The 144,179-nt window shown below is 46.4% G+C and overlaps 3 protein-coding genes across 3 annotated transcripts; all 3 read right to left on the reverse strand.

The window, feature by feature from the left end:
* Window positions 1–45,374: 45,374 nt before the first annotated feature.
* On the reverse strand, window positions 45,375–56,387 carry LOC8024908 (transmembrane protease serine 9-like). The gene is made up of 6 exons (XM_042288250.1): window positions 56,321–56,387; window positions 53,834–54,095; window positions 52,904–52,925; window positions 51,215–51,398; window positions 48,484–48,644; window positions 45,375–45,542 (listed from the first exon to the last, which is right to left on the reverse strand). The coding sequence occupies exons 1-6, from the start codon at window positions 56,385–56,387 to the stop codon at window positions 45,375–45,377; spliced, it is 864 nt and encodes a 287-aa protein (XP_042144184.1).
* Window positions 56,388–58,349: 1,962 nt separating this feature from the next.
* Window positions 58,350–67,527, reverse strand: LOC120839314 (prostasin-like). The gene is made up of 3 exons (XM_040209584.2): window positions 67,356–67,527; window positions 60,554–60,714; window positions 58,350–58,520 (listed from the first exon to the last, which is right to left on the reverse strand). Exons 1-3 carry the CDS (start codon window positions 67,435–67,437, stop codon window positions 58,350–58,352), a joined length of 414 nt encoding a protein of 137 aa, XP_040065518.1. The 5' UTR covers window positions 67,438–67,527.
* Window positions 67,528–90,095: 22,568 nt separating this feature from the next.
* Window positions 90,096–106,658, reverse strand: LOC121834545 (trypsin-1-like). Its single transcript, XM_042288251.1, has 3 exons — window positions 106,577–106,658; window positions 101,438–101,598; window positions 90,096–90,266 (listed from the first exon to the last, which is right to left on the reverse strand). The coding sequence occupies exons 1-3, from the start codon at window positions 106,656–106,658 to the stop codon at window positions 90,096–90,098; spliced, it is 414 nt and encodes a 137-aa protein (XP_042144185.1).
* Between the last annotated feature and the right edge of the window lie 37,521 nt (window positions 106,659–144,179).

Genomic DNA, 144,179 nt, shown 5'->3' on the forward strand with positions numbered 1-144,179 from the left:
TGCAGCAGAAGGTTCGCACCCGGATGTACTAATAGCCTGCATCATGTGTGAATATAACAATAGATCGTTCCACGTGGCTTTCTACTCTTGCAGCGTAAGCGTATTGCACCACGAATCCGGTCGCTTCGTCGAAATTTCATTGGTCTCTGGACAACTGGAAGGACAATTCGTCCCGATTCGCAGAGTGAAGAATGGGGCGAAAGTCCCCGTTTGTCGAACTGTCGAAAAGAGTTGATTAGGGTTGGGTGTGTAGATTGCCGGTGACAGTGGGGGTCAACAGTGAGACCTTCTTTTCAAAAAAAAGAGGATGACAAATACAGCTCTCAGAATTGGCAATGGTCCGATAGTGAATCGTACCCAAATTATTCAAAATTATAAAAGTCGGGTTCTTCATGAATATGTTCACTCGCAACTCTAGCATTATGGAGTTTGGGAAGACCGAGCAAGGCGCTGACTTCCTGATCCCGTGGTCATATGTGCACTTGTAATGTGCGCATATGAATAAATAACGGTCGCACTCTCGCAGCGGCTCTGTGACAGAGTTAGAACCAGTTGAAATCTGATCGCAGCCTAGGTATGCTACCTGGGGGCGTATCGGTGCGATTGCTGCATGCCACGTGACCAGGAAAGGCAGAAACGACGGAAGCCAACCCTAAAAAAGTATTGTATTAATTATTAATATTACCTACTTCTTGCTTAATACATGGTTCACTGCGACAGCAATCGCTTTGGTGGCCGCAGCATGCGAAACTAATCGTCGCGATAAGCGTCAATGTGCCGAATCCTCCGCACAATCACCGGACAAAAGCTCACCAATTGAGGAGATTAGCTGCACAAAGGCTTAATGGAAGGAACGTTGTATTCTATCACTGATTTTGATATGAGGATCGAATTTTTGTTTCTGGGGACCAAGAAGTCCAGTTAGAAATGTCTAAAACTTTCACGTTCGTTCTGTAAATAGAAGAAAACAAAAACTACAATTTAGAGTAATTACAGATACTACACCGACTTCACCTAATAATAATTATAATACTAAAAATTCAATCAGGCGCTTTTCTCCCATGCGAGGGACATCATCTTCGCGGGACTAGGGACACGAATGAGAAAAATACAGCAACTCGTACAATACGGAAAAACGCGGTGGCTGAGGAACATTTGTTTCCGCTCCAGAGGTACGACCTTCTAAAATCAAACGCGTGACAGGTTGTCAATGGTCAACCAATGAGTTCGGTTTTTGATCTTGTAGTATGTGTGACCTTTTAAACGTCTTTTTTTTTAATTATAGAAATCATCTTTATATCTAGATATATAAAACGAACAATAAATGAATTGTTTTGGGGATTTTATAAAGTCTACAAAATAAACGAGCATAATTTTAATTTCATTTTGGGGACTTTACAGAGGCAACGTCAGTGGGACAAGCTCAGCGGCATACCAAAATAGCCGTGCATCAAAAATCCCGGTACTGAAAAGCCCGGTGCCGAAGCGACCACATACCGAAATGATCGCGTACCGATATCTCCGCACCGAAATGTCCGGTTCCCCATTTCATCGAACGCATTTTTCACCCCCGTAACTATCAGTAATCCTACAATTCAACAAAGAAATGTCTTCTAAATTCTTTGCTAGGTTCATTCTATATCCGTTGGATATTCAGACTCGTTGGACATTCAGGCTCGTTGGACATTCTGTCTCGGTTGGATCTTTCGTCTCGTTGGACATTCAGGCACGTTAAACATTCCGTCTCGGTTGGATCTCTCGTCTCGTTGGACATTGAGACTCGATGGACATTCCGTCTCGATTGGATCTTTCGTCTCGTTGTACATTCCGTCTCGCCTGTCACGTGACCGATTGGACATTCAGGCTCGTTGGACATTCAGTCTCGTTGGACATTCAGGCCATAAGCGCTATTCCCCCACCCCTACAAAAGATCGATGTTTCTATACATTGTTTCACTATAATTCTGGTGGCAGACAACGTTACAAGCCGACGAAGTCATCAGGCACTGCCGAAGTACACTCTTAGAAAAAAGGGTCAGTATAGTCCTCCCTAAAGGGAGGAACGCTCTTGACACATATGTTCCTTCAGAAAGGGAGAAACTTTCGTCCCTTAAGCAGGGGAGGAAAAGTTCCTCCGTCGACTGCATCTCATTATGGCGGCCACGAATCGAGCAAATCGAGCTCGGTAAGGCTTAACGAGAACACTAAGTCTATTGCACGAAGCGAGAGGAGCAGGAAATAAAAACGTAACACGAGCTTTCCGCGAACTGTATTTATTTCCGAAGTTTCTTTACCCCTGCAGGTAAAGAAACTTACGTTTCGAAAGCATGCAGTCACTCAGTCTTCTCATCGTCAGCACCGCGATGTTCAACGGAGACAACCGGCACTCAGTTCGCGCACTTTATCACTTTATATCCTACCTTTGCTATTCCTCGAGCCACAATTCCTTCGTCAACCGTAGCGTCAACCGCACATCACGGAGGAGTGAAAATCATTCGCCCGCAAAACCAAAAGCCGCTCTCAAAAAAAAAAAAAAAGCAAATCCGAAGCAACCTCTTGGCTTATCTCAGCACGGTAACACGAAATTATGGCGTAGCCGCGTAGCGTAAAAGAATGTTAAATCGCTTGCCACCAGAAGGGTCAAGCAGAGTAATCGCACGTAGCTAGGCTAGGTGGCGCTAGGTACCGCCCAATTCATGTTTTACAAAAAAAATATTTTTATTTTTTTACGCCACAATTGCGTTTCCTCTTCTACGGAATCTCTAACACATGTAGACACGTTGCGCACACTACAAACATCAGGTCAACATATATTGAACGCATACACAGGCATCGCACATACAAACATCAATACAACAGAACACTACCCCGATCACTACTACCGAACCCTGCGTTTCCGTCTTTTATAGTGGTCGTTTTGAACGTACGGAATTTTTCGGTGACTCCCTAAGCAAAAAAAAATATTCCGAACATGTTCATTGTTTTCCAGCAATGTCATACATCTGAGGCTATTTTTAATGGCTCAGGGGATGAATCTCTTATTAAAAAGAAGACGCTTGATCATGCCATAATTATTTGAAAGCCAATAAATCGAGCCGCTCCAATGTGGTTCCAAGCCATGAGTTTGTTTTCCCGCATGGCCCTTCGTAGCCAGTATTTATATTGTAGTGTTCATTTTTCTATTTGTGCTGTTCGCGCAAAGCTGCAATTGCCGTCTTGAATTAATCTCTGTAGAGCGGATATCCACTCAGCTGGAAGTGATGCTTCACGGGCACAGAAATCGCTTTTCGATCAACTTGAATGCAGTCAAAGCCGCGACTTCCGACAACTGTTAAGTGTACGGAGCTGCGCCGTTGCGAGCTCGAAAACTTCTAGCGCTCATCCCAGCGCGCCACTTAGAGGGCAGTTTCTACAGGAACCGTAATATATTTAAACAGTAAAATAAAGTATAGCGTTTTTTGTTTGTTTTTTTCGATTTTGCCTGTCTTTTTTTTTTTTTATGCTAAACTTCCATTACAAATATACGTACTTTCCGTCATACTTTCGTAGTGTTGTCTTTTCCCCAGAGCGCAATCGCTCTCGGGGACCGACAGTCACATTGGCCACTGTACGATAGGAGCTTACCTTTCAGACCAGCGTTCCAACATGACTATCTACACGTCGATCGACTGCACCTAATCCCTCAAGTGGTTTTAAACTCTTTAAGCGGAATGCCATCCCGCGACACCCCGGCCCCTCCGATAACGGCCCGACCAGCGGCATCAATGCCCAACAGTTTACGTCATCTCATCTTGTTGTTACACCAATGATACGCGAACACACGGTCACATCGGCGATAATTCCAGTCTTCTGTTCACAACCCACAACACTGCCATCACGATGTCGCTGACACGAAGAAATACAGAACCACGTTGACGATGTTGCTGACACGCAGAAGAATCACGTTGAACGCCGGTTGGCACTCGGCACGGGACAACGGAACCGAACTCAGCACGGAAGGCACCCAGGCAGCCGGCAGGAAAACCTGCCTTCCTTGGACGCAGTTCCCGCGATTTCCATAACGTCGAGAACGTCGACACAGTTCCTCGCGGTTTCGCTGCTGTAGTTACGCGTGTGTCCCCGCAAATTGGAGACGGCCGTCTTACCCAGTGTATGTAGCGCTGCTGGCACTGCTCCGGAACTTCGCTGTTTCTAGCGGCTTCGTTAGCTCGTTTGATAAAATTAGGGGTAAAAACGTCAATGCAACCGAAATGTTCTGCCACGCTTGGACTAGAAGACGGAATTACAGGCGGATTTCGCTGCCGCTGAAGCTCAATCAACTCAACATTAATTTATTATACAACGTGCGCGATGTGCTCGAAAAACGAAACCGAAAGAAGATGGGTCGGGAGGGCGAAAGCTTTCTCCGGTCTGCCTGGAGGAGGGAAACGTCTCGGAGAATAATAAGGACTTTAATTTTCCTTTCATCGGTCTGGGTTTGTTTATGTGTGTTTTGGTAAACAAAAATAAAAAAAAAATCTTTACAAAAAAAAAAAAAAAAAAAAAAAAAACATTTTCCTGGGGATCGAACCGTTGACCACTTGGTCAGTAGCGCGATGTTCTACCCCTGCGCCAACTGAACAAGGAGGAACTCGCCCTCCTCCTTTCATCTGAACTGCCGTTCCTCCCTTCTCTGGGCAACTTGTCCGCAACAAGGAGGAACAGTCGCTTTTGCTACCTTTCTCCTCCCTTTTTTCTTAGAGTGTAGCAATGTCATGGCGTTTGTCGTTCCTTCGTATACAAGCGCTATCACTGGTTCAACCAATCGGTACGACAGAGCAGCGATCTCGCTGACCCCCCCCCCCCCCCCCCCCTCCCCCCCCCCCCCCCCCTCCCCCCCCCCCCCCCCCCCCCCCCCCCGCTTATGGCCTGAATGCCCAACGAGACTGAATGTCCAACGAGCCTGAATGTCCAATCAGTCACGTGACAGGCGAGACGGAATGTACGAGACGAAAGATCCAATCGAGACGGAATGTCCATCGAGTCTGAATGTCCAACGAGACGAAAGGTCCAATCGAGACGGAATGTCCAACGAGCCTGAATATCCCACGAGACGAAAGATCCAACCGAGACGGAATGTCCAACGAGCCTGAATGTCCAACGAGTCTGAATATCCAACGGATATAGAATGAACCTTGCAAAGAATTTAGAAGACATTTCTTTGTTGAATTGTAGGATTACTGATAGTTACGGCGGTGAAAATTGCGTTCGCTGAAATGGGGAAGCGGACATTCCGGTGCGGAAAATATCGGTACGCGATCATTTCGGTATGTGGTCGCTTCGGCCACCGGCGCTTTTCAGTACCGGGATTTTTGATGCACGGCTGTTTTGGTATGCCGCTGAGCGGAAACAAATGTGGGACCCACGAGCGTCCTCAGCCACCGTTTTTTCCGTATTTTACGAGTTGCTGTATTTTTCTTATTCATGTCCCTAGTCCCGCAAAGATGATGTCCCTCGCATGGGAGAAAAGCGCCTGATTGATTTTTAGTATTATAATTATTATTAGGTAAAGTCGGTGTAGTGTGTGTAATTACTCTAAATTGTAGTTTTTGTTTTCTTCTTTTTTACAGAACGAACGTGAACGTTTTAGACATTTCGGATTCGACGTCTCGGTCGCCAGAAACGAAAATTCGATCCTCATATAAAAATCAGTGATAGAATACAACGTTCCTTCCATTAAGCCTTTGTGCAGCTAATCTCCTCAAGTGGTGAGCTTTTGTCCGGTGATTGTGCGGAGGATTCGGCACATTGACGCTTATCGCGACGATTAGTTTCGCATGCTTCGGCCACCAAAGCGATTGCTGTCGCAGTGAACCATGTATTAAGCAACAAGTAGGTAATATTAATAATTATTACAATACTTTTTTAGGGTTGGCTTCCGTCGTTTCTGCCTTTCCTGATCACGTGGCATGCAGCAATCGCACCGATACGCGCCCAGGTAGCATACCAAGGCTGCGATCGGATTTCAACTCGTTCTAACTCTGTCACAGAGCCGCTGCGACAGTGCGACCGTTATTTATTCATTTGCGTACATTACAAGTGCACATATGACCACGGCATCAGGAGGTCAGGCCCTCGCTCGGTCTTCCCAAATTTCATAATGCTAGAGTTGCGAGTGAACATACTCACGAAGAACCCGACTTTTATCATTTTGAATAACCCGGGTACGATTCACTATCGGACCCTTGCCAATTCTGAGAGCTGCATTTGTCATCCTCCCTTTCTTGAAAAGAAGGTCTCACTGTTGACCCCCACTGTCACCGGCAATCTACACGCTCAACCCTAATCAACTCTTTTCGACAGTTCGACAAAAGGGGACTTTCGCCCCATTCTTCATTCTGCGAATCGGGACGAATTGTCCTTCTTCCAGTTGTTCAGAGACCAATGGAATTTCGACGAAGTGAGCGGATTCGTGGTGAAATACGCTTACCCTACAAGAATAGAAAGCCACGTGGAACGATCTATTGTTATATTCACACATGATGCAGGCTATTAGTACATCCGGGTGTGAACCTTCTGCTGCACGCCGAGGTAGATGCGTTCGCGTCCTTTATCAGCAGTCAAGCTCCCACCTACCAAGACGTCATGAACTACCTCGACAGAATGGCGAGCTTTGGAGTGCTTCCAGAAGCCAGTTAAATTACATGGGCTTCTCAAAACCACTATTCATGTCACATGCAAAAAAAAAAAGAAAAAAAAAAAAAGTTGCGTACTGTGTGATACTAGTATTATCGATCTACTCACTGACATACAAACCTATTGGTAGGGAATGGATGCGTATGTAAACTACTGACGACTGAAGTGTACAGTGAGTAGTTGTCTGTTCCAAAGATAAACGAACAAAAATAAAAATGTCTCAAATTCAAACAATTGTTCCGCGTTTACTCAGGAATTGTCGGGTCACACCAGCCACCACCCCCATGCATTTACAGGCTCGTTAGATGTAGATTTTATTAAAAAAAAATATATCTATATTTTTTTATTAGTGGGAAATTACGGCGGGCGGTCATGTGTTTGCAATGCGCATCTTAATTTGTAGCTCACCTTTAGATCGAAACGGGCAGGGATGAGGACTGAACTAGAAATTCCTGGGTTCTAAAGCGCGGCTTTTATAGACGTCCCTCAATTGCGATCCACTAGAACACCCGTACATTGCATCCCTATCATATATTTCAAATTGGCTGACCTATGTCATCGGAAGATCCCAAACATTTGAACTGTTAATATCAAAGGAGCGTTTGGCGTCGTACAATCGACACCTTTAACTGATTGGTACATAGCTGCGCATCGGCGCTCAGCTAACTAACCATCAAGCCTTCCTATAGATGAAACAATAATATTTATGTCTGCTCTGTTTCTTTGTCGGTCCGTCAACGTCGGCTTTTGTGGCACGACATTTTAGTGTGATGTAACTACGGCAATGCCTGCAAAAACGTGGACTAAATACGCTTATGGCCTGAATGTCCAACGAGACTGAATGTCCAACGAGCCTGAATGTCCAATCGGTCACGTGACAGGCGAGACGGAATGTCCATCGAGACGAAAGATCCAACCGAGACGGAATGTCCATCGAGCCTGAATGTCCAACGAGACGAAAGGTCCAATCGAGACGGAATGTCCAACGTGCCTGAATGTCCAACGAGACGAAAGATCCAACCGAGACGGAATGTCCAACGAGCCTGAATGTCCAACGAGACGAAAGATCCAACCGAGGCGGAATGTCCAACGAGTCTGAATGTCCAACGAGTCTAAATATCCAACGGATGTGGAATGAACCTTTCATAGAATTGAGAAGATATTTCTTTTTTTTTTTTAATAGTATGATTACTGGTAATTACCGCGGTGAAAAATGCGTTCGATGAAATGGGGAACCACACGTTTCGGTGCGGAGATCTCGGTACGCGGTCATTTCGGTACCGGGCTTTTCAGTACCGGGCTTTTTGATGCACGGCTATTTTGGTATGCCGCTGAGCTTTTCCCGCTGACGTTGCCTCTGTGAAGTCCTCCAAATAAAAATAAAAATTATGCTCGTGTATTTTATAGACTTTATAAAACCCAAAAAACAATTCATTTATTGTTCGTTTATATATCTAAATATAAAGATAATTTTTATAATTAAAAAAATACGTTAAAAGGGTCACACATGCTGCAAGATCAAAGAAGATCGAACTCGTTGACCATTGACAATCAGTCACGCGTTTGCTTTCTTAGGAGGTCATAACTCTGGCGCGGAAACAAATGTGGGGTCCACGAGAGTTCTTAGAATCGTCAATTGGGCTTATTCCCAGCCACAGTCTTTTTTCTGTATTGTACCGGTTGCTGTATTTTCCTTATAGGTGTCCCTGGTTGCGCAAAGATGATATCTCCCACATCGGAGAAAAAAGCCTGATTAAATTGATAGTATTATTGTTAGGTCAAGTCGGCGTAGTACGTGTAATTACACTATAATCCGTTGCAACTCAAAAAGGTAGGGCGAGGGTAAGTCGGGCCGGGGAGAAAGAAGCAGACGGAACGCTGGAGAAGAGAGGGTGGAACCTCCTTCTCTCTTTAGCATTCTATCTGCTTCCTCCTCCCCGATCTTCCTTTCCTTCGCCCTACCTTCTTGAGATGATGTTTTTTTGTTTTTTTGTTTTTTGTTGTTGTTGTTGTTTTTTTTTTTGTTTTTTTTTTTACAAAACAAAGGTGAAAGCTCTATACATTTCTGATTTGACTTTTCAGTCCCCAGAAACAAAAATTTATCCTCAAATCAAAATCAGTTATAAAATGCGACATTTTTTCCATTAAGCCTTTGTGCAGGTGATAACCCAAAGTGGTGAGCTTTTGTCCGGTAATTTTCCAGTGGTTTCGGCACATTGACGCTTATCGCGATTATTAGTTTCGCATGATTCGGCCACAAAGCGATTGCTGTCGCATTGAACCACGTGTTAAGCAACAAGTAGGTAATCTTAATAATTAACACAATACTTTTTTAGGATTGGCTTCCGTCGTTGCCGCTCTTCCTTTTCTGGTCACGTGGCATCCAGCAGCACCGATACGCGCCCTGGTAGTATACCAAGGCTGCGATCGGATTTCAACTGCTTGTAACTCAGAGCCGCTGCGACAGTGCGACCGCGATTTATTAATATGCGCACATTACAAGTGCACATATGACCACAAGACCAGGTGGTCAGCCCCTCGCTCGGTCTTCCCAAATTCCATTATGCTAGAGTCGTGGGTGAACATATTCACGTAGAACCCGACTTTTTAATTTTGGACGACCCGGGTACGGTTCATTATTGAACCCTTGTAAATTCTGAAAGCTGCATTTATTCATCTATACTCGTCTTCCTCGCAAAAAAGGAAGTTTTGCGCATGGTTCATACGCCGCGCCTACATACACCTACATATATTTCAGTTCTCTACATAAAGGGGGAAATTAGTAACGCTCCGCGATGGGCCGGACTTTTTTTACTACGATTCTTGAGGTCAAAACGGGTATAGTCTTATATTCACGCAGGATGCAGGCTATTGGTACATCTCAGCGTGAATTTTAGAGTTCTTAGCGGCGGCTTTGGGCCATTTCGCAGATATGTCAAGATTACGATTTTCTTTCGAACACTGCCCTCTTCTAGGAACAAACAAAAGAAGCAGTAGTTATATTGTTCCCGACAAAGTTTCTGAATGCACTGCACTCTTCGGGTTTGTCTCCGTACAGCCTAAGTGTCCTTTGTCGGTTTGGACCAACAAGCTTTCACGGCCCCGTTATATCTTTAGCGCGTTAAGCCGGCTTTGGAGAAATACAATATATTTTACCCGAATTGCCAGCGTTTTCACCCAGCGTCCCCTTCAAGGACGCCGACTGCCCCCTAAGAGAACGTTGTTTTTGTTCCGGTACGGAAGATAGCAGTTTCTGAACATATGGTACGTTCCCGTACAGTCCAAGTTTGCTTTGTCAGCAGGTACCTGCGATGTTTGAACCAATCAACTTTCATTCCTGCTTTCTTGTCTTCGGGTGACGATGGAGTAAAAGAAAACTTAGACAAAGACGTGTTCTCGTGGCGTTCCGTTCACAAAGGCCAATACATTTTTCCCTCTGCCGGTGGACATCGTCCAGTTCCGGCTCGCAGACGCACAAGTATCTTCGTACATTTTCGTTGCTATAAAAAGGGAGAATCCGCAAGCCCTGCATTAAGTTCTAGTTTTTGAACCTCCGGAGCTGCAAGTTTCCCCTGGCCCCTAAATACGGTAAGTGCCAACCCGTCTACTGGTTTTGGACACTATGATTTACAACTGGATAGCGTTATTGCGATATCAAAGAGTTTACGAAAGTGGAGAGTATCTTTTAATATACGTGGATGGCTAATTGGACGCACTTTTACCGAAAGCCGCATCATAAAATGGAGCGTTTGTTTAATGATTGGAACACCAGCGCTTGTTGGTTTTCTAGTAACATATACAGCGCACACTCGGTAGAAAAGATTCGAAGCAAGGGGCAAAAGTCAGGTGCTGAAGAATATAATACAATTTAGTCTCTTTTTTAATACCATTTCGCCCTGTACCCACATAAACCAATAAGGCTTGTGCGTGGGACGCGACAGGTAATTAACGACCAAAAGTTTAGTTTCAACTCATTCGATGAGTTGAAATTATAAGAAAAGAAGCGGTTTATACATAGATATTAGATACACAATAACAGGTGGAACGGGCATCTATTAGGTACACGCTGCAAGTTACTAATACATCTCAAAACGTTGTTTTAATAATCAATTCAGCCCATACAGTAGTTACGGTCATATGTAGGTAAACCATTTCGTCAATTGTCACTTTGTTTTTTTTACTTCCTCGGTTCATTGATTCATATTCTTGCTATTTTTTTCCTTACGTGCGGATGTTCGCACTCGATCAGCTCTTCAGGTAGTTAATTAAAAAATTATGGCACATAATATGTGCCGATATTTTTAATATTATGGCACATAATATGTGCCATTATATGTGCCAATGTCCATACTTCGTCTTTATTAATTGTTCAAACTATTTCCTATTTGGTAGTAATCTTCTTTTTATAACAAATTCTATTTTGTCGTAATAGCTTAAAAGAAATGTTGTGATTATGTCGTATTTCAATTGATCACTAAAGTAAAATACGCCTAGTTCTTTATGGATCTCATCTATTAAATCGTTTCCTTTTTTTTTTTTATTTGACAACCAACGTTCATCTGAATATCTATTTTTGGAGAGTTTCAACTGTTATTTTGAGGTATGTGGCACAGTGCCCATAAACAGTTATTCCATATTGTATTACACATTTTCCTAATGAGTTATAAATCATTTCAAGCACAGAATGAGGACCACATCTTGAACGATAGGCCATCAATGACCTTAATTTTTTCCATACTTGCTCTATGTGAGAGTCCAATTTATGATGTTAATCTATACACATTGCAAGGTCTTTTACATTTTTGACATGTTCAATCTCTCTAAAGCACATTATTTGAGTTTTCGAAGTATTTACGATAATCTAATTTTCACAGTACCACTTAAAAATTTTGTGATTGTGTTCTTGTACTTCTCCAACGGCGACTTCATAGTTTTCGCGGGCGTATACAGCTACTGTATCGTCTGCGAATTGGAATAATTTGCGTGTTTGTTTTAGCTGAGCAATCTCATTGACATATAAATTAATCATTATAGGGCCCAAAATTGTACCATGTGGTAGTCCTTGTTTTACCCTAATTGGACTATTATATTTCGATCGTAGTTGTACTGTTTGATATCTGTCTAAAATATAATTTTGCAACAAGTCATATACCTTGCCCCAAATCCCTAGGCTGTACAATAGATCTAATAAAATAGAGTAATTTATAGTTTCAAACGCCCCTGCAAAATCTATAAAAACAGCTAACACATATTTTGTATAGTCAAGGTTTTCATATACATAATCAAAAAAATCCTCGAGAAGATCTGAAGTTCCCATTTTTTATTGTGTCATGCTTTTTCGAGTTCGACTTTGTAGGAACCGTGAAGCATTATTAATGTTTACTTTGGACTGGATTACTTTTCTCTTCGCGGAAAGACTGCTAAAAAGGTACATGAAAAAGTCTTCAAATGTCAGTGTCACCAGAGGCTGTCACGTGTTTTGTTGCCGGTTCAGGCCTCGAGTCTTCTAACGTCATAACAAGGCTCCTAGTCTAGCAATGCTGGGAGCAGGTCAGTGTTGAAGTTCAAATCGCAATCACCTGCATTCTAGAATCAAATTTCCTGTTTTTCAAATACTTGGAGGTGGAATTCGTATTCCCTCATCGTAGTTACATTTTTCCCTTTTGTGACTGCAGAATGAAAAGTGGAGCCCGCGCAGGATGAGCGCTGCCCTTGGTGCCCCGACGTTTGTGCCATCGCATAAGAGGTCGAGCAAGCCTGTGATTCAGTACAAGAGCCAGCGGTGGCCCAATGCTGTGCTCGAATTCTCCTACAAAGGTGCAAATCCTAGAGAACCAAGCGTCGAATACTATCGATGCATCAGTTGCTACAAACTCAGCAAGCAGGCGTCCAGTGAGAAGTGCCCCGTAGCCCACCTCACTTTACGTAACGGGGTCATGGCGACAGATCCTGACCACCCAGCGACTCCCCACAGTTGCAACCCGAACGAAGACGCCGATGCAGCATCTGTTCTCTCCAGGCGTTTTATGTACGAAGTCTCTACGGACGTGCGCCAGAGCCGGAAAAGACCCCGAGAGGCTTTTGATGAAGCAGTGTCATCAGTCCATGAGCGCTTTCATGAGTACGAGGGCGATGTTCAAAGAGGCATACAAGCCAGCCTAAACAGTGGGTATGGATTTGCATCGAAGAGGCGGGCCTTGTCAAGAAACCGACATCACTACAGCCTAAAAGGCAACACCATCGACGCCATACTGCCTGAACTTCGCATCACGAAGGACTCAAGGCCATTTCTGCAACTGGAGTGCAAGACAGAAGGCAGGCGGCTGCTGCTCTTCTATGCTGATAAGGACTTGGAAGCCCTCGTGAACGTGGATTATATTTTGGGCGACGGAAACTTCAAGTATAACCCAACCGAATTTCACAATCCTGGCCAACTGTACACCTTACACGCGGTCGTGAAGGGAGAAGCCCACCCAGTTGTTTATGCCTTGATGCAATCCTTCGACGTTCAGGCGTACGAGGTCCTTTTCGGTGCCTTAAAGGCTTCGATAATAAGCAAGTACGGACATGCAGGAACACTGGAGACATCAACCACGTGGCTATTTGACTACGAGTCAGCAGCGATCCAGGCAGTAACCAACACATTCCAGACCGCCATGGGGCCTCCAAAGGTAAGATTACTACTCAAGCTTCTCGGTATAGTCTTCAATTAAGTGTAACTAGCTTGCTTTCCCATTTTTGAAACTTTAAATACTGAAAATACAAACGGCATCCGGCACGCCCCAGCAAATAACTCATAAACCACTCCGTAATCTTCTTATGTGCCCACGGCATTTCAGTTGGGCGGCTTCACCGCAAAAAGCCACGTGAAGGCTGCGTTTGGCAAACTATACACCAAAATATGACGTATGTGCACATTAGGAGACCCTAGGCATCTACTCTGCCTCAAATCTGAGCCAGCGAAGCACTTTATAATTAAAACTCAAACGTCTAAGGTTCTTTGATTGTTAACCGACCTTTTCATATTCTGAAACTCAAAACATAATAAAGAGATAAGAGTCGAAGCTTTGTGGCATCTCACATAAAAAAAAGATGTATAAAAATATCCTTATTAATTCTTTTTTATATTTCCAGGTACGTGGCTGTGCGTTTCACTTCGCAAAGGCCCTGAACAAGAAGCGTGACGAATTAGGACTTAGGAGCTTGTGCCGCGACGACGTCGATGTGAACGAATTCTTCATCAGGCTGCGACATCTTCCCTTCGTGCCGGACGACTTCAGACTTCAGTTTGCTGGGGACTTGCTCGCCGCCAGGCCACACCAACCACCACTGCACGCAGCACGGCTGGAGCAACTGGTCCGCTACTTCACAAACTTTTGGGTATCGAACAACGTTGTCAAAGAAATCTGGGGCCAGTTCGGAAACCGAGGACCAAGAACGACAAACATGGTAGAGGGCTGGCACAACGGGCTGCACAGTCGTCTCGGCAGCCGCCATCCTGATCTTGCGGAGTTTATCCTGTTTCTGCAAGTATCGCAGCACGCAGCGCAAAACCGCTTGCAGGCTTTGTTGTTGGACCCCCTGGCTGTAGCCAAACCAACCACCAGCGCCGTTGTCAACAGGAACCTTCTGCTGCACGCCGAGATGGATGCGTTCGCGTCCTTCATTAGCAGTCAAGCTCCCACGTACCAAGACGTCATCAACTACCTGGACAGGATCGCGAGTTTCGGAGTGCTTCCAGAAGCAAGTTAAATTAGATAGGCTTTTGAGAACTACTATGCATGTCCCACGCAAAAACAATTGCGTACCGCGTGATACCAGTACTCTCGCTCTAGTATGTGCCATACGAACCTACTTGCAGGGAATGCATGCGTATGTAAATTACTGGAAACTGCAGTGTACATTGAGTAGTTATTTGTTCCAAAGATAAAAAATAAAAAAAAATATTTAAATTCACACAATTGTTCTGCATTTACTTAAGGGTTGTCGGGTCCCACCACAAACCACCCCCGTGCATTTATAGGCGCCTTAGATGTACATTTTGTTTAAAAAAAATATGTATATTTTTTTTTTATTCGTGGGAAATTACGCTTATGCAAACTGCTGATGCCTTGCACAACAGCTCCCAAGGCTTCTTTCAAAAATTTAAATACTGACTCTGCGCACAGTTAGTGGTGCTGGCGGGCGGTCATGTGCTTACAACGCGGGACTCCGTACCTAGCTCATCTGTAGATCGAAGCGGGCAGGAATGAGGACAGAACTAGAGAGAACTGGGATCTGAAGCGCGGCCTTTGTAGACGTCCCCCAATTCCGAAGCACTAGAACACCCGGACACTGCATCCCTATTATACTGTGTATTTCAAATTGGCTGACGTATGTCATCGAAACATTTGAACTGTCAATATCAAAGGAGCGTTTGGCGTCGTGCGTTTCCTATAGATGAAATTATAATATTTGTGTCTGCTCTGTGTTTCTTTGTCGGCTCGTCTACGTCGGCTTCAGTGGCACGACATTTTAGTATGACGAAAATACAGCAATGACTGCAGGAACGCGGATTAAATATCCACACAAATTAGTATATCTAACAAAACAAAGTTTTCTAGCACGTGACAGCCGAGACAGAATGTCCAACGTGCCTGAATGTCCAACGAGACGAAAGATCCAATCGAGACGGAATATACAACGAGCCTGAATGTCCATCGAGACGAAAGATCCAACCGAGACGGAATGTCCAACGAGCCTGAATGTCCATCGAGACGGAAGATCCAACCGAGACGGAATGTCCAACGAGCCTGAATGTCCATCGAGACGAAAGATCCAACCGAGACGGAATGTCCAACGAGCCTGAATGTCCAACGTGCCTGAATATCCATTATTGGATCTTCCGTCTCGTTGGACATTCAGTCTCGTTGGACATTTCGTCTCGTAATCGACTAAATATACACACGTCTGTACATTTAAGGGGGCAAATTATTCTAGCACGTGATAGGCGAGACGGAATGTCCAACGTGCCTGAATGTCCAACGAGACGAAAGATCCAACCAAGACGGAATGTACAACGAGCCTGAATGTCCATCGAGACGAAAGATCCAACCGAGACGGAATGTCCAACGAGCCTGAATGTCCAACGAGACGGAAGATCCCACCGAGACGGAATGTCCAACAAGCCTGAATGTCCAACGTGCCTGAATATCCATTATTGGATCTTTCGTCTCGTTGGACATTCAGGCTCGTTGGACATTCCGTCTCCCCCCCCCCCCCCCCCCCCCCCCCCCCCCGAAATACGCTTACCTTTTCTCTTCAGGCTATTGCTGTCCCCTGAAATAGATGTTCGTCCGTACGATTTCTCGCGATTAGTACTCAAGGCCACAGCCAACGCCATATTCAAAGCGAGCGCATAATATGACGAGGCGTAAAGTCCTCATCTAAACAAAGAACAGACGAATATAAACACTGTCTTCTTCGGAAAATGGTTTTTATCTGAAGTTTCCGCAGTACTGTCATGTTATACGCCCAAGGCTTCCTGGCCTACCCAGCATCTCTTTCCCGCAGAGGACACCTGCGTGATGGTGCGTTTACACCTGAAAAGAAATCCGCTGCCGCGGGAGCGGATCCGCTGCCGCGGGAGCGGATCCGCTCCCGGCGGCGGCGGCGACGAGCGGGTTGCGTTTACATCTATTTCCTTCGATCAGTGGCGGCAGCGCCGGCTGCGGCAGCGGTTCCCGTAACGTCTCGTCAAATATGACGAGAAGGCGCGAGAGTTCCCGCCTCGGCTCTCTCCCTCCCGGGCATGGAGAATAGAAGGGTAGGAGAGGGCATGACGTCGGCCGCGTAGCCTCCACAAGCCATGCTCCCTTGACGCCTCGCCTCTTTCTCATTTTCCTCCTTACTCTCCTCACTTACCATGCCAACGTGACCACATCACGTGACCGTAGCTAGCATTGGTCTTGCTATGGGGTACTAGAATACACCACAGTCTAGCCTTCGATCTGATAAAACCTACCGGACGGAGCGCGCGCAAGCCTGGAAGGGGTCCTTCTAAAATCAACCATCCATCTCACACGTGACATGTCACGCGCACCAATCACCAGACAGATCTGCGGTCACGCTGGGCACAAAATCGTTTAAACTTTTTATGACTAGGCTTCACCAATATTGCAACGTGCCCCCTCCTAGTAGTACTTCTAACCTCCTTGCTCCCGGGCGTTGCTGCTCCCGGAAGAACGCGTACTCGTGACGTAGGCAGCGTCGCGCCGCGCAAGAATGTCACTTCCGGTCAGCGAAACGCCTCGTTCGGCGGCAGGAATAGATCCCGGACCTAAACGGCTCGCCGCCGCGTTTTCCGCCCAGCGTTTCGCCCCAGCGGCAAAAGCTGGGCGGATCCGCTGGCGGATCCGCAAGTGTAAACGTACCATGAGAAGGGATTTGGTAAGTGGCGTCATAACAGATCCCGAGCCATGCAGGCTCGCCCGTCCACGCCTGGCTGTGCATGGCTTTACCGTGTCCGGCGAAAAGGGCATCCTGGTGGTTAAGCCGAGCCCGGGGTAAGTATGGACCCTTCGGGGCCCCCGGGTAAGGCAATACACTTCTTCGGCCCCCACTTCTCGTAGAGGGCCTTTTTCTCCTCTCCTATCTTTAGCTTCCTTCTTCTTCTCCTCTTTTTTTTTCTATTTCCCCTTCCTTGGCGGCAAGGGCTAACCTTGGATGGCAACAGGACTCTCTCTTGACCCACACTGGGTTATAGCATCCTGGTAGCACTGGTAGAGTAAAGGCCAGTTCAGACACTTGCGTTCGACTGCGGTGCGTTCGGTTACGGAAGCGCGACTGCGGAACGATGCGGAGTGCGCTTGCGGATGGCTTGTACACACAGTTGCGTCGAAGCGCCGTCCGCCGCAGTCAAGAATCAGTAGGAGCTTGCTATCGGCTCTTGCGGCGCACCAATCAAAACCACGACTTGCAGCGAATGAAGTCAAGCAACTATGATCACAACGAACATGGCGGCGTCCGACGGTAGCGTCGGTATGGCCGCGACTTCTCCGTGTTCGTCGGGGTTGTCGAGACTGGAAGAAACAGAAAACCTGAGGAATCTCTTCCTAGACTGCGTGCGGGGATACATTGCACAGGCGGGCAGTGAGGCGAACTGGCCCCTGGTTGTGCGGGCTACCACCGCGATGATTTTGCTCCACCGGCGACGCCACCCCGGCCGCGAGTGGGTGCGCTCACTCCTGCGCTCCCGTGAAACTTTCGGGGAGTACCACCATCTGGTGCGCGACATGCGCCTGGACAACGGCCAGGACTTCTTTCAATACTTCCGTATGACGAGGCAGAGGTGAGTAAGTAGAAGAAACTTCAGAAGCAGACGAAGAAGCAGACGTCCCCAACCGGAAAAACGGGACGAACCGGATGTAGTTGCCAGCGCCGCGCATGCGCTTCGGCGTTCTTTTTTTCGCGAATTGTGATTGGTCCACCGCAACCCACCGCACGCCCCTCCGCACTGGAAAGTTCAGCCTGGCCCAACTCTCCTGCGGTGCGTTGCGGAACGCCAAGCGTCGTCGGTTGCTAGGCGACCCGCTTCTGCAGTCGACCGCAAGCATGCCGTACCGCACTGGAACGCAGTAAAACGCAACTGTCTGAACTGGCCTTAACACGCTCAGACAAGCCAGAACTGTTATGAGATGTTACTTGTCCTCTCGTTGGACTCTGTGGTGGGTTGTGCGCTACAGATGCCGAAGTCCTTCCCATTTCTTACGGGTCCTAAACTAAACACAACACTTAATCGGGCTCTGAAAAGGGTCCGAACCGAAGTGCACATTAGAGAAACGTTTGTACCTGTGAAGAGTTTCCTCGATTTCTCGTGATGCACTCTGAAACCGAAAAACCGTTATCCAAGCTATCTCCCTTCCTAGTTTCTAAGACTCTTGAATCTGTAATCGGGCAAAGTTTTAAAGATAAAAAAAGCCATCGGGAGATCTCCCCGTTGAAGCCACGACCTCTCAGCAAAGCTCAGACCTGCTGGCACTCAGCTCGGTTTCCGAATGCAGGGTTACTGTATCGCCCCATTGCACTCTGAACACTACCAAATACGTAATATCTGAAGATGACCTTCTTGAATCCCCTGAAGATGAAATCGTAGACGACCTTTGTGACCAAGGAGTCATTGCTGCAAAACGAATTTCTTTTCGTCGTGACGGTCAAGAGATAAAGACAAAGCATGTCATTCTGACTTTTGAGCTGAGGACGCTCCCAGAACCAGTCCAGGCAGGGTATCTAAACTGTAGAGTACGGCCGTACGTGCCCAACCCTCAACGTTAATTGCTTTGCTAGAGGTATGGCCATAGCGCCCAGAGCTGTCGAGGAAAGACAACGTGTGCCGAGTGTAGCAAAAATGATCACCCGGCCGAAAATTGCTCAAAAGTACCTTGTTGCATCAACTGCAATGAACCTCACCCAGGTTATTTTCGGTCTTGCAGAAAATAGAAAGAAAAAAAAAATTATAACACTCAATGTGAAGGAGAAACATCTCCTTCCCCAAAGCCAGGAAGCGATTCTCCTAGCCGCAGAAGGGGTATTACTCTTAAGTGGTACATGCGGGGGGCGCGCCATCATAAGTCTTCGGTAAGAACCCATGTCTGACCTAAAGATCTGATAATTCCTCCACCTCCCCCTGCCTCACAAAGATTGACTCCACGACTCTGTTTGTCGTTGGAAACAAAGGAACCACTGGGTCCTCCAGACCGTGCAGAGGCAAGGGATGCCTCTGTGCTAATGGGAGGGAGACACGAGGAGAGGCGGCAACCCCAGCCTCAGGGAGAAGGCAACGGCACCTCCTCCATTCCGAAAGACGGGCCATCGAGCGATGTGCCTGCCTTGGTTACTCGGACCTCTCCCAGAAGGAAGGAGGGTGTGTCTCGTTTTAAGCCTTTAGGAGAAGCCTCAACATCTAAAGAGGAGCACGTACCAGCTGCTCCCTCAGCCGTTCAGCCTAAGGAGGAGCGGATAGAACTAAGTGAACCTCCCCCCCCCCCCCCTCGTTCGGTCCCTCCTGATGACGCCAGGCTTAAGAAGTCATCTAAAAAAAAAAAAAGCTCAATCCGCGAGTAACCCCACTCAAACCGCCCCTGGGCATCTGGGGCGTTTTTTTCTTTTAGAGCGCAGCTCTTAGGCGCCCGTTTCCGGCGTGAGCAGCGTCGCCATCGCCGTCGCCGTCGGCGTAAAGGCCCGTTCACACTCTTGCGACTGAGTACGACTGAGAGAGACGAGATCTCTTACAACTTCTTAAATGTTTCTAGAATGAGGGAACACACTGACATTGTGGCGCCATCTATGCGGTGACCCTAGAACTGCATTTCACAAAAGCGAAGGTTTTGCGGGATTTCCGAGGTCAAATGTGCGTAATACCCATAGAAAGGCTCGTTTATAACATTGACAAAAGTTTTTCGAGCCAAAAAAGAAAGGATATTGCGCGAGAAATAAAAAAAAATATGCCGGACCGCCGAGTTTACACTGCTTCCCAATAGATGGCGCCAGCGTGTTCTCTGGTTTAAGAAGTTTTAAGGAACCCAGGTTTAAGAGGTCGCAAGCAGTCGCAAGAGTGTGAACGGGCCTTAACTGTGAGGTCCCGTGACCCCCGCCCGGGTCACGCGACACCCCCAGGTCACGTGACCCCCCGCCCAGGTCACGCGACACCCCCAGGTCACGTTCCCCCCGTGAGGGGAGGAGGAGAAAGGAGGGGAGCAGGGAGGATGAGTAGCAGGCAGGATCACGAGGAAAAAGGAGGGAGGAGGAATATACCCTCCCCTCAGTACCCTTCCTTCCTCCTCCTCAAGAGCTGCGCTCCAATTCGGCGTTGCAAGGAGTTGTAGACGGCTTTCATTTTTTTGTTGTTACTTTAAACCATCTTTAACATGAATAAGTATAGTTTTATGCAGAGGAGCTGTAGAACTCTCCTGCAAAACATTGATGGCATCCATTTTTTCTGGATGATGTTCAACCCATTGCTGTGTGCTTGCAGGAGACGTATCTTAACGATACGTCTCCTGCAAGACAGGTCACTGTGATGGCCTGTCTTGGAAAGGATCCTGATTCAGACCATTGTACTGGTGGTGTTGCCGTTGTTGTACGGAGTGGCATAGCGTGTGTGGAAGTACCTCTGTGCACATCACTGGAAGCAGTTACGGTACGTGTTCTTGCTGATCGTCTTATTACGGTTGTGTACTTGTATTTACCACGTTATGGTCAACTGCATCTTCATGAACTTCAAGCATTGGTTCAGCAACTTCCAGAGTGTTTTTTAGTTTGTGGTGATTTTAATGCTCACAGTCCCATGTGGGCAGTGAGCGCTTTGGCTCTCGTGGTGGTGTTGTAGAAAGGCTTTGACGGTCATCAGATGTAAGTCTCTTAAATAAGAAAGAATCAACGCCTCATAGTTCCACTCATAATTGCTTCATATCCACTGGCCCTCCATTTCATCACCATCATTACTTCCTTGCTTTTCTCGAAAGGTTTTAAACAATCTTTACTGGAGCGATCATTTTCCGGTTGAAATTGAAAGCCTCATTCCTTTGCCACCTATATTTTAAGACAAACCCCTTGGTGGAAATTAGACAAAGCCGACTGGGCCTTTTTTGAACTTGATGCAGTGTTTGACCCGTCACTTCTAGCAAATTTGTCACCCGAAGATGCGACAATGTGTGCTACCGAGCTAATCATAAGGGCCGCCCAAGACGCCATTCCTCGCACCTCTGAAAATTTACCCAAGAGGTGTAGGCCTTGGTGGAAGGAAGACTGCCACCCCAAGGAAAAAGCGGCATAGAGCATGGGATACCTTTCTGATGTACTCTACTTGTTCAAATAGAATATAATTAGAAAAAAAGCAAAGGCCTGATGGATTAGGAGAAAAGCAAAGCGGGAGTCCTGTACCAAGTACATTTTCTCCCTGAATAATGTTGTCTCGAAAAGGAAGTTTGGGATAGGCACCAAACAATCAAAAAGGATTACCTTTGTTTTTGTTATTTCTCTTTTTAGTTCCCCTGCTAATTCGCTGAAAGATGTTGCTAATGTGCTTGGAGAGCACTTCGAAAATGTTTCCAGCTTCCGAAATTATCGGGCAGAATTTAAACGTTTTAAGGCAAGTGCAGAGTGTCGCCGTATTATCATGTCCGCTTGTAGCTCTGAAGCAGACAATGCTCCCTTAGCAATGCAAGAACTATACTCTGTTTCAGGATGACTTGGCGAACTCCCCCACGACCCAATAAGAGCGTCGGAGCGAGGCACGCGACACGACGTCAAGATAGCGTGTGTGTCAATGCGCCAAATGCAAGGCTGGAGGAACCGGCTGTCGTCTGCTCGCGAAGAGTCGTCTGCTGCAAAACCAATCAGCCTGGGATGAAGGTCCACCGCCGCAACATTGCCGTCGGCTAGAGTCGCGAGCTCTTTGGGAACAGTTCATGAGACAACCATACGCTTAACTTACCCGCGAATCCTAGTGCCAAGGTTATGCTTTGAGCGGTAGCGGTCGATTACACGGCTGCAATTGCCAATGGCCACGGCGCTACAAGAGAAACAAATCGGAAGCCGACATAGATTTGTCGTCAGTTTTATATTTATTTATTATTGTTTATATGTTTTCGATAGAGATAGAATCGCGCAAATTAAATTGCCGTTAAAACAACAAGAAAAAGAACAACAACAACCTAGAACTACTTTCTATCGAGGACGGCGTTGTTGCCGCGGCGGTAACGCAGCCTTCGGGTCCTCGACCATGAATTGTTGTCCGACGCTCTTATTGGGTCGCGGGGGCCGCAGCCTCCACAGTTTGCCAAGTTATCGTGAAACGGAGTATACACGAACTCAACTCGTTTACGTCACGGCGCGGTGGTGCCGCATCGAGCTAGCGCACTTCCGGTTTTGGAAGTGCGCTCGGTTTTGAACAAAGAGAATGGGAAAAGGCGGAACGAAGAGTCCCTAGTGGCACGCGGACAGGCACAGATGGTATCCCAATCAAGCTGGTGAAGAATTTGGGTCCTAAATCTGAGGCAAAACTAAGGGAGGTAGTGAGCACTATGATAACAAAAGGAAATAGTCCAGATGAATGAAGGCTTAGTAGGGTGAGTATGATATATAACGGAAAGGGAGATAAGTCTGATATTAGGAATTATCGTCCCATAACCGTCACACCAGTTATTTACAGGTTGGTAACGCAGATTATAAAGAACAGACTGGAGGAATGGGTAGTTTGCGAGGGCATACCGGGCGAGTTACAGAACGGGTTTCGGAAACAAAGAGGGTTGAAGGGCAATATATTTTCTCTAACACAGTCTGTAGAAATAGCGCAAAAAGAAAACAGACAGCTGTGGCTGGCATTTCTGGATATCAAGGGTGCTTATGACAATGTGAACCAAAGGAACCTGTGGGACAGAGTGGTGAGTTTAAACCTAGATGAAGGACTAACAGCAATGTTAAGGACCATTTACAAATATAATAAGGTGATTATAACATGGGAAGGAAAGGCGACGGTGAAAATAGAAATAAGACGAGGCCTTAGCCAGGGGTGCCCGTTATTGCCTTTGCTGTTTATGTTGTATCTGAGAGGATTTAAGGATAGACTAGAGAAGAGTGGGCTTGAATTCGACCTTTCGTACAGTAAGCTAGGCCAAAAAATTCAGCAATCCTTACCGGGATTGATGTATGCGGATGATATCGTACTAACGGCTAACAACAGGACAGAGGTGCAGGAATTAATGAGCATATGTGATAGGGAAGGAGAGGAATTAGGTTTAGAATTCAGTAGTAAAAAATCAGCAGTCATGATTTTAACGATGATGAAGTGGAGAGGCTGAAGATACAGAATATTACAGTTGAGAGACAGCTAGTAAATACAAGTATCTAGGAGTATGGATATGTGATGGTACAGAATATATCAGTGAGTGTGAAAACGTATATAATAGGTAAGGGCAACAGAAATGCAGCTGTAACGAAAAATAGAGCACTTTGGAATTACAACAGGTATGAGGTGGTGAGAGAGATTTGAAAAAGGTCATGGTGCCTGGCTTGACTTTTGGAAACGCAGTGCTATTCATGAAATCCGAAGTGCATGCAAGACTAGAAATAAAACAGGGCGGAGTAGGTAGGCTGTCTTTGGGGGCACATTGCAAAACGCCAAACCAGGGAGTACAAGGAGACATGGGATGGGCGTCATTTGAGAGCAGGGAAGCGGTGAGCAAGATAGAATTTGAGGATCGGTTGAGGCAAATGGATGGGGAGCAATGGGCACGAAAGGTTTTCAGACATGAGGAGTATAGACCGTTTTACTGAAAGAGGGCGAGAGAGAAAAGGGGAAAGGGCTACCGGCGCTTTCCCCCTTTCTGGTTGTGTAGAAAGGGGGAAAGTCCCGGATGAAGAGGCTTCGCCGGTGTTGGGTGTCTGCAGTGCCGGAACTTTGTTCGCGCTTTCTTCTCCGTTTTAAACTCGCAAACTTAATTTGAGCCACGGGCTTTGATGGCGACAGTCCCCTGGTCATCGGGACACCACTGCTCGGTCATAGGGTGCCCGAAGAACGACAGAAAGCGTCGAATACTGTCCGAGGACCTATGTAGCGTGCATGGAATCCGCCAAGGCGATTGCGGGTGCAATGTCTTTAAGCTCCATCGCTTTCCACTTGACCCCGGTCCCCGGCGGCAGTGGATTGCATCCGTAAACCGAAAAGACTTTTCCTCAACGCCATCCTCTCGACTGCGCTCGGAACATTTTGTGAGTGGAGCGCGCACCGATCGCTGTACCGCCAATGAACACGGGGTCACTCGAAAAGGTGCGTGCGAGTTTTCTCATGATAATTGCTGTTTCAGCTTGTAAAATTTTGTAACTGAATTTATGTTAATATTGAAATTTTGCAGTGGTGACATTGACTTGATTTTATTATCTACAACACTTATTTGAAGGCTCATTTCCGCCGCCTGGTGTGGCTGGAAATTGTTGAAAAGTCAGTTCTATCGGTGTTCCTGAATCGCGATCTCCTGCGCGATACCACAGTGACGGCAACAGCGCTACTTGGAGTGCCGCTGGTGGGTCGTTTTCGTTGATTGGTCGCTTTGAAGCGCTGGATATTCGCTGCAGGGTACGTCTCCTGTGTTCCGATCTCCGTTTTCGAACAACTGGTTTGGGCTGAGCTAATTGGTATATGTCTGTCAGAAACAGCTTGAACACTAAACACTTACACACATACAGGACAGGACATACACAGAGCAGACGATCAACTATTTAATGCTTCTTCCTCCAACTCCTCTTCTTTTCAGTCCCTTCAAGCATTCCATGATTGCCGTCCGTCCATCACGCTGCACACCAAAGAAAGACAATATCTACGGTGTGTAGCGGCTGTGGGCCAGTGACTCGCGAGGACCGTCATGGGAAGCAGTTCTCGAAACTTCCGCGGGAGACCGATGTCAGTGACTGGAAGTGGAAATGTATGAGGTTAGCTTGGGCATTTGCAGGTAGTTTTTTTCAATTTTCAAATATGTAGTATATTTTTTCTCTTTTCGTCTATGATTTATTTTTTATATGTGCTCCTTATTATGCTTTGTTCTTTAAAAAAAATTATAAAAAAGTGAATCTTCTTTCGCAATCGTGGAATACTCGAAGGGACAAAGAAAAAGAGGAGGTGGAGGAAGAAGTACTAAATAGTTGATAGTCAGCTCTGTGTGTAAGTGTTTAGTGTTCAATCCGTTTTCGAGCTCAGTGTGCACGTTTCTTTGTTCGAGTCATCGCATCCGCCAGTGTGGCGACGGGGGGAAGAGAGGAAGCGAACGCGCCAGCAATAGATATTGGAGGTGAGTACTCAAAATAGTGCATCAAACAGTAAACTAATTCGTGGCTGCTTTAAGGCTTTATGCGGTTCAATATAGGCACATCTATAACATCTTCATCGTTCATCCACAAGGAAATATAAGAACACGGACACGCAAGATAAAAGTAGCGCAGCAAAGCGATCGGTGGTAGCTCCGGGTGTTTACAAAAAAGTTAATTGAGGTTCCCGTGTCGTGTATCGCTTGTTGATTACTAAACACGGCTACGTTGAAATAGGCCCATCCCGAGCGAAAATTGATGAATGGTTCATCAGTTCCAGTCACGCGGAAAGCGTTGGAGCTTAAAAATATTGCGGCCGCAATCACCTTGGTGGAGTCTATGCAGGGTACATAGGTCCTCGGTCAGTATTCGACGCTTTCTGTCGTTATTCGTGCACCCTATGACCGAGCAATGGAGTCCCGATGACCCGAGGACTGTCGCTATCGAAGCCCGTGGCTCAAATTAAGTTTGCGAGTTTAAAACAGAGAAGAAAGCGCGAACGAAGTTCCGGCACTGCAGAGACCCAACACCGGCGAAGCCTTTTATCCGGGACTTTCACTCTTTCTACACAATCAGTAAGGGGGAAAGCGCCGGTAGCCCTTTCCCCTTTTCTCTCACGCTCTCAAAATGGCGCTACCCACGATCAAACGGTCTATAGACACAAAGTGGAGACAGCGCATTAGGAAATTAAGAGGAAAGTTTTTGGGGTATAGTGGGGTTACGGAAGAGCAGGTCTCAGTTAAGAAGAAAGTTAAGGCCTCAGAAAGAGATCGGTGGCTGGAGGGAATGCAGACAAAGACGGCTCTAGAAAGCTATAGATTAAACAAAACAGTTATTGCCAAAGAAAGAATTTATGACAATTCTAGGGGAAGCTCATTTTTGTTTGAGGCGAGGACGGGTGTTCTGCGAACCAGAACATACAGAGCGAAATACCAGGAAATGGATACTGTTACAAGACATGTCGCTAGATGGCGCCACCCTCCTGTGTATTTTGGCGCCATCCACCTCCGGGCCGAAGGCAGAGGCATATCAGACGCGGGGCGCGAAGTACGCACCACAATGTAACTCGTCATTAAGCATTCAATAAACAGTTCTTAAAGGTTAAACGTGTCCGCAACCAACGACATTGAAACATGGTGTCAGAAGTGGTAGAAGTCAACGCGCTCGTCCACTAGTGCAGCCACTGAAGGATCCCGCCGCCGCCGAAGTTCGAGAACGACAGCAACGCTGCCGAACAATGGCGCACCTTCAAGCAAGCCTTCACGCTCTACATGAAAGCTACGGATGTCAGCGGAACATCCTCCGAAAGGCAAGTTGCTCTCCTTTTGACAATCGGTGGACAAAGCCTACTGGACATCTATAATACGCTAAACTTTGGAAGCGCAACGCAAGAAAGACCTCACCCCGAGTATGATTTTGAGCACGTGGTGAGGCTTATGGATGCACACTTCTTACCGAAGCAAAACGAAGTATACTCCAGCTACATCTTTCGCACTCGAGTACAACTCCCCGACGAGAGGTTCGACACGTTTTTAACCGATCTCAAATTGAAGACTCGGGACTGCAACTTCGGACCTGAAAAGGAGAAGATGATTCGAGACCAGATTGTCTGCGGAGTGAATGACGAGAAAGCGCGAGCGGACATTCTAAAACTTGATGAACCGTCGCTTGAAAAGGTTGTCAAGGTATGTCTAGCGCATGAGTCAACGAAGCTGCAACTTAAAGTCTTCAAGGAAGGCAGACCAGCAACTGAGGAAGTTCATGCAGTGAAAGACAGACGCCGTCGTCTACCACCTGTTGACCGAGCAAAAGATAAAAAGACAAGTTCGAATCAAGCAGTACAGCATTGTAAGTACTGTGGAAGCGATCATGCACGTGCTAGAAATGCTTGTCCAGCATGGAACAAAACATGCAACAAATGCAAAAAACAGAACCATTTTGCAGTTGTGTGTAAAAACAGCAAGACTGTTGCCAGTTTGGAGCCAGAAGACGACACAGATGAAATACTGATGGTGCAAAGCGGCAAACCAAGTCCACTGTTTGCGACTTTAAATCTGAACCAAAAAGGAATAAGGTTCCAGGTTGACAGCGGGGCTGCTGTAAATGTCATCACCAAGAGAAATGTGTCGCCTGATCAGATAATGCCGACGTCTACAACGCTGAGAATGTGGAATGGTACCAAGGTAGTGCCATACGGCAAGGCGAGGTTGAATGTAACCACTGCTAATGGACACAAGCACATTGTTGACTTTGTCGTGGTGCGTGATGACCTCAGACCCCTTATCGGACGAAAGACAGCCGAGCAGATGGGACTGATCACAGTAAATTACAGTCTGGTTGCCAGCATCAGTGCTGCAGGTGCACAGGGTGCACTGGAACAGATCATGGAAAGACACTCCGACGTCTTCGGACAGTCTTTAGGCTCATTACCTGGACTTGTACACCTGGTGACTAAACCTGCTGCAAGCCCAAAGGCGGTGACAGGCTGTCGGGTGCCAGTGAGTGTTAAACCGCAGCTAGAAAAGACAATCAGAAACCTAGAACAAAGGGGAATCATCAAAAGTGTCACCGAACCAACCACGTGGGTGAGCCGAATGGTTGTTGCCACGAAGAAAAATGGTGATATGAGAATCTGCATTGATCCTCAAGCTCTTAATGAAGTTTTGGAGCGAGAGCGACACCCCTTGCCAATCTTGGACGGCATTCTGCCCGAAGTTGCTAAAGCCAAGGTCTTCTCGAAGCTGGACCTGCGTGACGGCTATTGGCAGTGCATTTTGGACGAAGAGTCAAGTGTACTCACCACCTTCCAGACACCAATGGGACGTTACCGCTGGCTACGCCTTCCATTTGGACTTGCTGTCAGTAGTGAAATTTTTCAAAAAGACTGCAGTCAGCGATGGATGGACTAGATAGTGTATTGTGTGTCGCAGACGGCATCCTTGTGTTTGGAGTTGGAGAAGCTGAAAGTGAAGCTCGCCAAGATCATGACAAAAAGCTTGAAAGCCTACTACAAAGGTGTGAGAAGATTGGCGTGCGACTCAACAGAGACAAAACTGAGCTTCATTGTTCAAGTATGACTTTTCTAGGACACCTATTGACGAGAGAAGGACTACGAGTCGACCCTGTAAAGGTCAGGGCCATTCAAGAGATGCCCCCACCTACGGACGTCAGTGCTGTGCAGCGCTTTTATGGGATGGTCAACTACCTTGCACGTTTTCTACCAAAGATCTCCCATGTTACAGAACCACTAAGAAAGTTGGTCATTAAGGATGCACCATGGGTATGGGAGAGGGAGCAAGTTGAAGCTTTTGAAGAAGCAAAAAACTTGGTAGTAAAGGCACCGGTGTTGGCATACTACAACCCACAGAAACCACTTGTGATACAGTGCGACGCCAGTGAGCGTGGTCTAGGAGCTGCACTTCTTCAGGAGGGACAGCCGATATCTTTTGCAAGCAGAGCTCTCACTCCAACTGAAGTACGTTACGCACAAATTGAAAAGGAAATGCTTGCAATAGTCTTCTCGTTGAACAAGTTTCACCAGTACACTTTTGGAAGACTCACTACTGTGATCACAGATCACAAGCCTCTGCAAGCCATCATGAAGAAGCAGCTGGATCAGGTCCCGAGAAGATTGCAGGGAATGATATTGCAGACCCAACGGTACAATATCGACATTCAATACCGACCAGGGAAAGAACTTCTTTTGGCCGACACAATGTCACGAGCATTTCTGCAGGACGGTGGCTGTGAGCAGCAACTGGAAGACATCAACATGATCAACCACTTACCTGTGCGAAAAGAAACTGCAGAACAGATCCGCAAGGCAACGTTGAAGGATGATAATTTGCAGAAACTGGTAATGGTGATCCTGGCAGGATGGCCGCAGGACAGGAACAACATTCCACCAGAAATCAGAATGTACTTCCCATTCCGAGATGAGCTCGTGGTGGAAGACGGTATAGTGTACAAAGGACAACGGCTGGTTGTACCAAAAGCACTACGTCGAGAGATGAAAGAAAAGCTGCACTCATCACACATGGGTGTTGAAAGCACTCTGCGACGTGCACGGGACAGCATCTTTTGGCCCAGCATGAATGCAGAGATAAAGGACCACATCTCAGCTTGTGAGATTTGCCAGAAGCATACACCAGCACAGCAGCGAGAGACACTAAAGCCTCACCCAGAACCCAACTTCCCCTGGGAGCGTGTTGGATGTGATATACTGGAGCGCAAAGGCAAACACCTGCTAGTCACAGTGGACTATTACAGCAACTTCTGGGAGGTCGACCAACTCAACTCGCTAACATCAGCTTATGTAATACGAAGACTGAAAGCACACTTCGCAAGGCATGGCATCCCAAGAGTCCTTGTCACGGACAACGGCCCACAATTTGCCTGTGAAGCATTCCACAAGTTTTCAGTAGAATGGAACTTTGAGCACACAACGTCAAGCCCTGCATACCCAAGATCAAACGGCATGGCAGAGTCGGCAGTGAAGACCGTCAAAATGCTTTTGAAGAAGGCTGACGACAGCAATAATGACCCACAAATGGCGTTCCTGGATTATCGCAACACGCCGTTGCAACACATGAAGGCAAGCCCAGCTCAACTCCTCATGGGCCGACGTACACGAACGTCGCTGCCAACGACAACGAAGCTGTTGCAGCCACGGGTTGTCAATGCCAGTAAGCGATTACAAGAGAAGAAACGAAGGATGATTTTTTACCACGACAGACAAGCCAAAGACCTTCATCCGTTAAAGAAAGGACAGAAAGTAACTGTTCGCCCAACCAAAGATGGGATGTGGACAAAAGCAACCGTGACTGAACAATGGGGTGATAGATCATACAAGGTGCAAGTTGGTGACAGCGTACTGCGGCGCAACAGAGTGCACATTAGAGGCATACCAGATTACCAACAACCTGATGCCGAGACCCCCTCGGAACCTCAAGATGGCTGTGATCAACATGCAACGCCTCAAGCAAAAAGCCTACCACAGCTCGAACCAGCAGTGGTGACGCCAACACAGAAGTCGCAGAAGCCCGGCCCTCAGCCAAGTTCAAGTTTTACACCAGTACGACCGAAAAGGTCAACTACTCTCCCCAAGAGACTTCAGGACTTTATTGTAGGATAATCATCTCAAACAAAAGAGGATGTTACAAGACATGTCGCTAGATGGCGCCACCCTCCTGTGTATTTTGGCGCCATCCACCTCCGGGCCGAAGGCAGAGGCATATCAGACGCGGGGCGCGAAGCACGCACCACAATGTAACTCGTCATTAAGCATTCAATAAACAGTTCTTAAAGGTTAAACGTGTCCGCAACCAACGACATTGAAACAGATACAGTGTGCATTGCTTGTGAAGAGGAGGACGAGACGGCTGAGCACTTGACACTCTACTGTAAAGGGCTTCACCCTATGACTACCGAAGACAACATAGATTTAATAAAGTCATTGGGTTTAGGGACAGCGAAGGAAGTGTGAATTTCAAGACAGTAGAGATTACCAAGCAAAGATTTAGTGAATGGTGGCAGCAAGCGAGAGAAAACTAGGTATTTTCTTATTAACTGATGGCAAGGGGGTTTTATAGTCTCACTTTCTTTGCAGTGCGGGGTGAATATAGCTTTCACATTAAATATTCTAAGCTTAAACGGTAAAACAAAATGGCTAGGTGGCGTAAGCTACCGCCCGATCCAAAGGGCTCAGCCGGATTCATCCATCCATTCATCCGGTGTGGGGCTGTGGGCAGAAGTCTTCATGCCAAACGTGTATTCTTGGGTTATTTTGAAAGGAGCCAGACAAAAACCTGCCTTCTCGTCAAAACGCCGGGACTGGTGCCGTACCAAAAGAGTCGAGTAAGGTTTAAAGGTCAGTTTTCACGTGCTCGGTTCGTCCGAGAATCTGGATATGTGCCGTGAAAAGGGAAAAGCAGACGCCGTCGGACCACGATTGCTTGGGCAGGAAGCAGTTTTGGTTGAATTCACGGATACTTGTGGTCATCAGATTTATTTGTTTTGTTCCAACATGAATGCCAGAAAACCATCATGTTCTGCGGACCACCTGCGGACTACGTTCAGTGCGTATTCAAGTTCAAACGGCCGCCTGATCGTTCGAGCTGTCGTCTGCTCTTTCAAGCGTTTCTGCTTGTCGTCTGCTCTCTAGACGACGCCGGCCCGTCGACCAAATTTTGGCCCTGTACTCGCTATGAGAAGTAAGTGCAGGCCTCAAAAGACTTAAGTTTGAAGGTTGGTAAGCAGGCTCGACGTAAACAGTAGATGCAAGGAGATGTTGATCATTGTTACCAGTGACCATCACTGACTTGCTATGCCTAATTGACTGGGTCCGCTTCTGTTTGCGATTTTCAGTATCGGCACGTCGACCATCTCAGCTACGGTTCACGCCGACAACATCGCATTTCAATGATTTGTTTATGGGCGACGGCGAACTTCTTGCCCACACCCCCATCGCGCATGTGCGGCGCCGGTAGCATCCGCTAGGGGCGCTCCTGTTTGTTTGTAAACATGATTTGGTGTATAGAGGCGATTCTTGGCTCCAAGAAGCAGTATGCTTCGGGTCCTGATGGAATCCACTTGAAAATACTCCGAAAATTGTCTCGGGAATGACTGAACACTCTATTAGGTTGTTATAACCATCTATGGGAAGCGGCTTATTTTCCTCAAATCTGGAAGCAGGCACATGTGATCCTTTTGCTGAAAGCTGGAAAGGATCCTTTAGATACACGTAGTTATCGTCCAATCGTATCGACAAGTTGCCTTGGCAAAACATTCGAACGCGTCATTAGTATGCGGTTGATATAAAATTTGGAGCATAACTACTTCTTCGCTAATAACCAGTGTGGCTTTCGAGAAGGGCGGTCTACCTTGGATCACATAGTCCGTCTGGGGATAACAGTACTGTACAGAAACATGACGAACACCATGATGGTGCACTTTTGACCTTGCCTGATTGGTTTCATCATCTCGTAGCGTCTGCTGCGTCTCGGCTTAGAAAAAAGGTACAGTCAACGACCGGTGAGAAAGAAAAATCTAAAATAATTTTTTATTTGAGAAAAAACTACAACAACAACAACAACAAGAAAAACTTAGATCGTCTTTATTTGGCCTTCGGGATCACGAATATTGATATTATATTCGAGACCGTTGACCAACAGCGCTTCCAAAAATAGCGTTAAAGCCTCTCCTTCCCGGCGCGTTTGGTGGAAGGAGGGACTCTTTACGCATCATACAGATACCACAAGGTATGCTATTGTTTCATGACACGTGGAGGGCATGAACACGTCTTCATGCCACAACTCAAGATGCATCTATCAAATGCCCAGAGCTTACCTACTACATTAAACTGCTCATATACACCTTCGTTGTGGAAACTCAATCGAAACACCGCACCGCCCTGGTCCTCGTCCTCTCAAGTATACCAGACATGCCATCACCGTGATGGCCTATCCAAACGATGGCCTATCATTAGTCAGCTCGATTCAAGCGGTTAAGTTCAGGCCAAGTTATTGTAGCCCACCGCGGTGGGCTACAATAACTTGGCTAGACATGGCTACGCGTGGCCATGTCTAGCCAAGTTCTCCCCATACCCACAACGTTGCCCACCCAGATATAGCTGCGCTGCCAGAAGCTGCCCGTATTTCAAGCTTTAAGGCTGCGGTCCCACGGCAGCCATCTTGAACAAGGCGTTAATTAGTTCAACCAATAGATGGCGACACGCACCCGTGGGGTGGCCGAAACATTGGTTCACGGTGGGATGGCTCGAGCACCATCACGTTCCCCTCGTGGCCTTGCTCGCGCCGCTGCCAGCTGTGCTCAGCTAGCTCAAGTAGCGTGGCCCAGCAAACGGATGTATGCGAGAATGTCAGGCTGGGTATAAATTGTTGTCTGACATAGGGACATGCGGTTCGGCGGTTGTAACGGGCTTTCGCAATAAATCTTACCAAGAAGGAATCAAATATTGATTGACGTGTCAATATTTTATCAATGAAACTTTCCTCTGCAGGAATGCACGCTCAGTAGACTCGATCTTCCAAGACATCAGTGGAAGCGGACGTCAAGTAAACTGCTTCGCGATTTACGGTACTTACCTCACCATTTTAATGACGACTAAAAAAAGGTCACGAAATATTATGTTTCACGGGGTCCGGAAGATGTTGTAAAGGTTGTTACATTATAGGGGGGGGGGGGGAGGTTCCCAGAAAACAAACGCCGTTGCAATATTTTCGGAAGTACACACACACGTAATGCTGTAAGTACAGCCTAGGAGGAATATGATGAAAACCTTCAGAAGAAATAGGAAGACGTTTATTTGCAATGAAGATGCTATGAATGAACGGCGTTTAGCGACGGCAAGTTATGAGCGTTCGGGAATTTATAAGTTGACGTGACTGCTAACTATGGCCAGGCGGACAATGAAGACCAGTTTTGTCGGGAGATGATGTTGCGGTGATGACCTGATATCGGACGAGTCATGGCAGACGAACAAGCAAGTTCCTTGTCAGCGAATGGTTAGTGTCCAGTGTCAAGCACAACACGTGGCTACCGACGTTGTCGACGTATCGAACACTTACCGCTTTCGACAAAAGTCCTGGCGCCTGGGCTGACTTTGTGGAAAGACTCGAAGTTTTCCTTGAGTCCAACGCCATCATGAACAGTAACTGAAAACGATCCACTATTCTATCAGTGGGTGGCGAAACGTATCCGCATCTGCGGAGTCATGGGTGATGCGTACTCTAAGTGGCTGGAAGTTTACACGATGCCTGCCACGACGTCCAAACACGTCATTGACGTTCTACGGTCTCTTTTATCTACTTTTACCCTACCGAAAATACTTTTCTCTAATAACGCGCCAAATCTTGCTTCAAATAAAATAAACAAGTTTTTGAAGAAAAAAAAATGGCATCAGGCATCACTCTAGTGCACCATACCATCCTGCAACTAACGCGCAAGCAGAACAGATGGTGTGCGAAACGAAAAAAAGCCCCTTTGAAGCTTACGGAAGAAGTAGTTCAGTGAAGAATCGACAGGTTCTTGTTCCGGCAGCACGCGTCGGTCTCATCTCATGGTACGTTTACACTTGCGGATCCGCCAGCGGATCCGCCCAGGTTTTGCCGCTGGGGCGAAACGCTGGGCGGAAAACGCGGCGGCGAGCCGTATACACCTTTTCCGCGTAGTCGTCGCCATCTTGCGTGTTGCAGCGACAGCCGCGCCGTCTGGCGTACGGTTGTTGTGCGCCCATTTTGGTATGCGGAGAGCAGCGTTGTTCTTAGCTCCCGCGTTGTCCCCATTGACCCCGTGCATCGTATTTTCATTGTTTTCCCTTTAGTGAGTTCTTAATTTGTTTGTTATTGAAAGTGTGAATTATTCGTGTGTTCTGGCGTGTTTATTCGCCTTCATGGCGCCCGTTGTTGCGCCAACAGCCCCGAGAGGATTGTCGCCAGCGTCGCCGGTAATTGAAATCGGAGGCATGTTCACTTTTCCTGAGGACGTTTACCAGTGTTTACTCTTCGCGTGTTGTTGTTTGTGAAGAATGACAGCCTTCTGCGAATGACTAACGGAGGGTTTCTATGCGCGAGCGAGGGCGACCCTGGGCATAGAAGTATCATCGTTTAATCGTAGAAATACTCACAATGGGAGTTGGCGACGCGGACCGGACGGTTTATTTTTACGGTGCACCGTCGAGGTACGATCGCTAGTTACCGGGACATTTCTACTTCGTATGACGCCCAGATGCGTCGGAACTATTCATGAGATGGGGGTGAAAGGGGGGAGGAGGACGACGACGATTTTGCGCTCTCTTTTCGTATTGTTTCCATTAACGTATTTTAACGGGCGTCGCTACCGAGCAACACACAAAATTATAGTGCACATCCTCGTAAAAATGAACGGAATGAAAAACAAAACTTGAGTAGCCAATAACAATCATTACACCCAGGGTCTTACATTTGCACCACAAGCTGCAAAATTCGTTCTACATTTGACTTGTCGAGGCCTATTACTGCACTTGTGGATGTCCGTTTCTATACTGCCTATTTGCTTTTTTTATGTGCTGATATTGCATCGCTTCCCGGCTTATATCAGCGGGGAAGCGATGCAGAGTGTATAGGTGGTATTGGCTGAGACTGCAGGTTCGATTTTGCCAGGGAGCGCCACCGTCGATCCGCCAACTTCGAGGTCACTATTTGACGTTTGATTGGCTTGTGTATGCGGTCGTCAGTTGGTAGTGTGTGCTAATTTCATATCGTTGAAGCAGCTTCGTTGAACAGAATAGAGAAAACAGTTTACCTCGGGGGCGGGCCGTTTTAATTCCCTTGTTGCCGCCGAGTACCGTGGGTAAAGGCTGAACCGCATGTAAGCAATTCAGCGATCGAGCCACGAGACAAGACGAGCGACGGCGACGAGACAAGCGACGACGACCCGCTTCGCTGTCGCTTGGTCACTCGCGCGACGAGGCAAACCGAATAAAAGCGACGGGAGCAAGCTACCAAGGCTATGAGCGACGATTTCCAGAAATCTAAAAACCGGACGACGCGACGAGCGACCGTGAGAAATCTCCGTCACTCGTCGCCGACTCCCGTCACTGTCGCCGTCGCTCACTAAATCGCTTACATGCGGTTCACCCTTCACTGTCGCTCCTCGCGTAGCTCGGTTTTTAGATTTTTAGAAAACTTATCACTCACCGCTTTGGTCGTTTGCTTACGTCGCTTTCATGCGGTTTGCCTTGTCGCGCGAGTGACCGAGCGACAGCGAAGCGGGTCGCCGTCGCTTGTATCGTCGCTCGCCAAATCGCTTGCATGCGGTTTTTAAATAGTTCAGGCTAATAAAAGAATGCGACGCATTTTTCATTAGCTGCGCACTCGGTGAGCCGCACGGTATGTTTCTGCACAGAACAAACACCGAAGGCACGACGAACGATGCGGAGGCGATGGAGCAACACGGTTACACGGCCGTAGTGCAGAAAATCCACTAGAGAAAAAAAAAAAAAAAAAGGGAACTAGCAAAACAAAACAAAGAGTAATCACACCGTGCTACAAAAGCACCAAAGTAGAAAATCACAGTTCTTGTAAAAGAGCTACCGCCGTGGGCACGGCGCGCGACACGGAGCGCGTCATTGAGCCGATGCAGCAACGCGGCCGCGGTGGAAAAGTCGGATAGCGACATAAACGAACTAAATCACACACTAAAAATATTCCCACGGCGCTTTAAAAGCACCAAAGTCTAAGAATAACCCATAGTTTCGGCCAAAAAGACCCTTTAAAGTTGTAAAATGTTGCTAACCCACGCTGAAAGGTCCGGCCACACGGCACTTGACGCCTACATGGGATAAAAGGAGACCTCGAAGATGGCGACCGTGGTGGCCGATGCCAGCGCATCTAGCGAGTGACGTCAAGTGAATGTCACCTATACGTTACAGCCGCATTCGCTTTGCGATCTTCTTGTGTTCGATGCACAATTTGTCGCGCGCTATTTTCCGTTTTCGGAAATTGCTGCTGCAGCCAACGACTGCGCATGTTGCAGCCCGATGACCAAATTTGCGCGGACATGATACATCGACGTATTAACCCACCTTATTACAACTCACTTCGCTGTCAAGGACTTCAAACCCCATTAACGCGCACCACTTCAGCATCTTGCCAGCCGGCTAGGCCTGCTCCCGCATACCGGAAGTGTTAGAACCGGAAGAACTATACCCGCTGTGCGCCGAGTCGCCGAGTCGATGTTACGCACGTTACGCGCTGGGTCGAGGTTAGACGGAAAAGGTGTATAGGTCCGGGATCTATTTCTGCCGCCGAACGAGGCGTTTCGCTGACCGGAAGTGACATTCTTGCGCAGCGCGACGCTGTCTACGTCACGAGTACGCCTTCTTCCGGGAGCAGCAACGCCCGGGAGAGAGAGAGCCGAGGCCGGAAGTCTCGCGCCTTCTCGTCATATTTGACGGGATGTTACGGGAACCGCTGCCGCAGCCGGCGCTGCCGCCACTGCTCGAAGAAAATTGATGTAAACACAACCAGCTCGTCGCCGCCGCCGCCGGGAGCGGATCCGCTCCCGCGGCAGCGGATTTCTTTTCAGGTGTAAGCGTACCATTACACGGAAAAAAACCCGCCGAAGCCATATTCGGCGGAAGAAGAGCCACACCCGTCGATCTCATCATACTATGGCCTACGAACAAAGATCGAGAGATTCCCAGATCGAGAGTAATGGCAGTTTATTCGGTCGGACAACTCGTCTACGTGAGGCATTTCAGCGGAAGTCGGGCCTTCCATGTAAAACTTGAGTAGAAAAGGCTCTATGTTGGTTGACCAGGAGGTGTCATCTCTCTGAATACGTTGGATATCAATGCCCTTAAGTGTAAATATAACTAAATCACAAAACTCTCTATGTGTATTGTGTTACTGCCCTTGTATTTGATAGTAGAAGCTATGGTGGTGATTTGGACCTTTCGCACCAGGCTCCTTTTTCTTATTTTTCGCCTCATACTCCTTTGCGGTTTAAGTATGCTTCAAGAATCCTTTGGAACGGGGACACTTTACGTCAACGAGGCCATTTGTTCCAAGTAGTCAATCAGGGAATGCTGCTAGAAATCCGTCCCTCATATTAACGAATAAGCCGCACTTCTGCACAGTGCAGTTTTCCTGTTCCACATACAGTTGTAAAGCAACATCCTCATTGATTCTACCATATACTGTTGCGGGTGAAGAAAGTCTTTGAAAGTGCAGTGCCAGACTTGAAACAAGTCTGGCACTGCACGTTGTGGTTCGACACCCACTAATGTCGTCGTCCTTATAGAGCCTCATCATTTAATCATTACGTCGTCACCTCATATTGCTCTTCATCAACAGTAAGTACAATAGGCTACCGCCATCATACAATGCAAGAATTGAAAAATTTAGTCTTTCAGTCCTTCAACAAGTTTATTATTTATATAATGTTATTACGTTACATTACCTCGAGGCGATCGACGTCCATCGTCGATCTTCAAATACTTATATCTGTATATAAATTAGGCGCACAAGAGGGGGGGGGGGGGGGGTTCGGTGGCCGAGTACAGGGTCTAGCGTACACCAGCTCGGAGCACTTGGAGCGAAAGCTCGCGCTGCAGAACCCACAACGCCCCTGCCCGTTTCGATCTGGAAGAGCATCGTACCGGTGTGCGGTCGTGTATCACTACTGCATGGTGCACGTTAAAGACCCCAGGTTTGCGGTTGTACCGCACTGGCTAAATTGCTCATCTACAGCTGAGACACCAGACGCCCACTAAGGCAGACTAACTTCCGGCTGTATAAACATACACACAACAATTTGCAATTAGACGCATAATAACAAAGAACACAGCGTGCCGCCTCTTTTCTTTGGATGCCTTTTTTTTAAACCAGTGCAAGCTCGTGCGTTTTTTCTTTTGAGACAGAACGGTCGCACATAAAACCCGCGTTTCTCCTACCCGCCCGCTTCCTCCTCCCATTATGTGTATTTGGTTATAACTAAATAAGCTATAATAATGGTGTATTATTCATATGTACTTTCAGTTTCAGTCAAGGAAAAGGCGTTTCGCGGGAACTAGAGCCAATAATTGAGCTGCGCTTAGAGTATTGGCACTCTCTTCCCCGACACTGTTGTGAACGCCGCCATTTTTGTGCTTGTGCAGAGCAGGCGCAACTGCCGATCGTCATGATTCAAAAGTGCGACATCCTCAGTATTAGATTCGGTCTTAGGAAGCTCATGTAATGTTGTTTTGCTTTGTCGCAAACTGTTTAAAGTGGAGGACGGAAAAGCGTTTCTTGTGATATCAGATAAAGCTTCAAATAACTGGCAACCATGATTTTAAGCCACAATAAGGCCAAGTGTCGCTACTCTGAAGCGTAGCTTATTTAATGACACTATTCATGCTCTTGTTCAAGAGGCTTGTAATACCTAGAGCCACTCGATATGGCAGCGTAGCTGCCAGAGTAGCGCCACGCTTTTCCCTGTGCCGCCTCTCACCGTGATTGGTCACACGCGGTGCCATAGCAACGAGCTGAGCTGGCTCGGTTTCCTTAGTAACCGAGTGACTACTCGTCACGTGACCTCGCAAGAGCCGTGATGTCACCGGTAAGATGGCAGCGCCCAGAGCTGGTGGATACGAGTTTGTTCGGTGCGCGGTAGTCGTAATGTGCCGCTGCTTGCCGACGATTTCGGACTTCTTCGTGCTCTCTGACGCAGGCATAACGTGAAGATCTGAAAGAATGTGACTTTATACCTTTTCTGTGCAAGATCACTCTAGATATTAGCACCTGTGCGACAGCATCAGTCATATCGCCGTTGCGGTGCTCCTATTCCTGGATGTGTTCGAGGATCGATAAGACATTTTGCATGCAATTTTCGCATACTCCTAGCTTTGTTTGAACGTTGGAATGTCTGAGAATCAATGCGAATTGTATTCGTCGCATGTAGGACCTTGGGGGAGTTGTTTCAGCCCCAGGTAATGGCGTAATCTCAAACTTTTAGCGAGGAAGCTCCTGCGATCTTTACGTTTTGTACTAATCAACGATCTTACGATATAGCTTTTAGGATAATATTTTCGCATTTTCTAGCTTCCTTTGAATGTTGAAATTTCTGAGTATCGAAGCGAAAGGTATACGTCGTGTGTAGGGCCTAGGGGAAGTTGTTTCAGTCCTGGGTCACCGAATAATCACAGCAACTTCAAGTGAGGAAGCGCCTGCGACCTTTCACCTTTTGTACTAATCGACGATTTTACGAATCGACTATTCTGAAGACTTTGATAAACGTCCTTTCGTTGCAATAGCTTGCATTTGATCGCAGTGTTTTTTGGTTTGTTTTTTTCAAGTGACAAGCTGGCGTTTGCTCTAATGACGTACATGAAATGACCTGCTCTATAAGAATGCATCAACACATACTATTAAATTTATATGCTCAGAGGTGTGTTCGTCTTTGTAATTAACAAGTTACAGACAATTATTTTTTACGAGTGTAATATTTATTTTCTGCAGCTGGGCCCGTTTTGCACTCATTAATGTCCTTGTGCTATGATGCTATCATCATGTGTGTATGGATCTAAATATCCTCTTTGCAATGCCTACAAAAGCCAAAATGACGTCAACCGACCCCAGCTCACGCATTTGACGCGAAAACTGCGGGACGTATTCGCTCGTCAACAGTCAATTCGTCGATGAATATTTGAATTCGCGTTTGCGGCCAATGAGTGCGCATGAGTGCACTTGCGAATGAAAAGTTCTATGGTGTGCATAAAAAGCACGGTGGAAGCTTGGGGTCATCGCACCGGTGCCCTAGCATGTCACGACCGCGTGATTCCACTGTTCTTTTTTGAGTTGAGGATTAAAGCTAAGGAAGAAGTTAAAGAATCATTTCATGGCCCCTTTAGCACGGATGTGCGTGCTACACCAGATAAAAATATTGACATTTTGCATGCCGGTAAACTTCCGGACGACCACTTGGCCTGTCGGCAAGAACACCTCATATCCCGCATCCGTCTCTTTTGATGACGTTAACAATCCTCTGTAGACCACCGTGCTGTCCTTCCTGGTTTAACCCCGTCGACTGTTCATCGCCCAAAATGAGGGTGATACCGTCGTTGACGTCGCTCCTCGCCAGTCGGTGAGATAATCTCATCTTGAATGAATGATTGGGTCTTGAAGTATGGTGCTAAACATACATTCTCTTACTATGGGGCAGTCGAGCAGCAGTCATGTCCCAAGGCAATCGTCCTGTCATGGCCGGCATAATCGGATTTTGTTCCATAGGAGCGAAGTCCGAAAGTGCAAGGACGGTACGTTCGTCCCACGAAGCGGCCGCCATCCCGGCGGCGCGGAAAACCACTCGCCTTGTCAGTGCACGCTGCAAATCGTCTTATTTCACAGAAGAATCAGGCACCGCTCCTCTAGAGGCCCGTGCCGTACCGCCATGCAAAGCGTCTTTTAGGTCTTTTACCACTTTTCAATGAACGAAGAGAGATATCAACTAGATAAAGGTTGCCGCCCGGTGTCGCTAGCAGTACGGTTACCATAGAAACCTCCCAGGCCCAAAATGGAGTTCACTATAGGCGCTTCTGACGTCGTGCATCTAGATAATTTTGCGTCGTGTCGCTACTCTGGCAGCTACGCTGCCATATAGAGTGGCTCTAGTAATACCTGGAGGGGCCATGACGTAAGCCCCGTGCATCCCACAAGCCACTACCTTTTGACACCTGCCTCTTCTTCATTGTTCCCGCTCGTGCCAGTAAATTTGCTACGTTTCAGAGTAATGACACTTGGCCATATTGTGGCTTAAAATCATGGTTGCCAGTTATATGAAGCTTTATCTAAAATCACAGGAAACGCTTTTCCATCCCTCACAAATGTTCAAACAACCCGCGACAGAGCATTGCAATATTGCATCAGCTTCCTAGCACCACATCTAATGCTGAGGAAGTCGTACCTTTGGATCATGATGATCGGCAGTTGCGTTTGCTCTGAGCAAGACCCAAAATGGCGGCGCCCAAAACAATTTTGGGGAACGGAGTGCCGATAATTTAAGCCTCATTTAGTGACTCTAGGCATAAAGTGAACTCGGGTGTATTCTTTTCCTTTTCGTCTTCATTGTTTACTGATTTCAATCATATCGAATAATGAACCCATTATATCACGCTACGCTTGTGTAATTATTTGTCTTAGATTTATTAGCCTGACCCAGTACTTAAACCATTCAGTTATCGACAGTAAATCTTCCAATATAGTTTTTAAATGTGAGGGTAAAAAGACACGAAGATTGATGATGATACAGACGTCAACGCCGCCCTCGGAAATTTTTTGAACATTAGGAATCAGCAGTTTGTCTGCCATCCGCCAGGTAGCGCAACAAAACACCCAAACAGTTTTTAATTGTTTTTAAAATTAGCTAAGCTCTACACGTATTAAGAAACCAAAGCAAGATCATTGTGAAAATTTAATACATCGCAATGTATATCTATTCCAAGCAATAAATATTATTAGATGCCAATAAATCTGTTTGATGTCCAAAAAAGATATGCGTCAAAACAGGTAAGTTTGAAACGCTCCTGGAGCGTTATGACTTTGAAAATGAAAAAAAGCCATCGTCCACCTCTTGGGCAACCATTTTAGCTCTAAATGTTATAAAAGATTTGATTATAGTTTAATTATTTCCTCAGCGGCATTTGAAGTACCATGACTCGAAGCACAAAAAAGTTCTACGTTTGATATAAAATATCTAAACAAAAAAAGTTTACACAACATTAAATTTTTTTCTGCATATTACCAATTATAAGCAATACATCTGTGACTAATTTCATTGCCCTAGCGTGTGTCATTAAAAACATATTTGTGATGAAAAATGTCAATTTTAGGGCAATATTTGGAGGGATGAAAAAAACAAAGTAGTGCAAATACCAAAAAAGTGTATCGTTACATTCTGCTCCGACATCATCTTAACAAAACTGCTATATTGGAACCGTGTTATCTTTAATGGATTTTTCATAAATCATGAACTAGCGGAGCAAGTGAGGGTCCGCGCCATCATATTGGCAACGCTACGAATGCGCATGAATAGTAAAAACCAACACAAACATAATATCAAATGAAAGAGGATTGCATTGCCTTTCAAATGACATCAATCCCACAAAACAGTATTTAAGAGGAGATGAGTAATGACCTGCCAAAAAGTACCTAAACTGCCACGTTCAGTGGGACCGTGGCCTTAAAAGGACATCGACACTCCCCCCAAATTTTTTTGTTCCTATTTTGCCAGGCGCTTTATTACGGTGTCGGAAGACTACCCAATTAATATTTTGTAACAGGGTCACGTATATTTTTAATAAAACCAAAAAACGCAACTGCTCCAAACCGAAACCAAAACCTTCGCACGGAGGTCGGAGAGGTGGAGAGGAGAGTTTGAGTGGCGGAAGTCACGTGGCTACACCCGACCGTGAGCTTTTTTGTTTTATTTTTTCTTCTGCGTGCAGCAGGCGACATGTGCTGCGGGAAACCGTTTGCCGTGCGATTCCTTTGCAGTTATGTTTGTTCCGCTCGCTGTGCTGCCCTTCAAGATGAGTTGTTTTGTGCATTCAAGAGTTGGAGATCAGTAGTGAGTGCATGTGGTGAATTTCCGTGACCGGCTTCGGAAAGGATACTTCCAAGATGTTGCATGAAAAGCTGCCTCACATGTCCTGCCTCCGAAAAGAGTGGCATTGTGCCGCAGAGTCTGCCCATGTTTCCGAAAGGTCAACGGGATCTGAACCAATGCCTGGCTGCAATTCCTGTGGAACATTGACGAGCACCTCGGAAAGCGCACGCTACCCGATTTATATGCTCCTTGCATGGTGTGGAAAGTGATTACATTGATTTAGCAAGCGTCAAAATGAAAATCCCATACCATTTAGTTCAGCGACGTTTCGTCCCCAATGTTTGTTTTTCGAGTGCATCGCAAAATGTTTGACAAAAGGAAAATAAACGCTAGCGATCGAACCCGTGCCCGCTGCGTGTGAAGCGGAGATCTTTCCACTGAGCTACTGGGTGAACGCTTCGTAATAATGCAGCCGGTCGCCAGTAGGTCGGAAAGTTTACTGCCGATTTTCCTCCAATAAAAGCACTGTCGGGTCAAAGTCGGGCAGCACCACGCATTGGCCACATTCGCACCTAGTAAAGAAATCGTACGCGTACATATTCATATCGAAGTACGCACTTCGTGCTTGACGTTTGCACAAGCTATGTCTTCAGCCACGAGAAGGGGCAACGGCTCGGCGAAATCTTCATGCGAATCAGCTTGGTGGTCGGGCGTTTCGTACGGGATGAGTACCAATTCCTTTGATCGGTCCGAACTTTCTTTCTCGAAGGAAGACAGATTCGCCGGTACCACGAATGACAGTTCTGAAGTAGCGGTCCCACGTCCGCCGTCCGCTGCCATCGCTGTCCCCGCGAGTCCCACGATACGCGAAACGACGCACGCACAGAATGCTTCCGGTTGTCTGTGGAACTTTTTTTTAACCAACGTATTTGCAGTTTTTTAGAAGCCACAAAAAGTGGTTTCATATATATATTTTTTTTCTAATATCGAGTGTTTGCCTTCAATGACCACCGACTTTGATTAAATTTGGTGGTTGTGTCTAAACCTTAGGAAACGGCCCGTGACCACGGAAAAGAGAGTGAGCGCGACTCAAACAGGCCAGTTCTTGATCGGCCGTTTTCGGGCGGAAAGGAACCGGATTTCGAGCCACAAATTCTGTTCTGGGTAGTTGGGCTGTCATGTACAACTAAAAGCCTCGGCGAGCATAAATACCCTGTAAGTGTCCCTTCTAAGGCGCTAGACGACGCCCTTAAAAAATATCTATAGGTCACGTAAAATAAAAACCTCGGCGAGTATAAATACTCTGTCAATGTCCATTAAAAAAAAAAAAAAAAACAGTGCGCGGTTTATTCTGCTCCTTGCTTCCTTCTTCGGCATTCGTACCGGCAAATGACGCTTTCTTATTGGGTACCGAGAGATTATAAAAGGCTCATAAGTCGTCAGGCCCTAACGCTTCGTAAGCTGTGAGCGACTATAATGGATTTCAACAGAGTACGTGTATTGTACTTGAAATGCTGGGAAGACGTGGAAACAAATTCTGGAGTTGGTGTAGTAAACTCTGAGTTTAAACTTTAAGTTTACGGCGTCTCTGTGATTGCTTCGGATGAATACAGGAGATTTTCCGTCTTTTTACAGAGGCAGCACAGTGACCTATAGATGGGTTTCAGCGATAAGGATAAAGGGACCCACAGGAGACATCATTGAAATGCGAGAGTTTGTCATACAGTTTTTATTTCGACCGGAACAGCCTGGTCCGTAAACAAGTTGGTCCGCGAATTACGTGGTAATTCCCGCGACGTATTTGATCCAGTCCACCTGGGTAGAGATTCTCGCGAACACCCCGGGCTGGTTTTCCCCGGCGCACTTGACTCCCCAGGACGTAGCCCCGGCCAGGACGTAGCGACCGTCCGACCTCCTGCACTGCAAGGGTCCTCCAGAGTCTCCCTGCAAAATGTTACGCAAAAAAGAAAAAGAAATCAGAACGGTGGTCATTGACAATTTTCATGGAATATGCGCTCCCTTTTTTCTTAGAATGTATAGCCTATACTATAGACTATACATTTTAAGAAAAAGGGGAGAGGTGTTTAGTCCCTACTGGAACCAAATGCGCTGCCACCATCACTAGTCCCCTGAGGGACTAAAAGGGAAAGGAGCAACTTTTGCGCCCCTCCCTCAAAGTTGTAAAACCAACCTCTAGGATCAGGACATCCGACGGCGTGACGCACAGGCTCCGTGCAGGCATGTACAAATTACTCAGAAAAGGTAGTTAAGTTAAGTTACTGAGTTTCGACGCCAAAAGTAATTGGAGTAGAGTAGAAATTACGCATTTGTAATAGTAACTGAGTAAACTACTAACTACCGTAAAAAGTAGCGAGTTACTTTGAAGTTACTTCCGAAGTTACCTTTTTATATTTTTGTGGAAGCAAAATGAACAGCAGTTTTCATCAATGAAAAACCCTGCGAGCCTAAAATAAATGCAGTCTATTTATAGCTTGCGTTTTCGCCAAAATAGTTTATTCGCTCGCAGAAGCAATTGACTTTCAAAGTTCTTGATAGGAGAAGTTTCCCCTTTTCCTTCTAAAGACGTCCCCAGCCAAGCTAAATAGGCGTTCCACCGTGGCACTGAATGGAACGGCAGCGTTGAATTTGAGAAACAGGCTGTGCAGGGACAAGTAAGCGAGTGTCGGTATCTTAGGTGTCCATAGCGAAACATGTGAGGTTTGTCTCGGCCTAGAGGGTCTTTTATAAGAAAATCTCCTACTTTTTTCTTCGTCAAGTTGAGATTGTTATGACTGGCCCCTCTTTATTCCGACGTCGTTCTGGGAGTATACGCTGAGAGAGTGCCCCAGACCGTCAAGGGTTCAAGTCTCGCGCCACGACGATGAGATCATCCGGACGACTGCGCGTTCCGTTGTAGTGCTAGTGATACGCTACTGAAAAAAAAATGTTTTGGTTTAACAGAAGATGAACCGAAGCATACTTCGCCGCTGACGCCGGTCCAACAAAAGGATCTCCCAAGTTTAACTCGCAATCCTCGCCGGCGACATACAATATTCTGACGCGCCTGACTAGTAAATCGTTTTTAACGAAGAGGAGGTCTCCCAGGCATGGATAGTCGGAAGGACGCGAAGGATTACGTGAACAAGCATCGTCGCTCGTATACAGTTGCAGCTGGAAGCGGTAACGTGTTCCCATTAACGGATTATCCGTGCCAAGGTTTGTGCGCGGGGGAGTCCGGCTTTGCAAAGGAGTATGCGCTGACGACAAGGCGACCATGGGAACAGGCGCCCAACTGCGAGGTCATTTCAGTGGCGCCTCCCATGGAACCTACCACTTGAGTCAGTACTCACTAAAGGCAGGCAAACAACTCTCAGAGTGTCCCCGTCTTTCACGGTTGCAGCTGGAAACGCGGCGCCTGCGCGCATTACCGGATTATGTCAATACCCGACCAAGGCTTGTTAAGCAACTCTTCCTACGTTCGTGCGTGCCGGTGTTATGTTTTGGCTGCTCGTCGTCACCTTGACCCAAGGAAGCCTTCCCAAACAGGGGGGCCCCTTGTTAGGGAATGCCACTTCATCTGCCGGCGTCTTATTCATTTCTGCGCTGAAACTTTCGTGATGGGCAAAATTAGCACTATATAATTTCAAAAGTAGTTAGTAATTTGAATAGAAGTTACCTGAAAAAGTAGTTCAATTAAATTACTAATTACCCAGATCAAGTTGTAATTGAAAGTTACCAAGTTACTCGAAAAAGTAGTTAAACTACAGTAGTTTGAGTAGAGTAGTTGAACTACGTCCAAGTCTGGCTCCGTGGACGCAGTTTGGTCCCACTTCGGGACTATACTTTCGGCGCGTGTGCGGGAAATGGCGGTAAACACGCTGGTGGATTACGCGTTCCACATCGAGTCTGCCCACACCAAGGGTTGGCACTGCGCGTCCGCAGGTACCCGTTTCACGTTAAGTGAAGCGTCTTCCCATGCGCCGTCCCGACAGTAGAGCTACTATACTTCGGCGTGACGTCAAAGCCACGCAGTGGCGTGTAGATTGCTGGCACTGACGTCATATTGATTGGCCTGTGCAGTGGCCATATAGCCGAGCAGGCATACTTTTGATAGCATACATTTCGTACCACGAATTTTGTTTCTCTCGGCAACAAAAGTTAGGAACGACCGCCAGCACAGTGTGATCACGTCACGCGCGCGATGCAGGCCGCGTATAGATGCTTTGCAGCAAGTGTACATGGAAGCCGCCATAACCGACCTTCGGTTTTTGCTTCCTATTATTTGGATCACTTCGCTTTCTCACTACCATAGCAGAACAGGTTATTGCCATTTTAGGTTCGACTGTGTCCTCCTTCAGCATTGGCCTTTGTGGAGGCTCGTCAAAGCCCGCTTCAGTGGCTCGCTGTCTTGGTAAGACAAGAGAAGGTCAGCAATGGCGGCTGTAATCTGGCGCGTGTGGAAAGCGTCTAGAAGAGATCTATATATTGCCAACAACGTTTCAGTGTTACAGTCGAAACTTTCTTATTTGCGACCGAAGACTCATAAGTCTATCTGTCTGTCTGATACATCTGTTTTAAGGGTTAAAATCGTCCTAAACAAAAAAATAAATAAATAAGAAAACGTGATTTTTGGGGCACACCTACTGTGTTTCCAGTTGGCACTTAGGAGGTTATTAGGAGCGTAAAGAACGTCGTTTTTTTAGGCTACATGTTGTGGTATGTCCGGTATCATCATCATATTCAGGAGACACTCGACAGACCTCGCGATCCGCCATGCATTGCATTTAGTTGGTCTGTTTTGTGCTGTGCTTCTTTTTCGATACTATTCCGAGATCTGAGCTCGCGCGAACTGACACTCCGCAGGCGCGAACTGAGTATAAGTCACCTGGCAGACTCCCTTGCCACCGTGCATGGGGCCTGCGCAGACCATGGTGTTGTCGTGCACTTCCATGATGTGGCTGTAGTAGAGCCTGCAGACATTGTGGTCCACAACAGGAAGATCCGTCTTCTGGAGTTTTGGCGGCAGCGAGTTGCCTCCTTCGGATCCTGCACCAAGGCCTCATGGAACTCAGCGTGTGGAGTCATGTCTCGTTAATGTGAACTCCGTTAATACGCCACTTTTTTCGGGACAAACTGGGTAAATATATGTATTTTACTCTTGTTATTATAAACGACTCACATTACGGACGAATATATGAAAAAACGGAGGTGTCCATATTAATGGGAAATAATTGTACATATATATATATATAGTGTCTCAAGTTGCCAGGCTTGATCTAATATGGACCGTAAAAATCGACGCATGTCCGTAGCAATCTAAACTTTTTACCAAAGGTGTATTTCACAGGTCGGTTTTTTCATGTAAAATTACAAAGCGTAGCTCCCTTTCTGTAAATAATAGGACCAATAAACTTGCCTGGGTCAACGGCGGGCGGCGACGCAGACGACTAAGTCGAGTCGCGGGCCGCGTTTGGCGCTGTATTTACAGATGGCTCTACCTCCTTGTCGAGACTGCTCGCGACCACCGTGGTTTATTAAGATGAACATAACCTTTTTGTAATGTACTTTTGGTTAAAAAATAAATGCGGACAATAAAAACAAAACATGAAGTTAAAAAAGAAAAGAAAAACGCGGTTGCATAATGACAGCGTTCTTGCTGCCGACGGATTTCGTCCGCGTGTCGTCTGCTTTCTTTCGCTGGTCGGCTGCACTACAGTGACTTAAAGGGGGTAGTGTAGTTACCGCGTAGCCTCCACCATGCATTGGGAACGGCCGCTCCTTGGAAGATGGTGTAGGTGGCGGTTCGATCCGCAGCTCCGTTAGGGTGCCTCCATCGGCCGGCCTAACACGCCCCTTTATATCTCATATAAATACATTATAACGATTATTTGTTTCCAGTGAACTTCCAAGGACATGGTTTGTGTTCGTAGGTGAATAAAAATGTGAAACTAGCAGACAACAGTGTAGTCGACAGTTGCGAATCGGCAGCACCTGGCCGGAGCCAAGCTGGCCAAGCGGCCAAGCCGGAATCATAGCCGGAACGACGGTGCTGCAGGTGCCAGCGCCACCCGCGGCCGTCTTCCAACGCTGTCTCGCTTCTCCGGTTTCGTTCGTTACACTACCCCTTTAGGCCACTGTAGCTACACCTTCCGACGCTGCTTTCGACGCCATCTATCAATCCGTGCGCCAAACGCACCCTGCAAATCAACTTGGTCGTCTTCGCCGCCGCCCGCCATTGATCATGGCAAAATTCTTGGTCCTATTTTTTACAAAAAAAAAAAAAAAAAAGAGCTACGCTTTGTAATTTCACATAAAAAAGCGACCTTTGAAATACCCCTTTGATGCAAAGTTTAGATTGCTACTTGCAGGTGGCGATTTTTATGGTCCAGTTTAGATCGAACCTGGGGACTTGGGACACCCTATATATTAAAAACTCTAACTGCAACGCATCCTACCTTCTATAGCATTTGGGCGTCTCGAGAGCCTTCGAGCGTGAACACGCAGTCAAAGCACGACGGATATGCAACGAGCGCGTGCTGTAGGCCGAGCATTCGGAATAGAGGTTCCGAGTTTCTTGTCTTGACAGTGACCAGAGTCTCAAGCACTAGAGGGAGGATAGCTTCACGAATACTTGGCAGGCAGACTGCGTGTCTCTGCCCATGAAAATTTATTGTGCTGTATAAAATACTCCTGTGCACTGCCAATGTAGGCGGTGCTATCTGTTCCAGAACCAAAAGGACAGCCCCTTTTGCTATAATATAGCTATAAAACGCTCGACAAAGACCGTAAAATAAACAAACCGCTTTCCTATGAAAAAAAAACAAAAACGAGTCAGGCTTAGGATGACATTATTCCTTATAGTCCTTGTCGCAGCATATAATTGAGGAACAGAAGATGGAAGTAGGACGATCTGCAAGGAATGCCGTAAATGTTGTCTAAGGCAGTTCTTCTCAGTTCGTGGTTGAAACAGAGTCGCGCAAAGAACCTTGCTATACACTTTTGACGAGTTTTGAGTGGCTCTACGGTGTATTCTTTGAGAACTAAAATATCAAGGGTGGCACGACTATTGCGCATATAATTCCCTTAAAGATCTGCCCAGAGAAACGACAAAAAAGTTACAATTTTACGTCTTACGTTTCTTGATCCTAAAGTGCTAAAACAATGTTTACAAATACTATTAGACGTGATAATTGTCTCGTGTGTTCTTTTATAGAGCGAAAAGTTTGCCTGAACGGGTGTCTGAGGTCTCTGCTTTGGATGAGAAATTTAACCAGTGCAGTACTGCTCTAGCTTGGGCACTCCAGTGCGCATCACGCAGCAGTCGCACACAACCGCACGGCGGTACAACGCTCGACTAGATTTAAACAAGTAGGGGTGGCGATTGAACCCAGAGTCCCTGGGCACTGCAGTACCAGCTGCCGCTCTTCGTGCTCCACGCTGCGTTGCGTTACCAACGCAGCAGCCCTCCTTTAAAAAAAACAAAAACAAAGAAACAGTTATAAACGTTTTTAAGCAGTAATACCGCTAAAAGGTGTTTGAAAGCCCAGGGGAAAGAAACAACAACGGATAAAGTGGTTGTCGTGGAACCTCAAGAGGAAAGTTTGAGTTTCACTGACGGTCCCTTGTGAGGCCCCATCCGCTGGCGGTACACGTTTGTCCCTCGAAGTCCTCGTTCCTCCTCGGAAGGCAGATGGGCATGAGGTGCCTGTGTCTGCCGCGGAAGTCCAGCGGTGTCGCCAGTCTCAAGATCGCGTAGTCATAGTTCATTGTGTTGCTGTCCCAGTAAGGGTGCCTGGTGATCTGCACAAAAAGAAAAACAGAAAAACACCACGGAACGGTACAGAAACGCCTGAATCTCAAGTTTTTTTCAAAGCGTGGAATAATTTTGAATGGTATCCTCTATTGTCCCAGAAATTTGCCCGTCCATTCATCCGTCCGTCTGTTTTTCGCTAAATTTAGGCGGAAATTAACATCACCTGACCTAGACATCCATTTAGTTTCTCTGCGTAGACCACGTGACCTATATACCGATTCAGTTTCCTTGCTAAATTTAGAGGAGTAAATTGACGCCACGTTACTCGCACTAAGTTTGTTTCCCCCTAAATTTAGCAAAGAAATTGGTGTCACGTGATCTGACGTCATGTCACGTACACCATTTCACTCTCCCCGGTATGTTTCGCAAATAAATTGACGTCACGTTCAGTGACCACGTGATCTCTACTCCAATTCAGTGTCCCCGCTAAGCTTACGCGGGAAAATCGCCGTCACGTCACGTATACACACCGTCAGTTTTTTTCGCTACATTGAGCGAGTAATCTGAATCGGCGTGAAAGTCACGTGATGTCGATTTACCTGCTAAATATTTTGGAGAAATGAATGAGCAGTAGGTTCGTCTTCAGTTGCCGCAACGACTGTTGAATTGCAAGAAGCGAAATCATGCAGGCGAGCTAGTTAGGCAGCATAAAAATCTCAACCCTGAGACACCGAGAAAGAAAATACCGGACAGGACGACACCAAATCTCAAGCGCAACTGGGTTTATTCGTAAGAAAATAGGAAGGTATAGCCGCCCACACGGACAGGAGTGAGGGAAGAGAAAAACCTTAAATAGTGCATGTCATGCATTGGAGGAGTTTAAAAAAAAAAGGCTGCTGCCATTTGTTCTTTTCTTTACAAGACAGTTACGGTTTCTCCTAAAGTAAGCATCCGGGTGCGCGTACACAGTACGTGTTTTGAATAACAACGATGGTGATTTATTTTCTTTGGGAGGGAAGCTAAAGAACGGCCGACTCACGCTTTCAACATCGAAGCCGTCCTCTGTGGCGTCTCTCTGGAAGATGCTCTGGTCCCCGACCACGACCACATAGTTGGACGGATACGCGTAGGGACTGCAATGATATACATAAAAAAAATATTCAGAAACGCAAAACTTTTTTTCTATCTCATTTAAACTACTAGCCTGCCCATTTTGTAAAACGTGACGGTAAAAGCTGAGGACTCGTTCACACACTTGCGACAGCTTCTGACTGGGTGCTTTACGACCTCTTGTGATCCATTAACACGAGAAGACACACTGGCGCCACCTATGGGAACAGTAGTGATTTCCGTATATTTCCTAGTTTTCCGCTCCTCATTATTTTTTTATTGGCTAAGAAAAAAGCCTTTGACAACTTTATATCAACGACCACTGCTCATAGATAGTACGTAGTTTTGATCTAGCAAATACTGCAGAACCTTCTTTTGAGGAAAATACAGTTTCGGGATCACTTCATAGATGGCGCCAGCGTGCCAGGATATATTCTCTCGTCGTAAGAGATGACAAAGAAAAACTCGGTTGTAAGCAACCGCAAGTGTGTGGACCAGCCCTAAGAATCGAAGAACTTCTGAAAAAAAAAAAAGAACCACATGGGAAGCAATCCTCCGACGGGCAGACAACACTAAGAGTGAGAGAAATCTTTTATTAAAATGACGCTTGGTCCACATCATTGTTTTTGCTAAGAGATAGCGCTAAGGGCTCATTCACACTGGAAGCGGATCCGCGTTCGCAAAGCGGTTGCGAACGCGGTTGTATAAGGATTCAGTACAATTGCACGCGCACACGATGACAACAAATGCGCGTGCAATTGCACTGGATCTTTATACAACCGCTTTCGCAACCGCTTCGCGAACGCGGATCCGCTTCCAGTGTGAATGGGGGGTAAAGGAGCTGAGGCTTTCTGCGGAACCGTTGGCCGCCAGTGGAAATGAACCTTCTCCAAGGTTGCTTCTGCGCATGCGTAGTAGTAGCAGACGCGGCTGTCCGCAGTTCCTGCTGGCGGTTGGGGGATGACATCAGCAGTCAGTTGCAGTGACGAGCCGGCCGGGCAGCACAGCATTTAATTGCGACCCGTCGTAATAGCTAACTCATGGCGCGGTTACACTCTCAACGCATCATAAAAAAAAAAAAAAAACAGTAAGCAAACGCTCTCTGAGGCATGTTTCTTCCTTGTACAACGGTCTTCTCACAATGCTTACAAAAAAAGAAAAAAAAATTCTGCAGACATGTTCGAATGTGTGAAGAAAAACATACTTTGAACACGTTTCAGGCGTGTGCGCAAATAATTCTGTCAAGTCTGCAGCGAACACAGTCTCGTTTCTAGGATGTACACGAGCAGTGTGAGCTCGGCTTACATGAAACGGTTGTCACGAAACGCGGCTCTGCAGTGTGCGACATGGTTAGCCTCTGCGTCTGACTCACCCTTCGACGCAATGAGCCGCCGTCATGATGTACCGTTCGCTGATGATGGAGCCGCCGCAGGAGTGGCCCTGGTCTTCGTTGGTGAACGGCGCCCGATTCCGCAGAGATATCTGCCAGGGGAACTCTAGCGGCTGGGCTTCAACGCCACCCACGATGCGGAGAATGCCTTGAGACTTGGCGGAGACGCCGGCACGGGTCGCGGCCTCGGTACCACTGTCGTTCTGAACCGCTGCCCTCCAGCTCGGGCCACGAATGCCACACTCTGGGAGGAACGTGACAGGTTGAGCGCGCGAAGTAAACGAAGAAGCTTTTGTCTAGTTATGTAGTTCCAACTGAGATACACTTAGTGTACTGATAGTCCTTCAACCGTTTTTCCTGTGGGTTCCGCCATTTTGGTACGCAGAGCCTGTGGAACTGGCGTTCGTCACGATCCGAAAAGGATACTAAAGAGTCTGGGGTACCATTTTTGGACGTCCGATGCGGTACGATGGCCCTCCGGTACGCACTGCGCACATGGGAGACTTCTGTGGTAGCGCATGCGCAGTTCGTACCGGAGGGCTCATGATGCCGTAACGGATGTGCAAGAACGGTTCCCCAAAACTATCGACTTCTCGCGCTTTGGAGACAGTGTCAGTATACTCGGGCGATGTTGTTTTTTGCTTTGTCGCGGACTGCTAACATTAGGGACTTTTAGCAAACCGTTACCGCGTTCCGCGTACCGCACTACCGGAGCCTTTGAAGCATGCTTTTCAGCGTTCCCAGCGGTCACGGTCTCACCGGGGCGCGCAATTAAAAGCACGCTTCAAAGGTTCCGGTACGCGGAACACGGAAATGGTCTGCTAAAAGTCCCCAATGATTGTAAGCTCCGAGACGGCCCAAGTGTCGTCACGCAGAGGCGTAGATTTATTTAGTGGTCCTTTGGTATATAGCTCTTAGGAGCGAAGTGTGCTCATCTGTTCGCAAGTCGATGGTGTTCTTTTAAATTTTTATGTCGGTTGTTTTAATAAAGCGAAAGGCTTACTTGTCTTATTACGCGAAAATGCGGCGGCGTTGTGCCCGAAAGATGGTCACACCAATACGTCATCGAGCACGCGGCTCAGAAAAAAACAAAAGAAAAAACACAAAGAAAAGCACTGCAACGGAGATGCTTCGTCACAGAAGCCGGCGGGGTGCTCAAGGTAAAAGTGGACGCGCCTCAGAAATAAAACATAAAGAAAAGCACAGCCCCACAGATGCTTCGTCACGGAAGCCGTGGAGCCGGCGGGGGCGCCGCGCCTGCGCAGTGGGGGAGCGTGATTTCACCGCCGGGGCGCCGTGTGAAAAAAGAAGACGTGGCGCGTTGCTTGCAAGAATGCGCTGCGCGTAGGAGTACTTTTGCATTCCTACACGTAAGCAGTCTTAAGCGTCCTCGGTGTGTTTTTTCATGCTTTTGCCACCTGCAGTCACTGACAGCTAAACTCACGAAACAAGACGCGAGAACATTAGTGTTTCCGCCGTCATTCTTAAAATAGGCGGCTTGTTCCCCCTTTCTTCATTTCACGCGTTTCTTGCTCGACGGCTCCGAATGCTGCGTTTTGGCCTGTCCTTTTTGTGATTTTTTTTTCCGTAACCTAGGTAATTTAACTAACGCGTTAGTTTTGTCAGCTAAAATACCGCTTACGTTAAATCTTTTTTTTTTTTTTTAAGTGCGGTTCATTACGTGGGCTATAAGGCGGCATGATAAGTAGAAACTTGGAAATTTCATCACTTCATGAAATCCTACTCACCCCTAAGTGAAACAGTATGTCTTGGCAATAGACCCTTTCCAAAAGTCGATGAAACAAAATTGGCAGTCGCCATTGCTTGGACGCGTATAGCGCGTGATCGGATCCGAGTCCTCGACGAACGCTGACGTCAGCGCTCGTGTCCAGTACGTGATCAGAGTAGGTGGTCAAGCAATGGCGGACAGGCGTTGGCGCGCAGTCTTTTGAAAATGGTTTATTAATGCTCATATATGATTGGCGTCACTTTCTATTTTAAAGAGCAACGCGAGTCAAGTGGACATATAGAGGAAACGCCCAACACCAATTGAAGCCATTACGACGTTGTTTATTACGTGCAGGCTCCTCGCGTCGTGATTTGTACTATGTCGTCTTTATCGACACAGGCTCCTTCCTTCGTGATTTGAATTTCGTCGTCTTTATCGACACATAACGCAATCCCATTGGCTGTGGATCGATAAATAATTTGATGGGGACTCGGCACGCCGTGCATTATTCTTTTTAAGCTAAAAAAACTTGTAAGTGAAAAGAGAGGCGAACGCGAAGAAGTACTCGTCCACGTCCCCTTCTTCGCGTTCGTCTCTGTTTGCGGCTACACGTTTCCTGAGTATTATGTGCCAACTTGCCCAGCATCGAGTCTCGTTAAAAATACGTTTTTTTAAAGCCGTTAGTGAGCGTAATTAATGGAATGCGATCGAACATTCGCACGGACACATGAGTTACTTACGCTGCTGAGCAAACGTCGTGCTGGTTGCAAGAACCACCAGAAAGAACCAAGTTGTTGGCACAGGCATGATTTCGATTTGAACTGTAGTGATGGTGGTGAAACGTGGGAACCTGGAGCGGGGATGATCCGCTCCTGCTGGCTTCCGTCGACTAAAGTAACGCTGCCATTGCACTACGCTTCTCGTTTATATGGGCGGCTGCTGGCCTGTCTCCGAACGCAATTTTTCTTTCGGAGGAGTATCTCTTTCTGTACTACTCATGCGGGCCGTTACAGGTTAAACGATGAGGGTCGCAACAAAGAAGAATGATCCTTTAGAGTGGGAAATATACTGTGGTTTCCTAGAAACCACTAATGGCTTCGCAGAAATAACATAACTCATGGAACTTACCCGAAGTATAATGAAGAAGAAAAGGCAACGTCACCGGGTTTAATTTCACCTCTGCCGACGTTGATGCGAATGAATGGCGGAGAGCATGCCCATTCACGTAATACTACTCCGGGCGAGGCAAATTGACAGTCGTACCAAGCTGGCCGCATTTTCCTTCTTCGATGGAGGCACGAGTCGCCGTACTTACACTTCTAACCGTATCAACATCGGCACAGCGGTACTTGGCAAGTCGATCACGGACATCTGGTCAGGTTTTTACCGCTTTCGCCGACCCGCAAGTTCGCTGCTTTCAGGTAGCACCCGCTCTTCCAACAGTAAGCGACAGCTTAAGAAACAAAAGGCGTGGCTTATGATCTTCATACTTCTTAGTGCACGGCGATTCATTTTTGAATGTTTATTCGGTAACGCCGCAATTCGATCATCGCAGGAGCGACAAGAGGGTTATCGGGACTCGCTATGCCACGCGGTTCTTAAGGCGTCGATGACTAATAAATTGCACGTGAAAAAAACCAGCACAGGCCCTTCCCACAAAGCCCCCCGCTTGCCATGATTAGTGGTCGACTCTGTCCACTCGCCTTCTTTTTGGCTTTTGTTGTGCTAAAATTGGAAATGGTGAAGGGCATTGTGGAAAGAGCCTGCCCCGGTTTTTTTTTTTTTTTTTTACCTGCAGGTGGTCGCACGACAAGATTAAAAGGGTCATGAAATGATGTCGCGTTGGAATGCTCATGACTCTACAAGGGTGTACTGGCCCTAGTCTTTCCCAAGTATATACCCGCACGGACCGCCACCGATTCAGAAGCTTTTTGGTCGCGGTGAAATTGCGTGGATAAAAGGGGACAGTTTCTTACGGTCTTGCCTTCGCAAAGCTCGATGACGTAATTGTGGGATCAAAACCACTCGCCTGATGGCAGAAGAGGGCGGCTCATGGATTGGACACGAGAACTGCGTAAGCACTCGACTTAGGCTCGTAACAATCAATGCCTCGGCGGATTCTCAGGTAGTGGCTGCTGTCTAACCATAAAAGTTGGCACAGCGACCTTTATTCTTTTAAAGTCACATAATGCACGAAATGCGTTATTAAAGGAGCAATCGTTTAAATTTGTTTAGAAGACTTTGAACAGTCGGTTCGGGATGTAAAGAAAAACCTATCTCTTTTTTCAATTCAGCGGGGAAACTGGATTGGTGTTAGGTCACGCGGCGTCAGGTCAGGAAATATAAATTTGCCCGGTGAACTTAAAAAAAAAAAAGGAACGAATTTGCGTATAGAACACGTGGTGTAAGGTTACGTGATATAAATTTTCCCGCTAAGCTTAACGGGGAAACTAAATTGTTGCACAGGGCTCGTGACAGGTCACGTGATATCAATTTTACCTCTAAATTCAGCGGGAAATGCGCGAACGAACAAAAACAAGTTTGGGTTTTTTTTGTTTTTTTGGGGGGAGGGGGGGTGGGGAGGAGGGAAGGGGGAGTCTTCCGTTGAAAAGCATGTTATGCACCCCCCCCCCCCCCCCCCCCCCCCCTAAATAGTTCTTGTTTCTTTCTAACGACAAGCAGGTCTGAGGTGTGCAACACCTTGCGGAGCTTCGGACTGCACCGCGTTTATTGCGCGCATCGTGCCGGCGTGCCTAGAGGCGTTCCTCTCTACTCTTCCCCGGCCCCGGTGACCATTCGGATCCAGTCCAGTTGGGTGGCGATCTTCGAGAAGACTCCCGGCTGCTTGGGCGCCGCGCACGTCGTGCCCCAGGACGTCGCTCCGGCGAGGACGTAGTGGCCGTCTTCTCTAGCGCACTGCAGCGGTCCTCCCGAGTCTCCCTGGGAGCGGGAAACATCGCGAGCAGATAAAGGCAAATTCACACCTTTGCATTTGAGTGCGATCGAGAAAGAAAGAAAGAGACGAATAAAGAAAGAGGAAGAGAGTGAGTGAAGAGGTTGCGACAGAGAAAATACTAATGCGGCGGTCGTAGCCAGAGACCGAGTGCGTCGTGAGCGTTTCTGTGCACCCGCTGGCGGCAAAAAGACAGACTGCCATCGCGGTAAACGTACAGTCGCTGGCAGTTCACGAAAGGCGTGACTAGTCGTCTTCAGCATCTATATTACCAGCCCGCGAACAATCAGATTGCGACATTAGCCGATAAGAACACCGAAGAACCAATCACAAAGCGAGAACCTCGGAAAAAATAATAAGGCACGCCCTGCTCAGACTAAAGGGCTTTCCTGGACTGAAGCTTTTTCCCGATTTGCGCAATAAAGTCTAAGCACTGTCTATGGGAAATGTTCGCTTATAACACTGTCTAGATTATTTCAACCACGCGATGAAAGACTGATGCGTAAGTATGTCCGCGGATCGCGAGTGTTCCAGTACTATCCGATAGATGGAGCAAGCGTGTTCTTTTGACGCATGCGGTCGTAAGTTGTCACAACGCATTCGATCACGCTCAAACGGAAACGCAGATCAACGGAACGCCATCTAAGGGAGAAAGTGTAGACGGGCAGTTGCGATGCGTCGAGAGAGGACGGCGATGATTCGACAGGTATACGAAGAAAATGTTTTACCTTTATTGCTTTATCTGTATTACATTTAAGGATGATATAATTAAAGATTCTATCTTATTATATTAGAGAGTTTTAAGGCCTGTTCACACATGCAGCGGAGCGCTACAAGCATAGCGCTGCTGACCTCGCGCTAAGCACGTGCCGACAGGAGCGTTCACCAGCTTTGTATCGCACCGTCAAAACTGTTGCTCATGTCAGACGATAAGTAGCTGACGGCACGTGAGCAGCGCTACATCAGCGCTTCGCTGCATGTGAGAACCGGCCTTTAAAGAACCGTTTTTGCCCATCCGATACGGGACGATGGGCCCTCCGGGACGGACTGCGCGTATGGGAGTCTTCTGTGCTAGCGCATGCGCAGTTCGTACCGGAGGCCCCACCGTACCCTATCGGATGTGAAAAAAAAAACGGTTCCCTAAAACTCCCTATTACGTAAGTCTGACCGCAGTGGAAGACGATCAGAGGCAGAGGCTTTTGCAAAACTCGCCTCTTTAACGCTGCCATCTTTGTCTGCTGTGCTGTGGAACGACGTCGGAGCAAGCGCTGTTGCTCCGCTGTGCGGTATATCCGACGCTGCGCATGCGTCCACAGCTCAGTGACTCTGCATTTTTCGCCGGCGTGATGAGCCATGGTAAGGTCAATAGCCAATCAAGCATCGCCAAAATTGCTTCGTCACGGCGCTCGCTGTCTTTTCTGGGTCCGCTATTACCGGTTCAACTCATCACGCATAAAATATGCAGATTCACGGCGCAGTCACTATGCGTGATTGGTTGGGTAGGTCATAGCAAATGCGCAAAGGGCGATATGAGAGATGTGACGATGCACTTCTAGGGCTGCTTCATTATACTTCGTTTCAGCTTCGCTTCGAGCGCGGCCGATGTTATGAGCCGAAGGGCCAATCAAACAGCGCAAAAAACGCAGCGTCATGCCGTGCTCCCTGCGCTTGATAGGACTAGCCGGTGGAGGAGCGCGCACAGAAAGACGACGAATACCGGTTGGCCCTATCAACTGCAGAGAGCACGCCATGACGTAGGGCCTCTTTCGCTGTTTGATTGGCCCTTCGGCTCATAACGTCGGCCGCGCTCGGACAGAAGCTGAAACGAAGTACAGCTTGGTCGCAGTGTGGCGACGGCTGTTGTCGAACTTGGAGTGAAACGGATATTAGTGCGTATTCATTGCTACCGGTTATCATAAAGCACAATATACTTGTCTTCACAAAACTAAAACTTGTCTGCAACTTAGAAAAAGAAAAAGAAAAACCGAAACACAGAGAAATTGACACGAACAATTCTTACATAACACACAGATTTACCGCCCTCTTCGAGGCCGGCGCAGATCATGGTGTCCTCGTGGACCTCGTTAACGTCCTTGTAGTACTCCTTGCAGACGTTGTAAGGCACAATGGGCAGGTCCACTTTTTGAAGCTGGGCGGGCATTTGGGCGCCTCCCTCGCTTGCTGCGGGAAGGGGTTAAAAATGCCGGATTGCTTTTTTGCCAAATCACGCAAAGGGTTAGACTACTCGAGTTTCGAAAATTTATAATGATCACTTTCTGCAGCACCCACACTATGATGAGAGCAGTCGTCTGCGTCTAGCACAGGATTTGCGGTGACGTCATAACGACGCCGAGTTCTGATTGGGTTTGATTGGCAGGCGGGTAGTCCTTACTGTTAGACGCATTGAGGTCTGCACACTATTTCTTTTAATAAGCCAATAATAGATCGGTGCTCTGACCGGGGTTAAATCCAGGAAACCCTCCAAAAAGAAACCTCATGATTAAAAAATAAAAAAAAGGGGGGAGGGGAGGAGGGCAGAGAGGGAACACTTGCTGCACACCTCATTGCGTGTTGAATCTTTGTTTAAACGCTCGTATACTAAATAGTAGAGCGAGGCCTTTCCTCCTCAGCGACATAAAGTTTCGCAATTCAAGACATTATTGCGATATCTTCTGCTTCGAAGTGGGGGATAACGAAATCTTGAATTAACTCTGTGCCCACTTCGCACGGCCTAAAATTATGGTTTAGTGTTTTCGGTAAATACCGATAAACCACAAAAGTTAACCAACCCCCAAGGCGGTTATATCAAAGTCGGTCCTTGAAAAAGAAAAACCCAACCTTTGAGGAATGAAAATATTAACAGTTTTATTTTGGCACAAAACATGTACCACCTCCAATGAACTGTCCGCGAGTCTGGTTTTTGCTCTGGATCCCCACATCTCGTTTCTTTTCCTTGTCGGTATACGGGGATGTCTTTCGATTATTTGGGGCACGCGAATGTAATGCGGAGGTTGGTAAATAACATGTCCCATTTTCTTCAACATAAGCTCCGAGAAACCCCGTTTTTTCGGTCACGCAGAAAAAGTTGTCACCAAAGAACAACGGATCTGCGGGAAAAGGTAAACCTCGAAAAATCACCCACGAAGTTTTAAAAAAATAAACCCCGAAAACATGAAACCCTAACAAACCTTTTAACTAGGCAGCACCAACGCGCGGGGACGCGCTCGAAGTAGTGAAAGCCCTAGCTATAGCAAGACGGCGCTTTGGAGAATGAGCAGGTTGACTTGGGAAAAAAATCGGAGTTCATCAGGACATATGTTTAAAAAAAAAGGGAATAGGATTCCCTTACCTCCAATGGAACATGCGCGTGAATCCCGTACCGATAACAGAAAGAAAGGCGATAAGGAGTCCGAAAAAAGAAGCAGCCTCGCGGACAGTTCAGTGTGGGTGGTGTTACCGTTCACATCAAAATAAAGCTGTAATAGTACAGGTTTTTTTCCCGTGAATCTTTGGTTTCAGACGTTTAAGGGAATTCTCTCCAATTTGTTTTTGTTCTCGTTTTTTTTTATTTTGATAAACCCAGTTTAGAAATATATTTTCGGATTTTTCAGTATTTACCAAAAAGACGGAACCCTACTCATGTGCAACTGAATCATAACCGGCGTCGAGTTCAATTAAGAGAATAATGACCAGCAAATCAGGACTCAAACGAACTGCGTCTATGTTTGTTGTTTTTGCTTCCTGCAGTCTCAGTGTCGTGTTATGTCTTGTGGAAGAAGCTGCTGTGCTAGCTCGTGCACTATGCCCCATTTCACCTTACGTCCGGCCGCAGCGAGCATGCCATCCCAGCCAATCCAGTTGTGTGAACGTAGCTCGAAACTAGGACTTTCGCGCGTCACGGCGCTACCTAACGAAGGTCACGGGAAACTCACACGACCCTGGATGGGCTCCGATAGCTCGTAGCCTACGATGCGGCCGAACGTAAGGTGTCTTTGTGTGATGCTTTTTGGTGCACGTGGGTGCCTAATCTTCACCTGTCATGTCGCTGGAAACCAGACAATCTACATATGGTTCGCAGGAAGGCAAAGATAATCAAAAGCATGTAACCACACTACTAACTTTGTCACTCAAATATTTTTCTGCTTAGCGTGGAGGCCTTTATGAAGTATTTTGGTGGCACGTGTTTTCCAAACATCATTGTGCAGGTCATGATGGCTATTTACAAATCTTTGAAAATAAGTATTGATAATATTACGATGCTTCAACTTGTACGTAGTAATGTCAATTTGTATGCTGCCATCGGTACCTGTCTGCGTTGTCAAATTTGAAGGAATACCGCAATAAATTTTGAAACTTAACTATGCTTGAAACATATGTGGCAGGGGCGTCCGAGAGACAATAGGGAGTTTTAGTGAGCCGTTTCGAGGCGAACGGTTCACCCACACACGACTCGCCGACGCCACTGCGCATGCGCATGCGAGTCGTTCTGAAGCTGGCAAATGTTTTGGTCGAATCGTTACGACTCGTGGCGCTGGAACCGTTCGCGCGAATGGGAACTATTCAGCACGACTCAGAGCTTTCCAAAATGGCGGACCGGTGAAGGCGAGCTGGACGCGGCACCCCCCCCCCCCCCCCAAAAAAAAAAAAAAAAAAAAAAAGCTCCGATCCACCGGGGAAGCAGACATTTGGCTGCTGCGGGAAGTGGTTCACGTGAATCTTTATCAGGACAGCCCGAGGTGGACGGTGATAACTGATGCCAAGATGCTAAACCAGCATAAACTAGACCCCACATGGAGGACGCAGCCAACGGGGGCTAACGAGGCGCAAGAATACGGTTAACAGTGAGATGCGCCGATGAATCAGCGAAAGTGGGTGCCCGCACAACTCTTCAGTGGACCCGGTGAATCCGGATCCTTGCCGCTTGACTAGAATGAACTCGAAATGGTTATTGCAAGCAGGGTTGCCAGGTGTTTGAACTCCAACCCGCCAAACGTCTACAAGATATAGCCCGAAATAGCCAAATGTCGATCCAGAAAAATAGCCCAAAAATAGCCCCCCAAAAAAACTTATATTTTGAAACGTTTATTTTAAGCAGAAAAGACACATAATACATTTTTATCCATCAAATGCCCCAGAAATGGCGTCCCTTGTACGTTCGGCGAACTTCCTGAAACGCTCGTACAAGCGCATGACAACATACCTTCCACTGTATTGGGACGCTTAGTATCGGGGCATGGTGACCAGAATGACGTCACGGGAGAACTATGCAGAATTGAGCACAAAGTATAGGTGCATGCTTGCATCCAGACGAAATTCGGAGTTAAACAGCTGCACAAGGCGCGCAAAAAGAGGACGAATTTGTTTGCTGTCGCAAACTTATCAGGGTTAAGGGACTGAAGCGCCAAATGTTCACGTAACTTACTCTAAAAAAATACATTCTAACCTACAAACCCAAGTGCTTTCTGGCATTTTGGTTCCAGCACAGGTCAGAAATTGCCCCATGCACAGGTCAGAAATAGCCCAATACCAGCCAAATAGCCAACTACCATTTTTTCCCGCCAACTGCAAATAAAACTAGCCCAATTTGGCTATTTATAGCCCAATCTGGCAACCCTAATTACAAGTGCCCCTTCGGCCGTTCAATTGTACTTTTAAAAGTGGTGGGGAGCTGCATCGGGTTTGGTGAACGACGCAGTTTCTCCGCATAGGGGTTTTAACATTCCTGACAGAATGTGCCTTTTTGTGTGGTGCAGATATAAAATAAAAGCCGTACGGAATGTCTTCGCACTATGCGGTACGTACACTTTAGGAACCTTTTATACTTAACAGTTGTAGAAATGTCAATGCGGGGCGAGGTGCCGGCAATTTGCGATGTGTATTCGCGCCTTCAATAAAGTGCTCTCACACCCTCACTCGACAGCTTCAAGCTTTATCGCAGCGCGACCAGCGATTTTGATGCAAGAGGATGAATTAGCACGAGACCCTAACTTGACAGCTTTAAATTTAGAATGCTTTGTGCCGTTTGCCTTTCTGGCGGCGCGGATAGCTTTCAGCGTTTTGCGTGACTCTTTTTAAAATGTTTCTACCTAATTCCTGACTGCCGAGACCAGGAACGCTAACGCTACGATCCTTTCTCTGGCGTGCCGATAAGGATATGGGCCGTCTCTTTTTGCATCGATGCCGTTTTATTTCCACCGTTACACCGTAATCAGCGTAAAAAAAGGCGGTCTTCCTGGCCAGGGTTAAGTTGAGTATTGGAGGCAGTTGTCCTTTAGGCGGTATCGGCATTTTATTGCGCAAGTAGGGTAAACAATCCAGCGCTACGAGACGAGCATGTCTCGATCAGCGCTGTCATCGTTTGTTTTTGTTGTTGAAACGACGGCGACACCTAATGGCGAGGCGGAGTCGGGCCACTGATTCTGTAAAAAGCTTGAAAATTACATTAAAAAACAGTATTCCTTTACATTAGGAGATGGTTCTGTGGGACAAACAAGCAGTTATCATCATCATTGATTTTGACGTGTCGTTTCGTATCGTGCGTCTTCGTTCTACGGCTCACTAAAAACCTTCGTCTGGTGTTTACCACTCGTCGAAACCGTTGAACCGAACCGTTCGTGATTTCGAACCGTTCGTGATTTCGCAACCGTTCATGCCAGAAACGACTCGCTAAAACTCCCGAATACTAACCAAGTTGCACCGTTGTACCCTCGTACCCTGGTTGCAGTGAAAACAACAACAACAACGACAAAGTTGTTAATGTCGCCGCCCAAAATAAAGCGAAGAATGTTGCCCATCGTTTTTTTCCGGACACAGTTGTCTGCTGAGGGAACTTTGACATTACATCTTGGTTTTAAAACGGTAGCTTTATAGGGACAACGAACTTCAGGCACGAAATGTGTAGGTTGGTCAATCCGTAACCGGCTAAACAATCTTAAAAAAAAACAAAAAAATGAAAGCCGTTTACAATTCCCTGTAACGCCGGTTAGAGCGCAGCTCTTGAGGAGGAAGATGGAAGCGTACTGAGGGATAGGTGACTCCTTGAGGTCACGTGACCTCAAGGGGGTCACGTGACTTCAGGGGGTCACGTGACCTCATGGGGTCACGTGACCTCAAGGCGGTCACGTGACTTCTGGGGGTCACGTGACCTCAAGGGGTCAGGTGACCTCAGGGGGTCACGTGACCTAAGGGGGTCACGTGACTTCTGGGGGTCACGTGACCCACCCAGGTCATGTGACACCCCTAGGTCACGTGACCCCCTTAGGTCACCTGACCCCTTGAGGTCACGTGACCCCCAGAAGTCACGCGACCGCCTTGAGGTCACATGACCCCTAAGGTCACGTGACCTCATGGGGTCATGTGACCTCAGGGGCTCACGTGACCTCGGGGGTCACGTGACCTGAAGGGTCACATGACATTAGGGGGTCACGTGATCCCCAGAAGTCACGTGACTTCAAGGGGTCACGTGACCTTAGGGGGTCACGTGACCTCAAGGCGGTCACGTGACTTCTGGGGGTCACGTGACCTCAAGGGGTCAGGTGACCTCAGGGGGTCACGTGACCTAAGGGGGTCACGTGACCTCAAGGGGGTCACGTGACTTCAGGGGGTCACGTGACTTCTGGGGGTCACGTGACCTAAGGGGTCAGGTGACCTCAAGGGGTCACGTGACCTAAGGGGGTCACGTGACATCAAGGGGGTCACGTGACTTCAGGGGGTCACGTGACTTCTGGGTGTCACGTGACCTAGGGGTGTCACGTGACCTAGGGGTGTCACGTGACCTGGGTGGGTCACGTGACCTCGGGGGGTCACGTGACCTCGCGGTTACGCCGACGGCGACGCCGACGGCGACGGCGACGCCAACGGCGACGGCGACGCCAACGGCGACGCCGACGGCGACGCCGACGCCGCTCAAGCCGGAAACGGGCCCCTAAGAGCTGCGCTCTAAAAAAACAACAACGATAGTTTGATTTTGGTCACTGGCGTGGAAGTCGAGTGCGCTGCTAACTGAGCTACGGGCCCAGCACACAGGAACCGGAGGAGCGGAAACAGGTGGTGTCAGAAAGCGAGCGGAGCGGAGAGGGGTGGAAAAGACAAGGAAGAGAGGAGCAGGACTAGGTGGTGCAGAAAGAGTTCGCGGAAGGAGGAGTAGAAAGGGCAGGAAAGCGCGTTTCGCTTTTCTTGGTAACCCAGAAAATTCAGCGCAATTTTTTTTTTATCTGGGTGATACCGGGGGAAGCGCAAGCTGCGTCACAAGAGATAATGCTGTGACTTAATCTGTTTCCATATAAAACCCTGCCACAGGCACAACCAGGGGTTTCCCCATGATTTGAAATCAGGGGGGGGGGGGGGTTTCTAAAGTTTTAGGGGGGGGGGGTGGGTTAGGCCGTTAGGGGAGGCACTGAGAATACAGGAGTCATTGCGAATTAAGGGGTTTCCTTCAGAAAAACAGGGGAGGGAGTGTACACCCTCCCTAATGGGTGTGTAGGGAAATCACTGGGCACAACCCGAACTAGAAGCTTCACCCGCCCAATAAAGCTACCTCATTTAAACGCGTTTAGCAGAATAACCAAAATGCAGCCAAATTTTATTTTGATTAGTCTTTCGGTGCCTTTAGGAGCTAAAGGGTATATTATTTATGAATGTTGAAGAGTACCACTGTCTTCTGTTCTTCAGCACCGTCCACTGGTGGCGCTGGAATCTGCTGGTGATAATGTTTATTCACCAGATAAGGGTTTAGTCTGCATCTAGTCAGGGATGGTCTCATGAAGTAATTTTATAAAGTTCGCGCGAAGCTTAAGGCTTGAACTTGTTTTGAATTCACTCACGGTCTTTGGTGAGTCCCCATCCCGAAGCTGTGCACGTCTCTCCGTCAAAGCTCTGGTCCTTCTCCGGGAGACAGATGGGCATCAGGTGCTTGTGTTTGCCGGCGAAGTCCAGCTTTCTCGCCAACTTCACGATGGCGTAGTCGTAGTTTTTGGTCGCGAGGTTCCATTTAGGGTGTTGCCGGAGCTGTAAGCAAGAAGAAAATAACACAAAAAGACTCGTCACTACACATGGCTTCCACATGACCTCATGGCGACGTGCCAATGGTGATTCCTAATTACCTTGCCGAGAGAAACAAATTTGGGGGTGCAAAATACATGGTGTCTACCTGGGGGCAGAGGAAAAACATAAATCTCAACACACATCTACGTGACTGGTGCGCGACCGAAACAATCCGCCTGGTCCTGCTATCGAATCAGGGACCTCTCAATTTTGAGTGGAGCGCTCTACTAACTGAGATAACCAGGAGTTAGACGTCAGTAGAGCAAACGTTTTTTTCCCGCTACCACCAGTCTAACACAAGCAAGTGTGAACGGCCTGCATTTTAAGCTTATGGTTACGATGCAATGAATGCAAAGGTGCAAACGAGCTGGACAAGAATGACGAAAATAATCACTAGAGAACGAGAAAAAAGGGGACAAAGGGCACACACAAATCTCCAAACACAGCTAGCTGACTGGTGCGCGACCGAAAAAAATCTGCAAGGACGCGCCTCTTAGTAAACGGTCGGAAACCACGTCGATCCCTCTATTTTCATCGGTTAGAGACACTCTTTGGTTTGTAATCAGAGCCTCTCTGTAGGGCAATTCATAGTGACGTTAATCTACGAGGGGCCGGCCTGGCTGTGTCGCACGTCAGGCTTCTAGCTTATGCAGATGATGTAAGCGTACTGGTGTACATCGCGGCCAGAACTACGACCTGCACTCGGGCACATAGAAGAGTTCTATAGTGTGTAGGGGGGCGAAATGAATACTAAAAAATCATCAGGGTCTTGGCTGTGGCCTTGGATGTCCGCGCCCGACTTATGCGTGGGAGTTCCATGGACTGTTTCGTCGTCAAATTACTTAGGTGTCAGCCTAGACCGAACAAAGTTGGGCAGAGGCGAAGGTGGCACAAGGCTAAATGCCTTTAGAGCCAAAGCTACGAAATGGTAAGGAAGAAATATCTCTCTCTTTCTCTCTCTCTCTCTCTCTCTTAACTCGGAGTTATCTTTGTAATGCTGTTTTCTTTTCCTGTGCATGGTACTCGGCACCTGTCGTGCCTTGTCAGAACAGTGAAGTGCAAAAACTGCAAAGAGTATATGCGATTTTTGTGTGGAATTCCCGTTTTGAAAGAACGCGCCGTACTAATCTTTTCATCAGCTCCCACAAAGGCGGGCTGGGGCTAGTTAATTTAGATATTAAGTTGAAAGTGCATCGGCTTTTGCTTTTTAGAGACAAGGAAGCCCCGATATCCGCCGCAGTACTGCAGACGTTAGGAGGGCTTTATCTCTCCTCGTGGCTGGACGCCAACGTTGATGACGTTGCAGTAAAGAAGGCACCCGTTCTGCGATTTTATAAAGAAATGGCGGAAGCGGTGAAGTATTCTGAAAATAAATCTTCAAAGGAATAAACATAAGTAAAGTGAAAAGGAAACGTTTGTACTGGGACGCGATTGACTTAGTGATGCCGCTGCCCCTTTACAGATCTGACTTTACTGCAGAGGCGGACGGATCTGATATCTTCTAGCGTTTGAGGAGGTACTCTGTCCGGCAGGAAATGTATAATCTTTTTGTCAGGTTTCATATTGAAGTGTTACCAGTGAAAATGTGGGAGGAAAACAAGAGTTTCTCGGCAAAGAGTCAAATGACACAGCTTGTTCTCCATGGGAGGAAAAAAACCTTGTTTTCCTCCCATGGAGAACAAGCTGTGTCATTTGACTCTTTGCCGAGACGCTGCAGCACACCTTCTTGTATTGTACAAATGCCAAATTATTCTAGACCCAGCTGCGGGTGGAAGCCAGAATTTGTTTATATCCAACATGGCACGGCGCGAAGTTTCTTCATGTCGGGAAGCAACGGCATAGCCTCAGCCTGGAAATATTAGCCTTAATTAGATTACACGCAATTTGGAGTTCTCGCACTGATCACACGCTGGTAAGACAAGCTGGTCAACCCACGTGGAGGTATTTGATTGAAGGAATTAACTATGTCACCTTCTTAGTTCAGGACACGGATGGGCAAAATACATGCAAATATGTATCGAAATACAAATACAAAATACTTCGTCAAAGATGTATTTAATTCCAAATCTAATTACATTTCTAAAAAAGCATTTAAGTACAAGATACAAATACAACCAAATGTATTTGGTGTCCTCCAAATACTTTTCCAAATACATTCCTCAAAATTTGCGTGACTTCAGGGCACCTGCAACGGGTTTCTGAGTATCTCATTTTAATTTTGCATCGCACACTGGGAAGTTAGTGTGCGAGGCTCTAGTAACGTAATAGAAATATAATCACAAAAAAATGTAATTAGCTAGGACTTAATAGGTGAAAAAAGTACAGAGCTTCAAGCAGCTTTTTTTTTGTGGACTACATTTTGGTATAGAGCAACAAAGAACCGAGACGACCAAGACGCACAGCACTAGCTAGAGAATTTTTTATTGTTGCAACTCGCATCACTTCCGAAAATCTGCACTTAGAATGTTCCAGGCAAAAATATGGATGGAAATCAGGCAGGAAAGCATCACAAGTTGTCACAGACACTGAATAGCCAGTCTGCCCGTGAACGTCGATTTCGTCACTACTCTCGCCCTGGACTAGCACCGTAATCACAAAGTCACTAAACGCTAGTGCTTGATTGAGAGACACTGCATTTGGCGCAGAACGTAGTTTTCTTCCTGCTCTGAACAGTGCCTTTAAAATAAAGCAGGAGGAGAAAAGGAAAAAAGCCCCATGGTGGAATAAAGGATGGAGACTATATCTTACAACCACATGCATAAAAACAAGATGTAGTTTCGCCCACAAAATTGTATTTAATTACAATTGTATTTGAAATACCCACGTTTTAGTATTTAAATACACACGTCAAATACATTACCTAATTTTTAATTAAATACAAATTCAAAATACACAAAGTATTTGAAATACGTATTTCAAATACTTGTATTTGAAATACTGCCCATCCCTGGTTCAGGAGATACAGTTCTTTGAGAGCGACTCTTAGGAAACTCTTAAGTCCCGATTGAAAATAACGAGATGACCAATTAACAAATCAGTGGATGCAGGTTTTGTGTTACTATTGTCTGTTGTTCTTATTCTTTGGCCCACTGTTGAAGTGTACGGTCGATGCAACTGTATGTCGATCACTGTGAATGCATTCTGAATTGTTAGACCTCATGGGTCAGTCGCGAGCCGTCGACTCACTTAGTTCCTTTTACTATGTAAATAAATCGGCCTTATCTAATAAATAATAATAAAAAAGGCGTCGGAGAAGCGTGCTTGACTCGTACCCTGGACGCCCGGGTTTGATTCCCACCCAGGCTGAAATGTACAAAATTTTCCTTTCAAAACCATTAATTTGCTTTGTTTACCGAAACCTCTCTGAGATATTTGACATCAATTCCAGTGTTGCCACTGCTCTCGAGAAAATTGTAGTAGCTTTCAGCTTGAAAAATGAGCAGATTTCTAAATTCGGTAGTTTGTTGTTTTATTAGCTTCTTTGTGTTGTACGGTTATTGCATTGATCATTTTCACAGTACACGTGAAAAATACCACAAAAACAAAAGGGAGCAATGAAAAAAAGGCAAAAACTGTATACAAAGCAAATTTCCCAAGACCTCTTCCTGCAATATCCGGAAGTCAGCTGCCGCGCGACTATTACAGAATTACCGGAAGTTGCTCAGTCTTTATCACTTAGTCGTCTCACACTTCTACAGGTTTTCCCGCTCATTTTAATCCAAGCGACGACCAATTTAATCCTGGGGTCACTCAATTTAATCCAAGCGCCATACAATTTAATCCAAGCGCCACACAATTTAATCCCGGGGTCAGTCAATTTAATCCACAATATATATATATGGACTTATTGTGTTCAGTGGTCGTGTTTTGCTTACACATTCGGTAACTTAGAATAATTATTTATACAATTTGAATTTTTGGGGGGAAATGGAGAATTTGATCACTAATGTGATTACTTTGAGTTACTAGTCCCACTATTGACGAGGCTTAATTGATATGTTGGTTACTCTTTTTACAGCGCAGCTCTTAGGCACCCGTTTCCGGCTTAAGCGGCGTCGGCGTAACCACGCGGTGCATGATGGGCGAATTCCCCCGCTAAATTTAGCGGAAATTTTCTCCGCTAAATCTAGCGGAAAATTTTCCCTGCTAAATCTAGCGGAACATTTTCCCAGCTAAATTTAGCGGAAAATCTTCCCCGCTAAATCTAGCAGAAAATTCTTCCCGCTATATTTAGCGGAAAAATTTCCCCGCTAAATCTAGCGGAAAATTTTCCCAGCTCGACTTATTGGAAAATTTGCCCCGCAAAGTCGAGCGGAAAAGCTTCCCCGCTAAATCTAGCGGAAAAGTTTTCCCGCTAAATCTAGCGGAAAATTTTTACTGCTAAATCTAGCGGAACATTTTCCCCGCTAAATTTAGCGGAAAATTTTCCCCGCTCTATCTAGCGGAAAACATTCCCCGCTATATTTAGTGGAATATTTCCCCCGCTAAAAAAAGCGGAAAATTTTCCCAGCTAGATGTATCGGAAAATTTGCGCCGCAAAATCTAGCGGAAAAGCTTCCCCGCTAAATCTAGCGGAAAATTTTTAAGCTAAATCTAGCGGAATGTTTTTCCTGCTAAATCTAGCAGAACATTGTCCCGCTAAATTTAGCGGACAATTTTCTCCGCTAAGTCTAGCGGAAAAATTTTTCCCGCTATATTTAGCGGAAAATTTCCCCCCGCTAAATCTAGCGGAAAATTTTCCCAGCTAGATTTATTGGAAAATTTGCCCCGCAAAGTTGAGCGGAAAAGGTTCCCGCTAAATCTAGCGGAAAATTTTTACTGCTAAATCTAGCGGAACATTTTTCGCGCTAAACCTAGCGGAAAATTTTTCCAGCTAGATTTAACAGAAAATTTGCGCCGCAAAGTCTAGCGGAAAAGCTTCCCCGCTATATCTAGCGGAAAATTTTTAAGCTAAATCTAGCGGAATGTTTTTCCTGCTAAATCTAGCAGAACATTGTCCCGCTAAATTTAGCGGTCAATTTTCTCCGCTAAATCTAAAGGAAAATTTTTCCCGCTATATTTAGCGGAAACTTTTCCCCGCTAAATCTAGCGGAAAATCTTCCCAGCTAGATTTAGCGGAAAATTTGCCCCGCTAAGCCTAGAGGAAATTTTTCCCCGCTATATCTAGCGTAAAATTTGCTCCGCTAAATTTAGCGGAAAATGTCCCTGCTAAATTTATCGGAAAATTTTTCCTGCTAAACTTAGAGGGAAATTTTCCTCGCTGTTTAGCGGAAAAATTTCCCCGCTAAAATTTGCGGAAAATTTTCCCCACTAAATCTAGCGGAAAAGTTTCCCCGCTAACTTTACCAGAAAATGTTCCCCGCTAAATCTAGCGGAAAAATTTTCCCCGCTGAAGTAAGCGAAAAATTTTCCCCGCTAAATCTAGTGGGGACATTTTCCGCTAGATTTAGCGGAGAAAACTTTACGCTAGATTTCGCGGGAAAAAATTTTCCGCTAAATTTAGTGGGAAAAATTTTACACTAGATTTGGCGGGGAAAATTTTCCGCTAGATGTAGCGGGAAAAATTTTCCATTAGATTAAGCGGGGAAACTTTTCCGCTAGACTTGGCGGGGCAAATTTTCCGCTAAATCTAGAATTTTCCGCTAGATTTAGCGGGGAAAACTGTACGCTAGATTTAGCGGGAAAAATTTTCCGCTACATTTGGTGGGGAAAATTTTACACTAGATTTAGCGGGGAAAACTTTCCGCAAGACTTAGCGGGGAAAATTTTCCGCTAAGTGTAGCTGGTAAATTGTTCCGCTAGATTTAGGGGGAAAACTTTTCCACTAGATTAAGCGGGGAGACTTTTTCGCTAGACTTGGCGGGGCAAATGTTCCGCTAGATCTTGCTGGGAAATTTTTCCGCTAGATTTAGCGGGGAAAAATTTTCCGCCAGATTTAGCGGGAAAAATTTTCCATTAGATTTAGCGGGGAAGCTTTTCCGCTGGACTTTGCGGGGCAAATTTTTTGCTAAATCTAACTGGGAAAATTTCCCGCTAGATTTAGCGGGGAAAACTTTCCGCTAGATTTAGCGGGAAAATTTTCCCGCTGATTGTAGTGGAAACATTTTACACTATATTTAGCGGGGCAAATTTTCCGCTAGGCTTAGCGGGGAAAATTGTCCGCTAAATTTAGCTGGGAAATTTTTCCGCTAGATTTAGCGGGGAACCTTTTCCGCTGGATTTAGCGGGAAAATTTTTCTACTAGATTTAGCGAGAAAACTTTTCCGCTAGAGTTTGCAGGGCAAATTTTTCACTAAATCCAGCTGGGAAAATTTTCCGCTAGATTTCGCGGGGAAAACTTTCCGCTAGATTTAGCGGGTAAAAATTTTCCGCTAAATTTAGTGGGAAACATTTTACACTAGATTTAGCTGGGAAAATTTTCCGCAAGACTTAGCGGGGAAACTTTTCCGCTAAATCTAGCTGGTAAATTGTTCCGCTAGATTTGGCGGGGAACATTTTCCGCTAGATTTAGCGGGAAACATTTTCCACTAGATTTAGCGGGGAAACGTTTCCGCTAGCCTTTGCGGGGCAAATTTTTCGCTAAATCTGGAAAATTTTCCGCTAGATTTAGCGGGAAAAGCATTCCGCTAGGTTTAGCGGGAAAAAAGTTTCCGCTAAATTTAGCGGGAAAAATTTTACACTAGATTTAGCGGGGACACTTTTCTGCTAGACTTAGCGGGGAAAATATTCCACTAGAATCTGCGGGGCAAATTTTTCGTTAAATCTAGCTGGGAAAATTTTTCGATGGATTTAGCAGGAAAAGTTTTCCGCTAGATCTAGCGGGGAAATTTTTCCGCTAAATTTAGCGGGGGAATTTACCCATCATTCACCGCGTGGTTACGCCGACGGCGGTGGCGACGCCGACGCCGCTTAAGTTCGAAACGGGTGCCTAAGAGCTGCGCTCTAAAAAGAGTAACCAACATATCAGTTAAGCCTCGTCAATAGTGGGACTAGTAACTCAAAGTAATCACATTAGTGATCAAATTCTCAATTGCCCCCCAAAAATTCTAATTGCATAAACAATTATTCTAAGTTACCAAATGTGTAAGCAAAACACGACCACTGAACACAATAAGTCCATATATATATTGTGGATTAAATTGACTGACCCTGGGATTAAATTGTGTGGCGCTTGGATTAAATTGTATGGCGCTTGGATTAAATTGAGTGACCCCGGGATTAAATTGGTCGTCGCTTGGATTAAAATGAGCGGGAAAACCTGTAGTTCTTTGAGTGTAAAGTTCGTTGCCGGAATTTTTCTTTAAAGTCCCTATCTCCCAAGGTGTTTTAAAGAAAAGGGCCTTCCAATGATTTTTCGACTGGTCGAAAACTTGCGCTGAGATAGACCTCAGGCAACGGGGTAACACGGAGAAACAATTGTGGTAGCAAACTTCGCGTTATTTTTGAAGTTATAAGCGAATTAAAATCGCCCAAACCGCGTAACATACTGCACGGCCAATGGAAGGCGGGAACCGAGGCGCGCCCTCTCAGATGGTCGACCATGCCGTCGCTCTGTAGTGACTCTAGCTTTGAAAGGCCTTCCTTCCCCTTTCCCATTTTATACGTCAATCCACCTGCGACTTTTTCCCCTCATTTCCTTTTACAATGCCTACATACACACATACACACACGTGAAATGAGCCGCCGAGGTGCGCCGAAATAACTCGAGGACACGCCTTGGAGCAAATAGTAGTAAGGTTTGGACCACGCTTTGGTAAGAAAGAGAAAAAAAATCAGTAGATTCTGTGGTATTATCATTGAATCAGCAGAATTCTGAAAAAAATCAATAGACATTCTGATCTGATAAATCAGGAGGAGTGGCAGCACTGATCAATCCGAGCATATTTTACATGTTTTTATTCTTTGCGCCTCGGCCATTTTTGGTACCGTCGCTCGGTCACACCGCCGACGATGCCGGATTTTCACGTAATGGGGCATACAGTCATTTCGCATTACAATCCACCTTGTCTTCATATCGAACCAGGGACCTCTACATTTCGCGAAAGCGCTCTACCAACTGAGTCTACCAGGAGTTAGACGTCAGTAGAGCAAACATGTTTTATCAGCTGCCACCAGTCTAACACCAACAAGGGTGAAAGGCCTGCAGTTTAAGGATATGATGATAATGCAATAAACTCAAAGCTGCGAGCCAGCTGGACAGTAATGACGAAGATAATTGCTGGAGAAAGAAAACAAGGGGGGAAAGGACAAACACAAATCTCCAAACATCGCTAGGTGACTGGTGCACGTCCGACAAAATCTGCCTGGTCCTGGTATCGAATCCGGGACCTCTACATTTCCAGTGGAGCGCTCTACCAACTGAGCTAACCAGGGGTTAGTCGTCAGTAGAGCAAACGGGTTTTATAAGCTGCCACCATTATTAGACTGGTGGCAGCTGATAAGACCCGTTTGCTCTACTGACGTCTAACTGCTTGTTAGCTCAGTTGGTAGAGCGCTCCGCTGGAAATGGAGAGGTTCCTGGTTTGATACCAGGACCATGCGGATATTTTAGGTCGCGAACCAGTCACCTAGCTGTGTTTGGAGATCTGTGTTTCTCCATTGTCCCCCTTGTTCCCCTTCTCCAGGGATTATATTCATCATGATATTTCCGGCGGGCTTCAGTGGAATGAGGTTGCGGGTCTCTTCTGCATTTGGTCGATTGGAGTTAAGAACTACTATGTACTCAATTTTCTATAAGGCGCAGGACAGTTCCAGTGTGTGCGGATATATTCAGCAAAGGCGTCGAAATCTTGTAGCAGTGTTTGTTTTTGTGCTGGGGAACCTTTGGAGCACTATGAAGTGATGTCGTTCGCATATGCGGCTGATTGGAGGTATGGTATAATGTAAAGTTTGCGAGGTAGGTCTTTCATCGCAATGTTACAAATAGTGAGAGATAGGATGGCCTCTTGTGGCACCCAGGTGGTAATGTCCCTTTCTTCGCTTCTGTATTCTCCTGCTTTGTACATATTGTCCGATTGGTGACGAAGCTTTTGGTGTAGGTTACTAATCGTTGACCAGGGTTGATTTTTGAGATTTTGTCGAGGTTGATTTGGGGTCTGACGTTATCAAAGTTTTTTTTTTTATGTCTACGCCAATTATCATAGAGGCTTGGGCTGTTTTTGGATAGTCAAAGATGTCCTGTTAGATTGATAACATCATGTTTTGTGTGGATACCTGTCGAAGGAATCCGGTCAAGGTGTGGTGAAGGGTTTTATGGTTGTACACGTACCACTCGAGTCGTCTGAAAACCATCTTCTTCATAAGCTTTCTTGCCGAAGAGGTGAGGGTGATGAGTCTCGGGTTCTTGAGTGTGGTGGATGGTTTGCACGGTTGGGGGAATAGGTGTGAATTCAGCGCCCTTCTATTCCTGGAGAAACTTTTCGCTCTCTCAAGCTTGATTGATCTGGTCAAGGAGGTCATCGATGTAGTTTTTGGGTAGGTTCTTGAACATGGAATGAGTGATGCCGTCAGATCTGGGGGTCGCGTTTAAAATGATGGAGTAAAGTGCTGTTAACAGCTCACTTTCGCTGAAGAGACTGTCGGCTCGATCTCGTGTTTCGGGTGTCTGTGGGTCCTCAGTGAGTGGAGTTTGATGCGGTTTTGGGTGCATGGTATAGAGGACTGGTACAAAAGCGTGTGGGCTTCGGTGGCCAAGTCGATGTTTTAGTAGCCTTGTTTAAGTTACATTTTCTCGAATGAGTGTTGTAGCATCTTTTTATTGTGCAGTGCATTCAGTATGTTCCTGACCCTGGGCGTGTGAAGTTGGCCGTTCAATCCCTTACTTAAGTATAGCCAGTGGTCGTCGGCGATTTTCTGGGTAGAAGCTTGAGCTTCCTCAGTGATTTCTTTTATTGTATTTTTAAGGTTCCGATTCGCTTTGTGTTTTTCCATGTTTTAACTAGCTTGTGTTTGGTGTCCCAGGGATTGAGAAGGTGTCTGACTATGCTTGGGGATTCTTGTTTCTTGTTTGGTGTGGCGGTGTGGTTTTTTTTTTTAATGAAATCTGTGATGTCCTTGGTCTGATAGGCGAAGATTTCAGAGGGGTTAAATTTTTCAAGCTGCAATGGACTTTCTTTCTCATTTGGTGATGGTTACTTTAGGGAGGTGCTTTTGTTTGTGATTGTCGCGTTTCTTGCTATTGATCAACTTCCGATTGATTAACTTCAATTTGAAGTTGACCAAATTTAAATCGAAGTTGGTCAACTTCAGTTTTGACAATGAAGTGGTCACTACCTAGGTTTTCCTGAGATGTAAAACCATGTTATGTATGGGGGGTCGCTTGCTCAGCAGAGGTCGGAGCTGGTGTCTCTCTCGACGCTGCTAGCGACTCTTAACCATGTTGAATTAACCTGAGACTGGGGCAGAGAAGGAACATCAAAACGTAGAAGGGGCATAGAATAGACAGGACGACATCTAAAACTAAGCTAACTCATTTATTTAGTCCACCTCCTTATATAGTCTCAATCTCAAGGTCATCTCCACAAACACAAAAGGACGAAGTTATACAGATCAAGCGCCACAGCCTTCATCACACACTGCAAGAACGTTGACAACGTTTTCAGGTCGACGCGATAAGGCAACATCCTTATTGCGTCTCAGGTTCATTCAACATGGTTAATATTCACCAGCTCGCCTGCATCCTTACGATTTTTTCTACCGACTCTTGTTCGCTCGATGACATTATTGATGAGGTGGAGTTTGGCTCCGACTGGGTTTCATCTGTGTCTGCCTCTTCCACGCTGTCCTCGTCGGTGGAGCGATCTGCTTTTCGCAGTGGTGGGGATATGGGGGTTTGGGGACCTGTGAGAGCCTGTTTTGGATACCGATAGCGATGGCTTGCGCATGGTTGCCCATTGCGGGGTGCTAGCGCGCGTTGTTAAGGGCTTCTCGATACGTTGGTGTCTGTGTGTGTTTGAGTTTGTTGAGTTGCGTTGTGGGGCGGGAGGGATGAATGGATCACTCACCCTCGAGATGATCAGGCTCCTGGCACGGGTCCGCTGGAGTCTGATCAATAATTTGCGGCTGATCTCCTGGCCTGGGGGTATGCTGCTGGGCAGTTTGTCCCCCGGGCTTAGCTTGGAGGAGGTTGCGATGGGGGCAAGTGAGTTTGGTGAGTTCTGCTTCAGGTGTGTCCGTCTTCTTGTCCTGCATACTGGTTGGCGGTAGCGGTGTTGTGGTGTAGTTGGAAGGGCGCTCTTGGGGTTAAGCGTGTGGGTGACGGTCTTGAGGCAAGTCGTTTGTTTTCCTTGGCGGTATAGGATACTTTGATAGAGCTGCTGGCCCTCATAGGTTCTGGCTGCAGCCAAATAGAGTCGAGCGGAGAGTGGTCCCCGTTACAGTTCCTGCCATGCAGGCTGCATTGGTGGTTCTCCTGGATTTCGGCGTCGGGTACAAAATCTTGCTTCATGTTATTCAGCACTGGAAGTGGTTCTTTTGCGCGCAAACTTCATGTCTGTGGCATGAAGCGGCGGGCTACACTCAGACATGTGTAGCAGATAAGGCTTCGCGGCCTGTAGGAGTACACTCCACTATAGCTACACAGTGTATCTTGACGAACTTGGGGGGAGTGAGTTCTTCAAAGGTAATCACGGCGCTGTTGCTGCTGTCGATGGTGTGGGCGGATGTCACATTTCTTCCTTTGTCTTTATCTTCTGAAGTAGCTGCTCGTTCGAGTAGCCCTGAACTCCGTGTACTCACGTGCTTGGTCTTTGCTTACGGCCAAGTAGGTGCGGTTGATGTGTACTCCACCTTAGAGTTAAGTTATTGAATGCTTTGGAGCCTGTCTCGTGTACTGGGTCTGTATGTGTTTATGGTGATTAAATTTTGTTGAGGTCGGCTGCCGAGCTCGGTCTGGGTATACTTGATCGAGATTGAGTCCCGTTTGCGGCTTGATAATATAGTTTCGTAGTTCTCTGTGCCCTTCTGGATTCCCGATGCGGTTTTCCAGGGCGTGGTGTCGTGTAGCTCGGCAGCCGTGGCCAGACGACTGCTCCACGTAGCTTGTTTCTACCCGCTAGCGATTCGTGCCAACTTGGTTTGAATACCTCAGTTGGGCTGGTTTCAACCGATTTCAATCGGCGAGGGTAGTTTATTAGGGCTGTCAGTTCGTTCGGGTAGGTTCTTTTGTAGTTTCCAGAGGTCTCAGATAGACTTGGAAGGCTTCTGCAGGTCTAGCGACGCGCTTCGTAGCCGAGGCTGGCGCGCGCCTGGCGTGCGCTGCGTCGGCGGCGGGCCGTACTCCTAAGTAGGCTTAGCGGCGAACGGCGTGGTCTGTGCAAAGAGTGGTCATAATATCAAATAAACTCACTTATTTCACAGAAATGTTGGTGGGGGTCCTTTAGATAATATGTAAGACGCACTCTTAAAAAAAAGCGAGTAACTTGAAAGGTAGTATTTGGAGCGTTACTACCCTGTTCTGACCGTTACTACCTTTTCCTAATTATTTGCAACTTCAAACGCGCGATAGGTAGTAACAAGTCTGTAAATGCGGCAGCTACTACTTTTTTCCGACCGTTACTACCCTTTTACTGTTTCAAAGGCATGTACAAGATGGTAGCGTCTGCTGCATCGCCGATAGCCAGCGTTAGCGACGCACTTACTGCTTAGGAACGCAGGGCGAGGAATCCACACACAATCGTAGCATCAAATATTATAGGAGGGGGCATGTTTAAGGGTTGGGGCTGACGTTATAGCCTTTGTTCCAGCACGTCGTGAAAGCTAGCGCTGCCGCGAGCGCAGCCATCGTTAATGCAATGGCCCTACGGCTTCTGACCTTCCTTCCCGTTTGCATTATTTTGAAGGCGTTTATATTTTCATTTTGTATTTAACTAGGATGAACATAGCCACGACGTGCTAAATTTTTTTCAAAACAAGAACAAACACAAGAAAGGTTCATTCATTTTTTTGTATTTTTGCGTTCTTTAATACATGATTTTCTTCCACAAGAGGCGATTGGCAACATTGTACGACAATCACGTTGGAGCCAGTCGGAGTTTGTGAAACGTTCATTTCTGCGAGATGTGTAGTGTGCTGCTCTCGCGTTCCCGTGTTGCTGTGCATAGTCAACGTTCGTGCGCTCAACTTGGCGAGTGTGTCCGTGGACGTGGACTGCCCTGAAGATAGGCCTAACAAGCCGGTAACGAGTGGACGCTTGTTACCGGCTTGTTGACGATCGTTCGGCCGGTTCAATGGCATAGGTTTCGATGACCAAAAAGCTTCACTGCTTCGCTCCTACTTGTCGCAGAGAACGCCTTCTTTACTGCCTGTGTTTAATAGGTGGTTTCATGATTCTCATGAACCTGCCTTCGGTCGCGATAGTGGTTGTAAAAGTGTAAAGTACCGACCAAGAGGCGGAAATGCAGTGTAAAGATGATGCGGCGCATGCGCAAAGGGAGGCAGGGTATGCGGGAAAACGAGAACACAACTGCTGGGAACATGTGGGAACGCTGCTTTATAGACTTGCAAATAATTACTGTGTTTCGTGTTACCTCTTGGAATGTTTAGCAACAATGTCAGAGAAGAATATTGGTGCGAAAGCCGTGCCATATTTGTAACATCGTTTACGGACGAGGTAGTCACTGGCCAATCGACTTCTTTCGAATGATAGGCATAAAAATCGCATGGGTATACCCCTTGGGGGCAGCGATTGGGTTAGCGTGTCGTTGCGTGCATGTTGTGCGTGTCTTCGTCCTCTTTGTTCAAATTCGTTGTCTTTGTTAAGTGTATAACTCGTGTGCAAATAGGAAGTACATGCTGTGTATATGTAAAGGAAAGCATCGTGGAGAAGAAATCTATCCCTGCGACCATAATTGTTTTGCTAATTTTAAATTTGGTGTTGACTAGCGCCACCTGAGTCTTGTGACAGGTAGTTCCCGTTGCTAACTAAAGGTAGTACAATAAACTAGTTAGTTAATAACCGTTGCTAGCTTCTTGACCTAGTAACAGTCACCAGCTTGACCGTTACTGCCTACGGCTCCCAGGTACTACCTAGTAACATATGTAACAAGCGGTTACTAGCTCTTACCCAGTAAATAGCTTTTTTAAAGAGTGCGCTCCTTAATATAAATTCGATGACACATCAATTGTTTCGGTTGTTATCTCGAGGTATTCTTGCGGAGATCCACGTGTGAGCTGGCAGTGAAGCGTCTGCATTTGAATCTCTCTAATTTATTGAGAAAAGTAAAAAAAAAAAAAAAGAGCAATTGATTATGCGGCGTCTATACTCCTTCCACCTCTAAGCTGAGACTGCGGTGAACGGTCATACGTTGATCTTTCACCACGTGATCTCGCTCTCACCCGCATCCTCAAGTGAAGAGCCGGGTCAGGTGAAGGAAGGGAGGCTTTTGGTTGGTCCGGCGAGAGCATAGCTCCCACCGCAATCTCAGCTTAGGGGTAGCGGAGTATATTGTTCGCCACTAAGCCGCTTCACCCATGCTATATGCCCATGTTGTCCGTTGTTCGAGCAGATAACGACCGCTCTCAGCAACTAGGTGCTTTATGTGCATTTCAAGTATGTTGAACTTGCTTAGGGGAGTGGGCGGTTGATGTGTCCTTTGATGATTTTGAAATTGTCTCGTATGTAGGTGGGGGGGGGGGGGGGGGAGGGGGGGGATGGCGCTTATTGTGACATAAGCGAACGTCTGTTATCTCACGGTAGTGATTTGTTCTCCGTCGTCCTTATTGTTCAATGACGCAGTCTCAATGGCTGCGGAACGAATAAGATTATCGTGGCTCGCCACGCCCATGCGTTTCTTAAATTGTCAGTGACTATAAAATACAATGTCAAGAGAGATTGAATCGCGTCTGTCAAATTGTTGCTTTTCAAGGCCCTTAATTTCTATTGCGGCTTTGAGGCCTGTAGCATGCTTTCGCGTTATGCAGGTTCTTGGAGATGAAAATTCGCACTTACATAAGTCACTCCAATTCTGTCTTCAGTAGAATCCTTTTTGTTAATGTTCTGGTCCCCGACCACCACAACGTAGCTTGCCGGAATTGCGACAGGCCTAGAACAGAGGACACAGCACCCGGTTAAATTAAGAAAAAAATCTTTGGGCTATAATTGCATTTCCCAGCGCTTAGATTGGGGACTGTTTTAAGAGCGCAACAAACAGTGTAAACTCAACAAAATTTTATAATAAATCCCCAAATATCTTGCCTAATACTGCATACTCCTCTATGAAGCCGTTCGCATCCGATGTTTTTATCTCAAGGAAAGCCTGTGATTCATATCTTCCAGAAAAAAAAAGTTAAACAATTGAAATAAATAAATAAATAAATAAATAAATTTAATTTTCACTAGTCAATGATCTTGCTAAACGGTCTGCACCAAGTTATGGGTTTACAGGATAATTAAAATCACAAAGAGTAATACAAAAAAGCGGACGCTGGACGGAAACATAGTTACCATGAACACGGTCGCAATCGCACTTTTTGGGTCACGTCAGAAATTCGCGACAAAGAAATGTGCAAGAAACAAAAAAAGAAACGTTTTAAATGTTTTTCTTCATCTTTGATATATATATATATATAAGTCAAAGATGCGTACTGTCGGAGTTACTAATTCGAAGTTTATTACGACGTTTCGAGCGGGGACGTAATAAACTTCGAATTAGTAACTCCGACAGTACGCATCTTTGACTATATATATATATATATATATATATATATATATACTTTTTTTATTTCAAGAGTCGTGTGTATAATTACCAAGTGCAAAACGAAAAATTACTCTATTAAACTTCTCAAACAAGGCTCGATTTTAAGAGCACCGGTGCGAGGTAAGAGCAACTTCACCCATACCCGGTATACAACCCCCTGATAATAAAGCCCTATTGCTGAGTTTTCGATGTCACCTAAAGAAGGCCAACACGTTGATTGGACATGAGTTCCGCGTCATCGTTCGACTGAGACTCGGGTCCAATCAGCGAGGAAGACGAGTTCTAGCCGAATGCTTACGCAACAGTCGTGTCCAGCCCTTTCCCCGCGTTAGCCTTAATTCTTTGGGTGACACCAAAAGCACCCCAAGGCTTTGTGCGATGCTACATACAAATTTCAAGATGTAATACGAGTCTCGAAGAAAAAAGAAAACGCGAGGACTCACTCGTCGACGCAGTGCGCGGCGGTGACGACGAACTGCTCGTTGACGATGGAGCCTCCACACATGTGACCCCTGTCTATGTTCAGGAGAGGTACCTGACGGCGAAGCGATATTTGCCAGGGGAACTCGAGTGGCCCGGCGTCAACGCCACCAACGATCCGATGCAGTCCCCGAGTGTTTTCGGAGAAGTCGAAGGTGTCGACAACCGCGTCGCTTCCGTTGCTGGTGCTGGTGTTGTCGCTGCCGCCGCCGGTGTTGACTGTACTTGAACCTCGAACACCGCAGACCGCTGGCGAGCGTTTGAGAAAACGGCGTTGTGTCGTGTTTCCGCTTCGCTGACGAACGCTTGGCTGATAACGTGCAGCTTGCGGAGACTGACCTCATACGTTATAACGAATGTTTACTTTCGACCTGTCTTTGGATCGCCATTTCTTTAGACATCTTCAGATAATACAAATATGACGCCATAGGGGCACCGATTGGAAGCCAAGTTATGTATGTATATACAGTTTTTTTTTTAGTTTTACAGATTTGTTTAAAGAAAAGCCGTGAAAGTTACACTGCGGTTTGTGCAGGTGAGTTATAACTAATACGGCCAAAGGAACATTATGTGGGTGGCTAATCTTTGTGAAATAGAAATATGGTTCTCATTGGAAACTTACTGAGCGTCACTCAAAACCACTAAATCGTCTCGTTTTAGAAGGGCTTCAAGCTCGTGGGAAACTTGGGGGCGCGCCAAAGTTACTACTCGTGAAGCAGGCGCAAAGCTAGCAGTGGGGGAACGCGATGATACTTTTATCAGCCGCGTTCCGCCACTGGCACATTGGGTTGCGCAGAGAAGGTCATTTGCTGGAGCTGATGTGCCAGTAATGCTCTCAACAAGAAAATAAGGCAAGTCACGTGAGAATGGTCCGACACTTACCAGACACCTTTGCGAATGTCATCAGGACCAGAGCAGCGGACAAAAGCGGACCTGCAATGTTTGCCATCACGCTCTTTCTGAAGCTGTCTCAAGACTGAAACCTTGTGTCCGGTTGTGCCTGGTCCTCACCCGGACTCCAGCGTTTCAGTGAGAGGTGCGGGGTCGAATGTGGTGTACACCCCGAAAATTAATGGAGTATTGTTTGGCGCATATGAGTTATTGAAAGGTATTTGCCCCCGTGCCATTATCATGCGGGTCGCAGCGGGAATCGATCATATCTCGTTGTCACAGAATTAACTAACGATGTAAAGACGTGACCTAGTTAGGCATTTGGAATCGGATCTATCTGGCGCTTTCAGGTGCGCTCTCCAGATAAATTCCTCAACGAATTCTATGGGCGGATCAGTGGGTAACGCACCACGGAGATGTCCTCAGGTGATGGCTTGAGCATACTCGGACGTTATCTACAAACGCTTCCAAGGAAAAATATAAATATGTATCGATCAAAGTAGGCACAACGATTTCGCAGCAACAACGGAAAGATGAACGATGGGCCCCAGCACGAGTCAATTTGCTTCTGCACTTACAGTCTCCGACAGAATACGATCGGCAGAGACATCCTTAAGTTTTCCCGCCTTCAGAGTGAGCCTCTCACTTTCGATAACGCTTCGGCGTATTGGGATCATCTAGCGTGCACACTGAGTACAACGAGCACATGCCGGAGGCCGTTTACATCCGAAGGAGATGCCTGGCCGTTCTTTACATGTCGGTGACTACAGTTTGAAACGCTTACTTCCTAATGATTGACCGTTTTATTTTGCAGACTCTAACTAGAGTATAATTTTGAGCGTGATAGCGCATTTTGGTACACATTTCTTCCCAAGTTCACAATGCTGCGTTCGCCAGGTATTGGTTTACCTTGTGGAATCTGCATTGTTGCTACCCGTCTTGGAGAATGACACAAAGCACTGGTTCGTCAACGCGTAGTTATTTACTGACTGCTCTTGCCACGCGCTACTACCCTAGAACCCGCGCGCATACTTCTGCACCGGCCTTTTCTCAGCGGCGAATCGCCACTCGCTTGGCCGATTACGTGCTTCGCCACCTCGTCGTAGAAATCACAAGAGATGATTTAACATGCGGGAAACCTGGTCGAACGCTGTGGATCACCAGATCGATTACCAGGTCTATGAAATTCAGAAAAAAAAAAATATCGACTGATGTATTATCAGAATGGCGGCCTGCATTTCTCTTCGACTCGTAGCTAATCAAAAATCTTTCGCATATCTGGTTTCTGGAGTAGTTCCCATCAGCTGCAATGGCTTTTGCGCTTTTCTGGGCTCCTTGGAAAGACTCGTTTAAAGGTTTCGCGCCATCGATAGTCACTAACATTTTAAGAAGCGCTTCATTTTTTTACATCGAAGGTTTTAAGGGTTAGTTTCCCCAGGATTGTGTCCGCCAGCAAACAAATGATGGCACAAAACTCTGGACAGCTACCGCCATCTATGAGCGACGGCGGCAACCAGACAACAAGTTTGCCAGTTGTCTTGTTGCCGCCGTCGCTCATAGATGGCGGCAACCTTTCCAGTCTTTCCACTCTGGCTTGCTTACTTGCGGCCGGCCATTAGTTCATTCCCACCATAGTACAGCTTCGCTGGTCTTCCTTCTTCACCCGAATGAAAAGGTTCAAAGATTTTTTTTTCTTTTTTTTGTATTCGCCATGCGGGTCGTCAAGTGTTAAACAATGACAATCGTAGCAAAGAAGATTGACCCTTATTTACTGGGCAGGTGCTGTGGCTTCCAGGAAACCTCTGATAGCCTCACACAAAGAACGTAACTCATACCTTGTTCTCAAATTAATGTAGGAGAAAAAACGACGTCACCGGGTTGAATTTTACTTCTGCCGGCTTTGGTATTAAAGAATGGTGTAGAGCAGTCATTCACGTGATCCCTTACCACAAATTGCAAATTTACAGTCGTGTCAGGCTGGCTAAATTTTCGCTCTTTGATAACCCCAGTGCAATCCTGCTTGGTCTGACATGTCGCGCCCTTTAGCTCAAAATATTTTCAACACTCGAAATGCCCATTCTAGAGCTCTGCTTGCTATTGGCGCATCACTCATATTGTGTTGATTCAAGAGTTTTGAATGTTTGATCCTCAACATCTCTCTCAGCTTTCGCGTACAATACCGGATTCCCCCGCAGAAGAGCAAACGTCAAAGCTGCAAACACTGTTGCGTATGTCCCGACACCGAAAGCTTATGGCAGACGTGAAGCTCCGCAGGTTCCCGTCGATCTCGTGGGAAATACAGCGCCGTCAGAGATGAATAAATGTCGTAAGACGTGTAATATAATCATTCCGTTTACTGTTCCTAACTCGAGACGAATTTCCGAATGTGCTATTCTACTTAATACTTGGAATTAATGCGCTCGAAGCGTGGCGTGGTATTTGGGTTCGAATCGATCGGACTCCAGTCAGATCTATCTCTTGACATCCTCAATGCTTTCTGCTCCGCGGACACATCTTGTTCGAAAGACGTTCTCCGGACAGTCGTTCAAATAGAGAGTTTTAGTAAACCGTTTTCTTTTACCCGTTCTGCATTATACAGAGATCGCAGTTGCCCTGGTTGGAGCGTAACCGGAGTGACCGTTTTCTTCTCTTCGCCATCGCAGAGCGGACTAACGTTTGCGTCCTTAACGTGATCGCGTAGCTGCCCAAGATGGCTGCGCTAATTAGACCCGCGTGTATACTGCTCTAGCGTTGTCCGCGTTGCGAGAAAACGGTCTACTCAAGAAAATAAATGTACGTATCACACGACATCTATGCGGCGTTTATTTGAGTTCTATGCAAAACATAACAGCATATCGAATCGAAGAGAACGAGGTCCTCCTTGCGACGAGCAACTGCGTCCGACACCGTCCAAACTGCTGCCGAATTGCACAAAAAAACAAATTTCTCCGACGCCACTGTTGTCCTCACCACAGCGAAGAAGAGACGGGAAACAAGCTGGATCTCAAAAATAAGCTCAGCTGTTCGCGCGGTAAGAGTCCACTTTAAAAAAGAAAACATGGTAAGAGCAGTTAGAGGGCGAGGGGAAGGGGCCCTTTTAGCTCTGCTTTTGCAGAGTAGACACCGAGATAAAATTTTCAGTTTTGTGCGTTTCAAGCACGCACAAACAACATAAAAAATGGCCTTGCCCTCTTGATTTCACTGAAATGGAGCCGTAATATTTGGAAGTTCAATTTTGTTCTACCAGTTCCCATTTTAGGTTGTCTTAATATATCAAAAAAGGCATCTACTAAAGCTCCCTAATGCTATAGAACCATACAACCACACACACGCACATACACACTAATAAATTTAACGTTTTAAACGTTTTGGCGTAAAAAAAAAACAGTTGTACGACAGCACAGCGCTCAGATTTGATAACAAAAAACGGCATCTCGGAAGCGTATACGCCGGCTGCGCTGTCGATTCTAGCCTTCCCAGTATTGCTTCATTTGTCCATGGTGGCGCTGGTGGTCAATCGACCGCGGCGCTTAGGAACCCTTCCCGGTGCCAACAAAGGCACAAGTCGCCATACATCATAAACTAACTTGTCACCATATGAGTTTGTATATTTGAGAAGCATGATCACGGTCGTGTGGTCAGGGTTTCACAGCTTTCGCCCATCCGCAAGTTCGTTACTCGTAGATAGCACTCCACGCAAGCGTGCGGCTTATTATCTTCAAACTTCTTGCTTCGTGATTTTTTGTTGTTGTTGTAATTCTTACTTGGGTGATGCGGCGATATCATGGGCTCCGGAACGTATTATAATATTCTCCGCGCTCGTTACGCTGTCAATGACTATGTATATGGAAGGTTACGAAAAGCGGAGCAGGTCCGTCCCACGAAGCTCTATGACTGCCACGATGGGTGGTCTCCTCCTCTCCACTCACCTCCTCTCCAGCGTTCACCGTGCTAAAGAGGAAAGCGTGGAGGGCTTTGAGCGAGGACCTTGCTCTGGTATTCTCAACACGCAACGGAGTGCTTGAACACCGTGGTAGGCACGGCAAGACCAAGCCGCATTAACACTAATCATACATCATACAACAACAACACGGTGTGCACTGGAGACATGATAACATGATTTTAGTGTTGACACGACTCAAAGCCTATGTTCGAAGAATGTTTGCTGCATAAGTACGCAAGCGTCGAACAGAGCTGCAGACTGTTTTTGCGCGATAGGCTGCCATACAGGGAAGGAAGCCGCTTCAGTAGGGCGCGTAGGGAGTTTTAGGGAACCGTTTTAGGGAACTGTCTTAGGGAACCGTAGGGAGTTTCAAGGAACCATTTTTGCACCTCCGATACGGTACGATGGGCCCTCTGGTACGAACAGCGCATTCGCTACCAATGAAGACTCGGATATGCGCAGTCCCTACCGGAAGGCCCATCGTATAGTATCGGATGCGCAAAAAAGGTTCCCGATAACTACCTAGTGTCCCGCAGACTGTCTCTTTTTTTTTTTCGTGACCTATTAGCTGTGTGAAAGCGGCTTAAGGGTTGCGAAGCACCGAATTAGTGCGTATTAAAACGAGTAAATACGAGAAACACGACAAAATACAGCGTGCTGCTTAGGGAAAGACGGAAACAAATTGAAATGTGACGTCAAGATGGCGCTTAAGACGAAAACAAAACGGGGACTAGACAACACGGAGCGCTCCGTGTTACCTAGTCTCCCTTTTGCCCTCGTCTTAAGCACCATCGTGACGTCAAATTCCCAGTACCAACTAGCCCAACAATCTGCATTGAAAGTGAAATGGTTTTAACGAGAAATCGGCAGCAACATTTATCTCCAATGTCTCTCGAGTATACAAAATGCAGCATCTAAGGAGCAATCGTTTATATCTGTTCAGAAGACATTAAACGGTCGTTTCGAGGTAGGGAAGCACTACCTATATTTTATCAATTTAGTGAGGAAACTGAATCGGTGCATTGGTCACGTGACGTCAGGTCGTGTGACATCGATTTTTCCCGCTAAATCTAGGGGGTAAAGTGAAGTAGTGCGTAGGTCGCGTGAGGCTAATTTACACCTTAAGTTTAGAGGGGAAGCCGAATCTGTTTAAAGGACGTGACTTGAGGTCAGGTGACCTCATTTTCCCCGCTAGATTTAGCGGTAGCGGGTACATTGAATTAATGTATAGGTCACGCCAGAGCCTTTGGTCACGCCACATCAATTATTCTGTTAAAAGTATCGGAAAGTGCACGGATGGTCAAACGCACAAAAGTTTGAAGGATGGTTTTTTTGTTTTTTTCGGGGGGGGGGGGGGGGGGGGGGGGGAGGGGGGGTTTAAAATGCATTTTATGCTTTAATATTTCGTCTTTCTAAGAATGATCAGGTCTGAAGTTTGCTACAGGTTGCGAAGTCTCGGACAACTTCTCGTTTATTGCGTGCATCGTGCCGGCGTGTCGAGGCGGGCTCCGCTACTGTTGCCCGGTCCGAGTGACCGTCCGGATCCAGTCCACTTGGGTCGACATTCTGGAGAAGACGGCCGGCTGCTTGGGCGCCGCGCACGTCGTGCCCCAGGACGTCGCTCCGGCGAGAACGTAGTGGCCGTCTTCTCTAGCGCACTGCAGCGGTCCTCCCGAGTCTCCCTGCGAGCGGGAATGTTTGCGAGCGGATAACGTTTCAAAATATGTGGGGATTAATAGAAACCTTCTACTCCGAGGAAAAATATCACAGAAAAAGATCGCCATGTAAACAAGAAAACAGCCCCCCCCCCACACACACACGCACGCACGCACGCACGCACACACACACACACACACGCGCGCGCGCGCACACACACACGCACGCGCACACACACACACAGCACACACACGCACGCACGCGCGCACACACACACGCACGCGCGCACACACACACACAGCACACACACGCACGCACGCGCGCGCGCACACCACACACATATTACCATAGGTGGCACGCCTTGCAAAATTTGAATTCCAAACGTAGTACATACCTGGAATTCGCAACACATGGTTCGGTTCGGATAAAGTTTTATGTGTATTTTTTGAAAGGTCAGCTGAGGGGTGTTGAAGTATCAAAAATAGAGGGAAAACGAGGACTGTGCATATTTTGAAGTCGTAGCGGATGATCGTCGTCTTCCCAGTGGGTTGCGCGCTTGTTCCCAGGTGGTTATCGTTCATATATTTCGTTAAAATTATTTCTTACGGCTATTATCCTGCTCGTCGGCGGCCTCTACTATGGGTCCTAAGCATTTTAGCATTCACTAAGCCAACGGGGAACGAGCTCGCCAACCAGTGAGCGGACGACGAACAGGCTGGTATTGTAATTGAAAATGCACGGCAGCCCTTTTTGTTTTATTCAGGCGAAAGCCTTATCTTCGTTCAGTCGACCTTCAAAGTCCTTGAGCGAAAACACGTCGGCGACACGAAAAGTACGAAAACTCGTCGGCGACACGAAAGGTAGCAACGAAACGGCGCCAAAAGAACGTCATCAGAGAGTGCGCTGTTTTCAGAGGATCGCTATCACGTTTACATCGGCACTTGGGCTTTCGCCTTCAAGTCATCTTAGGGATAACAAAAGAGACCCTGTTAAGTTTTTTAATATATCACCACCTCCAAAGTAAGAACTAAAAAAAAAAAATAAAAGCTTTTTTTTTTTTTTTGGCGAAACAGCATTTTGATGTTAAATTTCGGGTATGTACGTCGGGAATTTGATTTTTTGAAGGTTTGCAAAACGTACTGGTCCTTAAGCCGGTGTCACACTGTTTAAACATCATACAAAGGGCAAGCGGCAAACGGATTCGAACACGATTCACTTCGAGATCCGCGCTTCGAATGCCGCATGGCAACAAGTTCAGAGAGACACTTGGTACGCGGCACTCAGGGGCGGATTTAGAGGGGGGGTCCGGATGTCATGACCCCCCTCTTCATTTCTGCATGTGTAAAATTTAGGGCGTAAAAGGAAGGAGAGGGGGAGGGGGTTTCTAAACATATGGTACGCTGACCAACACCTGACCCCCCCCCCCCCCCCCCCCCCCCTCAGGAAATTCCTGCATCCGCCCCTGGCACTCGAACCACGGATATCGCGGTGACTGGTGTTTGGAGACTGTCTTTTGTATGATGTATGATCAGTGTGAAAAATATACGATATGTCCTGTATACATCGCAGCGCTTCATTGACGCTATATACACCGACTCCCGTCCCTGACGTCACGGCGCTGCGGTGACGTTGCTGTCGGCGTGGCGCATGCGTTGACACGTTGACAGCTCGCGCGAATCAGGTTCCTGCGCATCGCCAGTGCCCGCACCGTGTGTGGGCAAGCGGGGACTTGTTTGCTAACAGCGTGTTGGCCTATGGGCACAGCGCAGATGCCGCAGGGTCCTTCCATGCCAAAGGAGACACGGCAATTTTTGCATATCTGATATATGTACAAAAAAGATTATTTTTAATAAAAAAAGCTTCTCAAATTAAAAAAAAAAAAACTTTTTTTTCTCGTGAAAAAAAAATTTTGTTCTTGTTTATATTATGCTCTAAATTTCTGGAATTTTTCATAAAACCCGCGTGGTTCAGAAAAAAAAATAGTGTGAAAAAAACGCTTCCGTACAACACCAATTTAAGTGGGCGTCTAATTACTTAATGACATGCCCTATCTTTCAGTAAAATACAAACATTTAAAGGCGCCATTTTAAGTCCAGATATGAGCTCTAAAAAAAGATTTTATGAGATTTCGTTTATTTTTTTTAGTCAGCTTAGAGTTAAGTGTTAGCTAAATCACTTTTTTTCGTTTGTTCTAATAGACCTAATAAATGAATGGCACGCGGTAAATTTTTAAAACATGGTTTTCTTGCGTCTTAATTAAAGGGTTTCCGGACTTCGGTCAACAATTTGTGGAATTTGCCTTCTGACACTTCTGAAGTAAAGAACAGAAAGCCGATCTCGCCTGCGTGTCCTAATGGTTGCGTAAAAAAAAAGGATAAATATTGGCATTTCCGGCGCCCCTCAACTCACTCCCAGTCTTCGGGGTCACACCTGGTCCCCCTCCTGGTGACGTAATTCGAGGTGCCGTGTAGCTTCCCGTGTGCTTTCTCGGAGGACGCTTCCTCTCCCTCTCTCTGCTGACAATAGCGGGCGTTGTGCTGCTGCTTAGAACCGAGCGAGGTCACGTAACCTTTTCGCCGTAGTTCCTTCGGCTGCCACCCGCGGCTGCAGGTGGGGAAAAAGCTCGACTCTTGCTTAAATGCAGCGGAATCGCAATATTCTTGAATGAAGGAGATATTTTCTCTATCCCCCGGGACACGATAACCAACGTAAAAATGATGAGGTGAAAATTCTTTTAATCTTAAAATCGTTGTACCCCCCCGCATTAAAGGGATACTGAACCGAAATCTGGATTCCCCAAAACACGCGGCAAAGCGTGCAATGGGATGCTACAAACACAGTGATGTGATTGCTGCGCCAATAGACCGATGTCACCAAGCGAACTGCGCAGGCGCGCGTAATCCGGAAGTGGTGCCGCCGCCATGCTACTTGTAGTCATCCCTTCCCGGTTTCCCGGCTACATTCGGCTGCGCGTACGTACATAATCATAGATTATCATTTGGCACGCCCCGGTATCACCTTGATTCTCTTGCATGTTTTTACTTCATAAGATTGTGTTGTTTGTGAAGCCTTTCTTTCCTCAGCAAGGGCAGAAAGGCAGTTTCAGTCGTCTTATCGCTTTAGAATCGCTTTGTCGTCTGCTTCGTCGTCATCTGCTTCTTCGTCTTCGTGAACGCGTGAGCCCACTGCCGTTCACGGAATAATCCGACTGCGGCCGCGGAAAAAAAAAAAAAAAAAAAAAAAAAAAAAAGAACGGCGCCACTACTCGAGCATTCCGAGTCCTCGGACGTCTCAATTACCTTGCAAACAAGTGAACATCTTGTGCAATAGCAAAGAACAAGAAAATTCGAGGGACCATAGGCTCGGTGTAGCATCACGGAACAGCATCAAATGGGATGAAAAGCTGAGCTTGGTGGGGCTCAGTCTTGTGCATAACGTTTAATTAGCCATCAAGTAAGAGGAGCTAAATACACCTTCTCGGTCAGTGATAGTTTTCTAAAAGTTGTTTAATTCTGGTTGACAGCCTGTGCGACAGAGTACAGATGAACAGCGGGAGAAGCCTGCACACAAAGAACTGATCTACAGAAAGGCCATGCCTGACGCGCCGTAATAATTGACATCTATCAAAAAGAAGCAACCATGCCGGATACCTGAAAGCTTCGGGTGGAGATGGTTTTCCGTGCACAGTTTCTATTCAGTGTTTATTTATTTATTTATTTATTTGAAATACTATCGGTCCTACACAGGACCAAGATAGGAGTGGATTTTTTACAACACAAAAAAATACACACGCTCAAAATGCACAGATTAATAACACGAATTTAACACAATGATGAAATGACAACTCTAGGTACTGCTGTCAGAAATCTCTGAAATAAGGGAACTAAACTCTTCTCGAGTTTCAGCGGTAACAACATGTGCGGGTAGTTTGTTCCAGTCTCGCGCTGTTTGTAAGAAGAACGAATACCTAAAACAGTCCTTAGAAAACTTCCGCTCTTCCACATACCGAGCATGCTTGCTGCGGGTTATACGCGACATGCTCTCCTTAATATACTGTTGCTTATTTACTAGAACCAAGTTATTCATTATGTTATAAAAAAGGTTAAGCCGCTTCTGCTTCCTCCGCACCTGAAGGAGGGGTAGATTTGCCCTTTTATAAAGAGGTGACACAGAGTCCAGCCGTCTATAGCTAGAAAAAACAAAACGTAACGCACGCCGTTGAACTTGCTCCAGATTTGATATAAGATATTTAACATGCGGGTCCCAGACTTCACATGCGTATTCTAATAAAGGCCTTATTAGCATCTTGTATGCTGCGAGTTTTGTTTCTGGGGAAGCGAGTTTAAGAGTGCGCCTGATGTACCCTAATCTTTTGTTAGCTTTTCCGATTATATTGCTAACGTGCGGAGTCCAACTTAGGTTTGAGGCCATTGTAAGACCAAGGTATCTAAACTCTGACACTCGGCTTAAGGCTTTTCCTTGCAGCATATACATATACTCTAACGGCTGTCGTTTATGAGTGATCGTCATACATACTGTCTTGTCTAAGTTTATCGACATTTGCCACTTAACACACCATTCATTGATCTGAGACAAATATTCGTTTAGCATAATTTGATCATTAACGGACGTCACTTCAGTATAAATAATACAATCGTCGGCAAATAATCTGGCTTTTACAGGTGAATCTTGGATAAGGTCATTAACAAAAACCAAAAACAGCAGGGGACCCAGGACAGAACCCTGTGGAACACCCGAGTTCACATCACACTCGTCCGAGCTAACCCCATCAATACTTACAAACTGTCGACGATCATTTAGAAAGGCCCCAATCCACCGAACAATCTTATTATCTCCCAAGATGGAAATCATTTTAATTAAGAGCTTTCTATGATTAACTTTGTCGAACGCCTTCTTAAAGTCTAAAAATATGATGTCTGTTTGTCCCTTACGATCCGATACCTCACAAAAATAATGCATGGTTTCTACTATTTATTTATTTATTTATTTATTGATACCCTTCAGGGCCCGAAGGCATTACAGAAGGGGGGTGGGCATAGCAAGTTGAGCATAGCCAACGGCATAGTTGAGTGACCGTTGACAGCCCCTTGCGGAACCCGTGCTGGTACTGGCTGAGAACGTTATTCGATAAAAGAAATTGCCGGATATGTTTAGAAACAATATGCTCAAGAACTTTGCACGATGTAGACGTTAGCGCGATAGGTCTATAATTGCATACTGACATAGCATCTCCACTTTTCAGTATTGGAATTATCTTACTGAGCTTCCAGTCATAGGGTACAGTGCTAGTCATAATCGACTTATTAAAAATTAAGTGCAGATACATTGCCGTCCACTCTGCATATCGCTTTAGAAAAGAATTTGGAATTTCGTCCGGCCCCATGGATTTGGAAGTTTTTAAGTCAAGCAACAGAGCCAAAATACCCTCAACTGACAGTTGCAGGTCATCATCAGCCCGTGGAACTTGAGCTGGCGATCTAAAATCTACAGACTGCTTATCGTCTTTTGTGAAGACGCTTGCAAAGAACTCGTTGAATTGAACTGCAATCTCTCGCTTGTCATTTATAATTCCTTGCTCCGTTTTGATCTCGGAAACTGACTTCCTAGCTGGTGCCAAATGCCTCCAAAACTTTTGCGGTGACTCACGGATAAACTTTTGCATTGTCACGTTATAAAACTTGCATTTAGATTCTTTTAGCACAGATTTCAGCGCCATGCTTAAAGCCGAGATTTCATCCGATAACGCCGAACTAGGTGTACGACGACACCGCAATCTGCGCCGCCCTATTTTTCTTTTTAAGTGAATGGCTTCTCTCGTCACCCAAGGATTATGCATTCGTTTACGTTTTCTTTTCAATGGTACGTACATGTCTATACATTTATGAACGAGTGTTTTAAATTTCAACCAGAGGTCATTAACACTTACTGACTCCTCACGACTAAGTTCCTCAAACGGTCCATAGTGGTAATCTAGTTCGTCTAAAATAGCCGTGTCATCAGCCATGCCGAAGTCTCTGTAGGACGAAACGGGTCTGAGCGTTTTTCTAAACGGCGTCAAGGTCATGATCACGCTAACTATCAGGTGATCTGAAAAACCCGGGAAAAGTTCAACTTCGTACGGTCGAGATGCAACCCCTTCGCTTAAAAATACGAGATCGAGAACTGACTTACTATTGCCTTGAATGCGTGTATACTCTCGAACAACCTGTTTTAGCCCATGGGAAAAACATAAATCTAGGATCCCAGTGGCGGTTTCACGCTCCCGCGTTCCAGGCAACATTTCATCCCACAGTACACCCGCTATATTGAAATCTCCCGCAATTACAACATTTTTGTGCTGTACGCGCAAGTGGAGCAGGAAGTCATCTAATTTATTAACAGCATCTTGTTTGCTCAAGATCCGAGCGATCCGATCAAGATTTGAGCATTTTGTTTGCTCAAGATCCGAGCGCTAGCAGTCGCCCGACGGGGGAAAAGTCGAAGTCAAATTTGGGAGTTTTACGTGCCAAACCTACGACGGGCATCTGGCACGCCCCAGCGGAGGACTGAGGATTAATTTCGACCACCTGGGGATCTTTTGACGTGCAACCGAAAGCTCGGTTACACGGCGCCTTCTCCGCAATAAGCCTCCGTCATATTGCGAGCACCTCGGTCGGGATTCGAACCCGCCCCCTGGGGATCCGTAGGCCGGCGCTCTCGCCTCGGAGCCACCGAGGCGGCACCCCGACGGGGGAAGCTTTTTTCTGCAGTCTCGACTGGTGCTATTGCAGTATGGATCAGTAACACCACCCTAATAGACCACCACAAAATGGATGAGGTTAGTTTGTTACATTTTTGGCGGTAAGTACGTGTTGCACTTCTAAATTGCATTATGTAATCTTCTCGCGTTGGTACGAAAAAAAAAAAAATGAAGGCTGCTTCCGAAAAAAAAGTCGTTTTATATCAAGTGGTGCATATCGGGAATCGCTACTCTTTTTTAGTGATTGTCCTGATCTTTTGAAGCACAGTTGTGCTTGAAACATGTCGTCGCAATGACAGTTATAAGCACCAAAATACACCGGGTAAGAAGTGTATTAAAAACGGCCTGCGTAAAGCAGTGCGGAGGTCCTTTTTGAGATAGACCAGCGAATAGGCCGCTACGGAGCAAATGGTCAGAGAGATTCCAGCTTACGGAACACTTCGGGACGCTCTATGCCTCGTGCCCTGTATCTTACATATTTTAGCTGACGTGCAATAATTGGATATAAATTATGAAGCAAATCGCGAAACAAATCGTAAACCGCTATTTTTCCTGCCGCTCTGTCCGGCTCTGTCGACCTTTCTTTGCCATGCTTCTTTCTTGCGAGAAGACAATATCCGAGGCCTTTTTGCTCCGTGGCATACAACATGTGAAGCCACCACTTGAAAACCATGAGTCAACACCTGGCTAAAAGTCTCGTGCTAACCTGAAAATTTCCAAACGCCGGGTGTACAATGCACACCGACGCGGCCGGAGAACTGGGGAGAACTACAGGTACCAGAATGCACCGCGGCAGCGGTGGCGTCGCGCAACTCCGCGTGAGATCGGTCTATTGCGCCAAACCGCGCCAAGGGGCTAACTCTGCTACATCCTGCTACATTTTGCGAAAATAGGGGTAATCTGCGCCAAGCCTGCGCCAAAGGACCTATTTCGGTCGCCTTTCAAAGCCGAAACTAAACTGAGAATTGTAATTTAGCATGCGTGAGCTAGGTGGCGCAAGCGGCCGCCCGACACAAAGTACCCTGAGTCAATCGTCCATCCGGTCTTGCATGGTTTTTCCCAGTGGTTATTCTCGCGTTTCGCGCTTTCGTCTCTCGTCGTCTCGGCAATCTCGTCTCGCGTCTTTTTTTAATCTTTTCAACGATAGACGCGTGCGTTTGCGGACGCTCCGACGCTAGTGTGCCGGGTGCCAGCCATGCCGTCATGCCGTCATGCTGTCAAACAAAACCACGTTTTTGGGCGGCGAGAGTCACTTTCTGAGCTGAAACGCTCGCGCAACCACAGTCACCGTGGTCGCGCGACGTCGGGTGTTGCCGTTCCCACGTCGCTGCAGATTGGCGCTTTCTAAATTTGTTCATCGACATTCCTGACATTTAAATCATACTCTACTACAAAAGCTGCTTCCCGAAATATTGATTACTTAGGTTTTTCTCGGTGTGCTTTCTTTCGAGAGGGACCCCGGTACCTGAAAAATCTACCGCGAAAGACAGTTGAAGAGAAGTGAGCTAAAGCAAGGAAGGCAATCTGTGCACACTGAACCCGCACATCGCCCTCTTTGTCTCGAGTTTAGTCGTTGCACAAAGCGCTCCAAGAACGTTTTGACCCTGGCTCGCGATGTCATGCATCGATGCGCTTAGGTTACTTTTTTTTTTCTGTGTGTTTAGCTTGTACCTCGTTTGCCGGCCTGGCAAACACGCGCCGCCCGACTGTTTTTTTTCTTTTGCCGTGTGCTGGACAGTTACATTTAGCATACTATTTTGAGAATCAGTTGGCGACGGAGGAGAGGGGCATTCTTTCGGTTTCGATTGAACAGCCTTTGTCTCCGCTCGCGCGACGAAGCACGTGCCACTGCAAGCCTGCTGAAGTTGCTTTCACGGCCATGTGAACATGACTGCATCATAGAGGCACCAGCCGAGACGCTTGCAATCCGTTGTTTTACATTTGCTTACTTTTGACGAAAATCTGGCACATCAGGATCCAGTAAAACGGTGGCAAGCGTTCTTTTCGGAATTGCTCGGCAATGCCTACAACACTGTACACTTGTGGGATGTCTCAGCACTAAAAATAAAAATCAGCGAGTTTCGTCACAACACAGCACAAAGTGCCCTTCGTTTGTCCAGCAATTAAAAGTGGCTCCAAAAGCCACTTTTGCTGCTCCGAAACACTGTTTTGGCTGCTCCAAAGGCCACTTTTGCTGCTCCAAAACACGGCTTTGGCTGCTCCAAAATGTGCTCCAAAATGGCTTAACCCAATCAGATCACTGCAAACACCAAAACATCACTTGTACAGCGATATCTCGAACGGATGACCGTATTTTTCAAAAAAAGAGGCGCATTTGGCAGGAATGTTGACGTCATGTTTCTTCGAGAAGGAGAGGGAACGGCCTCGCGTCTTCTCCGCATCGCGGCCTTGAGGGAGCGAAGCGACGAGAGGAGGTATCTTGACGTTACGCGCCTCGTCGGCCTGGTTCAAACTTGACTTCTTTTTCCAAAAATACGGCCGTCCATTTGAGATATCGCCTTACTAGTAGTGTTGTAGGGATTGTAGCGTCCCGTGTACATCTCCAGCATTGTTTTTTTGAAATCCAAATTTCGGTTCCCATCCCTTTAATTGAAAAATTCTCCATTTTATGCAGAAACGGCCTTATTGAGAGCCAGAAAAAAAAAAATGTGGGCATCAAGGCCCGGAACTTTTGAAACAGCCAAAATTAAAATCCTCCTCATCTGCTCAACATATCAAAACCTTAGAAAAGCAATTTTTGTTGTTGCCGAGAAATTAATGGTTTCATGGCTGAATTCGCCATTCAAGTATTGACGCCAACTACTATCAGAGGCTTGGCCAATTTACCCAATTTGCGAAAATATAATGCTTTTTTTTAGATATTCATCGATTAGTTTTTGCGTTTTTACCCCCGATTTCAATATGGGGCGCCAAAAGATTGCCGCAAGTCCTGCCCACAATGACGCTTAAGAGAGTGACGTAGTCGTTTTCATGACGTCGTCACTCTCCGGCAGCGCGTCCTTGGTGGATGCGCCAACGAACTTCAATACATCTTAGTTCTATCCAAATAAATTCAAGTTCAATGATGAAGCGACATCACTCTTATCATCTTGCATCGGTGAAGAACCATTCGGTCTGAATTGTTTTTACATCCGGACATACGACAGACGAGGTGGACGCGCAGTGCGCATTTCCGAACGCGGAAAGCGGACGATGAAGGCTTGCGCTCGTCGGTAGTGAAATTAAGACGCCAGTATCATTACGCAAGGTAAAGAGGATACGGATGCGTGGATGTCAGAATAACGTCCGCTTTGACTGAATAAAAAGGGATTTCAGGAGAGAGTCGAAGACCTAGCGGCGGCGTCTCACATTACTTGTTGACGCCTCGTTGGCGAATGCCGGCTTCCGTCGCTTACGAGGTGAGCGCCTCAGTGCCGGGGCGCCTGAATGCATGGTCGGAGAAGCTCATCTTTAAAAAATAATTTCTCAGCAACCGTAAAATTACTTTTTACATTTTTTTTTACTTGTTATACAAGCGAGGTAGATTGAAGTTTTGGCTATTTTGAAAGTTGAGAACCCCGATGCCATAAAGACGTTTCTGCTTAACATGGAGATTTAGTCATTAAATTAAAGCGCAACAAAACGAAGCTTCAAATATTTACCACGCGCAATTCACTTTTAGTTCTATGAAAAGAAACAAAAAGAGTATTGTAGCTAACATTCAACTCCAAGCTTACAAAAAAAAAGTATCTTATCAAATTTCTTTTCTTAGCGCTTCTATTAGGACTGAAAATGGCGTCTTTCAATGTTTGTATTTTACTGTAAGATAGGACATGTTAATAATTAGGCGCCCCCTTTAATTTATATGGTACGCAACTGTTTTTTCGCAACGTGTTTTTTTTTACACTACACTTGTTTATGCAAATACTAAAAATTTAGAGAATGATATCAGCAAAACTAAATTTTTTTTCACAAAAAATATTTTGTTTGGTGTTCAAAAAGTTCTTTATACAAATTAATTTTTTCGTAGATATCTCATACATGAAACAATTACCGCGTCTCCTTTGGCATGGTATGACACAGCAGTACCTTAAACGTAAATTAGCACTAATGCAGCGCTGTATCAGTGGTGAATCACTGTAGTGTAGCGCGAAGTCAGCGCTGCATGAGCAAGGTGAGCGGTATTTCCACCACTGATTTATAGTGCTGAGTGCGCGCGCGCGCTTGTGTGCACGTGTTTGTGTGTGTGAATAGGTCTTTAAGGTGTAGGAAAAAGGAGGAGGTGGCCCAATAAGCCTACGAGGAAAATGGCAAGAAATGTTCACCCTAGCGTGTATAGTCATTATTGCTGGGTATCGTAGTGCAAAATAGTTGTTTTATAAAACAAAACATTGTTTACAAGTTAGAAGAAAGAAAAATGACGCGAGGAATTCTTACCTGACACACAGATTTCCCGCCCTCTTCAGGGCCGGCGCAAATCATGGTGTCCTCGTGAACCACGTTAACCGCCTCGTAGTATTCCTTGCAGACGTTGTAAGGTACAACGGGCAGGTCCACTTTTTGCAGCTGGTCAGGCATTTGGGAGCCTTCCTGGGTCTCTGCGGCGGCAATATGGGTAAGACAGCGTTGTTACGAAATCGTACAAAGGATTTGACACCTTACACGAGTTACGAAGTACCCAGTCGGGGTGCCATTTTTTGCATCACTCAGACTGTACGCTCTTTTGCCTGCCGTAGTAGCGTTACCTTAAGTAGTGGTCACACTGCTAATGCCTTATAAAGAGACAGTCTGCACAGACTGTCCCAGGATTGATTCATTCTTGTACATTGGTCATAAGACACCTGTCTGCGGGCATCTTGGAGGCCTGCATGAGGTAAATACACTTCCAACATGCTTGAGGTCTGATCGTATATAACCATGTCCATCACGCCCGAAGCGAACACACTATCTTTTATATGATGTGTGAGCTGTGTGTGAAGAATAAGCTTTGCTGTTCACAATCGTACTCGACCGTCAGGAGTGTATAGCGATGAAATGTGGAACTAAGCTTCCATGTACTGTTCATTTACGTCCACTTCTAACACTAGGAATGTTTGCCGACTTTAGCTCGTGCTCTGAAAGCGTGCCGCCCCCAAGTTTCGCTTGTGTTAGATATCTTTAGCTTCGGCACCTCATCTTCGCCTGTTGGCTCATCGTGCTCGAAGGAAACTATAGATGTGGTACGTAGGAATTTATGAATAGTGTCCACTAGGGCGCCTCAATGTCCTTCTGTTTAGGGTGATGCCACCCTTTGTAGTGCGCGATGCCGACAGCACGCGCTCACGGGGAAAATACAAAGAGATAGACGAAAACAAAATGTCGCCATAGCACAGTCAACGCCACAAACGCGTGCAGGGCCACGCTCTTTCACGCGCTTCTGAACATAAAATAAAAATAAACGTGTGGGACAAAATGGAAAGGTGCCACCATCCTAAGCAAAGCGCACATGAAGGCACCCTAGTGTCCACACAACAGACCCCTTTCAAGACCCCATCAAGCAACCTTGACGCTTGCCATTGTTCTTTTGTGCAGGAAGCGTGTGACTGGATCCGAGTCATCGCGGGACATTGACTAAAACTCGTCTTCCACGCAAGTTGAGCCGAGTTCATGTCGAACGTTGACGCAATCTTTGCGTTTGATACATGGTCAGAGCTCGCGCCCACATAGTGACGGACTAAGTTGATTGGGACATCAGCTATTAGATGGAGCGCACTTTTGAAAATGGTTTATGGATTTTGACACTCTACTTTTGTCCGATTTGTGCTGCACCAAACATTTCAGTGTCGATATTAAGTGTTGCACGATCTGTCCACGAGCCAGGAGCTACCGGTGTGCGCGAGCACACGCCATAGTCCCCCATTCACGCTTAAGAGGACAGTGAAATGTGTGGGCTTCGGGAAAAGGGGATTAAACACAAGCTTTTCATCTCCACAGTGGGGTCTGACGTAAAAAGTAAGCTACTAATTGGTTTAACAATGATGCTTCACTTGAGGAGATAAAAAAGACTGTCTTTATTTTCCTTTGGCCTGAAGCCCATACATTTCACTCTCATCTTAAGCGCGAATGGGGAACTATGACGTCAATTTGTTTGCGTGTGCTCCCGCACACCGGCGGCTGCTGGCTCGTACGGCACTTATTATGGACACTAAATTTTTTAGTTCAATATCTATTTAAAAATATTTAGTTGCACGTGCTGTTGCAAACAAATCGTTGCGCAGAGTTTGATGACTCTTTACACGACTTTGAGAATGAGAGCATTGCTAATACGCGGGAAGCCTTAATCTTTACGCAACAACGTCAGTTTGTTTGCTGCAATCGGTGCTTTTTATACAGAGTTTGAAGGGATACCGCAGCGAATTTCTGATGTTCAACTATGCTTCAAACATACGGTCAATGGGTCGGAGACGCGAACCCAGTTACTGATATAATCTAAAACCCTGGGGGTGGAATCAAACCACGATTCCTGGCCGCACAATCTATTAGACAGTCCATAAAGCAACATGGTCAATGGAGCCTCCCGGAATAAAAGGATAGAAGGAAAGTAGAATGTCACCCCTTTGTCGGACATACCCGCGCGATTGATACGAGCTGAAACCGCCCGATCCGGCCTTTTTCTGCGCCTTCGTTCTCCACAAGCTCTACTCTGAGTTTTTCAGAGCCCGAAGTATGTTGGATGAACGTGACGTCATATGGCACCGTACCAGCCGCCATTGCCGCGTACCATGCACCTGTGCCCGCACCTTCTGCAGCCGACATGTTGCACCCTCGAATTTGTTTTTTTTTTCTCGTCAAGCCTTGCTGAGAAGATAAATATTGACGGTGCGAAACGTAGGCTGCACAAGGTATACGGCCACAGTAGCATGAAACGGAGAAGTGGCGATTGATGTGACGTAAATGCAAGCCATGTATGCGGAGAGCAATGGACCTTTTCCACATACCGACGGCGCCAGGCGGGGGCTGCACGAACTGAAAATCGAAGAAGTGACCGATCTGCGCTACCAATCGATAATGAACGCTCGCTACCAGTTTCTTCGCTCTCTGAGCTGCGGATTGTGCCCAACGCGACTTGAAAGAGGGGCATCCGTGGCGTCCACCCAAACGTCGTGTTTTTCTTTCCGTCTACTTTCTTTTCTTTGTGTAATACAGTTATATGTATGCTGCAATTACGTGTTCTACTCGCTGATCCACAGCCTCCTTCCGAATTTTCTCGATTTTTCGTGCCGACTTCCGGCACTTGGCATCGGGCGCTGGCGCGTGCGCAGAGCGCTTCTCTGAAAAGGTCCATTCGTCTGCTTCATGCGCAGCAGTTGCGGTGACGTTCGATCGACGCCGAGCTCTGTCTGGATCTGATTGTTTCCCTTACTTAATAAGTAAGGAAATTACTTTGCAATTACTTTGTAAAATATGTAATTATTCCCTTACAAACTTGCCGATAAATCTAAAGCATTGCAAGTAATTTGTTACTTGTAACGGATTCCGTACAAGTTTGGTTGAGGCAGTACTCGGAGGAGTTGCGTTGTCGCGCCCCCAAGCGGTAAAAAGAACAAAAAAACAAACAAAAAAAAAACATTGCTTTTAAGCTAGAGCAAAGGCAGTAAGACATGCTAGACGCCTTGAGGTTTACCCACTATTTTTTGTCAATTCATCAGCCAGTGAGAGCTCGGCGTTCTGATATTATCGCTACCCCTGCGGAAGAAGGAGACGAACTTACGATCCGCGTAGTCATAGACAGGTTATGAAACGCGGGGTGTGTCCAAGCATCTAATTATCGCCCCGCAGCCAGTGAGAAAGCAGCGTTCGCGGTGCCAAAGAAGGACAAAAAGAGTGTGCGCATAATGAGCCACGCCTCGCGATTCAGTGACTATACGGGGCGAAAACTCGTCCGCTTTTTGCGCAGGGGCTGCAGTGGCGTCAAAAGGCCGAGCCCTGATTGGCTCTGATGGGAAGGATAGTACCTAGTCGCCCGTTTTGTGGCAACCTGTGGCAGACTCGTATACATCCATTGTTTCTCTCTCTCTTCCCCCTTCCCTCACTTTTTTTAATTGTTTGGATTTAATTTGCGGTAACGTTGGGCCGCTGTATTTCGCGGAACAAAATTTCCTTGTAAACTTTGAAGGAAATCCTTCAACCATATATTGGATCATTCTGAAATTGAATAATAGTTTCTTTTTTCGGAAGATGTATTGTTTTAGAATTGCATTTAGCGCCTCTTTGAACTCAGTGGCTGTCGTAAGTTTAGTTTTGACTTTGAGGTTTATTGACCGGTTTTTCATTGCGAAATGAAACGAATTACAGCAAGTGCAGATTAATTAGCTTTCTGAAACGTAACAACTTTCAGCGTTGTCAGTGCTTTTTAGCGCTGAAGAGTACTATCTACGGGCCCCACCATCTCGTGTTCTTTCTTCAGCAGGTTCTAGGTCCTTTCGGTGTAGGACGTTTCGGTGTAGGGCGTTTCGGTGTGGTCTTTTCGGTGCACGGACTTTCGGTGCACGGACTTTTCGGTGCACGGACATTGCGGTGCACGGACATTTCGGTGCACGGACTTTTCGGTGTAGGACTTTTTGGTGTGTGGACATTTCGGTGCAAGGACGTTTCGGTGCACGGACATTTCGGAGCACGGGAAATCAAAATCACGAGTTTTGTTTCTTAGTTTTGTCTAAACGTAATAAGCACAATTCTAGCCAGAAAGTTATTTTTTCGCACTTTATAAATTTGTAGACTTGTCATCCATTTACGGTCACTTACTCATATACGACCTAAGTGATTTTGTTCGGTGCAGCACCATCCTGCGTGAGGATTGGAGACGTTGGTCGTTATGGTTCGTTTGTTGGTTTCTCTTTTCCAACGTACGGACTAGTCGCATCACATGTCTAGGGTAATTTTCAAAAATCTCAAGCTTCTAGCTGTTGGGGCCTTTTCTACACAGATTACCAATAATAAAGCCCACACCTTTACAAAAGGCGCCGAGAACGCCTGTATTGACCCAACGCGCAAACACGCTGTGATGCGTCCATTGCGTACGTTGGAACAGAGACACCGTCAAATTAAACTTAACTTCCAACGTATCCAGCCCTCCCTCAAGATGCTGCGCCTAACAAAGTCACTTAGGTTGTATATGAGTAAGTGACTGTAAATGGATGACCAAGTCTAATAATTTATAAAGTGCGGAAAAATAAATTTCTAGCTAGAACTGTGCTTATTACGTTAAAAAAAAAAAGACTTGTGTTTTGATTTTTCGTGCACCGAAAAGTCCGTGCGCCGAAATGTCCGCACTCCGAAAAGTCCCACACCGAAAAGTCTGTGCACCGAAATGCCCGTGCATCGTAAAGTCCGTGCACTAAAAAGACCGCACCGAAACGTCCTACACAGAAATGCCCGGATCCCCCTTCAGCACTATCCGCCGGTAGCGCTGAAATCTGCAGGCTATACTATGAATTTACTAGAGCTGCTGCGTCTCGTCCAGATTTGTTAAATGAAGTGATATCTTATAACGTTCGCGCGCAGTTTAAGACTCAGACTTGGCGTGAATTAACTCACGGTCTTTGATGAGTCCCCATCCCGAAGCCGTGCACGTCTCTCCGTCGAAGCTCTGATCCTTCTCTGGGAGACAGATCGGCATCAAGTGCTTGTGCTTGCCGGTAAAGTTGAGCTTCCTCGCCAGCCTCACGACAGCGTAGTCGTAGTCCACGGTCGCGCGGTTCCATTTAGGGTGTTGCCGGAACTGTAAGCAAGAAACAGAAGTGCTAGCCCGAAAGAACAATATGAGCGTGACCAGCCCGCTATGCTTATAAAAGACACCTGCCAGTCCTTAAAGAAAGTTTTTTGGGCCAATGTGTAGGCTTGGAACTCAAAGTTTAGGTTCCACTCTCCGAACTATTTTAGGCAATTCGGGAGATAATAGGGACTGTAATGACCTTAGTTGTAGTTAAAGTCCAGATCGAGTGTTGTCTTTCACATTATACGTGGGTGTGCCCCGAAGTCTTCCAAAGCATAAATGCAGGCTTATCACCATCGGTCTTAGTATGGTGCCTTGAACGTGTTTCCGAGTGTATAATGCACCTTAATTATTTGTGGTTTCATTGTTTCTGCCTATGGACGCCATAGAAGCTTCATGCTGTAGCCTGCCGTGATCATGGCTGTGGTACAGCTGCGGGGGTGGACATGGTGATTTGGATTTGAATTTGGATTTAGGGTTTTAGATTTGTACTTGTATTGGGGTGAACTCTTGGTCTGCCGAAGCTTGGTTCTTCACCCTACAGTCCACGAAAACTAAAGCGGTCAAAATTTGGGACACCGCTACGACAGCGGCACTTGCGTTCGGTCTTACGTTTTGTCAGGACTTCTATAACCAACCGCCAGGATCGGGATATGGAACAGCATGACACGCCGGCTCCTGTGACGTGATTTGTTGTCCCTTCTGGACCACTTTTGAGGTATGCTGTGATATCACACTAAACACACCAGTCGAAGACGCGTTCCAGACAACGTCTTTTGAAGGGAGAGTGCACGCGCATCAGAGGAGTAGTAGGTTTAGGACCTACAACGCGTCTTTCACTTTAGTCAACTGAAAGTCGCAAGATGGAAAAATAAATTATCAGGAAAATGGTAAGGATAACGGCTACCTGGTGAATGGTCATACTTTCGCTCTCTTTACACTTATTAGCGAGGTAGAGAGATATCAGCTTGGCGTCCCCGATTCCCGCGGTAAATCATATGACTGCAACGTAACGTTAATAACTCGGTAAGCGGACATTGTGTGTTTGCTTTGAGTTGTTCCTATAACTGACGTGAAGATGATGCTAATCATCTTCACGGCATTATACAAATATAGGATTATTATTATTATTATTATTAATATTTTTGACCCTAATCACAGTTGTATTAAGAAAACAAAAACGAAGCTGCGTACTATTTTCTTTAGTAAGTAACTATAGTTAGGAACCTATCCTCAAACGCGTCAAATCGCGAGTATAAAAGCTAGTAATATTTGTCGCGTTTCTGAGGCCTGCAGCAAGCTTTCGCGGTTAGCAGGCTCTTTCAATACGCGATGATAAACGCACACTTACATAAGACACGCCAATTCTGTCCTCCGTAGAATCCTTTTTGTTCACGTTCTGGTCCCCGACCACTACAGCGTAGCTTAGTGCGAAAGACCTAGAGCAGAAAGCACACAAAGAAAACACACGGTAAAATAAAAAGAAGGAGAAATACAGCGTATTTTTTTATTAGCTCTCACTTCTTAGATTTCATTCTCTTTTAAAAATACTACCACGGACATGAAGCTAACATGTTTTATAGAAAATGTCCAAGTGCCGCAGCACAAACTCTCTATATTATGAAGGCCATCGTATCTGATGTTTTTATTACAAGGAAAGACTGTGATTGAAATTGTTAGTACAAAATATAAACTGACTTAATTTGCCCTTGTTTATGATTTTACTAAAGGGCTCGAGATAGGTTATTGTTTCACTAGATATCTCAAAACAAAAGGGTTATTTCAGGAAAGCGGACCAATGGAAACACAGGTTGAGGAGGCGTCCCTTGTCGTTTCTGTTTGTCTCTAATAGCTTTTTTTTGTTTCAAAAATTAATAATCTCAACTAGCCACACCGCCTTCTTGCTGCTCTAGACCCTTCGAGTACAAGGTTTCTTTCCCACTTGCAGCACACATTTTTACTTCTCTAACACTGTAGCATGCTTTATGAAGTATTCTTTTTTTATTAATGACTCGAAGGTTAGTTAATCTCAGCATGCCTTCAACCTAGGACATTTTTTTCGTAATACAATTTTCGAGACACGGTACTATGCAGTGGCACCACAACGCCACACCCTGGTGTCACTATCTTGTTATTCGTTTATACATTTTTTTTCCAAACTTGCACTCATCGAATTCAGAGTTTGTTACTAACTCTGAAATACAGTGCTCGCCATAAGGCGCGAGGTTCAACGACATATATTCACCATTCTGGTACATAAAAGAAGGAAACAGAAACAGAAGTTTCCTAAATAAAACTTCCCAAATGCCATCACAAGGTTACACCACAGGACAAAATAGTCCGCTATATGCAAAAAAAAAAAAAAAAGAAAACACATTGGCAGCCACTTTAGAAGATGCAGGGACTAGGGTGCCTCAATGTCCTTCTGTTTATGGTGATGCCACCCTTTGTAGTACCCGATGCCGACAGCTCGCGCTCACGGGGAAAATACAAAGAAATCGACGAAAACAAAATGTCGCCATAGCACAGTCAGCACCACAAACGCGTGCAGGGACACGCTCTTTCACGCGCTTCTGAACAAAAAAATAAAAATAAAAGTGTGTGACAAAATGGCGAGATGTCTCCACCCTAAGCAAAGCGCACATGAAGGCACCCTAGCAGGGACCGAACCGAAACAACGCAACGAGTATAGGGTGTAAACACTGGACACCATATTCGAGGACGATGTTTAGAGCGCATGATCAGAACGAGCTCACATTAATAGACTGCTAAAACGGGCAATCTTGATGGTGCGGAATGCACGTTGCAAAAGAATTCTGGAAGTTCGCCGTCAGCACGTACCCAGCAGCCGCGCATACAGCTCTTGCCGCCTTTGAAAACTGCCTATTAGCGGCGAGATGTTTTGGTAGCGCCCTCCTATGGTTCCCCCTTGTGACGTCATGACCTTGCAAACAACAAGTTCGATGGTACTTGTTATTAGCATGATGGAAGCTTGAAATCATTGCGCTCTCAAAGGAACACTGCCGACACCGTCGAAATGGAAGTTCTTCCATTCCTCTTATTTCCGTCGATGATAAATCCTTTTTTGACGTCATAGTCAGCGTTCGGCCAATCGTGGAAGGCCGACCACAGCGACGCTTTCAATTGCCCACGTCGCCACGGCACTCAAAGGGCTGACATGAGAGCTTTCTTTTGTGGGTTCTTAACGCGTAAGTTGTATTACAACTGTGGCTATGTTTCAAATTTTACCCGAGTAACCTGCCTCCTACGTCAGAGGGTAATACCACGTGACATCGCGAGTAAATGATCCGCGACTCGATTTTGGAACGGCCGGGATAATAACCTGGATACTACGCGGATTGGCTTCGTCTTGAGCTACGGCAAAAAGAAAACTCAGCGGCGGTGGCTGAAAATAGCAGACGATCCTTTTGATCATAATTAAAGAAAGCACTCGAAGAGACAATAATATTAATGACGACGCGTTTTTTTTTTTCGATTGATCTACCAGCTTCTTTTACTCACTTTCCTTTTGAGCTGTATATTAAGATAAAAATTGCTTACTCCTTACAGTTAGATATCAAAAGATGTGTTTTTATTAGTCAGCGCGATCTCCCTAAATGCATATATTCCACGAACTGTAATTTGCACCGATTATGTTTCGCAGAAATTGATTTCACACGGCGTAGCGGTACAGTACGAGGGTGCTTTCTCAAAAATGACATGAAACTGACGTTCGCTTTGACGCGAATATGATTACAATAAAATCACCGAAGTCTTCACAGCTTTACAATGCGTTATCCTCTCATTACACACACTCTGGAGGAAACAAATATACTGCCTTATCATTTACTGCGTTCAAGCATTTTCAGCCTTGGACGTGAGAATACGGCATTCCCTCCAACGCCCAGGACGAGAATGCGGAGAAGCTCCTGTGTACGCTCGCACTCTGATAATAACAAGTACACGTTCCCGGGGAAGGTGCACGGTCTGGATGTAATGCAGTCAATTCGTGCGTTGAAAACAGCAAATCGCAATAACCACGCATGCTGCACCCATTCTTTGTCATTTCGAAGGTCTGGCACCAAAACCAAAGACGCAAGCGAGCTTTGACGGCTGTCGGCGCAGAAAGCAGACGACGAGCAGGTCACGTGACGTATTTACTCGATTTGATCCGACGTTACCCCCCGATCGAGGAGGGTAGCGTGAGTAATTACTCCGGAGTAAACAACCCGCTTCTGGAACGCGAGTTCTGACGTCATCGAGTAAGCTCGAGTAAGTTTTGGAACGCCACGGTACGAAAACTTTACTACGAAGTCTGATCGAGTAAATTTTGGAACACAGCCTGGTATGGGGTATTCACTGGCGGCCATAGCTGTGTGCGCAACTGCTGAGCGCGTGTCGATGGCCAGCTTCCACAGTTCTTTTGCAACGGGCAGTTCACACCATCAAGGTTGTCGGTCTTAGCAACCTAGTAATGGGAGCTCATTCTGATCATGCACTCTAAACAGAGACCTCAAATATGGCGTCCATTCAATGCTTGACAGAAAAAGAACGCCTCTCGCCGTTCATTGGCTGCAGGTCGAAGCTGACGAGAAGCCGAGGGGTTATCGAAGTTAAAAAGCTCGCGCTGGGGGCGGAGAAACTGGATAACCTCCTTGCCATTCTCATTTTATGCCAAAGCCGGAAATAGAATCATGTTCTGAAGTTTGAAAACGAATTTAAAGGGGCGATGCAACGATATGAGTGCTTGGCGCAAATACCACTTAGAACGGTTTTCTGAAGTAAATGACCTGTGAAACAAACGTTCGTTCTTCACCACACGCGATCCGAGTCGCAGGAAAAATTAAAGAAAAACGAGCAGCGTTCTCCCTTTCAACTCGCAGTCAGAACAAGCGGCCACGTGATCTGGAGCAGATTTTATGCCGGAAACGTTGATCATAACCACGCTTTGGCGTTGGCAAGGCACAGGACACGCGCTGAGTTACGGACATTGTTATGGTTCGGCTATTGTCGTCATTGCAGCAATTGTACACGGGCCACTACCCGAATGTTTCTCGAGCAATCGATTATCACGAGCCGAAATCGAGTGCCCGTGCAATGCTCGGGTCCAATCTATGGGCCGCATTCAAATATCGTCACTGGAGGATACTGCGATTCCCCAGTTACGTCATCAAGCTTCGCGAAGGAAAAATTGAATGAAAACGCTTGCTTTTGTCCTTGAAATTACACCGCAACAAGCAAAGGAGTTCCTCGGCTAGTGGCGTTGCGTGCGAGTATCCTTGAGTCCCACTAGTGCTAATAAGCTCATGTAAAGTGAAAAACATTCCAATTGAGTATCGTTGCACTGCCCCTTTAAGTTCGAGGAGCAGAAGCGCGAGGGACAAAATTCCTTAAGCCATACGCGGCGCTCGAGCCAATGCCCCACTCGATGGTACTAATTTTCAAATGCAGTACGAGGTTGAAAGTATACAGTACGTGGAACGCATCTTCGACTAGTGAGTTCAGCGTCCTAAACCGCCTACGCATGAAATGAGGTCCCGACGTGGTAAACAATTGACGGCATATGAGCCGGCGTGTCGTGCTGAGCTGTCGTGATCCTGGCGGTCGGTCGTAGAAGTATCTGTAGAAGCACGAGCGAACGTGATCGTCGCTGTCGTGGCTGCTTCCCTACTCCTGACCACCTTAGCTTCCATGAACTGTCAAGCAAGAAGGTGACCAGCAGCAGAACAGGCGCCTGCCGCACTCACCTCCGGTGCAGTGCCACCGCCAAGTTCACGGCAGACGACTGCATGACATCTCTGTGACTTCATTAGGCGGAAATCGAGGGAATCGAGGGACCACTTTTGAGGACGCGCTATAAACCCGCCAGTCGGAGACGCTCTCCAGGCCATGGATGTAAAACGTGAGCACTCACTCGTCGACGCAGTGTGCGGCGGTGACGACGAACTGCTCGTTGACGATGGATCCGCCGCATATGTGGCCCAAGTCTATGTTCACAAAAGGTACCTGACGGCGAAGCGATACTTGCCAGGGGAACTCGAGTGCTCCGGCGTCTTCACCGCCAACGATTCGATGAATACCCCGAGCATTGTAGAAGAATTTGAAAGCGTTGACAGCACTGTCGTTGCCGTGAATGGTGGTGCTGCTGCTGTTGCCGCTGCCGCCTCCAGTGTTGACAGCGCTTGGTCCACGAACACCGCAGACCGCTGACAAGCGTTTGAAGAGCGCCATTGCATACCATGCTTGCGCCTCTCCAACAAACGTTTTTTCTGGTAGCGAGCTTGGGGAGTAGTTCACTTTATCACGATGTTAGTATTTCAATCATCGATTTTTTATACCGCTTGGAAGGTTCGTTTGTTTTGTGTTGCATAGAAAAAAAAGGGGGATAGCCTGGAGGGGTGTGGGACTTACGTTGGCACTTTAGGGGGAAGCTTGGAAGGGAAGCTACGGTCTCCGACAACTCGAAAAACGGAAGACCTGTTGATTATGATAATATTTTTTCCTTAATGCTCAGTTCTTTGGCGTTCTTGTCGACTGAGGCCGCAATCCCATAATCGCGGAGCGATACCAAGATGTATGGTATTCGCCACGCCCTGATGTTTTGAATTTGCCAGTGATTATAATATGAAACGTTATGATCATTATGATCAGCCTCAATGAACACCGACCAAGTTGATGCTGTGCAGGATGAATCTGGATTAGCGATTCAATCCGTCGCTTTTTATATACACTTCCCGAAGTACCCAAATTTCGTACCGCCTTGCTGTGACCCCATCTTCATACAGCTTCTTCATGAGACAGTTTTTAACGTACACGGACAGAAGGGACGTTTATCAACTGTAGATGGCTGTTTTTTTTTAACGGAACTCGGAATGTGCGTAATATGTCTAAGGAAGGAAAGTTAGCGAATTATGCGAAATTAGCAGGACGCTTACCGAACACTGCCGGGAATGTCATCATGACGAGAGAGGCGCACAAAAGCGAACCTCCCATGTCTATCTCCAGTCTGATAATCCCGTGTCCGACTGCGCCTGGTCTTCACCAGAAGTTGAACGTCCGAGTAGAAGCTGCGGGATTCAATGTGGTGCACCCCGTGAATTGATGGCCTATTGTTGCGCGAATATGAGTTATTGAAAGGTATTTGTCCCTGTCCCATCATCATGCGGGACGCAGCGGGAATCGATCACTTCTTTTTGTCACAGAACGAACGAAGGATGTCAAAAACAAACGTGACCCAAATAAGCTTGTCAAATATAAAATAAATAAATTCTTGCGTTTTGGTTGGCGCTTTTTGAAGGAATCCCTCAAATATATGTGTGATTGGAGGAGTGGAGAACGCACCAGGGGATGTATTTAGGTGCTGGTTTTAAATTTAGAAACCGTACGGCCAAGGTGGACTCAACCACTTCACAGCGGAAGCGTAAAGCGGGCTCTAGTACCAGTCAATCCGCCGTTGCACTTAGTTCGCAATGCCTTTTTTTTTTTTTAGAATCACCGACCGTGTTATTTTGCGAACTCTGGATAAATAATTTTGAGTGTGATATGGAGCATATCTAGGGACAGATTCCTAATAAAGTTGAGATTCCCGAGTGAAAAAGCAATTTGTATCAGAAATGTCTTGTGTCCAATAAACACATATAAATCATACAAAATATATAAGAACATATAAGAACCATATAAGAACAATCTAAGAACTATATAGGATATAGATAACAACATATGAGAACCATACAATAAACTTGTAAGAAACTTCTCAAAAGTTTCTTATATGGGTCCTATATGTTATTATATATCATAAATGGTTCTTACATAGTTCTTATGCGGTTCTTATATGTCCTTATACATCTTGTATGATTCATATGTGCCTATTGGACACAAAATTTCTCATAAAATTGAGATTTTTCGATAGGGATTGCAGCGTTTTCCCGGTAATTTGATTAGGAGTCCATAAATTCCAGAGAAAAAAAAAAGTTTGAGAGGGTCATCAGAAAGGTCGACATCGTATTTCTGCGAGACGTGGCTTCCTAAAAATCTCCCATGTGTCTGCTACGTGGAACACTCACTTCCAGCAACTACTGCTCTCGCGCTTTGAAGTGCGTGCCATAAAGTATAAAGCTCTTGCACCAGTTATCTGACTCCGCCATAGTATGAGCACGTACTCTGCGCATGTACTGCACATGAGGACGGCTGCGTCAGCGATTGGCGAGGAGAACGATGCAATCAAAGGCTAGTGCCTCAGAAAGGACGGCTGCTAGTGTTGCTTGATGGGGTTTTAGAAAGGGCCGATAGATGCGCAACTATTTGAATTCAGTAAAATAACCTTTTTTAACAGAGAGAACAATATTTCAAAAAGGAATAATTTAATCGCAAAATTTGAGCAACGTGACAGTTCCTGCATTGTACGCCCTCTTTGGGTGAGCGTCTGCCGACAGTTCAGCTGGCTTTGAGGTGACTTGGACGGGTGCAACACGTGCGATGCTTTGCGGGGAGGTTTCAAGTCGTCCTCACGGAGATGTTCCCGTGACCTCCTCGATCCAGGACAGTTGGGTGGCAATCCTCGAAAAAACGGTGGGTTCGCGCGGAGCCGCGCAGAGCTCACCCCACGAAGTCATTCCGGCGAGCACGTAGTGACCGTCTGTAGATTTGCACTGAAGGGGGCCTCCCGAGTCTCCCTGAAACAAAAGATTGCGCACTCGCGTTTTGAAACGTCACCGCTTACAAACGTGCCTACGTCGCGGTCAAGTGCAGTCCAATCCCTTACAAAAAATTTATATCTGCCCAGATCTGATTATTTCAGATATGGCCATATCAAAAATTGGCCACATATAACCTGATATGGTATATCTGCCAAATATAGCCTCATAACGCCAGATATAACCTGATACCCCTGGCCAGATATGGATATCCCAGATCTGGCTAAGTAAGGAAATTCCAGATCTGGCCAGGCATTTCAAAAGTACAAAAGCCTGAAATCAGTGATAATGTAGTGATTGCGCAGGCGAGCTGGTGGATGTTAACCATTTTGTTCTTAGCCCGAGACTGAGGCAGTCTCGGGCTGAAATCTATAAAGATAAAGTGCTGAAATCAGCACTTTATATATTTTTATTGTCTACAATTCTCCCAAGTGCCCCGGCCCGCACTCGAGGAGTTATGGAAACGGTGGTCCTTCAGCTCCTTAGGGATCGCTACTTTTGACCAATTCCATGATTACACAGTTTCGAGTGTAATTCGTAGTCACCGTGAACAAGCCTCCCATAGGGCTGAAGTACCTATCATATCACTTTTAAGTTTTTCGTCAATGGCAGCGTTCAGGATATTGTGCATTCTGACCAAACTTCAACCAGGCTGAGCCGCCGAAATCTCTTAACATATTATCATTCTCGTGATTGTTGTTTTAGCAGGAATTACTTAAAAGCTGAGAAATCACAACAACCAAAACCGGAATTTAGCTCGGATTCCGCGGAGCTGTTTGTGACATTTTTAGCGTTTCTAACTTAATATCAGCGTTTTTGAAGTTGTACGAGAATGATAATAATGTAAGAGATATGTCTGCGGCTCACCCAAATTGAAGGTTGGACGGAATGCACAGTACTGACACTGGCGGGACATTTTAAAAGTGGTATGGCAGGTATTTGGGTTCTGTACAGCACGTGTTTAGGGCGACTCCGAATTACACTCAAATCTGTGTTACCATAGAATTGCTCAAAATTTTCGATCAGTAGGCAGCTGAAGAAACACCGTCCCCATGATTCCTCGAGTACAGGCCGAGGCACTTACGGGATTTAGCAAATTGTCTATTCGGGCGTAATGTTAACACTTTGAAATAATTAAGCTACATTGAAATCCTAGCGAAAACTAGCACAAATAATCTTAAACTTAAGCTTGTCGAAGCTGAAGTTTGGAATTATTTGTGCTAACATTTAGGTCGCGAACAATAAGTCATTCAGAGTTTTCTAACAAAGAATTTTTTTTACTTGTTTTAACTTTTTAATATATTGAAAACCGGCCGCCAGATAAGTCTGTATATACGCCAGATAAGTCTGTATATACGCCAGATAAGTCTGTATATACGCCATATCAGGCTGTATATATGCCAGATAAGACTGTATATACGCCAGATAAGTCTGTATATACGCCATATCAAGCTGTATATACGCCAGATAAGTCTGTATATACGCCAGATAAGACTGTATATAGGCCGTATATAATCATATAATGTTTGATATGGCCAGATATGGCCCAGATATAAGATTTCCATACGGGATCGCTCGGCGAAGTACTAAGGTAGCGACAACCTTACGTTTGCGTTCAGAAAAGATCTTTATGAAACCTTACTAAGGGGAACGCATTCCACCCAGGCTAATCTGCATTTGACAGAGAGAGGTGACATTTAAAAGGAAGGAGTAACTGACACAATAGAACACATTTTCAATTCAAGGCGTGCGCGTCCAGCGCAGATTGGGTGCATGCGCACATTGTCGAGTGGAGAGGAGGATTGCGGGCGGGGGGGCTTAGCGAAAATGAGAGACGCTTACTGACAATCAAGTTCTTCTCTCTCCTTCGCGTATTATACGAAGCGAAAGTTCGTCTACTTTTATTGCTGGGGTTGTGTTAAACGTCAGAACGGCAAGCTCTGATTGGTTTTAATTAAAAGATAGTGGGTAGACCTCAAGGCAACTTGCTGCGAGGTCTACCCACTATCCTTCAATCAGAGCCAGTCAGAGCTCAGCGTTCTTACATTACCACAACCTCTGGAAAGAAGCAGACGAAGTTTCGCTTCCTATTGGAAACGAGCCCAATTAGCCACGAGCAGTCTGGATCACCCTTACCGCTCATTCACACTGGAAACGGATCCGCGTTCGCAAAGCGGTTGCGAACGCGGTTGTATAAAGATCCAGTGCAATTGCACGCGCACCTGATGTCATCAAGTGCGTGTGCAATTGTACTGGATCTTTATACAACCGCGTTCGCAGCCGCTTTGCGAAAGCGGATCCGCTTCCAGTGTGAATGAGCGGTTACGCCGTATTCACACTGGAGGCTGAACTGCGTTCGCAAAGCGGCTGCGAACGCGTTTTCCTAGTAATTTCACGCCCATTTGATGATGAAAACGAGCGGGTCCGCTTCGCGGTTGCGATTCGACCGCCATCGTGAATGCGCCTTGATGATGAGGCAGCGCGCCTATACAGCGCCAATTCCTTCCGTACGGGAGTGGACATCTCGCTTCCGAGAGTAGGAATGCGCATAACGCTGTGGTCACGCTGCGCGCTTCCGCGCGGCGCTGAGGAAAAGGTCTGCTGCCGGTGCACCGAGATTCTGGTTCCGCCGAGACGAAAGAGACGGCTGCCTTCGTCTGGCGCTCCAGATGCAATAGGTTGTGGTAGCTCGTCGCGCCTTACGTTAATTAAGCTGTCTGCGACCGTATTATAAGAATTAACATCGACCTTTACCTTCCTAGTCCTTTAGCACATGAAATGTAGCATATAAGACGGGATTGCATCTTAATGTGTTTATTTTATTGCGAAAGCATTAACTGTCCTAAACTCTTATGTCCCAATGAAGCGAAGCCTGTAGTTTGTAGCAGCGATTTGATGGATAGGCTCCCATTGGCTGGCGCGCGCCATGGCACTGCGGGCCCCGCGCCGGTAAAACGAACACGGTGGCGCGCAATCTGCCACTTCTGCTCCTCCCGACGCAGACGAACATAGCGGCGCCTCAAGCATCTACGTCGTTGGCGGCTGCAACCTCGGAAGTAACGAGACCTGCCCGTCCAGAGAAATACACCGCATACGAACTAAGGTTGGGGGATAACGAAGCACGAGGAGCGAGGAGGCAGGCAGCGATATCCACCAAAGCAGTCAAGTCTCCGAACACACGGCGGGCGGAACGAGCAGCGGCGCAACGCGCTAGAAGGCAGACCAATGCCCATGATCTACTGCAGTCCTGACCTGCCCACAGCATGTCTCTCTATGGAAGACGCTGTCACGAATGAAGTGCCTGGCTTTGCCATTGGGGGATCGCGGTAAAGTCTTTTCTGCGACCCAAACGCGGTTCACAGTCTAGAGCACGGTCCGCACAGCGTGCGGCTGATGATATCTGTATTTTGGGAACGCGTACCGTAGCATGGCGCCAGCGGGCTGCAGCAGCAGTAGAACACAGCAGGGTGAATCGCTCTCATGTTTGCTTGGATCTAGTGCCACTAAATAATCTAGGCTTCACAGTAACCACACTTACCTATCTTGGGGCTTAAACTCATGGTTGCCAGTTATCTGCAGCTTTATCTGAAATCCCAGGAGCCGCTTTTCCGTCCTCCACAAATGTTTAAACAGTTCGCTACAGAGCAAAGCAATATTACATGAACTTCCTAACACCGCATTTAATGCTGTGGAAGTCGGTCTTTTGAATCATGGCAATCGGCAGTTGAAGCTGCTCTGTACAAGCACCAATATGGCGGCGCCCACAACAATATCGGGGAACAGAGTGCCGATATTCTAAGCGTAGCTCATTTAGTGGCTCTGCTTGGATCGAAAGAGCGCGTTTCTCAGGCAGGGAAGCGCAAGGATGTTTTAATGCGAAAGCATTAACTGTCCCATGGAGCGAGCTAACGTCATCAGTTTGAAGCTCGAAAACGGCACCTAGTTTACGCGATTTCACCTTCGGTTCCATTGGCTGGAGTGCGTCGACGGGGCTTCCATTGGCCGCTGCGCTCGTCAGTTTCCACAACCGCTCACCCCATGGCGCTGCGTCTCCATCATAAGAAGATTTTAGGTGTAACTCGAGCTTTTTGATCCCCGACTGCTCTTGTGCCATCGTCGAAATAAATCATGTTTTCGGATTGCCCATAAATAGCGCCTCTAGTGGCAGCCGGCGACTCTAGTGACGAATTTGTCACGCGACCACCGATTGAGGACTTCATCCCGCGAGGTGCGCGAGCAGAGCAAGTCAGGGCCAGATAAGGCCGCCGCGCCTTGCGCACCTTTGATTTATATGCGGATACCAGTAGGAATGAAAAAAAGCCTTCATGCAGCGCCGCAAATAGCGTGACGAAACGCTGCGGCCGCGGCTATATACTAAAAAATGTACACGGACACATTCTTCTGTGGGCAGGTCAGGATTACAGTAGGTCGTGCCAAAGCCTTTCTAAATCGTGAGGTGCAGGCGGGTCGCGATTCAAAGCGTCTCAGGCTGCAAGAAGACGAGGCCCTTCGACAACGCGAGGCGGAAGCAAAACATCGCAGGCGGCATGCTTTCGGATTCACAACTTATAAAAAGTGCTTAGGTGTTTTAGGATTTTCATTTTAAACTGACTTTGTCTGTAGGTCCCGTTGCTCGGCAAATTTAGCGGGAAACATAATTTGTGCAGAGGTCACGTGATGTCAATTTTTCTGCGAAATTTAGCGGGGAACCTGAATTTGATGATAATGCAATTAAATGCAAAGGTGCAAGCGAGCTGGACAAGAATGACGATAATAATCCCTGGAGAAGGGGAAGAAGAGGGACAAAGCACTAGCACAAATTAAAAAAAAACAGCTAGGTGACTGGTGCGCGACCAAAAAAATCTGCCTGGTCCGGGTATCGAACCCGGGACCTCTCCATTTCCAGTGGCGCGCTCTACCAACTGATCTAAATAGGAGTTAGACGTCAGTAGAGCAAACGGGTTTTATCAGCTGCCACCAGTCTAAAACCGACAAGGCTGAACGGCTTGCATCTTATCAGCTGCATCTGATCGGCTTGCATATTATTATTTTATCAGCCGCTGTTCACCAGTTTTGGTGTTAGACTGGTGGCAGCCGATAAAACCCGTTTGCTCTAATGACGTCTCACTCCTGGTTAGCTCAGTTGGTAGAGTGCTCCACTGGAAATGGAGAGGTCCCTGGTTGGATATACCAAGCGGATTTTTTTCGGTCGCTCATCAGTCACCTAGCTGTGTTTGGAGATTTGTGTTTGCACTTTGTCCCCCTTGTTTTCCCTTCTCCAGGGATTATTTTCGTCAACCTGAATTTGTCTGTAGGTGGCGTAACGGCAGGTCAATTGACATTAATTTTCTCGCCACATTCAGAGGGGAAACTGAATAGACCATTTGCAGTAGTCCCAAGCGCCGCGGCCCGCACTTAATGAATCATGAGAACGGCGTTCCTTAAGCTCCTAACGATCGCTAATTTTGGACCAACTCCATGGTTACGCAGCTTTTGAGCGTAATTCGAGGTCACCCTGAACAAGCACCTGATATACCCCAAGGACCTGTTATATCACGTTTAAAATTGCTCGTCAACGTTAGCATTTCTGATACTGCGCATGCGATGCACCTTTCAACCTGACTGAGCTGCAGAAATCTCGTACAATATTATCATTCTCGTGATTGTTGTTTAGCAGAAATTGCTTAAAAAGCCGATAATTCACAACAACAGAAACCACGATTTAGCTTGGAGTCCGCGGGGCTGCTTATAGCATTTTTAGCGTTTCTAACTTAATATCAGCATGATAATAATGTAAGAGATTTTCGCAGCCCATCCAGGTTGAAGGGCGGACAGCATGTAGAGTACCAAAAACGCTGACATTGAGGAGAAATTTCAAAAGCGATATGACAGGTCATTGGGGTATATCAGGCGCTTGTTCAGGGTGACTCTGAATTACGATCAAAACTTGCGTAGCCAAGAATAGGGTCGAAAGTACCGATCACTAAGGCTGAAGGAACACCGTTCCCGTGATTCTTGGAGTGCGGGCCGGGGCACTTGGGAATATAGCAAATGGTCTATTGGTGCATCAGTCACGTGACGTCAATTTTTTTTTAAATTGAGCGGGGAACTTCAATTTCTCTGTAGGTCTCTTGACATCAGGTCACGCGACGTCGATTTTCAAGCCAAATTTAGCGGGGCGACTGAATTGATGCATAAGTCACGTGACGTGAGTTGCCGCAATAAATTTGTCGGAAAATGTATGGCCGGACCGAAGGACGGACAAAAGTTTGGGATTGGGGGGTAGCGTTAAAAAGCGTTTCATGTCTCAAAGGTAACCCATCGAGAAAAAGACCGAGTGAATTTTCGCTATCACGTAACTTTTATTTCCGGCGACAGAAGCTTGGCGCTCCAGGTATTTGCTACAATGGTGGCGTCGTCGTTTCTGCACCTCCCCTCCTGAGCGCGACTCTGAGGATTTTCACACCATTTTTGCCTCTTCCGCTTTTGATTCCACTTCCGTGCCTGATCCGTACCCCATCTATACGACCAGCCTCCTCAGCGAGCCGAAACTGAAAGTCGCGCTCTTAGGACGCGCCCTTAAAATACCGATCTCACCAGCCAGTTTGGCCACGCCACCGCTGCCGCAATGCATCGAGGGAACGTTCGTCAAGCTGCACTTGCGACAACCTCGTAGGAGCTCTGCGCACGCAGCGCACGAGAAGGCACGATCCGCCTCGGGCTATAGACGCTTTACACACGCGCCGAATTACAGCCGCCATTGATGACCTTCAGTTGTCTTTCCCAGATGCCAAGCAACTAAAGCGGGCGTTGACGAGCCTCCACAAAGGTCAGTGCTGTGGAGAACGACACAGCAGAACCTAAAACGGCAATAACCTGCCCTGCTGTGGTGACGATCAAGTGAAGTAATTGTAATTACACGTAACAAAAACTGAAGGTCGCTTATGGCGGCACCAATGCACAGCTGCTGCAAAGCGTCTATAGGTATGGCGGCTTCACGCATATGCCGAGCGTTTGGTGAAATCGGTCTATTCTCCGAGGTCTAGCCATACGGCGCGCTCAAGTTTGTCTGCTCGAATGATCGTATGCATGAGCTGGAGCAACAGGATGTCGGCAACAACCACTGTCGAAGTGAGGACGGTGGGACTAAAGCCCCTCGATGTGTTCGTGTTTGTCTCGCAAGTAACGTCGAATGCGTCAGTGCACGAGGCCCGTATCCCGAGCTGCCCTTGGAAGCAAATGGCGGCGCAGCACCGAAATGAGCTGCCCTTGAAAGCGAATGGCGGCAGAGCTCCCGCTCGCGGCACGTGTCTTGCGCGTTTCCACTACAATGTTTGGCGGTACTTGTAAGGGTGAATTTTATCGAGGGACTTTAGGTGGGACATCTCCTTCTAACACCTGCTGCCTCCAGCAAGCGCTTATTGAGTTTTTTCGTTTCAAACAACTGGCTTCCAGCACGCGCTCGTTGATTTCGACGCGTTCTCTGGCTGCGCGTGCATGTTCGAGGCACCGGGAGTTTTCGCGAAGGACGACAACGGAATAGACCGATCTCACCAGCCAGTTTCGTTGCTCTACCGCTACTGGCATGCATCGTGGCATAGCCTCCTATATGCTATCAAAGCCTGGCAGATCGCCACGAGAACCGGCCGCCGAAATGGAAAGGTAGAGCGGCAGACAACAGGTGAAAGGAGGGCTACGTGATTGGCGCCCGGCTGCGGCGAGACGCCGAAAAACGATTCTCCCGAGCGAACAAGGGTGTTTCGGGTCCTTGCCGCTGCAAAAGCTGTGCGCTGACGTCCAGGATCCCTGAGAAATGGCTCTTTGCTACCAGATCCTCACGGTCCAAATCTGCGACCGGGCACTGTATGGCTCCGTTGTCGAACTGCTAGGCTTTTTGAGTATAGAGGAGGCTATGATAGTGGTAACTGTAGTCTCTACGCAAGTGCGAGAACTTTACCGTGGGTCTGCGCGAGCAGAGCACCAGACGACACAAGCTGTCCCGTACATTGGCACGTATACGTCCTGCGAACTAGAGCAATGGCGGCGTCACGCATGCGTGGAACGCTCAGTGTGAACGCGCAGGCACGCGCAACCAAAGCACTGTGGAAGCCAGCGAGCTCGCGCTGAGGACGGAGCTTCTAGTCTCAGCTTAAGGGTGAACGGTGTATAACAGATGTCGCCGTAAAATGTTCACTTCTCACCTGGCAGGTCGATTTCCCTCCCTTCCTGTAACCTGCACATATCATGGTGTCTCTGTAGACTTCGCTAACCTCTTTGTAGTCTCTCTTGCACGTAGAGAGGCGTATAACGGGAATGTCCACTTTCAGCAGGTTGCTGTTTGGTACCGTTCCACCTAAGGGTTGTACATGAAAGCGGAAGTCAGACGTACAGCACTAAAAAAACTTTGAGGGAAAGTTTGCAAAATTTGTTGCTTTGTTGGCAGCGATGACGTAATATTTTTTAAAAGAAGCTACTAGCCTACATGATTTGGGTGGCGTTAGTCTACTTTTTGCATATGAGCCCGATCTTTGTAATGAGGTTAATAATTAACCTTTTACAAATTACTGTCAACGGGAATCCCCCATGTAGCACAGCGTGCCATTGACTCTACTCCGTCTTACTAAAACCGTTCAATACAGCCAAAGCTACAAGGGACAGAAAGTACTCCGACCTGTTGAAGAGGAGGGAAAGAGGGAAACGGGGGAATCTCAGCCCTTCTCTCCCGTTCCTCCTTTCCTTTCTATTGAGCAGGTTGCCATACACTCTCCCCCCTGTAGCTTCGACTGTACTGCACGGTTTTAGTGAGACGGAGTATAGTCAACGGCACGCTGTGCTACATGGCGGATTCCCGTTGACAGTAATTTGTGAACTGCCTTTAGAATGCTGACTACAACCAAATTCGTTCAAACATCGTTATAACCTGGCACAAGATAGCGTGTTTTCTACGCTCTATACAAAATACAGATATATCGAATGTTACACCGTCAGGTTTTTGAGACTTACGGGTATATGGACGTAATATTTGGTTCATAAAAAAAAAGAAAAAAGAACCGACGCAAATTAATTTTGTTTAATTCCCAGAGACAACACATTAGTGCCTTTGAAATATTGAAATCGCCTTCTCCTTAATTTAGTTAAGAGAATGAGTTTTATGCCGAGTATTATTGAGGTCTAGGTATATTTTCATATTCCTTTATCTAGCTGTAGGGTACGGGGTTCATGTGAAAAATATTAAGACGCCTGTTTGAAGGAATCTCAGCCCTTAGTAATTCAGGGATGTGACCACGCATGACGTAACGAGGCACAACATGGGGACAAAAGTAAGCTACCTAATTGTTATCAGTATTATATCATTCAGCTACTTCAGTTTTGACCGAGTGTTCATACTAATCACAAATTTAAGACTGACCGTTCGCCGTGACTCCCCATCCGCTGGCTGTGCAGATCTGTCCTGTGAATGACTGGCGATCCTCTGGGAGGCAAATAGGCATAAGATCCTTCTCCGTGCCGTTGAAGTCCAGGGACCTATTTAGCTTGAGAATTGCGTAGTCGTAGTTGAGCATTACTGGATCCCATTTTGGATGAATTGTTATCTGGGTTCGAGGAAATCAACCAAACATGTCATTTTGATGCGAAACTTAAACATCGACTTTAAGAGAGAAAAAATAATGTTTTAAGCAGATCTTTAAAAAAAATACTTTGTTTAAAATTTATGGTGGTGCGTGAAACGATGCCGGAATGTAAACATATAAATGAGTCTCTTAAAACTTTCGAATATTCCAGGGACCCTACAAAAGTGCATAATGCCCCCCCCCCCCCGCCCCCCCCCCCCCCTCCCACACCCATAAAAAAGTGCAGTGGCTTTTTCCTGTAAAAAGCTACTGCGCATCGCAAACGTCCAATCTCCACCCGAATGCAGCGCTAGCGGTCCGGACTAACTGTAAACGTTTCAGAACTAATCGTTATGTTATTCATAAGTTATAAGAGATTGGCTGAAACCAGTGTTGGACAAGGTACTCAATAAAACTATTTAAGTTTCTAAATACCTGTTTTATAAAGTATTTAAAATACTACTCAAGTTACTTCCACTGTAAAGAATCTTGAGTAGAGTACAAATACTTGGAAATGTATTTCAATTACTTTTGACGATACTTCCGCATTGCGTAATTTGTATCGACGTCGGTGACAAACACAATTATACAGTTGCGCAAATCTGGTTTACCAGAATGGTTTATTAGCACGCAACAACACAAAACGGAAGAAAAAAAACGCAGTAGAGCTATTTTATGCAGTTCAACTCTGATGAGCAGGATATCACTGATACATGTTACAAAACATTTCTTGAACAAATAAAAAAAAGAGGTCGCTTCAGCTATAGTGACATTGCTGAATATCACGTCCTGCGGCGCACCTTAGACGCATCGTTCAACTACAGTCCATGTTCCCTATATGAGGAGTTCACTATAAACGAACTTGGGATATGAAAATGAGTGAATGTATAACAAACAGAGCCCTCATAATAGCCACGGCACCGGTCGCACCTTCTTCAAGTAGGTTGTGTTCAGAAAGGCACTCAATGTTGGGGGATGCTTTTATAGCATGTTGAGATGTCCCCCTGCTCGCAGTTCGTTTCCTGTCCTGTTCTCTGCTTATCAATGTTCGCTTACAGACAGTGTTCGCGATAGCAATAAGTGCCGGGCTGACAACCAAATTAAAAGAAACAACAAAATAAACCTGAACGTTTTTGGCAAGGCGGGGTCAAATATGCAACAAGCAAAAAACGTGTCTTCTTTATGTGTCCATTTCTCATTTTCTTCTGTTTGTTATTATATTGACATTGAAGTTTGCATTGTTGTCGCGGGTCGCTCCCCGTTCTGCGTTGTGCCTCAGTGTGGCAATCTTCCGTAAAACCATCCCTTTTGTTTGAGAATTGTTTTGAGGTAACTCGAGGAAACAAAAGGCGCCTTTGGAAAGGCGAGGGGAAAACCTTCATTGCACGAACTTTGGGGTGAAATATGAGTCACAATCGGCACAAAAGCGATGTTTTCACGAGCTCAATCTAAGTCACAGTAGCTTATCGTAGCTAGCAAAAGGATTTGGTTGCTCGAAAGAACGTTCACGCTTGGTAGTGCCAAGCCCACGCCACTTTATACCGAAAAACTTGGAAAATGGAAGGAATGTCAAAAGCGTATTTTAGGTAATGAATACAAGGATACTCAGCAAAGTAATTAAAATTTAGTATCAAATGCTCTCAATCAAACGTGTTTGCAAGATACCAAGATACTTCAAAAAGTATTTAAAATACGATATCTTGGGTAGCGTATTCGAGATAGGCACAAGTCATCTCTATTATTCGTGGGCTTTATGGGCCGCCATTTTATCACTAAAAATTTCTGATAATAGCTCATAACGATTGAATAAGTTAAAGGCAAGATCTAAAACTTTAGCATCTGGTCCGGGCCACTAGCGCCAGATTTGGACAAAGACTGAGCGTTCGGCAACGTGTAGTTTATTATTAAAAAAATATTTTTTTTGTTAAAAATACTTTGAACCCAGGACTGCTGCGGCTGCAATGACTGCAACGACTCTTAGGATTGTGGTCTAACGATTTGAACGCCCGACGTTTTCCATAAGATACGTGATTTTGTATTTTACCTCCGCAACGTCAATCCATTCTTCGGTGGCATCTGGCACATTAATGTTTTGTTCACCAACAACAACCACATAATTTTCCGTCTTCACATCTTCTCTAAAATAGACACAAGGAAAAAAAACACATTACGAATAAAATGCAGCGCCATTTTTCCGACTCAAGATGACTAATCGATATTGTAAGTGTCTGATCCCGAGGCGATATCAATCTAAAGAGCTTTTTTTGAGCGTTTTTAAAAACAAATATGGAAATGAATTAAGAAGGCCAGAAATTAAATAGTATAAGTATAATGACATAATCTTAATGTTATAAGTATTATAGGATACGTATAATCAACTAACAAGCTCGAAAGTTAAATGCAAAAAACAGTGGTATATATATAATACCAAAGAGATCAAAAGTTTATTACAAAATCATATTAGTATAAGCAAAATTAACTAAAAAAGAATGTAGGTATAACACTATAAGCATAACTAAGTAAAGAATTTGAAAGTACAATACAGCAGGCTTTTTAAAGAAACGAGATGGAGCGAAAGCTTGCGCTGGGAACCTCCTGGGTTCGATCCCCCCCGCCCCTGCTCGTTTCGATCTGGATGAGCATCGTACCGGGGGGCGGTCGTGAACCACTACTGCGTGATGCACGTTAAAAACCCAAGGCTAGTGGGTGTACTGCACTGGCTGAATTTCTCATCTAAAGCTAAGAGACCGATCACCCGTCTAGGCGTATCTTCATCAAGGCTGTTATAAACATACAAAGCAAACCAATTTTTTTTTTTAACGAACGAGATGAAAAGTGTGGTACAAGAATAAAGAATTAACAAGATAAAAATTACAGTATGAGCTCGTAGAGCTGAGAATGTACTATCCTTTGGTATATGACATTTTGTGTCTCCACTATAGACCTTTGTAAAAACCACTCTCTGGCCGCCGCCGTTTTGCGACTCGAGCGACCCCTATCAGCCAGACATTTCTGCCACCCGCCTTAGCTGTGGAAACACGGTCAACGCGACACGCCACCTGAATTGGGTATTCGGAGTTCGTCGGCATTTGTTGAAAGATTTTACTTTATTTGCCTGTTGAGGATGCTTACCCTTTTGTTGTTATCTTCCCCTGTGAGAGCCAGGGAGTAGCAGGGCTTGTATACCCTGCTCGGCCTTCGCGGGGAACGAACGAAGAGAGCGAACGTCAAGCAGCCCGCGACGGGAGCCGTTTGACGTTTTTCTAGTGTTATTTCCGCCGAGAAAATCTCCCAAAAGCCTTCCCAGCTATGTTCCCGGTCTTCCCGAAAAACAGCATATAGAGTCGGGTGTGGCGCATGGGGACAGAATAGACAGGTTCGTATATTTGTTTTGGTGCGGTGTAAACGAGCACGTACCCCTCCCCCCCCCCCCCAAAAAAAAAAGAAAAAAGGTTTGTGTTTGTTTGTACAGCCTAGAACTTATACCCGCGCCACACGGGCAACTCGTATACCATTTACAACGAATGGCATTTGAGCGGACGGCCAATCAGCGCGCGACACTCCGGGCGTGGCGCATTCCACGCGCGACAGATCGTGAGCCGATTCGTTGATCACACGAATGTCATTCATTGTAAATGGCATTCGAGTTGCCCGTGTGAAACGGGCCTTATACCCGTGCCACACGGGCAACTCGAATGCCATTTACAACGAATGACGTGTTAATGATCGGCCAATCAGCGCGCGACACTCCGAGCGTGGGGCGTTCCACGCGCGACAGATCGTGAGCCGATTCGTTGATCACACGAATGTCATTCGTTGTAAATGGCATTCGAGTTGCCCGTGTGAAACGGGCCTTATACCCGTGCCACACGGGCAACTCGAATGCCATTTACAACGAGTGACGTGTGAATGATCGGCCAATCAGCGCGCGACACTCCGAGCGTGGGGCGTTCCACGCGCGACAGATCGTGAGCCGATTCGTTGATCACACGAATGTCATTCGTTATAAATGGCATTCGAGTAGCCCGTGTGAAACGGGCCTTATACCCGTGCCACACGGGCAACTCGAATGCCATTTACAACGAATGACGTGTGAATGATCGGCCAATCAGCGCGCGACGCTCCGAGCGTGGGGCGTTCCACGCGCGACAGATCGTGAGCCGATTCGTTGATCACACGAATGTCATTCGTTGTAAATGGCATTCGAGTTGCCCGTGTGAAACGGGCCTTATACCCGTGCCACACGGGCAACTCGAATGCCATTTACAACGAATGACGTGTGAATGATCGGCCAATCAGCGCGCGACACTCCGAGCGTGGGGCGTTCCACGCGCGACAGATCGTGAGCCGATTCGTTGATCACACAAATGTCATTCGTTGTAAATGGCATTCGAGTTGCCCGTGTGAAACGGGCCTTATACCCGTGCCACACGGGCAACTCGAATGCCATTTACAACGAATGACGTGTGAATGATCGGCCAATCAGCGCGCGACACTCCGAGCGTGGGGCGTTCCACGCGCGACAGATCGTGAGCCGATTCGTTGATCACACGAATGCCATTTACAACGAATGACGTGTGAATGATCGGCCAATCAGCGCGCGAATCTCCGAGCGTGGGGCGTTCCACGCGCGACAGATCGTGAGCCGATTCGTTGATCACACAAATGTCATTCGTTGTAAATGGCATTCGAGTTGCCCGTGTGAAACGGGCCTTATACCCGTGCCACACGGGCAACTCGAATGCCATTTACAACGAATGACGTGTGAATGATCGGCCAATCAGCGCGCGACACTCCGAGCGTGGGGCGTTCCACGCGCGACAGATCGTGAGCCGATTCGTTGATCACACGAATGTCATTCGTTGTAAATGGCATTCGAGTTGCCCGTGTGAAACGGGCCTTATACCCGTGCCACACGGGCAACTCGAATGCCATTTACAACGAATGACGTGTGAATGATCGGCCAATCAGCGCGCGACACTCCGAGCGTGGGGCGTTCCACGCGCGACAGATCGTGAGCCGATTCGTTGATCACACGAATGTCATTCGTTGTAAATGGCATTCGAGTTGCCCGTGTGGCACGGGCCTTATACCCGTGCCACACGGGCAACTCGAATGCCATTTACAACGAATGACGTGTGAATGATCGGCCAATCAGCGCGCGACACTCCGAGCGTGGGGCGTTCCACGCGCGACAGATCGTGAGCCGATTCGTTGATCACACGAATGTCATTCGTTGTAAATGGCATTCGAGTTGCCCGTGTGAAACGGGCCTTATACCCGTGCCACACGGGCAACTCGAATGCCATTTACAACGAATGACGTGTGAATGATCGGCCAATCAGCGCGCGACACTCCGAGCGTGGGGCGTTCCACGCGCGACAGATCGTGAGCCGATTCGTTGATCACACGAATGTCATTCGTTGTAAATGGCATTCGAGTTGCCCGTGTGAAACGGGCCTTATACCCGTGCCACACGGGCAACTCGAATGCCATTTACAACGAATGACGTGTGAATGATCGGCCAATCAGCGCGCGACACTCCGAGCGTGGGGCGTTCCACGCGCGACAGATCGTGAGCCGATTCGTTGATCACACGAATGTCATTCGTTGTAAATGGCATTCGAGTAGCCCGTGTGAAACGGGCCTTATACCCGTGCCACACGGGCAACTCGAATGCCATTTACAACGAATGACGTGTGAATGATCGGCCAATCAGCGCGCGACACTCCGAGCGTGGGGCGTTCCACGCGCGACAGATCGTGAGCCGATTCGTTGATCACACGAATGTCATTCGTTGTAAATGGCATTCGAGTTGCCCGTGTGAAACGGGCCTTATACCCGTGCCACACGGGCAACTCGAATGCCATTTACAACGAATGACGTGTGAATGATCGGCTAATCAGCGCGCGACACTCCGAGCGTGGGGCGTTCCACGCGCGACAGATCGTGAGCCGATTCGTTGATCACACGAATGTCATTCGTTGTAAATGGCATTCGAGTTGCCCGTGTGAAACGGGCCTTATACCCGTGCCACATGGGCAACTCGAATGCCATTTACAACGAATGACGTGTGAATGATCGGCCAATCAGCGCGCGACACTCCGAGCGTGGGGCGTTCCACGCGCGACAGATCGTGAGCCGATTCGTTGATCACACGAATGTCATTCGTTGTAAATGGCATTCGAGTTGCCCGTGTGAAACGGGCCTTATACCCGTGCCACACGGGCAACTCGAATGCCATTTACAACGAATGACGTGTGAATGATCGGCCAATCAGCGCGCGACACTCCGAGCGTGGGGCGTTCCACGCGCGACAGATCGTGAGCCGATTCGTTGATCACACGAATGTCATTCGTTGTAAATGGCATTCGAGTAGCCCGCGTGAAACGGGCCTTATACCCGTGCCACACGGGCAACTCGAATGCCATTTACAACGAATGACGTGTGAATGATCGGCCATTCAGCGCGCGACACTCCGAGCGTGGGGCGTTCCACGCGCGACAGATCGTGAGCCGATTCGTTGACCACACGAATGTCATTCGATGTAAATGGCATTCGAGTTGCCCGTGTGAAACGGGCCTTATACCCGTGCCACACGGGCAACTCGAATGCCATTTACAACGAATGACGTGTGAATGATCGGCCAATCAGCGCGCGACACTCCGAGCGTGGGGCGTTCCACGCGCGACAGATCGTGAGCCGATTCGTTGATCACACGAATGTCATTCGTTGTAAATGGCAATCGAGTTGCCCGTGTGAAACGGGCCTTATACCCGTGCCACACGGGCAATTCGAATGCCATTTACAACGAATGACGTGTGAATGATCGGCCAATCAGCGCGCGACACTCCGAGCGTGGGGCGTTCCACGCGCGACAGATCGTGAGCCGATTCGTTGATCACACGAATGTCATTCGTTGTAAATGGCATTCGAGTTGCCCGTGTGGCACGGGTAATAGTCTGCCTCAACCGTCGACTTGACTCCCAGCTGTAGATTAGAAATTTAGTTAGTGCAGTACAACCGCAAGCCTGGGGTCTTTAACGCGCATCACGCAGTAGTGATACACGACCGCACGCCTGTACGATGCTCATCCAGATCGATAAGGGCTGGGGTGAAACGCGCTGCAGAACCCAGGAGCCCTGGGTTCTGCAGCGCGAGCTTTCGCTCCACGTGCTCCGAGCTGGTGTGCGCTAGCCCACTGGGCCACCGATCCCACCGATCTTCAAACATTGATTTGCCTTCGTTTTCCCACAAAAGAAGGAGAACATCTTCCGGAAACTTATTACTTGTAATATTTCTGTGAAAGCTTTCTAATTGCACGAAACAAAAGTTGTAATGACAATCGCTTCTCCAAAAGGAGTCGGCTTGTCAGCTGTCGTTGAATTTATGCATAGATGACGTCACAACTTGAGAGTTTCGTTTTGCTTATTGCTCTGACGCTTCTTGGTCCCTACGTCATCCGAAGAGCACTCGCGCAATCGATATTACCCAATATCCGTTGTGAAAAGATGTTGACAAAAATTACGTATTTGCTTTCAGCATTGTGCGGCAGGCTGGAAAGCCTACTGTGCAGTGGGGTATACAGAGCTGTGCTCTGAAGACACGGACTACGGTGCCTAATATGCGTCTCCGACCGACGTTCTTAGGGTCGTATACGACGCATGCATTTAAGGTGGTCTCAACGTGGCAACGAATAACGTCCGAGTAGCCGGCCTGGCAAGGCGCCCAATATCTTGATCTTGGGGTTTGGTCGTTGAAATTGCGACAATTAGGAGCGACAGCAATCGTCCCTACCGTCGCTGCGTCCCAACTCGGGGCTGCTGTAGTTTCCGAGGGCTGTGAAGCTGAAGAGCGAACCACAGCAGAGCAGCCGTCTGCCGCGTCCACCTACGACGATGGGCCACTAGCGAGATCGCGACAGGCAACAGCACGACACTCCTATGACGTCATCAGGCTGAAGTCAAGAGACCATAAATGTGGGCGACAGACCAGTCGGAGACGCATTCCAGGCACCCTATTTCTCAGCTTATAGCGAATCTTCATTTACAGGGAGGCGCAATGGGCTGCCGTCATGACGTGTTGGTCGTTGATGATCGATCCGCCGCAGATATGGTCCTTGTAGCCATGGATGGGCTCTTTGAGTCGGATGGAGACCATCCAGGGGAACTCGAGAGGGATGGCGGGATCGCCTCCCACGATCTCTGCCTGCTGCCCTACTCTTTGGCTCTCGTTGGCACCTCGAACACCGCAATCTACAGAAGGTAAGAAAAAACGAAACAAACTCGCTGCAGAACATTTAAGTTACGAACATAATTATAATCACCGATATAAAAAAAAAAAAGAAATCGTAACAAAAAAACAAAAACAAAAAACGTAGGGTTTGGTTTAATATGTTTATGCTTCTTGCTTCGTGATTCGTTCTTTGACGTCCTAATCTGCTAACATAAATTTTTAGCAGATCCTTCCGATACCTCTGATAACGATACCCGATAAAGAGATACGATGCATGAGCGAAGGCACCAGCGGAGTATCGGGTATGGTTATCGGGGCATCAGAACGACCTACTAAAGCTCCCTAGTGGAGAGTTCTAGGGAACCGTTTTTGCACATCCGATACGATACGATGGGCCCTTCGGTACGAACTGCGCACGCGCTATTACAGATGACTCCCATGTGCGCAGTTCGTACCGGAGAGCCCATCTCCCCTTATCGGATGGGCAAAAACGGTTCCCTAAAACTCCATAATGTCACAATCCTATTGACTGCTGAACGACAATAAAATGCTCGGGATTTGCCCCACCTGCGTCTCTTAAGTTGTCGGTGACTGTTTAAGAAAAGCCAATTTTATTAGATCGTTCCGATACTTCCGATAGCGGTACCCTCTACTGCGCTGACGCCTTTGCTCATGCATCGTACCGTTATCGGATGTACCGGAACGATCTACTAAATCTCTATAATAAAAAATAGGTTTGTTTGAACCATACAATTGTTTCACGGCCTCACCCGTGCAAGTAAGACACTTTAAATCTCGCGGCGCTAATTTTTTTTTTTTTTTGTAGTTAACAGAAAGAGGTTAGAACTTTCATTGCAACAGCTGTACTTGGCAAGGCAATTGCTTGATGAAACCTATCCTTTTTTTTTTTTTGGCAGTGACAGATGCGAACTCTACATTCTGGGATGTCGGAGCTCAATTGGCTTCGGATTTTAATGGTGTTTGGAGAAAAAAAAATAATAACAAAACAACAACAGCATACGGGTATATAATTGCAGCTGTGTAAGAAGAAATTGACTCCATCCAGCTGTCGCTATATATTCCATGAACAACACGTGCGCTGTGTGGCTTTTATTCTTATTTCTTAAAAATTGCACTTGCCATTTCTGGCGATGGTTATATGCATCATGAGATGAAATGTATATCGAACAGCTTTCGACGTTTAATATCTTTACGTCAAATGCCAGCTCTTGTTAAAAAGCCACAGGTTATATTGAAATTAGACGGTTGCATTATTTGTCATCATTGACAGCGGCATATCAATCAACTAACTTTGAATCGATACAAGATAGTGTGGTTAAATTCATTTTCAGATATTAATTTTGTCACAGAAGTATCTTGCAGCCAATAATTAAGAGAAAGCCGAGCTTTTATTACCTTTGACGAGGATGAGGCACATTTGTCGACACTATTATTCGTTCGTAATAGTAATTATAATGAGGGTTTCCTCTTTTCATAGTGTAAATTTTGGAGTGTGAAATTCGGGTTGTGTTTTCTGAGTTTATTTTTTACCCGAAAATTAGGGTTTATCGAAGAGTATTTATCAATACTCAATATAAAAATAAATAATGTCCCGACACAAAGCTTCTAAAATTCATGTCTTATTTATTGAATGATATTTTCTTTTTTTCTTCAGTTCGATTTGTTGTTGGCGTCTTGGCCATTGGCAATACGAACCGTCTCCGACAACGAAACGTGCTAATAAGTGTTGCTTAAGTAAACATCGACACTTTTCATAGCACCACACTTCCGGATGTAATACACCGGGTAGCTCGTTTTCACCCCATCCCATTTTACCGCTTAGTCCCGCTGCTGCGCGGGGTGGAATGCTGAGGGAGGAACATTGAAGCGTCGGCTGCCCCCTCTCTTATGAAATCTACGGGCTCATAACTTTCACTGTCATCAATGCATAGCCCCTCCTCCCTTTATCTAAGCGCAGATTCACACACCTGCGAATGCCTTAAAAGCGCTAAAATTTACAAAAGAAAGCACTGGTGGCATCTATCGGAGTAACCGTGGGACACTTGTCATTTACGTATACTTATTTATTTAGCGCAATATTATTTTTCTTGGCTTGTCAAAAAACAACAACAACAACTTTTGATACCGTTTTAAACGACTATTTTTCATAGGGAGTACGTATAGACGCTTTGCACACGCGCCAGATTGAGCCGCCATAGCTGACCTTCTCCTGTTTTACCGAGATGCCGAGCCACCGAAGCGGGCGTTTATGAGCCTCCAAAGAGGTGTATGATGGGGAAAAGGACGCAGTAGCACCTAAAGTCGCAATAACCTGTTCTGCTGTGGTAATGATGACGTGAAGCGAACGGAATAAGAGGAAACAAAAACTGAAGTTCGCTTATGGCGGCGCCCATGCACAGCTGCTGCAATGCGTCTATGGGTGATTTCATCTGAACTCAGGCACGGATTTAGGGTTGAATTTTTAATTTTGACGAAAAAAATATATGTTTTGGGGCAATTCCTATAATAAAAGAAGACGCAAATGGTTATTTCGTCGGATTTTTTGTTCTCAAGTTATGGACCGTTGAAGCGGTCAAGGTGGAAATTGATGTTTTTCCAGCCTATCGGAGGTGCAATATTTCACTCCATCCCTTTTCCCTACTTTTTACGCTACATCAATATAACTTTTTGGGAACACTCTAGACATAGGCTTTTTCATGCTAATTAAGCGCCTAGGTCATAACATCCTTAATGATTTTTTTTTTTATTTGTCAAACCGCCTCTCTGTGACGATATTTGACGAAGTTCAGCAAGCTGTGCTGTGTGACCTAATCAACATATTTTTATGATCTTTATATCACCGTAAAGCACCAATTATGCTCTTTCTTTTGAGTATAATTTCAATATTTTGCCACAAGTATATAATGCGTTACATGTGCCTGAAAAACGAATATTTCGAAAAACTAGCAAGTTTGGAGTAGATTTTCTAAAAAACCCCACTTTTTATTTTTTTAATTTTTTATTCACAATTACTTATATAGTAGTCTATCAGGAACTACGAACAGAAATTGTAATATATTGTTTGTATGGCCGCTATTAAGACTCGAATCTCGTGCTATGAGCGTTTTGAACGGGACTTCGCACAGGCGCTTTGCTGAGCAGAATTTTGGCCAATGTGAAGTTTTCTATTTAATGTTAGTACTTACCACAATATCTGATCGTAAAAGCAAGTGAATTAACAATATTTATCCTTACAATATTTATTTACTTGGCACTGGGGTGATTTGAAAGGTGTGTGAGCTTCGCCTTATGTATTGACGGAGAAGTACGTAACATCTAAACTCACGGACAAACTTAAGTCACGAGGGAAAAGTCTAAGTAACCTGGCATGAATCACTGCAAATAGAAATGAAACCTAAACACATTACAAACGCATTTGAAGCCTTACACGCCACGAAATGCTCGTTATTTTACGAAAGAGCCCGTATGTGCACAAAATAGACCGTACTTCCTAAGCGTCAGATACTAAATCGCAAACATGTATATGCACTGCATATCTGTTTGACATAAGAAAATATGACAATTACGTATAAAGTTCGGAATTTTAAACTCAAGATGCGACACGTAACCAGAGAAGGGAAGTCATATTTCATGTTGTAGCCTAAACATGTTCATTTCATAAAATATATCAAAATGTGTTGACCAAATGTCTCATATACTCCTATTCAGTGTGCCGAACCGAAAAAAATACGGGTTCGGTTACGGTTCAGGTTCAGGTAAATTTATTTTGTTCCGGTTCAGCTCCGGTTCGATTAATTCGATCCGCGAACCGGTTCGCGAACCGGTTCGGAAATTATAAATGACAAATTGCAACATCAAAATAAATTACAAATAAAACATCTGAAATCAGCATATACGAAACGGGATACATCGTAGTGTAAGGCTCAGGGATTTCTACCAGGAATGGTTTCTTTATGTGCACTCAAAGGTTACCTCACCGACGTTTACGCATTCGGACTTCATCTAATTGGGTCCGACGCAGTAGCTGTAAAATCCGCGACCTCCTTACAAACCCACTTACAAGTAGAACTCGCTAACTATCCCGCCACCTCGGCGTGTAAGCAATTGAAGGAACAGTGGGGAGAAAATACAGCCTTCTTTATTTGAACTAGCCTTCGGTAACTCAAATTAGACCCTTAAAGAAGTTTTCAATAAACAAGATACGGAATTTGAAACACACTTCACCGAACGCAACGCCAGAAGGACGTAATAGGATAAATATTAAAATAGAAGAGTTCGCTGTCTCACAAATATGTTAGCTTCTAAGTGCCTATACGAAACCGGATGCATTATTATCAAACTCCACAGCTTTTCTTTTCTCATTCCGATGGAAGCAAGCTTCAAGAACTCGCGCGTTCTAGAAACGTGTTATGAAATGAGCACACAGCAGCATTTAGGATTTACGAGACTGTAAGAAAAAGAAATCCCGTGACGCGATTGTTTTATTTTTTTTTTGCACAGCCTTCCAATTTTTTTTTTCTTCTGTGCAAGCCGCGACCAGCGCAATACTGGTCCCTATGTCAAGATTCATGGAAGCAGCGTTTGTCAAGATTCATGGATGCAGCGTTTATATTCCTAAGACTGAGTGGAGAAGAAAAATATGTAAGCGAGGTGTGTGTCAGTTGACGGCACATAAAAAACAAATGGCATTGATAGCACATTCATTGTCAACAGCGCGTGGCCGAACCGTTTTGACATGAGCCGGTAACCGTTATTTTTTTCCGGTTCAGTTCCGGTTCGGGTTCATCGCGATAACAATATAACGGTTCGGGTTCAGTTCCGGAAAAAATACCGCTTCGGTTCCAGTTTTCGGTTCGGTTCGGTTCCGGTTCGACACCCTGCTCCTATTTAACATAAAATACACTCAAATTTAATACAAATATAAACTTTAATACGAATTGAACACCGCCAAATTCCGTCTGGTTTACGGATAGACGACGCAGTACCTTTTCAATACTACACGGCGCTGCTCACACAAAAACAGTGATAAACACCTGGGATAGGGATAGTCATCTTTCGACGTAGCACATTTCGAGGCAATAATTTGATGCGATTCTGAGCCAGTTTTCGCTTTGTCCAAATTGCAGTCAGTTCAGTGTCAAAGTCTATGGCGCGTTGTCTGATCACACAGCGCGCACTCACAGGGTGACAAGGATGAACGCACTGTTGAAACGGTCCGGCCTTTTCACGGTCCCACCATTTAGCTCTGTCTATTCTGGGGTTTGGTAAACTCTTTCTAGGACCACATCACCTCCCCCTTCCCCCATTGCTTTGCTCCACACATGAGAAGATTGGATGCCTTACGATGGGGTTACCTTCTCCCACTCCTGCCTTTTAAGCTCCCGATAACGGGACAGCTCCTCTTGGTCGATGAAGAGAAGCGTTATCCCCTTGATTTTCTGGCCGAGAGCTTCAACGAAAGTACGCGCGTTAGTTATGGAGCTCAGCTCAGTTGTTTTCAAGTTATGCAGTGACGCATGATGCTTCAGCACACCACCCACTCCATCGCACGCGCTTTCGCCGTGCCCTGACGCCGAGTATATCCACCTGCTGACAACAAACGTCTTCTGAAATTCGTGTAATTGGTGCCGATTTTTGAAATGGCTTGGAGCGCCGTCCGAAACATAGATTAGCTCCAAAAAAACGGGCAAGAGTTCCTCGAGCCTGTCTTCAATCGTTGTGAGCGCAAAGAGCGCGTGCGCAGAATCAAGACAGGTATCGTCACTCACGACGCCGAAACTTAGTGTTCCCTTCGTGGTCGTCGCAACGCAGGTGAAGATTGTCACCATCTTGGTTTTCCAGTGGTATCCCTGCACTGCACGTTGGAGCACAATACTCCAGTTTTCGGCGACATCAAAGTGGAGTACTACGACACGTAGCTTCACATTTGCTTTTTCAAGCCATATTGCTCTCTGTTGTGCGCGCCGAATATAATAGTGGGGTATGTATTTCTTCGTTCACTTGTTCAGTTCGTTAAGAAAAGCAGTAGTCTCCAAATGTTTTTTCACCAACTCGCCACCAGATTCCCACAGTGCCAACTCCAGTTCATCTTCAGCGCTCATCTCTAGCATCTCGAGGGATATGTCCTTCCGGTTCGAACAGGCTTCACACCTCAGCAAGAAGCAGTTTTGGGAAGGATTTTCACAAAGAAAAATTTTCTGGACGTCTTCAAAGGTCATGGTCTTCCCCGCCGCATTTGACAGAGATGTCAGATAGAGTATGAAGTTGGCGCAGCATACACACACACACTCTTCATGTACAGGGTGTTTCTTAACCCACTTGGGCCGAAGAGAATAAAATTTTGTTGGGCCCATTTTTGACTCGGGATTGGCCGCCTTGAATTCTTTGCAGGTTTCCCTAATAGATCTCGTCATAAATCGCTTCGTGACGAAGAATTCCTGACCATCAATAAAAAGCCTTACGACATCCTTCTCGTTCGGGCTTTGTCTTGAGCAGCCTTTCGCATCTGATGTGTAGTAAGTCAACGCAAGAGCGACATCGTTTTCGTTGAGAACATGTCCTTGGTATGGGTCAGGTGACGCCCAGACCCCCATTTTTTTTTCAGCTTTCTTGCTTGGTCCAAAGCATGCTTCGTCACTTCAGGAATTGCTTTCAGGATATCTTTCTTTTTGAGGTTAGATGGAAAGAGAGTTAAGAGGCGGTAGCGTTCTAGCTGCGACGCGCTCTTGACGTAGGCTGTTCGTAAATTGCTGACCCAGTCGGAGCACGAGGAGCATTGATCTTCTTTGTCTGTGCCCGTAGGTTCTCCGTACACGTCACTTAGTTTACGACCAATTTTCTTTTTGAAATCCGCGGTTATCTCGGATTTTTTTCGCTTAACATAGCCGGTACGACTTCGTGGGGTCACGCTGGAAGGGAGTTCAAGTGGTGTCACACTTACTTCGGCAGCATCAATTGCTTCAGACACTCCTTGGACCAGGGCTTCCTCGTCAACGAATGATCTGTCCGCTGGTTTCAGGGATGATGACGATGAGCTTGATGACAACATTTCCTGTCCTTGCTTATGTGCTTCAATCTGACCCAAGAACATTGTGTAGCAGTTATTGCACAGAACATCTCCAGGGCTTACGCGCTGGGCGTCCTCAGCCGGTAGAACTTGCTTAAGAAAACTTAGGATTAGCTCCGAGACTTGACGAAAATGGCGTCCGTAAAACACTCTTCTCTTGTGTCTCCCTGAATAGTCGGCGCACACTTTCCGGTCTGAACTGAATAATGTATTAGCCATGGCAGTAACGAACACTTCTGGCTTTCTGAAAGCAGGAGCAGTTTTAAAGGGATTGTCCGGTCGAAACCGGAAGTACTTAAGTTGTTGCGCTCGTTACATCGAGGGAGCCTTCATATAGACAAACGTCATTTTTATTTTGGTATATGATCTCCCGTTATTAATTAAACCTTTCATGAGCCTATGTACGAAACTGCACCCCAAATTTCGCCAGTGTCAATGGCTGACATCCGTAGGTGCTGCGTGACGTCACAAAACACAAAGGTTTGTCGGATGGTGGGGATAACAAGCGTTGGTCGACGGGTATCTTGTATTTTGTTTCGAATTATATAGTCTCCTAGGCAGTACCCTACTGAAACACGGTTCTTTTAATGCAGTTCCCAAGCACGTGCAGAAAAAGTCCCGCCTTTTAGCAGGATATTACTCGCAGACAGCCATAAGCTTCGAGCAAACGTATGCTGTTTCGCGCAAACACAACTGCGACGGACGCCGATCGAACTGGGGCTCGCTTGCAAAGCAAAGGATGCAGATTTCGCCTCTGAAGTGGCACAGCTAGGTACACGAAGCGGCATCTGGGCACATATTTCGGCGGACCCACTGGATCGGTGATGAGGCTGCGGGTCGTTCCCTCAGAGGCGATGTCCGCGGGCCGAAGGCAAACGGCGAACCGTTCAAATGCATGTCGTCACTTGACTTGGACGAGCTTGGTGAATCGTAGTCACGCTCCATTTTCACACGCGGGTCAAACAGATATCGGGCTGCACGCGTGCTAAATACAAGTTCTGGTATCATTTCGAGATGGCCTAGATGTTGGTTTCGGTTTCGCTGCATAATCAAGGTCTGTTCGATTCGGCCAGGAAGTTCTGGTAGCGACAAAAGCCCCTCAAAGCAAATGTTTGCATTTCGACGATAGGTTCGCGGCACCAGGATGATTTTACGTCGGGAGTCGCTGGCGGCAGCGCGCGGTCGGCATACCGGTCACCTCGAAGAGGAAGGCCTGACGGTAGCGTCTTGTTATCGACCGTAACTTCGGCGTCAAGTTGAAGCGAGAATCGGCAAAAATGGCGATTCTCGGCGTTTTGCCCAGGCCCGTTAGCGGGCGTCCACAGATACCAGCGGACAAAGCATGCAGTATTATGCTCAGCTACGGGGACATGCGAGTGTCAACGCACTAAATCCAGACCTCTGAAATGTATCGGATCTTCAGTATGCATCCAAGAGCAATCTGAAGGCGGGGACTATCATGAGGGCAATACCTTTCCTGTGTCTGTAAGTAAGAATATCAACACTGTGGATCTCCGCATAGCATCAAAAAGAAACAATTTACGTGAGCCAATATTTCAACACTCACCACAGGGAGCCAAACCTACGCGAGCAGGTGCCCAAAACGCTTTCTGATATCATAATCAAGCAAATTCCTACCCTCGGTTATGATCTAAATTCCGCATCCACCGAGGGTACGTTATTATCATAAATGAGAGGAAATGCAACCTCCGTATCGGCGTTATTGTTAAACATTGCACATTTGAGCAAGAGCTGCGAAAAATGGTACCGCGAGCAGAGGCGGACGAGGAGTGTCGTCTGCTATCGCCGTCTGCTCTTGTCGTCTGCCTCTGCACGGACGCTGAACTAGTTCAGCCATTTCAGGGGAATCGAAAAGACCTAAATTGACTGGCCCGATTTGGGCGAGGAGTGGGTGGACGTAGTTCAATATCGTTGGCACCAGCATCACACCTCAGCTTACAACCCTTCTGTCCGCTTAGAGCTCAGCTCGTAGCTTTCTTCTGTGAGATGATTGCTGCATAAGCGAGATCTCGGTCTTGACGGGAACCCGTCCCTACGCACGACGACGATCCACTTTGCTCGTCACTGCACGTCTCGCGGAAAAGTGCGGAACGTCATATCTTGGCTCGCATGTGCTGCCCGGTGGGTATGGCACCCAACCGCGCAACAAAAATCTCACCCAACCACGAAACAAGTCGAGCACAACAACAAAAACGAAGCACGCTGAGGCGTTCACTCACAGGCAATCGACGAGACAAAAATGCTCGCGTTGTGTTTTGTGACGTCAGAGCTCCAATGTTGCCAACGAAAACCGCGTTTACGCTAGAATGCGATTGGAGCAGTATAAATTCAATTACTCACGCAGACGTTCATATAAAATTCAGATATTGCACGTACGATGCGTCTCGAGGAAATAACAATGATGTTCAATTGTTTTCTTGAATACAAAATTTGACCGGACAATCCCTTTAAGTTCATCCAGCTCAGACAGCATGGAGGTAGAATAAGTACCCACTTTCCGCCGTGGCTTAGGAATTCAAGTAAAGAGCCAGAAAGGGACCGAGAAGGCTATTATCCGTTAGACGACGTGCGAAGATTCGGCTTCCTTTGGGTCCCCAATCTTCCCGTCGATCCATACTTAAACATTCGCTCCCCGCCTCGCGCGTAATCTGAGTGCCACGCAGCAGCGGCGTCTCTTTTAGTGCCCGCGGATTAGTAGAAAGACGAGGAGGGGAGCTTGGAGAGACAGAGGGGGGCTTGCGACGTAAACTCTAACCTCGAAACGCCTGTTGTACCGACAATCAGGGTTTCCGTGTCGGTCGCATCCAAACGTCGGGTCCTGACGAAGATAGAGGCGGTAGCCCCGTGATGTTCAAGATAAAGTATTCTATACACGCCGCCTGACTGGGGTGGCATCTGTAAAATTTCAGAGCCGAAAGCAAAAGGCCTCAGAGGACTTCTCTAACGATCTGCATTCCCCCGTATTGGGAGAAAAAGATGCGGTCGCACTCAGTGTGAATACGGACTTCTAAGTAACTTTTTTTTAAGAGCACTAATCAAAAATTTTGTTTTATGTTTATGGTTGGATAATAGGTAACTGCTAACGATAAATAGAAAACCTTATATAGGCCAAAATTCTGCTCAGCAGAGCGCCTGTGCGAAGTCCCGTTCAAAACGCTCATAGCACGAGATTCGAGTCTTAATAGCGGCCCTACAAACAATATATTACAATTTCTGTTGGTAGTTCCTGATAGACTACTATATTAACTAACTGTGAATAAAAAATGAAAAAAAAATAAAAAGTGTTTTTTTTTTTAGAAAATCTACTCCAAACTTGCTAGTTTTTCAAAATATTCGTTTTTCAGGCACATGTAGCGCATTATATACTTGTGGCAAAATATTGAAATTATACTCAAAAGAAAGAGCATAATTGGTGCTTTACGGTGAGATAAAAATCATAAAAATATGTTGAATAGGTCACACAGCACAGCTTGCTGAACTCCGTCAAATATCGTCACAGAGAGGTGGTTTGACAAATAAAAAAAAAATCATTAAGGATGTTATGACCTAGACGCTTAATTAGCATGAAAAAACCTATGTCTAGAGTGTTCCCAAAAAGTTATATTGATGTAGCGTAAAAAGTAGGGAAAAGTGATGGAGTGAAATATGGCACCTCCGATAGGCTGGAAAAACATCAATTTCCACCTTGACCGCTTCAACGGTCCATAACTTGAGAACAAAAAATCCGACGAAATAACCGTTTGCGTCCTCTTTTATTATAGGAATTGCCCCAAAACAT

The sequence above is a fragment of the Ixodes scapularis genome, unplaced genomic scaffold (assembly GCF_016920785.2).
Source record: "Ixodes scapularis isolate PalLabHiFi unplaced genomic scaffold, ASM1692078v2 ptg001354l_1__unscaffolded, whole genome shotgun sequence".
Classification (NCBI taxonomy): Eukaryota; Metazoa; Arthropoda; class Arachnida; order Ixodida; family Ixodidae; genus Ixodes; species Ixodes scapularis.

What these genes read in the sequence shown, in the direction of transcription:
- LOC121834545 (XM_042288251.1), bottom strand. Translation starts at nt 106,658, where the DNA reads ATGCCGATCTGTCTCCCAGAGAAGGATCAGAGCTTCGACGGAGAGACG. An exon ending in ATGGGGACTCATCAAAGACC is followed by an intron (nt 101,599 to 106,576) that starts GTGAGTTAATTC and finishes TTGCCGCCGCAG; the next exon opens with AGACCCAGGAAGGCTCCCAA. An exon ending in GCGGGAAATCTGTGTGTCAG is followed by an intron (nt 90,267 to 101,437) that starts GTAAGAATTCCT and finishes TCCCGCTCGCAG; the next exon opens with GGAGACTCGGGAGGACCGCT.
- LOC8024908 (XM_042288250.1), bottom strand. Translation starts at nt 56,387, where the DNA reads ATGCCTGTGCCAACAACTTGGTTCTTTCTGGTGGTTCTTGCAACCAGC. An exon ending in CACGACGTTTGCTCAGCAGC is followed by an intron (nt 54,096 to 56,320) that starts GTAAGTAACTCA and finishes CGTTCCTCCCAG; the next exon opens with AGTGTGGCATTCGTGGCCCG. An exon ending in GTGGCAAGGGAGTCTGCCAG is followed by an intron (nt 45,543 to 48,483) that starts GTGACTTATACT and finishes AACATTTTGCAG; the next exon opens with GGAGACTCTGGAGGACCCTT.
- LOC120839314 (XM_040209584.2), bottom strand. Translation starts at nt 67,437, where the DNA reads ATGCCCATCTGTCTCCCGGAGAAGGACCAGAGCTTTGACGGAGAGACG. An exon ending in ATGGGGACTCACCAAAGACC is followed by an intron (nt 60,715 to 67,355) that starts GTGAGTGAATTC and finishes CCCTTCCCGCAG; the next exon opens with CAAGCGAGGGAGGCGCCCAA. An exon ending in GCGGTAAATCTGTGTGTTAT is followed by an intron (nt 58,521 to 60,553) that starts GTAAGAATTGTT and finishes TCCCGCTCCCAG; the next exon opens with GGAGACTCGGGAGGACCGCT.